This window comes from Leptosomus discolor, chromosome 1 (assembly GCF_034619465.1).
Source record: "Leptosomus discolor isolate bLepDis1 chromosome 1, bLepDis1.hap2, whole genome shotgun sequence".
Taxonomy (NCBI): domain Eukaryota; kingdom Metazoa; phylum Chordata; class Aves; order Leptosomiformes; family Leptosomidae; genus Leptosomus; species Leptosomus discolor.
In genome coordinates, this window is record NC_141391.1 from 215,397,199 (window position 1) to 215,539,652 (window position 142,454).

The 142,454-nt window shown below is 45.3% G+C and overlaps 2 protein-coding genes across 2 annotated transcripts; one reads left to right on the forward strand and one right to left on the reverse strand.

Annotated features, from left to right (window-relative positions):
- The first annotated feature begins 9,901 nt into the window (after positions 1-9,901).
- Positions 9,902-87,423, forward strand: MKLN1 (muskelin 1). The gene is made up of 16 exons (XM_086481026.1): positions 9,902-9,977; positions 11,392-11,480; positions 17,587-17,696; positions 21,633-21,825; positions 28,894-28,971; positions 30,210-30,275; positions 38,381-38,493; positions 53,835-54,047; positions 55,914-56,135; positions 58,086-58,215; positions 66,901-67,048; positions 68,136-68,250; positions 70,826-70,965; positions 73,587-73,689; positions 85,281-85,335; positions 87,108-87,423. Exons 1-16 carry the CDS (start codon positions 9,943-9,945, stop codon positions 87,227-87,229), a joined length of 1,932 nt encoding a protein of 643 aa, XP_086337152.1. The 5' UTR covers positions 9,902-9,942; the 3' UTR covers positions 87,230-87,423.
- Positions 87,424-101,168: 13,745 nt separating this feature from the next.
- On the reverse strand, positions 101,169-119,995 carry PODXL (podocalyxin like). The gene is made up of 9 exons (XM_086462484.1): positions 119,923-119,995; positions 114,499-115,368; positions 112,144-112,298; positions 111,227-111,292; positions 105,556-105,712; positions 104,659-104,717; positions 104,388-104,555; positions 102,658-102,714; positions 101,169-101,363 (listed from the first exon to the last, which is right to left on the reverse strand). Exons 1-9 carry the CDS (start codon positions 119,993-119,995, stop codon positions 101,169-101,171), a joined length of 1,800 nt encoding a protein of 599 aa, XP_086318610.1.
- Between the last annotated feature and the right edge of the window lie 22,459 nt (positions 119,996-142,454).

The following is a 142,454-nucleotide window of genomic DNA, read 5'->3' on the forward strand; positions in this document are numbered from 1 at the left end:
AAGAGCCATGCAGTGTTATCTGGTTTTATCTGCCTTCGTGTCCCTGAAGTATTTAATATAACATACATATCTCCTTCAAGTTGATCATTTTTTCTCTCTCTCCAGATATTAAAAGGTATTAAGAAATTAATAAGTATCCTTTTACCTTGCCTGTGGCATGTATAGGAAACTGCAGATATGATTCTTCTCAAAACAAGTCTGTGTCGGTTTCTGGCAGTGACTTAGCTTTGAGACTGGCAGCTTTTATCAGAAAACTGTGTCTCGTCAGTTCCCAAATTCCCCCCTTTGGTTTGGTTGGCTCGTTTTGTCCCCGTTTGTAATTGAAGATGGGGGCTGAGGTTTTCTCTTGGAGTTGAGCCTCTTCACACTGTGAACTAGATGTACTAGGTGGACGTTTAATTATACAGACCAGTGGCTTGATGTTTCCTACATCGACGGGGTTAGAGCAAGAGGGTAGTGCGTGTCCGTACGCTGTTCAGACGCGTTTTCCCCATTGGGGATGCGTGAATAAACCAGCTGCAGGGCCCGGGCTAGCATGGCTGTGTTAATGAATGCCAGGCCCTGATGGAAACTAGCTAAAGGGAGAGGGGAAGCCGAGTTTTGTTCCTACGCTGCGTAAAAATCATGACATGTCCCTTGGAAAGCCTGCAGATGGGCAGCCGGCAGGCCAGGGCTCTCAAAAGTGCGTATTTTAAGGGGCCACCCCGGTCTAGCTCCTTGCTGCCTGCCTTGTCGCGGTGCGGGTCTGCTTGGATACCGTTGCTAGTGTGGTGATTTTGGTCTGCCCGACGTGGGAAGAGCGAGCTCATTTCTCTGTCTGTTAATGCTCAACCTCTGACTTTAACCTCTTTCCCTTCGGAGCTTTTCTGTGAGCGCTTTTTCCTCCAGCCCTTTGTAGTGATCCAGATGCTCGTGTTCTTTTCCTCCTACACAGCAGATGGAGATGGCATAAGCCTTTTGATGACTGCGTCCTTCTTTTTACATAAGTTTTACGAGCTGGCGAGTTTGTCGGTTGGACGAGGTAGAGCTCGTAAGCCCTGTCCAGCAGGTGGTGCATTGTTACCTCGCCAATAATTATATATATATATTCTAGGGGGTTTCCTTTTTTTTTTTTTTAATTTTTAATTTCATTGGGGAGGTGAGCCTTTGCTGCATGGTTACAGGAGAAGGGAAGGCAGATCCCTCATGGTTATCACGATGAATCTGTTTCATTTTAGCTGAAAACATTACTCTGAATTTATGTTAGTGACCTAAATGCTGTGCTATTCCAAACTCTAAGAAAGCAACTGAGAGGTAATTTTGCTGGTTGAAGAGTTGAACTTCTGCTTTCTTGTGTGTTGTTCTAGGCTTGTAGCTCATATGAAAAATACTTGTTGAAATTTGGCATGAGTTAGATGGTCATCTTCCACTCTCCAGGAAAGTGGTTTTTTTTTTTTTACTGCCTTTTTTTTTACCATTTTATTGCTCAGCATTTTAACCCTATTGAAAACTTCTTACCCCATTGAGGTGGATGAGACTGTTTTTTTTCCACTTCATGGTGGACTTTGGCCTATGTAAATTAATCTGTTTTACATTTATTTCACAATTTGGATTTTTTACTTTTTATTTCACAACTTGGAGCTTCATTTCACAACCACAAAGCTTGCAGGCGTATTTTGATGGGTCCTGTAAAATAGCCATGTAGAAAATTTTTAGTAAAAAAGGGGGAGAACCTTAGTCTCTGCCTAGTGATTTCAGTAGTTGCATGAGAACGTTACTGATGTGCACGTGTGACAGATCTTACTGGAGGTGTAAAACACAACGTGGCTGTTACTTAAATTACTTCTGGCTTCTCGTTTTTTAGGAACATCTTGGTGGATAAACCCAACGATCAGTCCTCAAGATGGTCTTCAGAAAGCAATTATCCTCCCCAGGTAAGCATTTGAATCTCTGCAACTGTGTGAGCCCTGTTGTACAACCTAATATATATTGGAGTTCTTATTTTAAACGTAGGCTGCTGCTTTTTGTCTTGACAGCCTTTACAGGCCACCTTCTCTCAGTAAAATGCAGGTTGTTGGTGCATTTCCAGCAATTTATTTGTGATCTTTCAAGAAGTGCTTTTTTGCGGGGGAAGTTTTATGTTTCATCCTTGACAATCACGGTCGTACTGGAAATAATCTAACCTTATGGTTAGATGAAGCTGCTAATGAGGCATGCAGGTCCCCCTTTGTCAGCACTACTGGAAGCTTGTAGATTGCTGGCCTTGAATCCTAGATCTAAGGAGCTCGCATTTGTTTCCCCTAATAGCGCGTTTAGAAATGTAGACTCTGTTTAAAGAGACATGAATGTCACCTCCTCTGCTGGTTAAGCAGCTTATTAAAATAAGATCTGTATTGATTTTAGCGTCTAATTTGCTTTCTCACTATTTATTAGACTGTTAGATTATCCAGAAAAAATATGCTTATCCTTTTACTTATTTTTTTTTTTCTCCAGTAAATGTGTTGTCCTTTGCTTCATGCTAGATCTGTACCTTATTTCTCTGTTTGATCAGGTTCTCTATCTCTTATGCTGGTTGTTTTAAATTCTTCTGTTTAAAACACTGATGCACAACAGTGTGTGTTGCGCAGTATCTCTCTCATGCAAAGTTCTTCTGCTTATCTACTTAATCCAAGTTTTCCTCATGAGTTAAGTCTCACCGAATTTTTGTCTAGGAAAATCTCGCTACTTTGAAGGCATGTTAAAAATCTATAGTCTAGACTGACAGCTCCCTATAGAGGCAGATCATCTCATCCAGCTGCAAAGTTTTCATCTTGATTTTCATGATAAAGTGTTTTATACTGTTGTGTCTGTGAAAGTGGGGTTTTTTCTTAGGAGAAGAGGGAAAACTATCCTGTTTATTTTGTTAACATTTCATAAACCTGCTAGTGAAGACTTAATAATTTTGATCCTCTTGGTGCCTCTGTGCATGTACTGCTCTTCTAAATGGGATTTTTTTTACACCTGTATATTTTGATAAACAGCATAGGAATTTGATCCATAGCCTGAGGCAGTTTTAGTCTCTCTAGGAACTATTGATTGCGGGGTAGTGGGTATTGAGCATGTATTGTATCCCAGTCTGTGCCGTCCTTTACTTCTTTCTTGCAGGAAGCACGTGTTTTTGTTAGGGCTCCCTTGTTCACAAGGCAAGGTTGGCATGTGGTGTAGCTTTGAATGGGTTGTGTTTTTTTGTTGCGAAAAGTTGCTCTTTCATTTTCTGAGCCATCCTGAATATTTTGTGCTTTTAAAAACCTGATTCTGGAATGGGAATACATCTCTTGGAACTGGATGCTGTAGAATATTCCCAACTTATGCTTAAAGCTGACTAGCAGCAGTACAAGTTATATTCAGGCATGTAGATTAAGCAGAGAGTAATTAGAGTGGTAGACTTCTGTACAAACCCCATGAGCTGGTTCAGGTGATGTCTTTCAGCAATGTTACATGTGTTGGTCGTGGCTGAATGAAGATGCTGTTGCAGAACTACTGAATCCAGTCCTGGAGAACCAGGCACTGCCCTGTATGCTAAGCAAGTCATTTAAACTTGAAAGGAAAGAGAGTAATTAACATTAATCACATCTATCTATCTATCTATCTATATCTATATATCAACACACACACATACCTATCTCTCTGTCTCCTAAATCTATCTATATATGAGGTATCCAGATTTGTGAGCTTTGATCTGACTTGCAAAAAGTTAGTGAGATTGGCAAGACAGTATTTGAGTTCTATTCTGTGTCATTTCAAGTCAAAACCGACAGAAAACCTGCCTGCCTAAGTGGAAAAGGCTATCCTGCTGGATTCCGCTTACTTAAATCTCTGTATCCAATAGTGAGAATATAAAATGCTCTGTAGTGGCTCATGTATTAAGGAAGCCCAATCCTGAGCGCTAAATGAGGGAGATGATGTATTTGCAGTGTCCCTAATATGTACTTTAGCTAATTCTCATGCTTCTAACTTGAGTGTTTAATTATTCATGTAAAGCATTTTTTACAGTGTAACTTCTCTGTTGAAAAATTAACTGGAAAGAGAGAATGGGGAATTAAAATTTGTAGTAGAGGCCTGTGTGCAAAGAATGCATTTTTTTTTTTTAATTTCTGTTTAGATAGAAACAGTCCAAATTATGTTGTCTCATACTTGACAAAAGAACTTCAGATATGGTTGTGTTTTGCACAAAATTGCTAGTTCTTGCACCTTGCCCGTTGACAGATTGCCACATTTTAATGCAGATAAAACTTCTATACAGGTTTTCTATTTCCTGCTTCTTGCAGTTTTTCAGGTGGATTCTTAGCTTGAAAACTTCAGTTGAACTGGTGGGTGACCGAATTTTAAGTGTGGTGAGGAGGGAAGTAGGGGGGAAATTAGTTGCTTTATGTTAGAAGTTGGGTATTTCATAATCAAAAAAATGATGATATACACACCTGACTTTTAATCCCCAGAATAAATACCATGTGTCCTATGGAAAAATGAAGCTCCAAAGCATTTTATGGCTTGAGTGTTGGCATCGTTTCCTTTTAAAATCGGTTGCTTTGGCAGTGACGCACTTGTTAAAATGTGTGGGCAGCCATAATAGTCCGGGACAGGAAGTGAGCTAAAACTCAGTAAAATAAAGCTTTCCTTGTTTCCAACTTTGTTAGCTAGGGCTAAGACACAACACAAGGACTACTGTCGGTCACGCTCACGGGAACGTGCCGTGAGGTATTTTAATAAGCATCAGCCCTAATCGCTAGTGTTTGTCTCATCAGAGTGTCTCACCTTAATGTGAGGGCTTAGTAATTCCCTGCCGAGGTGGTGGTGCTGTGCTGGCTTTGAGGTAAAAATGCGAGTGAATCTGTAAACACTGATTTATTCCCTTCCCTTGTTGAGTGAAACCAAACCTTTCCAGGTACCTTTTCTTTCAGAGCACTCCTCTTGCTAGGATGAGCACAATCAGAAGAACATGGGTAGAAATCCGAGAATGGGTTCAGTAGCTCAATGAAGATCTGTGCTTTGCAGTAAATGTGCTGGAGTCGGTATTAAACCTTTCTGAAAAGGGAAAGAAAGTGAAAGTGGCAGTCTAGACACTTGCAGTGCTGCCACGTGACTACAGTTAGTAAAGGGTTTTCCTAGCTTTATGGGTATGGTAGAGTTAAATCATTCTTGTGGCCATGAAAGCCACCAGTTGGTTATGAATGAGTGCCAGTGAAAGGAAATACATATGACAGCTGTTTTTCTGTTTATTAAACTAGATATCTTTCTTGAGTCTTGAAATAGAATGACCCAGAAATTATATATTCAATAACAAACCTGTTATGTAGTAACCTATTCAGGCAGAAGAGGGCTGATTGTTCTATTTTTAAACTAGTTCTAGGTTTACATAGGAAGTGTGAAGATATAAGGCTGGTAATGCTGAAGACCGCGGCCCTGTCATAAATGCTCATCCTGATGGCTCCAGTGATGGTCTGATTTGGAAGACTGCGTGCAGAAGAACATTTAATTCCCCTGAGTGGCTTGATTAATAATATGTAGAACAAAAGGATAGATTTTAGAGAGGAATAGCCCCATACACCAGTACAGGTTGGGGGTTGACCGGCTTGAGAGTACCTCTGCAGAGAGGGTCTTGGGGGTTTTGGTGGATAACAGGATGACCATGAGCCAGCAGTGTGCCCTTGTGGCCAAGAAGGCCAGCGGCATCCTGGGGTGCATTAAGAAGAGTGTGGCCAGCAGGTCGAGGGTGGTCATCCTCCCCTCTACTCTGCCCTGGTGAGGCCCCACCTGGAGTCCTGTGTCCAGTTCTGGGCCCCCAGTTCAAGAAGGACAGGGAGCTACTGGAGAGAGTCCAGAGGAGAGCTGTGAAGATGATGAGGGGGCTGGAGCATCTCTGTTATGAGGAAAGGCTGAGAGACCTGGGGCTCTTTAGCTGGAGAAGGGAGGACTGAGAGGGGACCTTATCAACACTTATAAATATCTAAAGGGCGGGTGTCAAGAGGATGGAGCCAGGCTCTTCTCAGTGGTGCCCAGCGACAGGACAAGGGGCAACGGGCACAAACTGGAGCACATGAAGTTCTACTTGAATGTGAGGAGGAACTTCTTCACTCTGAAGGTGACAGAGCACTGGAAGAGGCTTCCCAGGGAGGTTCTGGAGTCTCCTTCTCTGGAGATACTCAAAACCTGTCTGGACGTGTTCCTGTGTGACCTGCTCAAGGCTAACCTGCTTTGTCAGGGGGGTTGGACCAGATGATCTCCAGAGGTCCCTTCCAACTCCTACCCTTCTGTGATTGTGATTTTTATTTAGCCACGAGCTTGATTGCAAAAGCAATGGGTAGGTTCGTGTAGTGGACAAGGGCAGCCCCTGTTACGTTGTGTATCTATTTTCACATGCAATAGAAGTTTCACTACTCACTAGTAAAAAATGCTTGAGCAGAAATAGTTGAAGAGAAGGAAATGAATAAAATACAATGTGACTGTAATTGCACAGGCAGCTTGTGTAGTGCAGTTCAGAACCTGGTCCAGTGTATTTCATGTGGAGAGGTAAGTTTTGAACAGTTAAAGAGCGTATGTATAAAGTTAGTGGCACTGTCCAAACTCCAAACAATTGGTTTCAGTTTTGCATCTGAGAAGACCAGTTTTCCTCTCTCGATATCCATCCTGCTGTGTAGATTGTATCAGGAACTAATTTAAAGCACATTAATAAAATTTACACTCAGCTGCGTGATGCAGAAGCATGCGTATGGTTGTCATCAAATGGTAGCACAGACCAGAGCTTCAAAAAAGTTTGGAATTAGCTGCAGCTCCCGGAGTGACAAGGCTGGATGTGGTTTTTTTTTTTGGATGTACCGTAACAAGCTGTTGAGGTGCTGAAGCGCCATACGTGACTTACTCTACACTGCTCGTTGTGTATCTTCACTTACAAGTGTGTTAATCATAAACCAGAAGTTTTGCTCTTCTAATGTTTTGTAGCGTCTTTTTTGTAAGTGTTATAATTTGAGGCTTAACAATTAGGCTGAGGTTTTTTGCGCAGTTACGCCAATTAGTGTCTGTGTGCCGTGCTTCTAATGAACAAACGCTTCAGTTTATAATTTGGATTTTTGGAATACTTTATGAATACATTTATGAATCATATGGACGTTAAACGTTCTGATGTTTATAGCAATAGGATGGAAAAGTGTCAAATATCTTGATATATGTATTCGTCTGAAATCTCAGACTTGTTCTCTCCAGGTTCAATAAGTCACTTGCTGTTATGTACCCTTCTGACACATCTTTCAGAGCTGTGGAGAATAGTCTGTCACATCTCAAATCCTGGTAGCAGTCCAGAAATACCCATGCAGCCAGCTGTTTGCAGCTCTTGAGGCAATACATTTTTTTCGACATCAGTGGGATTTGTAGCCGGCCCTCGCAGTGGCAGCAGTGTGTATGTTTGTATACAAACCCAAAGAGTACATCTGTGCCTGTCTTTTTAGAGATATGTGTGTGTATATGTATTAAAAAATGTGTAAATGCCTATGTAGGTACAGATATTGGACCACGGGCTTTGAAGCAAACCTATGTTTTCCATATCAGTCAGTGGATAAATTCACACAAAGGTTGTGTTTAGCTTTTGTGCTGGTATTTTCTGTAATGTCTGCCTGACTCAGCAGGTGATGGGATGTGTGGAAGCAGGAAGGAGGGCTCCAGAGTTCCTTAAGAAATCACTACTAGCCTTGCTCCCTCCTAGGCAGGTATGCCAAGATAAAGGATTTACTTCAGTCCTGGTTTCCTCCCCTTTAACTTCGGGTAAAAATTGAATAATGCAGGATCGCGTTTGTGCCGAGCTTTTGCAAATTTTGTGTGGTACTTGAGAAAGTATGTCTTCGTGGCCCAGGCATTAGGTCTGTGATTCCAGCAGGATTCAGAATTGCAGTTGCTGATGCCGGTAGTGCTAGCTTCGCTTTTTCAGCGTCGGGAGAAATCTGCAGGGAAGATGGTGTAGGAGGAGTTCTTAGATGTTATTGTGTACTCTCTGTTCTGCATGGGAATTTTGGCAGCGGGCTGTGCCATGTATCAAGTAATGCCTTGCTGATTACAGGACCATCCTTTTGTTCATCCTTCCTTTTCTCTGCTTCAGAAAATGTGTTTTCTGTATAGAACCTTTTTTTTTTTTCCCCTCAAGTTTGGTAAGTACTTTGAGACAAAAACCTGGCTTGCTGCTTCTTAAACTACCAGTGGCTTCTGACATTGAGGTGGATGGTGTTCGTCACAAAACTAGATGAAAATTCATTTAAAAAAAATAATTTGGAAAAGCACCAAAGCATTCTTCTGTTGAACCCTAGCAGTGCTGATACTGGTTTATTTCCTTCATTCTGAAAAATTCTGAGTGGCTGGAAACATCTTTGGCAGTAAATCTTCCTTATTCTATTAGGTACCTATGCAGTCTGCGTTGTCGTCTGTAACCGCTATATGTATATTTCTTTTAAGCTAAGCTTTTTGTAAATGGAGAGAGAACCAGCCATTGAGATGACGTGTTTATCCTGATGCCCTCTAGAACGATGTCAGTACTGCCCCTAGACTGAGAATTAGTTCCTTTGTAGGGCCGTGACAGAAAGACTGGAACTAAATGCATGGGAAAATTCGTTCTGCTTCTCACCCAGAAGATACGCTTGTAGATTGTCCTACTGATGGAGCTGTTTAGCACAAGCAGAGTGTTGCCCGTGGCACTTTACGGGGAGATAGTAGTCTCTACTGCATGCAAATACTCTACCTGATGTCGATGAAAGACTCAAAAGACTGCGTCATGTCTGGTTTGGCAGTGCTGCTGCTCGGAGGACAGGGCCACCAGCAGTGCCTGCAGTGGGAGGTGTCCTACAACGCCTTACTGATCTGCTTGTACTGTAGCCTGGATCCCAGGGTTTTGTAACAAAATCCAGCATGATGAGTAATGGTGATTCTGCACTCTGTCTCGTTTCTCTGTTGTGTACTGCCTGTTTCTGAGAAGTTAGGGAAGAGAATTAAAGCTGTTTTCAGGTATAAAACTTGATGTATTCTGCAAAACGGGATGTCTCCAGCTCCCTCCAAGACCTATTTTGTAGGGGAAGGTTGAATAAACTTGGTGCTCCCTGGTCCCTGATGAATGGTGCGAGCGCTTCTCTGCATATGCTTTTTCCTCCAGCAGTGCTGGCGAAGCTGGTAGCTGGAGCCTGAATGTAAATAATCTGACTACTCGTACACTGAGGGGGGGGGAATGTCTGTGTCAGGGGGGATCAAATGCTCACAGCGGAGAACATTTTCATCGTTTCATGTGTAAAGCCCGTTTATTGTCAGTTAAGTGGCTTGGTTTTATTTGGAACAGTTAATAAGCAGTTGGTTCCTATGTTAGCCACACATCAAACCTAGTCTGTGTTCCGTGGTTAAACAGTGTCAGCCCAGAGAGGAAAAGTAATTTGATGTTCTCTTAGCATGTGGAACATACTGTATTTATCTAATTGTGTATTCAGTTTAGGTTTCATTTCGGGCTGCGGTGGGCGTTTGAATCATCACTGTCCGTAGTTTGATCCTATTTGCCAGATTTTGGGAAGTCTTGCATCCAACTTGAAGGAATGTATGTAAGCCCTGAATAGAAATGCTAGGAATAGGTAGTTCAACCAAATCCTTTTCCTGGATAAACTGCTTTTAAAGTAATATTCCTAAAAACCTTTGCTTCATTCCAGGAACAAAGGGGAAAATACAACAATGGGGAGGGATCATCTTAACTTTCATTCTCTGGCTTTGTAGATTGAATTTGTGAAGGCTGTAATGCTTCTCCCTTAGTGTGTTTTGCAGCCTTGGCTTTAATATTAAAATTCACTGTTCTCTCTTCTGCAGTATTTGATTCTGAAACTTGAAAGACCTGCCATAGTCCAGAGTATCACATTTGGCAAATATGAGAAAACCCATGTCTGCAATTTAAAGAAGTTTAAAGTCTTTGGTGGGATGAATGAGGAAAACATGACAGATCTCTTATCCAGGTAAGATGTGATTTCATCAGCTATGGTAATCATAAAGGCTGGACCAAAATGCTCTTCCCCTTCGCTCCCAAGCAGACACGTGGCTAACAGTGTAATAGAGCTGTGGTTGTGATCCTGCAATTATCTGCCCTTGTGTTTATGGTCAGGTCAGAGGGCAGCAACCCCAACACTCGCTCCAGGAAGCCTTCCTTATTCTGCTCTGACCACAGAGGACTTGTGGTGAGCAAACTCTTGGAGATTTGGAAGAGCTGAGAGCAGGGTGCAACGTTGCTGGATTGCAGTTCCTTTCTTCTGCGTGCTTGAGGCACAAGAGAAATGATTCCCCAGGTCTGGGTAACTTAAAGTAGCTTTTAAAAGCCCGAGTAACCTCCCTATGTCAAGAACCACGTTGCAGCTGTAAGGATCTGAACTAGTCAGCTGCTCTCCCTTTCTTCAAATGGGTAAATAAATCAAATAAGCAAATGGAAAAGCTGTGATTCCCTTTGTTTGGTTTGATTTGGTAGTTGTACTGATCGGGACTAAAGAGCGAGCCTTTTAGCTATTGGAGCTATCCAGAGCTTCCGAGTAGTTGCTAATGGAAATTTGCAAGGGCCTTTTAAGGAGTCTTCTGTTTCAGAAAGGGAAATTATGTTTAAATATCTAGGAGTATAAGAGAAATGAAGAGCAAGAACTAGTCTATTTTTGGAGGCCTACAGAAGGAAAGTCCACCTCCGGGGAATGTATGGGTGTACCTCATCTGCAGTCAGGCAGAATAGCCATGGAGAACCACAGGCAGTTCTTTGTTGCAGGTGTCCTTGAAGACCGTATAGAAACTCCCACAACCCTTCCCACTCTTCTGCCCTCTTTAGATAGGCCAGTCTTGCAATTTGACTTTATTGCTGCTAGAATTACAGGGGAAGAGGTCTTAGTAGCAGAGTAATTATTAATATCTAATGTCATTTCACTTGTACTGAAGTTTAATAAAAATCCTTGGTTTTGGGACCTGTACTTGCATCTTCAGTTGAAATGGACGTAAATTTTTTTTCATAAATTATACTAAGTTTTGTAAAGTAATGCCCATAAACGGATCACAAAGCACTGTGGCAGTGTGGTAATTCTGAGAGCTGGTCCATCTCCCTCTTGAAAACGGAGGAGTGCGGTTCAGGCAGATCGCTTGCTGAAGTCACAGGGTCACAGGCACAGCCGAGCAGCTTTGATCCGATGTCAGTTCCCTCCGGAAACCACCAGCCAGTGCTGCCTCCCAGGGAGATACAAGATGGTGGATAGCAGTCCAGGCGTGGGTCCAGCATGCGTACTTATGGTTCCTAGTAATATGAAACAAGCTTCGCATTTCAGGCATGACCTAGATTGCGTTTATTAGCTAGTCCTAAAATACAAGGTAAGATTTAGTAACCTTATTTATTTTTTCCCACAGTGGCTTAAAGAATGATTATAACAAAGAAACATTCACCTTGAAGCATAAAATTGATGAACAGATGTTCCCCTGTCGATTCATTAAGATAGGTAAATGCATTTTTTCAGCATTCTGAGTAGAAAATAATCTCTTCTTATACTTGTGCCAGTCTTGGCACTTGTGACTTCATTGTACTCAGGCAAAGTATCCGCAATAGCTGTTCCATTTCATGATCTTTTAGGCTGGTTAGATTGGAACACAGTGAAGTCCTGTTACTAAGAAATAATAGCTTCATAATTTAAATCCTGGGGAATGAAAACGAAATACAGTAATTTTCAGAAATACAGTTGCTGAGTCAACTAATTGCTGGAGAAGCTGCTTACTGTCCTACTATAAATTGCTATATAGAGCTTTAAAAAAATAATTAAGCTAAATACTGTTAAAAGTTTCAGCATTGACAACCCTAGAGTCTGAAAAAGTTTGAAGTCTTTTGTTCTCAAACACACTCGCAACACATAGAGCAACAGCAGAAGCCTTCCCTGTTCTCTTCCTGCTATTCTAATCGTTATGTCTCATCTCTGGCTAAAGATGACATCCAGGGGCGAAGAAGAGTTGTGCCCTGTGGTGTCTAGTCTTGTTTTTCTGGTGAAGCTTGCTGAAAGGGGTGCTAACAAAGGCCGGTTACTGTGACTTGTGGTGGGAGCAGGTGAGGATCTCTCTTTCCTACTTCGTGCAGGCCAGAGAGAACAAGTGCCTTGCAGTGCCCATCAGTGATACTGGTTGGATTTAATCCTGGAATTTAGAGCCTCTCAGCTTTTCGTAGCCCAGTAAATTTACCTTCCCTGCCCTCTCTCCTGAGATAGTAAAAGATTTACTGGTTTTCAACTAACTGTTTTAAGGTTAAAAATGAGGAGGTAGTTGCTGAAAAATAAGATAAGATCTTGTTGACTAATTTAGATGAATTTAAGGAGTGTTTTGAAGTGTTGGGTAATTCCTTTGCCAAGACTGGGGTGATAGTGGCTGTGTAGGGATTCCCCTCAGAGCCCTTTTCTCTCCTGTCTTAGGCACAGCTTTCTGAATCTCCTGTCACGTTTGCCCGAGGAATCGAAAGCTTCAGGCTGGGATTCAAGCAATCGTTTGTGTGCCGTGAACGGTGGTATTTCCCCTTCTTCGAGAAGGGGAGAAATGGGTTGTTCACTGGGTTTGTTTTTGGCTACTTCTTTTGGAAGCGTCTGTGACACTTGCCTCTAGGAAACCTCAAGAGGAGCAGAGGAATAGTTAAAAGAGTTAAAGGTTGACTACATCAGGAAAGCTGAATTGATTTTTTTATTATTATTTTTTTATTTTTTTTATATGTACTTTGAAGCTTCTGCATTAGGTTTTTGGGAAATGCTATCCTTCAGTGGCTAGAAACCAGCAAGTAGTGGCTGGAGGGCTAAAGGAGTGAATGGAAAGATTGCTAGCTACTTCTGGATGTGTAAATTGTATTCCAGCAAAACGTGTTCAGATGTTATGAAGAGTAGCAGTTAAGTTGAAACTTGTTAGGAGAGTGAAAGACTGATTAATTTCTACTACCAGGATTTTTTTCCCTGACGTAACGTGAGTAGTATTAATAATTATGTGGCTCATTTTGTTGGGATGGGTTCCTCATGTAGCAGTAAGCATTTGGTGTTATATACATAAATATTAGATTTGTATTTTGACTGTCACTTGCTCACTAGTTACAGTTTGAGATGAGTTTTCCTTTTGAGCTGTATCTATAGCCTTTTGTTTCTTCAAGCTATCTATGAAGAAATTGCTTTGCTAGGACAGAAATTAAAATGATCTTTTCACCAAAACCTCTAGTTGATGGCTAGGATCGTTTTGTTTATGAAGTTGTGAGAGTGGTTTTTTTCCTGTGAAACAACTGCAAAATGATGTTACGAAATTCTGTTATTTTTCAGATTCACAGCTTGAATATGTTTTCGGTTTGTTAAAATTTCCAAGCTGCTAGCCAAAGTAACTCAAAATTCGAAATACCGTGCTGTGTTCCTTGTAAGGCTGCCAGTAAACATGAGGCCAAAATCTGCCCTTTTGGACTCTTAGAGACTGACACCGCAGAAGTTCCTGCTGTCAGTGAGGCTTGCGTGTTTGGGGAAGGCATTGGTTAGTTCGGCAGCGACTTGCATCAGGCATTTGCTTTATAATTCTGCAAGTAAGCGTCCTGCCCCATCCACTACTGTTAATAACACAGCAGTGAGATTTCTATGGGGGGACAGGGCAGGAGGAACATGACATAGGTAGATCTGTGAGAGGGGAAAATACTTCCTACAACTTCCATTGCTCACGTGTTAGAGGAAGTTTCAGGCTCATAGGAAGCAGAAAAAATAACTTCTCTCTCCTTTTTGTCAAGGAAAGACTTGCACTTTTCTTAGTTTAATTAGTTCAGCTTTGGTTCCTTAGCGCTGAAGTGCCCGGTTGTGCAGACTTTTGACCTACTTGACAAGTAATTTTTACATTTCACATAGCACCTCGTTAAAGAACTTGGGAGGGGGAAGAAGATATTTATCCGGACAAAATACCGAAGAATAATCTTTTTAATGTCTGCACGCTTGGTTTCTGGCTGTTTTTGTGGTTACTCCAAGCAGAGATTTTTCTTTGCACTGTGTCCTTGAAAGCAGAAGGTGTTGTAAAGATTGATTGCTGTGAAAGAGCTTGAAGAAATGCTGGGTGTAATTCTCATGCCAGTTTTCTACGAGCATGGGAGTTACTAACTGGGCTTCAAGATTTTTTTAAGCCTTGGTGTAACAGAAACAAGCAATACTTTCTTCATGGACGTTTCCTGCATTTTTACAGATGTATGCTGCTTGTGTGTCTACTGCCTGTAGATGAGGGACACAGAAATTAGCTTGAGAGAAGTATTTGGAATTATTGTGCTGTGCTTAATGCCTCTGCTACTGTCCTCTCCAGTGTACAGAGTTGCAGTCCTTGCCTAAACATAGCTTCCGATCATTGAGAAATATCCCCCCAAATCATTCTTGTGTAGGTGAAGAACTGTTTAAGTGACCTAAATACCTTCTGCTTCTGTTAAAGGGATATTGATTTTTTCATTATTATTATTTTTTTTTTCCTCTGCTGGGCACCTTTCACTGTGGAGTGACAGTTCAACCGCTCTGAGCAGTTGTATGTGTTTCAGGATGGATTGCTGTGGTACATGCAGCGAAAAAACACACTGAGGTGGCTTTATGGTAAGAAGGGGAGGAATACTGTAGCTTTAGGCTTCAGGTTCAGCACCTTTAATCATAGTGTATTTCCACCTCAAAGGTGAGTGTGGAGGGGGAAATAAGCAACATAGCAAAGAGTGGATAGCATGAGGCCTCTGCGGGTGAACTGCAGGACAGGGTATTCACTGGTGCTTAGAGGGGGACAGCTCTCAGCTGTTGCAGAGGCTTTGGTAGGTTTGTGTCTCCCTAGTGCGAGGTGTGAAATCTGAAGGGGAGGAAAAAGGCAACCCGGCCGTTGGGAGACAGGAGAGAAGAAATGGAGTTGCCCCCAGGATCCTAGACTGCTGTTCCCTCCAAACGTTGCGCGAAAGTAAAAATGCGGTTTGTGCGTCACACGGACAAGTAATGCTTGTCGCTGTTTGTGCGACTGTTGGGGCTTCCTGGCTGCACTCAGTGTCTCCTTCCTCCAGGTGTAAGTTTAGATTGTGGCTGCTCTAAAAGGAGATCTGGCTGAAGAGCTCAGCCCACCTATGGAGGCCTCAAAAAGGAGGGCAGGGGAAAGGATGAGAGGTGTCTTTCATGTAGCCTGGGAGCCAGGGAAGAGGTTAAAAAATGGGGAGATGATCTTGTGGGACGCTTGATCTTTCCTAACAGGAATAGAAATAGCATCAATGTTTTCTCTGCCTGTGCAGCACTGGGGGAAGCATTTACTTTGCATTCCCTGTGCAACTTAACATCTGTGCTTTCCTTAAAGAGATGATAGCACCATGAAAATCTTGATGTTAAAATCACCATTTCTGGTGTTTTGTTTCTTCTTGTAAACAAGACTATTCAAAGCTCTGAGTTAACTGGGGGGGGAGGGAGAGGAAGCGTTAGCAAGTTGATGGCTTTGCATATTTTGTGTGATAGCTACCCAGGGTTCTTGTGCACATCCCGATAGTCTTTTCTGCTGTAGTTGGCCAGCAAGATAAGAAAGTGAATTGTTAAATTTTTCTTGGAGAAGTTCGTGTAAGTTCTGAGAAGAACTGCTGAAAACAAATAGATGTGGATACCTCAGCATTTTTTTCTGGAATGAGGTGAGAAGGTGGTAATGCTTGGGTTTGGTTTTTCACCCAGTGAACTCAGCGTTATGAAACTGGGCTCACGTTCACCATCAGGAAATTTATGATCTCGGTCCATTTGAGGTGGTCTGTGGTTTGGTTCAGTGTTTCCGTGCAATAAGCTGATGGATAAACTTTGATTCTTTAGAGCTGACCAGATACCAAATTTAACTTCAGTTTGGTCTTGGTTGGTGTGTTCAGGGCTGAAGACAGATCAAAGGCGTTACCCTTAACATGCTGTGTTTTCTCAGCCCACCGCATTAATAGGTGGGATATCTGAGATGAAACTTCTCTGTCTGCTTGGATTTAAAAGTAGTAATGTTTTGTGGTATTAAGGTACAATATTGGCAAGACTCGTCTTGTGCAGAGGACAAAACTAAGCAAGAAAGAAGTTTCTCGGGCAGAGTGTATGCAATGTGGACGGAAGGCAGGTGACTCTTGGTTTTTCTGACCAGTTCACTTCTCTCCTGTCTCCACAAACATGCACCTACTAGGAACGGCTCTGAAAGCATCTCGCTTTATATGCTCAACAATCAAGTAGAAATAAACTGTTTGAACAGGATGATTTGGGAGTTCCAACATGTAAAGTACCTACTTACGGATATTAAAATCAGTTAAGAATCACGTATTCGAAGTCTCTTTGGATCTTTTCTAAACATCTCTTCTCTTGATGACTGTTCCCAGCAGTTGTCATGAGTGTTTAGCAGTAGGTTTGTAGAAACACCCTTTAAAATTTAGAAAATCATGTGTTTGAACATATGCTTTGTGCCTGAATACATTGCAGAAAATGATAGATCTAGCTTGTTTGAAGTGTAAATACTTAAGAACCTTTAACAACTCAGGAACAACTTTAAGACGAATTTTGTTTTTTATTTCCTCAAGGAGCAAGTCAGAAAACCCTTAGTTCAACAAGTTAATCTCAGTGGTATTTCATAGTGGTTTAAAAGACAACAAGCAATTTCTTTGTGGCAAAAGTAGTTTCTGTGGAAGGGAGGAAGTAGTGGACTCCGTGCTGTTGCTGGTAACTACTCATTCATCTCTGATACTATCTTTTCCTGTTTATCAGTTATGGTCATATAAAAAGGAAACAAAAGTCTTTGAAATGAAACCACTTGATTTCACGGCAGTTTTAAGGAGTCAGAGTTCACACAAGTTTTCTGCGAGCTGGAGTTGCTTCAAAAAACAGAACCAAGTCTTAACCTGTAGATTAATCAATAGATCAGTGCAAGACCATAGATGTTAACACAGAGTGGTAGAGAAGCCTTAGGTGAGAGGCTGCAGTGTGTTTCACGGGTCATTTAATACTTTAAGTATGTTTGTTCCAATACGCAGATAAAACAGTATTAGCCACAGAGCTGCACAGATTTAAGCTTTTAAAAAAAAATAAAAATCCAGTTTTAAATTGGAAACTGACAGTTTTCCCTCCCTCCCTCCTCCATAACTTGCAGACGTTACTAATTTTGTAAAATTTAAAATACCCAAAGCTTCTTGTCTTCACCATTAGGGAAAATAATTATTGCTGACAAATGTGGAAATAAATGTACGATGAGGAGCAAATACTGTCGCTAGTATGCTCGTGGTTCCCATCCATGTCAAAGCTTGTTGCCTCTTTGAGCTGTTTGAAATGATAGTATTTTTGCTCTTTTGCTTAAAGCAAGCTTCTGCTTTGTAATGATCTGCTGCGTTCATGTTGCTTGGCACAGGTTGCTTTAAATGACAACTTTAACATGACGTATTTGGTAGTTTTCCTAAGCTTACTTAAACAAACTAGAACTTACGACAAATCAGAAATTCTGAATTTTGTGTAACCTTTAAAAGCGTTCTGTTGAAATAGCACTATGTATAGCCTGATGAGCTTAATGCAGTGGTGGTTTGATGTTTATGCATCCTTTTTCTCCTTTTTTCTTCTCCAGTTCCACTCTTATCCTGGGGACCTAGCTTCAATTTTAGTATCTGGTATGTTGAACTTAATGGCATTGATGATCCAGATGTGGTCCAACCGTGCCTCAACTGGTACAGCAAGGTAGGCCTGCATTTTAGATGCCTGTTTGTTTGAAGATTCGTAGTCTCAGAATCTTGTGAAACTTCTCTTACTGGAATTACGTGACCTTTTCGTTCCTTGAACATCAGCTATTAAAACAACAAACACGCATAGTTAAAACTCAAACCACATGGCTGACTTTGACTCTCAGTGAATCTATTTGAATTGTATCTGCTTTTTCTCTTTGAAATAAAAAAAACCAACAGAACACCCCAAACCCACCAAACCCCTCCCCCCCGCAACCTACCAAAAAAGCCCTGCTAGGTAGACGTCACAAGGAAAATATAAAAGAAAGGAATGCTGAGTCAAAGGGGACAAGATGAGTAAAGTAGTATTTGTATTGGAAGGGAAATGAATCTTAACAAAACCAGATTCCATTTCTCCCTCTTCTTGCCTTTTGATTAGTCATTCTTTTGCCATACCAGTCCTTCCGTAGAGCGATATGTGAGCCCAGAGCCTTTTGGGTTACATGTGCAGCTTTTGTTACAGGGTATAAAAATGGGTTTGTTTTAAAGAGAATCCATGTTGGTGTCTTCCCTGTTGCAGCTCCTTGCACTTCTGGTGTTTCCCTCTTGCTGTCTTTTTGCTGAATACTCTGGAGCAGAAGGGAGCTGATACCGCTGGACTGTGAGAGGAGATGATTGATGCCATTGGTCACTTTGATAGACAGAAAGTTCAAAGGGCTCTAAACATTATTTGTATAAACTGTATTTAATTGAGTACAACAGATGCTTCTCCTGTGGGAAGGAAGTGCACACTGACGACCAGATTTCATTTTGTTGCTGCTTTTTACGTGTAGATCTTCTGGAACAATTAATGAAATTCATATTGTGTCGTAGGGAAGACATCCTTCCCAGCTGAATAAGACTGAGCAGTGGAGCAGCATGTCTCTGCTTCCAAACTTAAAAGGGGGTAAAAACTGTGTGTGGCAGTACCGAGACTGCCTTACCAGTTTACGGTGCTACCAGTATGGTGAAGAAACCGTGTGGCCGTGTTGGCTGGCTCATACGTGTTTATACCAACATCACGAGCCGTGGAAGTTGTCTGTAGCCACTCTATGATTAAAATGGTGTTATAGTCTTTAGTCTGCTGATTACTGATGTCCTGTTCTGAAAAGCCCCCTTGACAGAGGCTGCTGATGGTTTTCTGTGCTTCTTTCTGCTGCCTCGGCACATGCTGGTGTCTCTTGGCATTTTTGACCAGTTGCTGCAACCAGGAAGCTCTGATTTGTATTATTTTTGGTCAGGAGCCATCTGACAATGTCGTCAGCATCTGTTTTGTTCCATCTTATCCCATGAAATCAACACTTTTCATGGTCAGCATGTATGTAGTGACAGCTTCTTCAAGGGGTGCCAGCATTGTTCTTCTAAAGCTTAGAGCCCTAAAGCAGCAAGGCAGAGACTTAGTCATGATTATTTGGGCTCTACTAGGGTCGGTTGTCAAGTTTTTAGTGATGAGTGCATGTCTCACTGATGTGCTTCTCTCTCACAGTCCTGAGAGGCCACTGTTGGCAGATCCACGTAGGAGGATATGTGTTGACCCATATTTAGGGAAAGGCAGAAAGGTTGACCTGTTTCTTCCAGTTGTTCGAGACGGTGTGAATATTTCAGCACATGTTCTTGGAAGTCTCAAAGGCTTTGAAATCTAATAATTCTTTACTGCCTGAGACCTCAGATGAGAAGAAGGTTCTACACGAGGTTACCCATCCTTTTTGTTGCATGTGCTTTGACCAACGAAACCTCCCTTTTCTGAAGGGAGTGGAGTTGGGGGTGACAGACAAGGACTCAAAGCAGCAAGCAAGCTTCTCAGTTCCCTCCCTACTGCTTTCTCCTTGCTGTCCAGCTCAGCCTGCTGCCTCCTGAAAGCCTTACCACTTGGCTTTTTCTGAAGAGTGGGTGTACTTTAGCAGCTAAGAAGTGGCAGTTTATCAATGGCTATCGGTTTTGGTAGTGAACACTGAAGTATTTTTAATTCTGCTAGTGTATTTGATGGTGTTAATATCTTAGTCTCATGCTCTTGTTATGCTTTTAGCCATAGGAATTATTTACAGCTGCAGATCAAAGCGATTATTTGGGTTGTCATCTCTTTAAACCTGTATGACAGCATTTAAAAAGGAGCCTTTTATAGACTACTTACACACCTTTTTGCATAAAAAAGTTTTTACATTTAACTTTTGAAGTACTACTATGGTGTCGCTTAAATACAACTTTAATATTGCATCGAGTGGCCAACCTGCATCCAACAGTCATTTTGTGTTTTATAAGCCAAGCCTTATCAGTCATGAGAGGCTCCATGGAAATACTCCAAGTCTGAATTTTGTCTAATGACTGAACTAGAGGAGCTGAAATTGCAGAAGCTGGTTATTACTGGTGTGCAGCTATCCTTTTGCTTGCTGTTCCTTTGAGCAACAAAGAATCTGATGTGGTTTTGGCCTTGACTGATGTAAGTGAACATTTGCTTAAAGACAGTGTCTTCAGTATCTCTTAGAAAGAAAAAAAAAAAAAAAGTGTGGGTGTTTTTTTTCTCTTTTCCTTCCCAGTTGTGCTGTAAAACTCTGTTTTAGCTTTACTATTCCTTTGCCACAGTCTTGCATTTTTACCGGTACATGTCCTTGGCCTTTTTCATGTGGGCTGGGAACTGATTTTCTAAAAATGCATAGTTCTGGTTATTTGCAGCTGTGAAATACTGATGGATTAAGAACTAAAAATATAGCACATGGCCGTGTTTCTTTTTAACTGCTTCAGTTTATGAGATTCTTGCTACAGAGCCATTACTTCGAGAGCACTAATTTTTGTTGAATGTTGGTGTTAGTTCCAGGTTTTCGGAAAGATTCTATTCATTTAAATACCATAAACTTCACTCTTAGGGCTGCTGTCCATTTAGGAGTAAAATCTTTTGTCTGTAATTTGATCAGTCTTATAGATGCTTAAAGTTACATTTGCTTTTTACCGCGGTAGATGTGTGTTAAAGATGGAGATTGAGGTGGGTTTTTTTTTTCTTTAATGCCTTAGAATTTAGGTTTAAAGGGTCTATTTAAGATAAGTGGTTTTGCTACTTATCAACTTAAAAATCTGTGTTACTTCTGCGTATTGTTAGCAGCTTTGAAAACTCAGGGGATGATTTGGTTGGTTAACAGCACAAGCTGTAGCTCTTACGCAGAGTTTACTATTCCCTCACACTTCTGTGCCTGGATGCTTGACCCAGCGCGGGTTTCTCTAGCCTTTCTTACCCCTTCCCACGGCTGAGTGGGAAACGGGCAGCTTTGGCTCATCTGAGGTATGAAAGCAGGGGTTCTGCTTCAGGATACCTGGGAATATTTTGAAGGTGGACCTTTGGCGTGCCCGTAAATCCTTGCTGCCATTGACCCGAAACCCTCGCGAGCCCGCAGGCTTTGGGGTCAGCCCTGCCTTTCCGTTGCAGGAGCAGTGGTCATTGCAAGTATTCCTGTTCTCGTGGGTGGGTTTTTTTTTTTTTCTCTTCTGCTTCTAGAAAAGCTGTGACCTACTTACTCTTCTAAATTATTTTGTTATATAAGAGTCATACAATCAAATTATGTAACGCTGATAGCGAAGGCTTTTTCCTGCTCTGTACTTCGTGTAGGCCTCGAACAGCAGGGCCAAGCAGATGGGGGGGAAATAATGGTCACTCCGGAGATCTGGGACACTGTGCGCTCTCTTCTTGTAGGCTTATTAAATTGGATGATACCAAGTTGTGTAATTTCTATACTGTTGGGAAGTAAATGCCTGCACAGTTTGTAATGTCTTTCATACGGCATTCCTCTGTAAGCTTGTGAGCAGTTCATGTGCAGTGTGTGTAAGAGGTCTTGCTTCTGTCTCCAGGCAGGTTCACAGGTAGCTCCCAGCAGTGCTGGTAAAAGAAAAATCTACATGTCTCATAGGTTTTCTTGTGTTCCAGTAGTACCGTGAACAGGAAGCCATTCGCCTTTGCCTAAAGCATTTTCGTCAGCACAACTACACGGAAGCTTTTGAGTCGCTGCAGAAGAAAACCAAGATTGCTCTGGAGCACCCTATGTTGACAGATCTGCATGACAAACTGGTGTTGAAGGGAGACTTCGATGCTTGTGAAGAACTGATAGAAAAAGCTGTGAATGGTAAGAGAATCAGAGGGGTCTGGTATATTAATTTAAAAAAAAAAAAGCACTGAAATGTTACTGGTTTGAATGTCAGTGTACTTATTAGTAGCTTCATCATAACTGCTATTAATTTTTTGCTTGGAAACTTTCAGCTTAGAAACACGCTATTCTAAGTTCCAGAATGGGGGAGATGTACTTTCTCTTGATAGAATGGGATACAAAAAGAGTTGGGCTCTTGCACTGAAGTGTCTCCCAAGGCCTACGCGGTGGGTTTGGATCACAGTCTGATAAAACAGAGGTACTCATGGCTGTGGGCGTAGTGCTTTTTGACTATGTGCAGTCACTCTTTATGGGACACTTGTATTGGCCTAAGAAGAGAACCTTGTGTCTGATATCGGTAGAGTTAGGGCCTTAGTGGACCAATTTCGTGGATGTCTGGCATCAGGGATGTTTTTTCTAATTCTAGGCTAATCGGTCATTTTGTAATAGCTTTGGGATTGAGTCCGTCAGTGTGGTTTTACCACTAAGATGGGGAGTGGTTCTTGGGATATGATAGAAATGACAGCTTTAAAATCAAGGTTTGTCTTCCATGAAAATCCACCGTTTTTTTGTGAAAAAGCTGTTCAGCTAAGCACAATGTTAGGTAGCTTATTGCAACAGGTCGTCGAAAACTGCGGTAAATGGCTTTCTACAGGTTTTGGCTCAAGTTTTGTCGACTGTACGGCTGGAACAGCTGAGCACTGCCTGCGCAGAGCTCCCTGAGCAGCTACAAGCGTTGAGACTGAGAACTGCCAGCGTTCATCCTCGCCCTCCTGAGTGTTGCCTGCCCTCCTGAGACAGTGTGGTGTTGTTGGCTGGGAGGAGAGCGTGAACAGCTTCCTGCAATGCAGGGGCATTTTGCAACTGGCAGCTTCCTCCGGAATCTTAAGGGCAAAGGAGGGTTGCAGGATGAAAAAGCAGCAGGGAGCTGTGGCTGGCTGTTACTGTTTTTGCAGCATTTCTTGAAGACACGAGTGCCTGGGGGGGAGCTGATGAGCCCAGCAATATGAGGCAGGATCTGGTGAGAGCCAGAGGAGCGCTATATGCTGCTGCTGCTGATTCTATCAGTGCATCGGTCTGCTGCCTTGCCTGTGGCTTAATCTCATCAGTGCCTAGAGGCCGTCCTCTTTCCAATTCCTTGCAGGCTGTAGTAGAAACTGTTTCTTGCATGGAATTTCCCTAGGAGTCTAGAACGTGCTGAAAAAGTTCCCTCGAAAATGGACGACTTCTTGTCTTGGGCAGTAATGAAGTGAATGTTTGTGGCCTCATTTTTTGAGCTGTTACGTGTTAATTTATTTTACTACTTAGTATTTAACATGCTGCATTTATTCTGTCCAGCAGGTTTTGCCTATGACTTGAGCTGAGGTAGTGTTTGTGTTTCCCGTTGTATGTTGAGAATGGGATTGCTGTCTGCAGTGCTCAGCTCTTCCAGGTGTGGAAGTACTGGCAAAGGACTTGCCTGGTAGAAAACTGTAGGTCTTGTCTTGTACTGTCTGACAAACCGACACTTTCTTCTTGTCAGATTTGATGTGAATAATCCCGTTTCCCTGGTTCTTGTAATGATGTCCCTTTTTGGAGGCTGAAGAACTCAGCGTCACTTCAGCAAACTAGAGAAATACGCTGTAGCTTTTTATCAATCCTTCTATTTTTTTGTTCCAGCAAGTACAGAAGCAAGTATTTCTAGTAACAGACTGTGGATGACTTTGCAGGAGATCCTTTAAGTAGTATCATTAAGTTTTGTCACTGCTTCTGAGGGACAGAATAACGTGTGTTGAGATGTTTATATTGCTTCCTTCTAATTTGACACCTGGCTAGCTGAAGTTGAGTGTCGGTGTACGCATCTCCCATTGCTCCGTGGCTCATCCTTAATGATTTTGCTTGTCTTTGAATACATTAACCTTCCTTCCCCCATCCTTCTGCAATTCTTTATGCTGTCTTCAGCTTTTGTACCCATTTAAAGCTCTGTCGCGTCCTGGCACCCTTCGGAGAGAAGTGCTATCTATCCCGAGACACTGAGGCTGTATCCCATATTTGCTTTAAGCTGACACAACTGCAGGTTTTCACTAACTGGGTCATCTCTGCCCTTACTCAGGACAGTGTGTCCCCTGGCCCCTCGCTTGCTGGCACTAATGCTTGTGCTGCCACATGGCAAACCAGGTCAGGGAGCTGATCAGGCTACGGTGGGGGAGAGGGTAGGACAAACCTCTTCTGATAGCCACAAAAGGCCCTGAAACTGCAGCTGGAATAGTTTGTCCGGAGTTGTACCAGATGACAATCAAGATGTTGAATGTAGCTGGTATTTTACAGCAGGATCCTTCCTTTTATGGTAGGATGGGAATAGAGGTTTTCAGCCTTCAACACGTTCTCCTATGGTATTGCTACCATCTGCTCCCTGTGGTCCTCCACAGTTACCTGTCCTTACTCGGTTCTGCATCTCCCTCAAGCTCCCCTGTTTGGAAGAGGCTCATTAGCACCCAGGATTTTACTTTCTTAGCAGCTTTGTTCTGAAGTTTCCATAGCTTGCTGCTTGGTCTCGAAGGTGTGGGTGTTCTTACGACTGAGCTCCTCTTTGATGTGTTGTTTTCCCAAACAAAAGCAGATTAACTTTAGTCCTTTGTATGATCCATGTAGTGTAGTTGAAGTGTAGAGTTAATTGAGATATACAGGTCCTTAAATTATCCCTGAAATCGTTCAAAGAGCGAACTGTTCTGTAACAGCCTGGACATGAATATGTGAACTTCTGACCTCTTGCTGATGCGAGAGATCGTCGCCTTAAAGGAGCGAACAGAAGCGCAGTGAGGTTGACAGAGACGCTGCGCACTCAGTTCAGACGAAAATGTCTCCTGTAGAGGCTGATATTTGCAGTGGTAGGTATTTAAGAAGTGAAACGCGGTGCATCTCTCGCAGGCTATTTCCATAGGCTTAGTCATGTAGAAAAAGAGTAGGTGGTCAAGAATTAGTGCTAGCAGAGCTAACTCTTGTTCTTTTGCATTGCTAATGATGAACGCTGTCTTCCACCTCACATCACCAGATGATTTCTTTTGAGAGCTCGGTGGCAGGCAGCCATACTTTTCCCGCAGATTCTTTTAACTTGTGCATTACACTTAGAAAACGGGCAAATGGAAACTCTGGCAGCTGCCTGACTTCCTCTCAAAAATAAAAGGTTCCCTAAATCTCAGCTGCTTCACAGGCTTGGTTCAAATGCTTCACATTTGGATTCATTCCTATAGCTTTCAGACGGCCTATATTATTGAAGAAAAAAATCTGCTTAATATTCCTACAGAGAGTATGCGGAGTGCAAATTACTTGGTTGAACTGTTTGCAGCTACTGTAGACATAGAAAGCTGCCTGAAATGGGTTGAAGATCTGCTAGATTCGTATTAGTATTCCGGGGACCAAGATGTTCCTTCTGGCAGTTCTTGTGTCGGTATGTGATACGTGTTTATCTGTTGACAAGTCGGCCCCATATGACAAACAAGAAGTTGAGATGCACAGCCTGCAGGCTCGAATGTCTCCCCGAACTGGGGATGCACGGGAACAGCTGTGTTCTCCTGGACGCTCTAGGCAGACACGTGTACCTGAATTTTACCATCAAATATGGTTGGATTCAGTTTTGGGAAAGTATGGACGCTGGCTTGCTGCTCTGTGGTGCTGGGATGCACGGAGGGGAGAGGCTTGCTAGGGAACCAAAGCCTATGGTAAGTAGATGGTAGGGTTTGTGTGGAAGAAATATCTTGTAGGGATTTGAAAGCAAACCTTGTTTCATTTTGGATACGAAGAACGTGCCAGAGAATATTACAGCTTTGAGGCTGGAAGAAAATTTGTGCGTTTCCTTGTTGCTCCCACATCTCGAGGAAATTGTCGAGTAATGGCTGGAATCTTACCTGGTCGCACCTTTCTCTGCTTCAGCTTTTTTTTTTTTTTTAGAAGGATTTTTGTGACTACAAAAACCTCAGTCTGTTTAGGTGTTTGGAGTATTTTTCTTTGTTTCAAGAAAAATCTTAAAAAACCCAGACCCCAGCACCCAGAAATTATGGGCTAAATGCCACTCTGAAGTCTTTTCAGCCATTGGCAGTGAAGTGAATAGATTTTAGTAATCGTGTCTGGAGATGTGTGTTGTCTAAAAAAGAAACTTAAGTCAACTTGTACTTGTTCCTGATTGGCTTCAGCAAGTTAAATATTTTTGTCCACAATGTTTGTCCTGATCCTTTCTAGGTAACCTGTAATTGGCTCCCGAAATAAAGGCTTCGGTTATCAGCGAGGCAGAATTTACTAAGCTTTAACCACTGTGAACTTCATGCTGTTACATCCGAAATGCGTCACAACTTGCTGCAAAGTGCTTGAAAATAGTACAAAATAAAAGTGCTAGTTTTGGCCGTAACTTTAGAGAGTAAACATGGACATTGAAATGAGAGGCCCCCGGAACGAAGGAAAACACTTCCTTTAAAAACTTGCACTTAACGCTTCTTTTTTTCTACAGGATTCTTGATATTTGTTTTAAACTACTGATTCATTGGAAACAGCTGACAAACCTGAGCAGGCCTAGATCTGATCTTGAGCATCTCACAGAAGCTTTGGAGACCTCTTGGTCAGCAGTGCTATCCTGGCAAGAAACATAAGGAGTGCACTAGAATAGGTCTGGCATCGGGTACAGAATCTGCCTAGAAATCCTCCTTTTTTCTCTCTGGTGGTGTCAGACAGGTGGTGATTCAGCTTCCAAAACAAGCTGCTGCTGGTTTGCAGTGCAAGTAGAATGAGTGTGGAACTGCTCCCAGCAGAAAGAAACATTTCTGGGAAGCAAGCTGGAGTATTTCCAAACCAATGTCCCATGGAAGACAAGAAGCGTTATTAAAAGAGGCTGAAGGCACAGTAGGGGAGAAGTGTCATATCTTGACAAGTGCAGCCTGTGGGTGTTGAGCATGGGAGAGAGGTTAAATCACCCTTTCAGATCGTATGTGGTGTAATTCATCCTCTTGAGCTATTTATGTCCAATTATCTATTGGCTGCCATAGGGATAAATATCTAATGATAACCAAAAGGCTGGATTTCTGTCTAGATTTGTGGCTAGAAAAATCTGCCTGAGTCAGTATGGGATTTCTTACAGCGCATGCATTTGTTCTGTTGAAGGTTGGCTTTTCTGAATCAGAATTCATGAAATCTCAAGCTTAAAGCCTCTCGCGTCTTGTCCCAACTTTATAAATGCTGAAGAAGTGGGAGCTGGGAACTCTGCTCTTAAACCCAAAATAAACCACTTTTCTACATAGGTTGAACAAACTTTTGGTTTTCCTCAATTACCTAACGGTAGGAGAGCGCTGATGTTTTTGGCTCCAAGACAGGAGAAAGTAAAATCTGCCTGCTTTCACAGAGTATTTAATTTGAAAAACTTGCAGAGCTGAGTTTAAGAAAGTTGAAAGCAGTTTTGTATTTTAAGACCCAATTCAGCACCTTTCAGGAGCTCGAGCGCCCTTATTTTCCTATTAGGTGATCTCTAAATAGAGTATTCATCTTCTCCCAGGAAGTATTGCTGGCTTGGATTTTAATTAAAATCTGGATTTCAGTCACGACAAACTACAGGATGCCAGGAGACGCTTTAAAATATTCTCCAAACGTTGTGTCGTGCTTAACAAAGATTTTTACCTTTTTGTAAACAAATAGGGATGTGTGCAGTAAGGATTATTCTCTTCTGTCTGCGTGCCTACCGAGGGATTTTTCTATAAATAAACGGAGGCATTCATAATCTGTTAAATTCTTACCTCAAAGTCACAATTACCGGCGTTGGAAGACCTAATAAGTATTAGATCCAACGGAGTAATTCTATTTTTTTTTTTCTGCTAGGGTATGTAGAAATGTTTCCTGAGCAATTTGGGCAGGTAACATTCTACCAGAGAGCATGGCTGTTGGGTATTACGTGATTAAGGACCCCTGAATGCATCCGACGTCTGAGCGGTGCGTGTGCAACGTACTGTTCCAACGCGAAACCGTGTAAATCTGCCATTCAAGTCCTCAGTCTTGCCGGTGGTAGTTATCCCTGTGCTTGTGGTGTAAACTGGGTGTCCGACCTCCCTTTTTTTTTTGGGGGGTAATGCATAAATACGGAACAAATGTTTGTCACGAGGAGCTTGTGTCTTGAGATGGTGGCATGAGGGGTGGGTTATGGCCAGGCGAGCAGTGGCCAAGAGGCTGGCCGTTAGCAGTTGTGCCTGCAGAAGGAAACGTGGGTTTTTTTAGAGGAGACAGGTTCTCCAAACGCTTGCTAAGCCCTTCCCGGACTGAAGAGCAGTCCCAGAGAACGTGGGTGTTATGAATCTCCTTGTCAAAAAAATGAACGTTTGTGTGATAGACTGGTGGCATGGAACCAGAATTATGAACTGACCTCTCGGCTTGAAGAGGTGGCGCGCGGTAGGTGTACAGAGGGAGAGAGGAAGGCACAAGGGGAGCTTGGATAGAGTGCTGGAGTTAGTGCTTCTTACAGAAATGCTGCAGTTGGCATATCTGGCCAGTGAACTAATGTGTCTTCTGTTTCTCTTCTTGCTTAACTCTCTGAAGAGAATGTAAGCTATTATTTCGTTTTTCATCCAGTACTTGGTTGTCCCATATCGTAGCATTTAAACAATCTGTTTTTCTTCCCTTTTCTTCTTAGATGAAGCTCCAGAGATGCTGCTTGACCTAGTTTTAACTTCACATGTACTAAAATGGTTGAATTTTAGATGCACTAGCAACTTTTTCTTTTGCTTAAATAAGGGGGAGGGATTCTGTTCTTAATTAAATTCACCACACTGGAGGTTTGTACATTTGGCATGACCTGGCAGGCAAACTGGGTAATTCTTGATTGATCTAGTAACAAGTATTCTTTGTATTTTAGTGCTTACACATTTAGTTCATTAACAAGTTTGCCAAACTAACTGGCGTATATGTATAGAATTTACTTAAAATGAAGGCTTTGGAGTAGCATACTGGATTGAGTTAGGCTGAGGTTACCTGCATTAAAAGTGATTTTGCTATAATGGAAGCATGAATGCTTCATACAGCAACATTTTTGTTTTGCAGATGGCTTATTCAATCAGTATATCAGTCAGCAAGAATACAAACCTCGCTGGGGGCAGATCATCCCCAAAAGCACCAAAGGTAAGGACATTTCTTAAGAAATAACTCACGTACTGCCAGTTCTATCTTGTTCCTTTGAGGATATTGAGCAAGAAAATGATGCAAGAAAGCCTCCTCTAGGACAGTTGTTTTAGGGAATGGTTTTGTCTATGAAAAATTTGGATTTTTCAGCAAAGTCAATAAAATGCAGCCTGGTTTCTGATTGAGTAAGGAACACTAGCTGTAATGTCAAGGACAGCTAATCAGTTCAGGAACGAATCTTAGAGTATAGGTTAAGCACGAGAGCACTTACCTGTATGACTGGATTTAACATCTGGAGTCAACTTAAATGCACAGCAAAGAGTGGCAAATGAGTACGTTATCTTAACAGGGAGTACTTTAATTTTGAGATGCATCTTTTGAAGCCTTGGTCTGTTATACAGTAAATCTAAACTGCAGAATTGTTTCCATTGCTTTCTGCCTCAAGAGGAGTCTTGTAGCAGCAGCCTTGACTACAAAGTACAAAAATCACTGTCATACAGCAAACGTAGGAGTCGAGGTGGCAATTGCCGAACGTGGAGCACCGCACCCAAACCTCTTGGGAAGGGTTATCCATGAATACAGGCAGATTTCTCTTCCAGCAGAGTGCGGGTTATCTTTCTAACACTGCTTCCCATAGATGACACCTGTCCTGAAAGCTTAAGATAGGTGATGTGGTTGGAAAGCTGCTTTAATTGGACAGTTGGAATTCCCTTCTATGTGAGAGTAAGTAGTTGGTGCAAAGCTAGCTATGCTCTACCTATACCATTACCTCTTTGCTTCCATCCCATGGGTACCTTGCCCTGTCATGGGAGTATCTGTTCTCACTGCTCAGCCTTCAGGCAGCTCTCGGGTGGGGAGAGACGGAAGGGGAGCAAAAGGTTGTCTGCGTCCTCGCCGCTGGAGAGCTGCAAAGATAGCTCAGCCCTTGTTTGTGCGGACCTGTGTGCTTCAGGAACTCTCAAGCTCCTTTCCAAGGCTCTCAGAATTACATTAGAGTGTTGTATTCACTTCAGCTACCTGTGCTATCAGTCACCAGATAATTCAATATACAACTCCGTACGGTTTTATAATGCACGGGAGGCTACTACCTGGAAAAACTGTTGTGCTAATATTTACGGAATGGTGAGTTACTAAGTCACTCTGCTTCTGTGTAGTATTTAGGCCGTATGTGAGATTGTATCTTTCTTTGGTTTAAAAATCTCGTAACAGAAGACTCTCCCCTCCCTCTTTTTTTAAAGGTGATGGGGAAGACAGCCGACCAGGGATGAGAGGTGGCCATCAGATGGTTATAGACGTTCAGACAGGTGAGTAGTTGTTAAATTTCTTCAGTAACTTAACTATTTAATGAGGTATTTTTCATATAAATGTGTAAATGTGTTTTTCTTCGGAGTCTGTCTTAACTTCAAGTTTTGAGAAAAAAAATGCACTTTCTAATAGTTGGATTAAATACCTTGCTTCCTCTCTGGAACTATACTCCCAACTGCCTTCCCCATCCTCCTCCTTCCCTGTTAGTTCTCTGTTATGCTGAGTCCTTGTGTTGTCTTAACTAAGAAACCAAGAACGATTGTTTTTAATTTTTTGGCCCTCCTACCCTCTTTGAGGAGCTTAAACAAGAAAAGAAAAATTAGGGGTGATAGTTTCCCTTATCTGCTACATACCAAGTAGTTTTTGGATTAGTGCTCAAGCAATAGATCTGATGTGTTGAAACATTCCTTGTGTTTTGGTTGGAGCAGCTTCTAATTTCCACAGAGTGCCAGAAACCCCTGTTAAATATAATTTGTTAGGCATTTTTTTACAAAAACGTTTTCTATAGAAGTTTAAAGGATGGTTTGGCCTCTGTTTCAAAGAGCCTGCAGAGAGAAAAAAGGGGGGGAAGGGTGATTGTCGGTCTCCATAATTTTCTCTATCTTTGTTTTGCTTTTATTTAATCCGATTTCTGTGGTGTGCCATTCCCTACTCAAATAAGGAATGCATCTGCTGGCGTCTTTGCTAAGTAAATGATTTGTATGAGTAAAAGGGTTATTCTTAGGAAAGGAGAAACAAGATCGGGGTGTAAATAGCGGAGAGGAATTTAGGGTGGTATTGAGGGAGTTGGCAAAAAATGGCCATGGCCGTATCTCTTGTGGTCATAGGGACGGGGACCGAAGCATGTGACAGGATCCTACCTTCAGGAGTAATTTGCTAAGTCATCGTGAACAAGCAAAAATGCAGCAGTAGCTGCAGTCTTTGGCTTTTACTCATAGTTACTGCTCTAGAGGAAGCACTCGAGTTATTTTGTGTATGAAAGCAAACTTTTTTTTTGGGGTGGAAGAGGTTTGAGCTTCATTAGAATAAAGTGCTGCTGGAGGACTGCTGGTGTTTGCCTCCAAAAGAAGCTGTGAACGCTCCCTAGTGGCCTCGGCGAGTGAGTAGACAGCGACTGTCTCACAAGCACACTGAAGAAACACGAGGCTTGTCAACTTGGAAAGGACAGTCCTTGAGACCTCCTGCAAATAATACATTCGTGGTAGTGTGAGCCTGCCTTGCCATTCCTCTTGGTTTTCTTAAGTCCTAGTAAGCAAAGATAATTCTCTGCCTTTGACTTAAGTTTTCCCTCTGCTTTAACAAGGCAGTAAAAAGCATCAATGTCTTTTTTTTCTACTTGTACAAAACTGCTGGAGAGCACCTGCAGAGGCAGAGTCCCGGTGTGGAGAACTGGATCTCCCTCCGTCGTGCTAGTCCCTTCCTGCTGCAGCTTTATCCGGTGGTGGCGAGATACCTTCAGAAAGTTTCTCTGGGCGGGTATTTGGGAACTTGCTCTTAGTTTTGCTTCCCTGAGGCTTGTGAAAGCCGAAATGTTTTTGAGATTGTCAGTTTTGCCATTTAATTCGGTTCATGAACAGGCCAGGGAAGTTCTTGGCGCTGTTACTCTTAAAACCAGCTGCTGCTGATGGCTTGAGTTTTCCTTCTGAATATAGGTAGTGTTTAATGAGACTGTGGGAATTTGGCCGGTTATGTCAGGATGTGTTTTACACACCGGAGCTATAAAGCTCCCTGGGTAACCTTGGGCAAACCTAGTGTTAATGGAAAAAGGAGCAGCGGCGTACTCTTCTCTTCAAAGGCATCCTCCCTTCCTTACCCACACACTTGTTGTTTTTCAGAAGTCCTTGGCTACTGAAATAAGCTCACTTTGCACTTCTCGTCGGAGGGGTGAGGTCCTTTTCAAAAATGAATTTTTTCATCAACTTTAATTTTTTGGAAAAGAAGCAAAACGCCGAAATCAGACATATAAGGAGGTTCTGAAGTTTCATCTCACATAAAATAAATGTTGGAAGCAAATTTTAATCTCTAATGTCCAGACCTGCAGTAGCTATAACTGAACTATAAATGGTTCTACTTTTTGATGAAGCTCAAGGAAATACTAACAAGTTATTACTGTCTACAAAAAGATAAGTTTATTTTTAATAAGTTTTGTAATAGTACCGAGCCTGCTGGATGCACATGTGTTAGTGTCAGGATAGAGGATATGCGTTGGTAAGCAGTTGAGCTAGCTCTCACGTTACTGATAGGGCATTGAGTCACTGAGACTGTTTATGTTTCAGGTAGAATATAGTTTAACTTGTTCTAAACTGCCTTTTAGCATGTTTTATCTTACAGTTAGGGTAGGCTGAAAGTAACTGAATCTGAATTGTTTTATCTTACAATTAGGGTAGGCTGAAGAGCAATTCTGGCATCTCTGCTGGCAACCAGTAACTTGTGCTGTAGCTCATTTCCATCTGATGTTCACGCTCTTAATACCTGCTGCAGCTGTCTTAGAGTAAGTGTAGTGTTCTTTGTGCTTCGCAAAACTTCTAAAGCAGTTTGAAATGAAAGTGTAGGAATACTGAAACTGAGAATGCAGCCTGATAACCTTCCTGTATGAAAAAATAAATAAATGTGGCAGTTACGGATTCTCACCATGTCTTCCATGCTTTTAATCATACTAACACTCAGACTGGAATGACTCTGGCAGAATTAGGAAGTTGTTTCTGGTATGCATATGCAGAAACATTTACTAAGAGGCATTCCCAGTTATGGCTGGAAACCACTGTGCCTTAAAGCTTTAGACTGTAAATGAAAACAGAAGCCTTATGTTAGTTCTGCTTTTTCCTGCAAGGTGCATGTCTTACGTAGTTCTCCATATGGGAGGTTGGAGAGTGTTCTGCCTTTTTCTACAAGGAAGGGGAAGTATTTGGGTAGTCACAGCCCAGGTGCATAGATCAATACAGAAATACCCCCAAAGCACCAAAGCTGAAAGCAACCCCAAAACTATACAGAAACATACTGTGTTAAGTGTGCTGAATGTCAGTCACGAAAAGCTGTGCTGCTGTTTATGTAGGCCCTGGTGAAATGTTGAAGCAGTAAAACACAGGCTTCTGTACAGTACTGTATTCCCAGATGCATGAAGCCCTAATGCAGTTTTGGACAAGGATGTAGTCATCTAGCACTGGTACCTTGATTAACATAACTCTGATTGCCCCCTCTCGAGCCTTTTTATAATTCAGATATGGCATGCATTTTGAAATACCAACGTGTATTCAAGTGGGAATGGGCGAGTGGATTGCCAAATTCAAGTGGTAAGGAATAATGTCAGTATTCACAGTGTGTACTCTGTTTTGGAGGTTTGGTTTGTAATTCCATCGTTAAGGTGGAATTGATCTCCTCTGCTCTTAGAGTGCAGACACAATTTTATGTGAATGACAGCTTAGTCCATAAAGCCATATAATTTATTTTGGTAATGGTATTATAGAGATGTAGAAATCTTTCTATTAAAAAAAAAAAAGAAGAATATTTTGTGATACCCTGTTTGTTCAAAACATTGGTATTTTATTTCATTTAGACAAAGCCTTCTGAAGTTTTCTGATGAGCCTGTTTTAGAAACAATAGCCAAGCAACCAGGATGACTTTTTTTTGTCTGCATTTCCCTTCTCTTTGGCAAGTGAAGTATTTTTTGAAGGAAAATACTAATGAAATGGCCTTGATTGATGTGTTACCTCTGTTCACTCACTGAAATGAGACTACTCTGTAGTTTTGGTTGTACGTTGTTTTGCTTTTCCTTTCGTAGGTAGGAATTCTTCTTACTTCATTCTATCAGATAAGTGAGAAAAATCTGTAGATTGGGAACAGCGGGAGATCAGAGCAGTGGGCACAGTGTGCCCATAGTATACATGGGCCACACAGTGGAAAATGATGAGGCTGGTTCAAAAGCAGCATGGGAAGATGAAAAAGATGAAATGAGAGCAGCAGACATGAAGGAGGATGCTGTTTTGCCTGAGGAAAACACCGCTATCCGTAAGATATTTAAAGACAGGACTTGTGTACAAGATGAAGAGATCTCTGAAACAAAACACAGATGGCTTCTAAGCTCCAAAACACAAACAGCTGCTGAGTCCTGGAGGTTACTCAACTTCATGGTGCTGTCATATTGGAGAGGAAGACTGTATGCCTACCCACACCAGCCCTAGCCTGAAAAAACTCACATCCACCCAGCATCTACACTGAACTGTCATTCAGAAACTGAGCGGTGTGATACTTCAAGATAATTTAGGGTCCTTCTTTGTACTCTAAGCGCTCCTTACGAAGTAGACCATGCTGTTTGCATCTATGGCTACTACATAGGGAAGTGAGGTCCTTTTGTAGAAGGCGTTTGAGATACCTTACACCTAGATTTTTTACTTCTGAAACAAGTCTTTCTTAGTTCTAGGAACGCTGATGCTCAAATACACCCTTGGCGAGTTTGGGCTGGTAGGAAATTGGGAGGGCAGTAGCTGATGAACTGGAGAACAGGGCTGGGAGTCAAAGGGAGCCTGATGTGGGGTTCTGCCCAGACAAATGCGGAGTCCTGAACCTGGGATGTCATAGCTGTGTGCGGTAGTGTAAGCTGGGGACTGACTGCGTGGAAAGATGATGTGGAAGACAGCTGGTTATGGGGAGGGATGATGTTCCTCTGCTTGGTACTGAGGCCACAGCTGGAAGAGCGCGCCCAGTTTGGGCTCTGTGGTACGGTAAGGATGGTGGCACTCTGAAAGCGAGCCCAGCGAAGGGCCACTGAGGTGGTGGGGGGCTGGAGCACTTGATGTACGAGGAGATGCTCAGGGAGCTGGTTTTGTTCAGCTTGCAGAAGAAAAGTCTCGTGGGAGGATCTTAGAGCTGTCTTGAACGAGGTGGTGGCAGAGCATGGAGAAGATAGCCAGAGTCATTGTGGAGGGTGCAGAGGGTTGGAATAAAGGGCAGCAGGCACGTTGCATGAAGGGAAGTTCCAGTTAGATATTAGGGGGAGAAAAAAAAAAAAACTCTTAATGAAGATGATCAGGCATTGGAGCAGGGGTCCAGACAGTCTGAAATACCGATCTTTGGAGATATTCAAAGGGTAACTGGATACTTCCTTGTGCAACCTGGTCTGCTGCTGAAGTTAGCGCTGCTGTGAGGGGTTTGGGAGACGACTGATGGACCAGATGGCTTGCAGAACTGTCTTAGGTCCGTAATTCTTTCATATTCTATGGAGAACTCTTCTGGCAGAGATGTGAAAGTACTAATTGACCAAAGCGGTTGAATGTGTCACCAGGATTGGAATGTATGCATTGTGCCTGTTAATGGAAGGTAAAACCTGGGGTGCTCAGGCGTACCAAGCATCTTTTATCAGCCTGGCTTTAGCAGTTTGCCACGTAACATCCTGGTCGGATGAGGAAGACTCGCTGTACCAGAATCCCACTGAGGATTTCACCACACAGAGATGATGAGGTTCACAGAAGTTAGAAAAGTCGACTTGGAGAATGTGTGTGAACCTAGACTGAAATGAAACTACCCTAGGATTTTTTTTGGTATTTGACAGGGATTGGAGAAGGCTGCTTTGCATGCTTTTCTGAAAAATAGAACCTAAGGAGAGGTTGACAGGAAGTATGTTAATTCTCAGGAATGTGCATTCTCTAATAATTTGAGGAGTGCTCTGGCACCTTGAAGTCTTCCGGAGAGTAAGGGCAGAAAAGAATTTGGACAGCGTAGAAACATTTTTGACTGAGCAAGCAGTTTGGAAATATTCACAGAACGTATTTAATTCAAAGAGTTGAATTTGTATTCAAAAATAAATATAGAGGCGATAAGGTTTAAGATGCTGGAGGAGAAATTTGACTTCCTAAATGTCGTTGGTAAAAGCTTTGGGTAAATATAACCGCTTTCATGTTTTTCTTGTTGCCTTGCAGGTAGGTTTGGAAATTCTTCTGCTATGTCCCTAAAGCACAATAGAGGCTTGCTTTAATAAAGCAGCATCAATATTGCTGTGTTACGTATTGCTGGGGTACAAAGGAAGAATCCTTCCCTCTGCCAGAGCAGGATGCCCTGCTTGCCTTTTGAGTTCCCTAGTGCTACTGAAGTAGGAATAGTTATATTTTGTGAGACTGCTGTGTTCCCCTCAAGCTTCCCTATTCCTGCTGCCTGGAAGTCTGTGGTCTCTTCCCTGTGTCTGCCCACTTCTTTGAGTGTTTGCTGATAGGTCCTTTAGGTGGCGATGCCTGGGAGTGCTGGCCGTGCATCCTGGCTCTGTCCTGGTTGGATCTCTGCATGCAGGGTGATACAATAACTTTCCGCACAAAATTTGAATTGGCAAATAGAGCAGAAGGTGTGATACTGGTTGGGGAACAGTGACGTTTGACTTAAAAAAAAAAAAGGACAAAATAGCAAACAACTGATTTTTCCTTTTACCGTGGGAGAGCAATTGCAAACTTCAGAAGAACTATGAAAAATTATTTTCTTGACGTCACCAGCAACAGATGCATTTATGAGTTAAGGAATATTCCTTTAAAAATACATAAACTTCCTATTAAAATATGTATGTAGTTCTGTAACAAGTCATAATATGAAAAAATGATATCGTTCTGAGCCTCGACAGTGATGGAGCCTTTCTTTCATCCGAGCCTGCAGTTTTACATCAAGATGAAAAATAAGTTTGGCACACTGTTCCTGTACACTTGTGTTATCACGGTGGCTCTCGGACGCCGGGGATGCTCACAGCTCGCACTAGCTGTACGATTGTACTCCTCTTTCAGTGCTGACATGCTATTTAATTCTGCCAGCTCGATTTAGGTGACTTTCAAAATGTGAGTTTTGATCAGATTCATTCAGGTTTGCTATTAAATTTCATCTGAGACAACAAAGCCTTTACAGGCAGGCATGACGTTTTGGCAAGGCCCCAATAGGATCCTTAGCTGGTGCCAAATCTTTTATTTTTCTCGGCTATCAATGAAGCTGTTGTGGTAATGTGGGTTTTGTGAGCTGTGAGAATTTATGCGCACAAAGGGACCTGCTCTTTGCAGGGAACACTGGGAGCCCTGAGTCCAGGAGGAAGGGTAATTAAAGTTAATGAACCAGGGTAACCTTTCCATGGTGATGACCACTATCCTGATGGTAGGTAAGGGTCAGGGACTATTCCCATTTTATAATCGCACTTCTAACTCTGCTCTTTAATTGGCGTTGGATTAAAAATTGGTCATTACCTCCATAATAGAACTGGTTTGTGGGTTTTAGAGGAGTTTTTCAAAGCCCTGCGAGTCTTCAGTGGCTTTTTCTTCTTGGACTTGGCTTTGTGTTGTGTTTTAATGCCGTCTAAAAATAAAATATTTTTAGCATTTGAGACCAGATAGTAATGTTTCTATAATGGGAGCAGATTAATTATCTCTTCGTGTCAGAACAGAGAATTCTTCCTTAAATGCTTCCCATGTTCAGAGGCTTCATCTAGTTCTATCAGTGAGTCTGAGAAGCCTTCAGACTTGCTGTGCGCAGAGTGGTTGTGGGTTTAAGGTGACAGGCTCTGAAGAGAGGCCTGAGAGACCGACTTAAATCTGTAACTCTTCTACTGACTTGCTTCTGTGGCATCAGGTGAGTTATTTTATGCAAGGCATTTCCCTTGGAGAGGATTTCGCAGTTGAAGTAATTTTTCTTTCTAAGGGATGGACTAAAGAGAAAAGCTTTGCTGCTGCTGCTGCCTCAGAAGTCTTTCTTATCTATTGAACTTGCACCAAACAGGGTACAAGCTGAGATGTCATAAAATGCACAGTATCCAAAATGTTAAATATGGTTCATTACCTTTCTTGAATTTTAATCAGAGGGCTGTGGGTAGGATTGTCTCTTATGTAAATGTAGAACTAGAAAAGGACTCCTTGAGAATTGGCTGTCTGTCCATCCTAAAAACTTCCATTACTAAACAAAACCACTTTCTTTATCTTAGTGACTGGTTCTATTCGAAGAGGAGTGGTGCTTTAAGAATTAGTTTCAGTTTCTCTGCTGATACCCTGTCTGTTTGTCTCAGGTGTTTCGTAGGTGTTAGCCTGTTTAAAGGCATTCTCTTTTAAAAATAAAATTAACATGTTCTTCCTTTTTTTTTTTTTTTTTTTAATAGAAACTGTGTATTTGTTTGGTGGCTGGGATGGAACTCAGGATCTGGCTGACTTCTGGGCATACAGCGTGAAGGAAAACCAGTGGACCTGTATATCCAGGGATACCGAGAAAGAGGCAAGTTCTGCAAACCTCCATGTTGTTAATAATAAATGAACTGTTGCACAGAAAAATGCCAGGCTTCTGAAGTGCTTGTGTTGAGGTAGAGTGTGCAGTGAGAGCCACAAAATTCAGACCTTCAAGTTCTGAAGACTTTTGAAATGCTTACATTGGGAAATTGCGAGATGGATGTGAACTCGAAGTGTTAAGGTTACTGGAGGGGAACGGGTTATTTCTCAAGAGCAGACCGGTTGGCCAAAAATCAGTTCAGTGAATAGAACATGAGTGAAATAATTTGATAGGTCTCAACAACCAGACTTACTAATAAACATTCCGGACCTGATGCTGGTGTTGAGCTTCAGAAATAAATTACTTATTTTTGACAGAAGCTAAAAAAAAAAAAATGAGTAGAAATGGGCGACTAACAGACGGAAATCTAGAGGACAGGGGTAACTGCCAGAGGCCATGCAATCCCAAGAGCTTTCGTGGTATTCATTTGAGCCATTTGCTTTGGCCTGTTTTGCTCAGTATTTGACGTATGAAACCTCTGAAATTAATGTAGCTTGGGTTATGGGAGGTAACAAAAAAAGTGCAAGACCTTTGTCTTGTGTAATTCACTTCACTGCAAACTGTGCAGTAAAACTTCCATGAGATTATTGTGTCTTGAGTTCGTTGCTTGTTTGTCAGAGCATAACTTCAGGAAATTCATGCATCCTCTTCTTGGAGGTATGAAAAGTTTGAGGATCCACAACTTTTTGACAAATTCAGGAGTTGATTTCCTCAACTGCTTGAAAAAACTAAAAATGTCTTATTTCCCACTTGTGTTTTTCCAGTTTCTTGTCATAGCTTATTTTGTGAGCTTCCGTGCAGATTATATAACACTTTAATATTGCCATTTTTTCTTGGCAAAGGTGTTTAGAGGTTGTAATCAAGTAGGACAAATAACCTGAGCTGAAAGAAATCTCACAGTAAGGCACTTCCCGTAGCCTTCAAATCTCTGTGCGTGTCATGCACGCACTGTTTCTAACATCCTTTCCAAAATAGGCAATAACAGAACCGAACGTGATCTTCCAGTTTCTACCATAATAGAGCTCTATAAAGGTAAAACTGTCCTTGCATTTTATATCCCTGTAACTCGGTGTTTTTACTCTTACTGTAAGTTGTTTTTTGTTTTTTTTTTTTTTTTTTACTCTTAATCCTTTCATTGCTGCTCGTGGCTACGTGTATGATATGGTGCTGAACCTGGGTTTAAGTCTCCCAGGGTCCAGTCCTGTGGACTGGGTTTGTGTTGCTTCTGTTTGTCTTGAATCATGGGTTCTACTGTTTTCTCCCTGTTTACCCAGCAGGTAGCATCCTTAAGATAAGGAGGGGTGTGTGTGACATAATACCAGGGGGAAATTGGGACCTACCTCTTTTATCGACTGTGGGGTAAACAGCTAGACCTTCCTTTCTTTTGTCTCCCTTTATAAGGAGGATGAGAAAGTGAAGAATAGTGAAAGAAAAGAAGGCACAACAATTTCAGTTGTTTCTTCTTTTACTTTGCTTCTTGCTGTGTAGCCACTTAGCATGTACATTTGTCTGGCTCGGGATGCTGTGGAATAGGGCCTTCCTGTCTGAAAGGGGATACTGTGCTTTCTTCCTGCACAAACCAGTGTGGAGAGTTCTGGTGTTTTAAGGGATTAATTTCCTTTCCTGCTGGGATCCTGCTGCATCCAGTTGAGCTTCTGTAAAGCTTGGGAGGCCTGGCTGGGATGCAAGGCATCGGCAGTGCCAGGAGCAGCGTATGTTTTCTCTTCGAGTTCCTTGCGCCTGACTCTAGCAGGGTAACGCTGGGATGGGGAAGGGTCTTGGGCTGAAAGGAAGCAAGATAGGGGAATTTAAAAAAATAAAATAAAATAAAAAGGAGAATAGGGTAAGTGTATGGGTAATTTTGAAGAAGAGATGTACTTAATAGGTAAAAGTGTGAAGAAATGTGTGTGGCTTTAGAAATGGAGTTCTAGAAGGACTCTCTGCATGCCTATAGACTGCAGTGGAGTTCAGTAGAAGGCCTGCTGAGGCACAGGCCAGGGTTTGGGTGACTTACTGGGGTACAGTGAACTGGTGGCTGCTGTACTGGCAAACCAGCCGTGGCTTTGTTTTTGGTTTTGTGGTTTTGTTGTTGTTTTTTTTTTTTTCCCAGAGATCTGGATAAAACCTGTTTTAGAAATGAAAAGGTCAATCTTAAATGTTGAGAAGTAAATTAAAAAACAAAGACTCCAGATGTTTCTTTAATAGGGACATCAACTGTTCACAAACAGTTTGCTAAAAGGAAGTGTCTCTTGACATGGGCTTTTAAAAAAAATATTCGGAGTGGATTCCAGTAGAACTTAGTCTTGCGTTTGTGTTGTGTTGTGCTGGTTCTACTTCTGACTCTTTTGTTCTAATTAATCAGTGACAGTCGTTAAATTAGTCACTCCATAATTAATCTTGGACAAGAGCAGAATATTGTAAAAGCTGCATTTTATCCAGTGCTGTCGTAGGGGCAACACACAGTACCGCTTTTGGGATAAAGGTACTGGTAGCTTCTGTTGCAATGCGTTATGAAAAGGTCGTGTGACCTTTTTAGTAAACTCTGTTGCTGCTGTTTTTCGAAATTTGCCAGCGAGCTGGAGAAAAGTCCCTTCGACACCTGAAGTTGCATTTGTGATTTTTAACAGTTAAGACTCTCAAAGCTCATTTCCCACAGCCCTTTCTACGTCAGGAAAAAATGCTCACAGCACTGCTGGAGTAGCTGATCATTTACAGTCTTGAAAAGTGCGTCTAGAGGACCTGCTTGCGGTGTTGGACTGGACCTCCAGTGTACGTACCACAGCTGCTGGTGGATAAACAGACATGAATCAGAACTTCCCCGCTGTCCCTACAGTGTGTGGATCTGGCAAGGCTCCTGCAGTCCTTATCAAATCGTCCTCCTCCAAGCCCGCCTCCTTCTAAGGAGATGCACCGTGGAGCAGCTCGTGACCTCTCAGCTGTACCCACAACTTTTGTCTCCTCTGTGGAGCGCTGGAGCACGCAACAGCTCTACAGACCAGTTGGCATGAGGCACGGCCAAAACATATTTAGTCTTTAAGAGTTTTTTACCCTGGACCAAGTGGAATGTTCTGACAAATGCTGTTGTCTCCAGGGTTTGTTAGTGGTTGTAGATCAGTAGACCTTTCCAGGATTTGGGAATAAATAGTTTTGAAAAAACAAACCTTGTCATTCCTTGGGCATTTTGATCCTAGGCCAGTGTCAATTAATAGAGAAACTTAATGTGTATGTTTTGGTGTCTGGTATTTCTAGTTTCCAAGCAGCAGCTTTCTCTTTTGAAGGCTAATTTAGTGAAGTTCAGTACAGGGGGACAGTTTAAGCGAACTGTAGCAAAGACTTCGCTTGGTGTAAATTGATGGTTTTGTGGATTTTTAAATACAATCAGAATGCTGAGGGATGTTGATGCCTCAGGAGATTTGATAAATGAGAATAGAGAAGCATGATAGTTGGCGTATTTTGTGTGTCACTAGTGTTCCTGTACTGTGTTTCAGTATTTCCTAGAGGCATGAGAAGAGATACGGGGTCTCCCTTCCAACAGTGTGTTACTGCACAAATCGGTAGCTGCTGTGGTGTGTATCTGTAAATATTGTATGTTGACTGGTCCTCATTCTGGCTTTTTTGGAGGAAAACCTTGCTCACAAATCAGCTGCGTGAAGGATGTGGAAATTGTGGAAATGGGTTGGGGTTAGGTAACACTGCGTTTCTCAAAAACTTTTAAAGTGTTTCTTGCCAAAGGTAGAAGTGAAGGTCTTGTCATGGGTTAACTGGTTGAGAGGATAAATCGCTCCTCACAGTGAAGGAAAGCGTAGGTCAACAAGTGCCTACTGTTCAGTAGGTTCAAAACGATCTAGAAAGTCGGTGTGTTGTAAGGTGACAGCTTGCTGCTAACGTAAAGTGCTTTTCCAGGGTACTGAAAGTAAAAGCTGACAAGTGTAGAAAGATCTCATAATAGTGAGAGCCAGGATGAATTTCATCAGCTCTTGTATTTCCAGTTAAGTTTGCTGTGGTGTCTGCGTGCATTTCTTTGCGTGTGTTGACATGGATGAATTTACGCAGAGCTTCCAATCTCATATTACCACACAAGCATTTTATGCATTTGTAAGAGTTTGTGACACCTGTAACTGATTTTTTTGGTGTGTGATGTAGAAATACGTGAACTTATCTATGTCAAGCTTTTGCCCTGTGATGTTTTAAGTGTAGGAACTGAACTAGTCTCAAATATTGACTCCTTGCCACAGATGGTGATACAGTTTGGAAGATGCTTTAATTTTTTGTTGTTGTTGTTTCAAATACTGTGATGTTTATGGACTGAGATCTAATATAGTGTATCTGCCATGTCCTGCTTCAGAGTAGTTCCAGTTGTACAGATGCTCAGTTGTACGGGATGTCTGGTGCCACAAAAGCACATAGGGAGAAAGCAGCTGTCCCCGAAAGCCTGCAACAGAAACTTGGATACTGCGGATACACCTCTGAGCCAACTTCCTAAGTAGTGTAAAGGCCTACCAAAGTAGGGACGAAGAAGGCAGATGCTGAAGTGAACCAAATGAAAAGTGTTCTAGGCTGATCCTAAATATCACCTGCTAATGTTTGATTTCCCTCCCTGCTTAGTAGCATAATGGTTTGAAAACATTCTAGCCAGTGGGGTTTTTTTTCTCCAAAATGTTAGATATTTTCAGATATGCCTGACTAACTTCTCCAGTGGTTTCCACATAAGCAGCCTAAACCAAAAAGAACCTGTTGAGGGAAGAGTACCTTGATTGGTTTTTTATTTTTTTGAGATAAACTTTTCCAAAAAGGTTTTCAGCTTTTAAAGGTAACTTCTTACTTGCTTATGCGACCTTCTGTGCCTAAGGAGCTCTGTCCTCTTAACACTTGTTTATTTGTCTTTTTTAACTTAGAAATTTTTTTAGAGATCATTCAGATTTTAAAACAGCACTAGGTCTCGAGTTAGTCAGTTCCATCACTAGGTGCCTGTAGTCTTGCTTCCAGCATGAATAAAGCTCCGAAAACCAGCCAAACTTCAGTTATTCCTAACACCAGATGTTTCAGTGCGCGGAGGTCCCTTTCCTCCACACACTGGTATTGAAGCCAGTCTCGCAGAGAAAGGAGCGCTTAAATAAATGCGTTATGCACGGCGTTCTGAAAAAGGGCTGCAAAAGTTTGGCAGTCCTGGAGCTTGTGTGTGCCAGTCTTCCGATGAGACGTGGATTTCCAAACCGTTGTAAAGCCTTCGGCTGCAAGGAGTGCAGCTTGTAAACTACTTCTACACCTCGAATTAATGCATCGTGCGTAGTTGATTTGTGGCGTTTATGTTCCGATAAAAATCACCGCTTGGGCTCTAGCTCATGATGAGTTTACTGCTCTGATCTCTGATCCGGAATGCAGCTTTATTTTACTTATGTGACTTTATTAGGAAGTTATTGCATCATCCAGTTCTCAATAAACTGCAGATCAGACAGTGTACAGAGATGTGCTAGGGTGGCTGTGGATGCCTCTCAGGGAAGGCGACACATTATTCAACTGCTTAAAGTATTACAGAATTTTAGGTAAGGATTTAGTGAAGCAATGGATATTGGTATAAGGAACCTAATTTATATCCTTTTGGGTTTTAAAGACACAGAAATACACACCTGTTAAGACAAGAGCCAGCTGGAATCCCCGGAACCCTGCGTTTCACACTGAATGGATGGGGAAAAAGGATCTTAAAGAAACAGGAGAATATGTGGGGGTGGAAAGTGGGAGGAAAGGTTATTCTCTTGCCAGCGAGGTGAAAGTAGCTTTACTCACCAGCTCAACTTTGCCTTGGGAGTAGAGCAGTCTCTTATTTCGGCTAGACTGTGAAAGACTTCCGTTACGTTAACACTCCTCAAGCTGTACAAATACAGAAATCCCTAAAGAAATATCAGTTCTCCCAATGTGGTAACATAGGGAAAGCATTCTCGAGTAGTGTCATAGACAAATCCTTAGCTAAATGGTCTGGATAATTACATGCTTGAAAATGTAGTAAGCTTTTGTGGACCTTGCTGCTAATAATGTATTTCAGCCACCGGGTTTTGGAGGTAATTAGGACTTAAGCTTTCTGGACTGTCTCGAGAGCATATACTGGCAGAATGGATAGTGCATGGATCTGTTGAGTTCTGAGGCCTGAAAGAGCTTGGTGCGTTTAATAGGACTTAATCTACGCGTTTTCCAGGGCATGTACGCGATGGAGTTTCTATTGATGCTGGGATTCAGGAACGGTTGGGTTCTAGTCTTGACATTGCCCCACGCATGCTTTGTTTTCGGTGCTCTGTCTTTTAAAAGCTGTGCTTGCTGCCATGTGTTGTGCTTGCTCTCCTGAATATGTGGAAGAGAAGGGTTTAGCAGGTGCTTCAGAAACCTCCAGTGAAAATACATGCACTGTTTCTTGGCTGAATCTGCTGCGTAGATCGTTGCAAAACGGAAGATACCTTGTTTCTGAAACTGTGACGCAGCAGAGATTAGCTCAGTGCTGCACTTGCAGCGGTAACTGGTGCGATTCCTGCAGCTGGATAACGAAATTATGTTCTGAGAATAGCTGAGAGGTGATATAAACAAAAATTTCAGCAGCTACATCTTTCCTCATTTGTCGCTTAGTTCAAGAGAAAGCATGACAGTCTCCACAGTTCTGTTTTTTCAATGCTGAAAATATTATTTTCTCATATTTTTTTTTTTCTCTTGCCGTATTGCTATAACAGAGGAAATCTGCATTAAACTGTGCTTAGGATCTGTATCCCTGAGGTGGCAATCTCACAGCCATGGGTTAGCCTGAGGGGAAAAATTATACAGCCACTTCTACGACTTTCTAACACCTCTGGGTGCAGGCTAGTCCTTTGTCATCTATTTAAGACTGTCTTCGCTTTCTCAGAAACATCTGACAGCCTGTGGCTGTCAAAGTATTTAGACTTGTAATTTCATGTTTATCTATCACCAGCTTTTCAGGGACAATTAATTAAAAAAAAAAACAACAAAAAACCAAAAAAACAAAAAACAAAACAAAAAAATCCCCAACCAACCCTTCGAAAGTTCTAGCCTTGCTGCTTCCTCATCTTTGTGGCTAAACAGTCCATAAATGACTAGTTAAATTTTTTCCAGCCTGCTAGCAAGTGTGACTGTAGCGAAGCCGAGTAGTTTGCATCTATGGAAAAATCTCTCTTGGCTGGACCTTCGCTCGCCATTGTTACTGGTAATGAGAGGACAGCGTGAACTTACGATGCGTGCAAAAATGACCTCATACAACATCCTGCAATTGTTAATGGGGTTAGTTAAACTCGGCACACGAGGGATGTTGTCCTGAGGGCCCATCTCTCAGAGCTGGTGAAAGCTCTGGTTCTGTGGTGGGTCGTCTGTTGTATTTCATCAGTGTTACTGAAAGCAAAGCCGAGCAGTTGATGAGTAACAACTTGCTTGTTAAAATTGAAGAAATTACAATTTTATTCACGTTTCGTCAGGGCGAGTAGCACTCGCTTTGCAGGTAAATTGTGCCTTTTGTTAGAAATAGCACGGTATTGATGTCCTTGTGCTGCAGGGTTGTCTTGTATTAGGGTATTCCTTCAGTGCTTCTCTTGTTTGCATTTGTAAGCTGAATCATGTAGGCTGCACGACTTATTTTTGACTGTAAGCTAAAGCCTAGACAAGACCTTCATACATGTTCCTGCAACCTGCTTCACATAAATGAAAGAATTACGTCACGCTGCTTGCATGCTCGAAGCTCTGGGAGTTTTTCCCCTTTACTCCACTTGCTTGCCTTGAAATTCTCTTGGTCATAGGATGCCCTGGTTTAGTGCAACATGAGATCCACGGTTATGCATTGCTGGAAGGCCTTGATGATACCTTGGTGTGAGAGCAAGCCAAGTGAGAGCACGTCGCTCGGAAGTGACCCAGGAGCGTGCCTCTCTTCGCTGGCAGTAACGCGGGCATTGGTTGCCAAAGTTGTTTCTGCGCTGTAGGTAAACTCATGCAAAACAGCCGTCAAAAGCAGAATATTGGTGCTTTGGAAAGTTTGCGAGTCCACTCAGAGGGCACACTGGATTTCTTCAGAGGTGTGTTAATCGGGGTTCAGCAGAAACCAGTAAATCATGTCCTGGTTCGTTCTGCTCTGCCAGCGGGCCTGCTGGGAGACTGGTTTTTAACAGGTCCCCTCATGGGAATCGAACATTAAGCATCTATTGGTTTTCACAGCACTGTTCACGTGCTGCGCTGAGTCTGTGCTCTGATGAACCTGCGCTGGTGCCTGAGGGATGGAGCAAACAGTCTGAGTAAAGTCTTTTGTAGGACTGGAGGGGATGGGCCCCTCATGGGTCATCAAATCTCGTCCGCTGCTATCATAAGGATCATGTCGTATGATCTCTGAGCTTAATCATTTGACTCACAAGCTCATTGAACCGTCTTTCAAAAATAGAACACGGGGCCATTTGTTTTTTACTTCTAGTCTAAGCAAGAGAAGTCTCTTTATGGAAGTCTCAGCTTGAGGCCGTGAAGTATCAACAGTGAGAAATGAAGACTATCCCGAACGTGTGTGTGCTTTTAGGAAGGAAAAAAAGCTTCATCCTCTTTAATATATATTTTTTTTTGTTTTGCCACCTTAGAGATGAATCAAAACTGCGTGCTAAAAGCTGCCTCTGACTTTAAGCTGCTCCATCATGTCTGAGTCAGATGCCAGGAAGGACTTTGCCACTAAGTCTATTTAGTTGCGTTGCTGTAGGAGGGTGCTTGTAAGCAGATTAGCCATAGCTCAGATACAGTGTCAACTGCCTGACCGAAGGATGTCTTCCATGTCTTAGCTGTGGTTAGACATATTAATAGTTCATTATTTGCAAATACTTGTCAGAAACTTTTTGATACCTGAACCTAATCCTTGTCAGGAGACATTTAAATGTTTTGTGTGAAAAATGGCGTAGACCCATGGCTTTCTAGTACCGGTCCTGGGGAGTTTTAAGCATCGTGATTTTTAGCCAGGTTCTGATCTATTTAATAGGCTTCCCAAAATATTTATTGGCAGAATGTATATAACTTTCAAACTACCAAAGAATTTTCATTGTATCTGGTATAGCAGCTGTAAAAGTAAGTTGGAATATCTGTTATCTTCCATAAGTAGCGCCAAGAATATCTTAGACTGGAAGTCTGAGGCTGCTGACCTGGTCTAACTGTTAGCTTCTTGTGCTGCTTTAAACTTTTACTTAAGGCAAACTTGCAGAGTAATTGAATGAATGGGGTGTACATTCAGCATCCAGAATATGTTTCTTGGAGCTAGACTCCCATCTTCTGCTCCTAGAAACATTTGAGATCCCAGTTGAATCCTTTGCAGCATCTACTCTGTGTGACGTTCAAAGGTTTTCAAGTCTCGTGCTAGAGCTGTCAAGGCTTGGACGTCATTTGACACACGTAGCACTGATTTCTGCCATCCCAGAGCAGGAAGAAGCAGGTGGGGTATGCTGTTTATGGAAGGGTCCTTCATGCTTAAGAAACCCTGATGTTGGGTGTGCCCCCGTAGCCGTGTGCCTGTGCTGGGCTGCTCTGGCCACGAGCGCTGTCGTGACGCTCCTGTCGCGTGACTGAACGTCTGAGGCCCAGCTCCCTCTCGTGTGAAAGACCTGGCACGGGGTCGGGGATCGTGTGGGCGTTGGAAGCCTCCGTTCATTCTGCTTCGTGTTTTGGGCTGATGGGCAATACAAATGCCCTACACTACCATAAAAAACCAATAGATTAAATTCTTTTGCTAGCTTTCTGGCATGAGAACCTGCCCTGGGTTGTGAGAAACTTAACATGCTTTCTGTGAGCAACTTGTATGGGATGGAAGTGTTTTGTGTATGGCTGTAGTTGTTTCTCGTGCTGAATTTAGTCCTCCTCTAGAGTGAAGCAAATCGTTTTGAGCTGCAGCTTAGATGAAACGTTTTGGGAGTACGCGTTAGCTGAAGACTGGCATTGATCAAGCTCTAACAAGCTCTAATCTTAAAAAAGCGTATAGACTTGAATGAATGCCAAGAGTAATATGCATTTCCTTTCGTTTTCAAGATTGTGGAGAACTTTCCCCTTTTTTGGGGGGGGAGGGAGGGGGTGGAGGAGGAAATGAATTATGCTCTGAAACTGGGAAATGAGAGCAATTAATCTCTGCACTTGTGTGTAGGCAGGAGGGACTATTTGTTGCATGACAGCCTGCTCTCAGAACTGGAAACAAAGTAGGTTGTTTGTGCCTTTTTATGTCCTCGTCCTAGTTTGCTTTAGGACAAGAGCATTTACCTCATGACGCTTATTTTTGAACTTTATACTGGAGGCAGTGTTCACATTCCATTCAGTCTTTTACAGCACCAAGAAGGGAGAATTAGTCAGCTGTTCTTTGTTTTTATTTCCCTGACTCTTGAACAGGGTCCAGGCTTGCTCCTGAGGTTTTTCATCTGGATCAGTCTGAATAAAACAGATTTTCTTGCAACTGAAAACCCTTTATTTGCAAAAGGTTATGATAACCAAACGAAGCCAAGGCCCCCCAGTTTTTGTTTTGGGGGTGGGATGGGAAGTGGAACCGGCTTCCTGCAATCCTGTTCGCATCAAAGTGGGTCCGTAGGACATTTATTTAAAAACAAGACAAAAAAAATCGAAAGCTATCATGTTTGTGCCTTAGCGGAGCATGCCAGGATGCTGTTGCTAAGATGATGCATGCTGATTCTGGCATAAATAGTTATTTGAGCAGGCCCTGCCCTAAGGAGTTGAGTCCCATTCCTTTCTCTCCTGTATAGGAACAAATCAATTATTCTAAGGAGGCAGTGTTGTCTCTCAGTGCTGTTGTGTTGCTTTTTGAAAACGTTTTGTAAGTTAGTCCTTAAGTGGGATAATTGCTTTCAGCATTTGCAAGTTAAATGAAGAAAGCTCTAATTAGATTTTATAAAGTGGCTTAGCATGTTGAGAAGGCTTTTCATAAAGTATACTGTGTATGCGCTTGGCATTGCACAATTGAATTTCGTGTAGCACTGACGAAACCAAAAAATCCCGTTTGGCCTTGGTCGCTCCTGGGCGCTTAAAGGATTGAAAGCCTGTCTTAGGTACCCCTAACTATACATACTCTCTTCCTTTCCCTACCATCCCACCCTCGTCAGGGCCTTTGTCTGTATTTTAGACACCAGACGAGTTGCAACAAAACCGAAGATATTAGACTGTGGCGTAGAAGCTTGGTATTTTGTAGCACTTTAAAACCGGGCCACGGCACGTACTGTTTAATCTGTTTTAGCCGTTATTGTGCTGGGCTAATTGTGCGGTGGTGCTGGGTGGCAGAGAGCCGTTTTGTTCAGGTTAGTCTTAGCTCCGTGTGGGCACTCATTGAATTCCACAGAAAGCGAACAGTGCCCATGCTTAGTAATCTGTGGTGGTGTTCGGTGCCCTGTAGGTTGGAAATGTGATATGCTAATGGTCTGCTATTGCCATCGCAGCCTTGGCATCGGCGGAGGGACTGGTCAAAGCGGCGTAACGCATTGCTTGCCATCTGAATAAGAACATAGCGTAGTCACAAGCTGCTTTCACGTGTGGTTTCTGCTGTGTGTGTGTGCCAGGAGCTTCCCGATGAGAACTGGAAAGAGTCCCCAAAGCCAGCGTTTGTTCAGATCGTTTGGACACGGTTGCTGGATGGGACTGGCTGGAGTCTGGTTTAACTAAGATCTGCTCTGTTTGGGACGTAGTACCTCTGCTAAGTCAGTCGATCAGTTCTTGAAGCTTCATCTGCAAAAATGTAGAACCAACATGCAAACAACTTTGAAGACAGTTCAATGAAACTAGAGCTAAAGAAAGGTGCTTAATGAGAAGTCTTCCATTGATTGATTATGAATTCAAATAACCACAGAAGCAGATAAATGGAAACTGGTCAAAACGGTTCGTTTGCCTTCTGCTCTGCTCAAGAAGACTTGGGCTTGTTTAATCTTTGCTTCATGGTTATTGGTGTGTAGGTGAAACTGTCTTTATTAGTTGTGAGTATGTTTGGGAATGTCAGATGTTTAGAGGAGTAGCAAGTACAATAGATACTTTTTATGTGTCTTTTTGTGTACCTTTGGTGATAAGGCCCAAAGTCGAATAAGGATGTAGACACCTCTAGTAAGATCCACTCACTCGGGGCTGTTAACTCATGGGTTGTCAGCCAGCCTCCCTCCTGGCAGGAGGGCACAGAAGGTTGTTCTCCTGCTCTCTAACCATACTTTGTCTCTTCAAGCGTAGGATAAAGAGACTCATGTCTATCATAGTCAGTTTTTCTCGCTGGTTGCTTATAAGGGGCCAATTCCCTTGAACACTTCTGGAATCAACAAACTCTTTCCCATTCGAATTTGGGTCGCTTTCTCCATGACAAGTTGTGGCAGTGTGTTCTTTGTCCGAACAACAGGCCTGCTTTTGTAACCGCATGAAGTACGCGGCTCTGGATGAGCATTCGTAGCCGCCCACGGGCTCTTGATTCACTTCACCACATGTGCCTTGCAATGTTTTATTCACTTTCAGTGTCTGCCCCTATCTGTCTTTGTAAATGGACTTTGTGCCCCCTCCTTTGAAGTATATACGTGCTACAAGGACTTTCGTGGTCAAATTGAGTAGCTCCCATGTGAACAGAGATTTAGGCCTTTCCCTTCTTCTGCCTCAAGTGTCAAACCAATGTCTACCACCGTTTAATGGAGTATTGGTAAACATGTAGACTAAATTGGAGACTTTTATCAGTTCCGTGTAAGTGATCTTGTAAACGTGATACACAGGAATAACTCCATTTTTCTTTGAGAAAAGATTCCGAACTGGGTGAAGTTTTCTTTATTAGAAGAGATGGTTCATGCTATGGCAGGCTCTGCAAGTTCTTAATGATGAAGTTTCTGTGCCTATAGATGAAATGGTCAAGATTAAAACCTTTAATAGCCCTTTAAAAAGGCAGATATTGCTGTGTAAGACGTGACCAGTACATAATTCCAGAAAGAAGTTATTTTTCCTCCGTTCTGTTCTCATTTTAGCATAGTCTTAGGAGCTGAAATTTGTATGTTGTGTACTTAGCCAGTGTAGCAACTGTGCTGTTGGTGCCAGCGGCTTGAAACTGGTATTGTAGGTGCTAAGTGTCTCAGCCTCATGTCTGTACCCAGACAAACTTCAGTTGCCAATGCAGCTTTTCATGGCAAGGCAGGTCTGGAAATTGCTAAATTGGAGATTTATTCTTGAATGTGCCGAAGACATAATTCGAGCAAATTTGGTAGGATTTTCTTTAGTCCATAGAGCATATAGAGGTGAGGAAGTCGGGGAAGATACTTAAATGAGCAGGTTCAATTAAAAAACCCTGCAATGACCTGACAAAGAGGGGGAGAGTCAGGAAGCACAGGTAGGTCTCAACGTTTCATCTACAAGGCAGCTCCAAGGCAAATAAATATGTGCCCTTTGGCAGGGGAACAATGGCATATCCTAAAGTGTCCCAGCTGCATAACTAGAGGCGGACTTTGTCTGCTGGGGTTACTTTCTTGTGAAGCAGAGGCAGCCTCTGTGAATACACAAATTGGTTCTTTTCATGCAAAGAAACCACCCTGTGAGTTTGGAACAGGGTCCTCGGGAAGATACTGCTTTGTATTTTCTGGGAGCAAGGTAAAGTATATTGCTGCCTTCTGTCAGCTGCTTCTGTGTGACCAAAGGCAATGAATGAACTTCATTCTGCTGCGTTTCAGGATTTTATGCTAATATTTCATTTCTACCAGTACTTTTTTCATAAAAGAAAATTATCTTAATTACCATGAAGTAACTAATCCTCAAAGCTGTAATTATTGCTGACATAATGCTTCGTATTTACAAAACACGAACAATTCAGTTCACCTCTTCAGACTGTCATTTGAGTTGCTGTAAACAGTTTTGTGTAACTGTTGTTTAATCAAGAAATTGATTTCTTTAACATCAGTAGTAAAGTCTTTTGACTACAAAGATGTCATGCTTTCTTTCATATTCTATCAAATTCAGTGAAGTGTATTCCATCAGGGTATTTTGCATTTCAGTAATAACTTCAGTAGATTTTTTTTTTTACATGAAATGGTACAATTATGAAGACTTTTTTTTTCCATCAGGCAGTATTTGGTAGCACATGGAGCAAATATTCTGATGATTATTTGGTGTGGCATGGCTGCTTTTCTTTAAGTCTTCTAATAAATGGTGATTTGCTACCTCTTTGCCTGCTTGTGTAATCTTTATTTTTCATTTAGTTTTTTTGTCTTTCATACTTTCATTACCTTTCTTTGTCACCTGAAATCTTATCAGTGTTGATGTTGGTTTCCAGACTCTCCAAGTTAGCTAGCCACCAGCCTTGTTCTGGCATCCTCACTTCTAAAGTGCCAAAATTATACAGACTAAGGCCAGGTAAACTATAGAATGTATCTATAAGCATGATGCCAATGTTTTCTTTTTCTTTTGATATTTTGCAAATAAGGCTTTGCACATCTTTATTTCTAGTATTTTGGAGTACAGGAATATCACTCTTATGCTTCAGGATGAGCTCCCAAAATTACATTTGGGAAGCAGAAAGGATACTGCCCAGTACTGCCGTAGCATCATCGTAATATCATTGAATAAATTACTGAGTGATTTAGCTCGAGTAGTCCTGGATGGGTAAGCACATAATAATGTGACAGGGGCCCTCTGATTTTTCTCTTGAAGATCATAACTCATGGCAGTTTTGCTTACCGTGGGAAACTTTCTTGTAGTTGGAGGCTGGAATGGCCATAGCTGTTTGTGAAGGACAGGGAGTGCTTTTGTTACCTTCAGAGACCCATTACGGGATATGATTGCTTGTGGGAGTGTCTGGTTATGATCTGTTAGAAAACAGCCTATTAATAAAACAGAGGCTCTTGTAATAGAGCACTTCTTAATCTTCTTCCTATGTAGTTATTTATAGGCTGTGACATCTTAATTTGCCTCTCATGTGCATCAACTCCTGTTATTTTAAAAGATCAAGTAGCTTTCACACGCCTCTGAGAATCACTTCTGGAGGAAACAGTCTGTTTTCTAAGGAATCTTACAAAAAAGCTTCAAGTCATAAGCTTGTTGTAAAAAAATACGTGAAGGATTTTGCTGGTGCCTTTCTCAAGGGCAAAGGAGTTATGGAATGTCCTGTTATATAGATACTCATATATTAATCCTATATTTGTCCGATTCCAAGCAGATTTTTCTTGAATTCTCAAAGGATTTCCAGTTGCTGATAGTACTAATTTACCCTTAGTGAGTGTGCAGTGACCTACCTGGAGCAATATTAAATATTTTATTCTCCTTGTTTTTGTGGTCCTTTTCTTTATTAGAGTGGTCCCAGTGCCAGATCTTGTCACAAGATGTGCATTGACATTCAGCGGCGGCAGATCTACACGCTGGGACGCTATCTGGATTCCTCCGTGAGGAACAGCAAGTCTCTGAAAAGCGACTTCTATCGCTACGACATTGACACAAACACGTGGATGTTACTGAGCGAAGACACGGCGGCGGATGGAGGTCCAAAGCTGGTGTTTGATCATCAGGTCAGCTACACTGATACTCTTAGTGCAAGTTCTTAACGTTTGCGAGTCAGTTTTGATCGTCCCCTCCTGCGATTTGGAAGTGCTGTACCAGGTAACGTAGCAGTGAGGAGGAAGGCTGTGATCTGCACTCAGTTAAATTCTAACCACGTCGTTGTCTGATGCCGCTGACTACCGATACTCTAATCAAACCGAGCCGCAAGAATCATAAAAACCTTTGCGAACGAACTCATTTTATTATTGAAGTTCAAACCACAGTTTCATCTGGTTTTAATCAGTCTGGTTGAGCTGGGTTTGCAGATCTGCCCGCTCAGAGGGTGTTGGGGAACAACTTGCGGAGCTGTGTGTGGTACCTTCGGAAGAATACTATCAGCAAGAGGCCAACAGGATCAGGGTTCTTTCAAAATGGGTTATCTTTTAACATTTGTAGAATGTGCTTGCTTTGTAGATTGAAACACCTTAGAGGAGTGGCCGCTAATCTTTCAAAAAGCCGCACCTGTCCCTGTGTTCAAACTGAATACTTTTTTTTTTTACTTTTGTTCTGTGTTTAATGGCTTTTGTGTACTCGAAAAAGGTATTTAGTTCTTAATTGATTTTTATAAAGCACGGCCAAGAAACAGCACATCAGTACTCGTTTTTAAAGCAGCCCAAGAACTGCTTTTATTGGTACTAGCTGTTTTGTAACCAAAGCTGTCGTTTGCCAGCACAATATGCGTTTCTGCTGACACCGAAAATTAAAGATACGTGTTGTCTGCAGAACAAAAGCCAATCAGTCTTTCTGTACTATTAATAACAAATACCAGTCTCCCAGGTGTTGGGGAAAAGGCACAAGGAAATTGTTCAGCTGGCAAGGCTACGCTGGGTACCTTCTTTGCCTGCTTCTGAAATTGTTTCTTTTTCCCCTGCTGTCTTTTCGGAAAGTATGTCCTCCCTGAATTCTTTATCAGTCTGCAGCTGCTTCTCTTCTCTCCCTCAGTACCTACTGCGATAGCGGTTTTTGTTTAACCTTCACAAAAATGTGCTGCACTAGAAGTGTTTTGTGTAGGCTTTGCTGAGTAGCATTTCTATCTTACTGTAATCTTGTCTGTTTTGTTATTTGGTTGGTTGGTCGGGGGTTTTTTTCCCCCCCTTCCCTCCTGGTGTTTTGTAACTCTCTGCATTTACTGTGTCTGAAAACATCACCTGGAGCCAGGGAGTTTTGTTTGATTTGTACTGCAGTGCATCTCTTGTGTGCCATAACCTGAATTCAGGTTTTGGGGATAAACATATTTCTGCTGCAGTCTCATCAAAAAATCCTTGGCCAGGTTATGGCCCATCTTTATGTTGAAGTAATGGGGGTAACAGCAAATGTGTGCTTGGGATGGAATCTCAGTAACAAACCGCAGGCTGACTTTTTTTTTTTTTTTTTTTTTGGGATCAGTCCAGTGGTGGTCAGTAAATTAGCAGTGATTTTTATTTTTTTTATTATTTTTTTTTCCCCTTGCATAGCCATTGTCAAAAGTGGTATTCTATTAACTCTCTGGCAGAATTGGCTACGGATCGTGGTGAAAGACTGTAAAACGCTTTTCCCTGAAATCAGTAGCTAGAGGCGAGGTTCTTAGGTGATGGAGGGCACGTTTAGTCTTTTTTGCTTATTAAATGCTAAGTTGAGATTAGACTTGCCTTTTCAATTAATTAATTTTCTGAGATTAGTACCCATCAGCCATGAAGATATGTGTGTTCTTTTCTGTTTGTTAGGGATTCAGGAGATGTGCAGAGTACTGCCTAACTTACTAGATGCCACTTGCAGGGGAGGGCTGTTTAATCTTAAATCTTAGAGCGTTCAAGTGTTAATGTGCTGGCTGAAAACGGCTTCTCTCGTTTTTACAGATGTGTATGGATTCTGAAAAACACATGATCTACACCTTTGGAGGCAGAATTCTGACCTGCAATGGCAGCGTTGATGACAGCAGAGCCAGCGAGCCGCAGTTCAGTGGATTGTTTGCTTTCGACTGCCAGTGTCAGACATGGAAACTTTTGAGAGAGGATTCCTGTAATGCTGGACCTGAGGATATCCAGTCCCGAATAGGGCACTGTATGTTGTTCCATTCTGTAAGTATCCACACCATACTTGGATATACGATGCCTGACTTTAAGGGGAACATCTGATTTTGATTCTTCTTGTGAGTTTGAAGCTCTTTAATCTCCTAGGCACTGTGTTGTCTCTCTTGATTTTTATGTTCGCTGACGTTCTGATGCTGCTTTGGTAAGTGCAGGGAGGTATTAATTCAAGTCTTGGAGTTTTCATGACTTCAACTGAATAAGAGTTCAAGTAAAAAGCAAGGTGAATTTTAAGTAGTTTTTAATTGAATGATGGTAAATAGACTCAAAGGGTGTGGTTCAATTCGATCTAAAGAGTTTTTCTTTTGAAGTTGGTAGAGCAACTTAGAAGCTTCTGGACTAGTAGATACCCTGTGTAGTTACTGGAATGGTAAACTTGACTAGTGGAGGGGCTTACTGGGTGTGTACCGAGATGCACAGGCCTCATATTCCTTTGGGCAGAGCACCCGGCTGCTGCTTGTTGTCCTGAGCAGCTGTTAACAGCCGGGCACGGATGGTGTTACGGGCACTTCACCCAGAGCCTGATGGCAGAGCAGAGAGATGGAGGGGGCAGGGTGTGCATTAAAAAATAATATTTGGCATTAAAAACCACCTTCCATTACCTTTCCAGTTGTGCCTGTCGACTGCGTCTTTGCTGAAGTGCGGAACACGGGAGCGGCAGGGTGAGGGTGGTCGGTGTCCCAGATGTTCTGGACTAGCTTTGTGTGTAGGTTTCTCAGTGGAATAGCACAGTGCAGAGGGGATTAGTGTCAAGTAGAAATGCTGTGATGCAGCGACAGTTCTGCACTGGATTTAAATGGCAGCTTCTTAATGGTAGTACGTGGAGTTTGTAGAGTTTTGCTGACATTAAACTCTGAGTTGGGGGCAGGGAAAAAGAGAGTTAAAATTAATATTGTGGCATTCAAGCGTGTGCAGATACCACCAATGCAAAACTGACCGGTTTGAACAATTTACTGAGTTTGTTTCTCTTTCCCTTTCAAGTGAAAGGTCAGAATTTTTATAGTGAATACTGTGCACTCAGAGTTCTCAATTTTGTTTTTGTTTTGCATGGCGCTCTCAAATCTGTTGAAAAACATATTGCCACACAAAATTCTTCACAGGTACCTGAGGATTTTTCAAGTATTTGTTCGTGGTAAATGTAAGAATACAGGTTTCTGTAAGCACGGGTCATGGAAGTTTAGGTCTGTTGCTGTTTTCTCAACCATTTGAAAGAAAAATAATCTGCCTCTTAAGGACTTTCCACTTGGCAAACTTGAAAGAAGTAATAAACCCTGCTATTCTTGGCTTGCTGCTTGCCGTTTGCCTGTCCTGAGTTTACTAATGTGCTGGTACCTGGAAGATTTCTCTTACAGTCCGTCTATTGTTGCTTTTCTTTTTTTAAACAGTGAAGTTATGAGCTAAGGGGTTCTAGACAAGGAGACTGTTAATTCTTTAATATTAAACTTGAAAAATGAGTTGCTCTTTTAATGTTCCAAAGTTATAGCTTGCTTGGGTGGGGCTGCAGTAGTTAACTATCTAAAAATCTGCCTAGTCACTCTGGAGCTGAAACTGTTGGTTTGTGGTCTTGTATAGATCATGGAGTCTTCAAAATTACATTTGTAAGAGGATTTTTGGGGGGAATCTGTGAGCCCTTAATGGTTTAGCTCTTGAAACTGAGAAATCATAAATTCCAGAATCAAGAAGATCGAGAGTTCTTAAGTTTTTATTGAGTTTGAGAATAATACACTGTTTGCATAATTGTTCCCTGTGAATCTTTGTGGAGATGACATTATGAGATACTTACACAAATTAAGACTGGCGAACCTGATAGTTGAGGCATGATTTTAAACTTAAAAGGAACATACCTGTTACTCTTGGATTCATCAGTGTTTCTGTTAATGGTCACAGTTGGCCAACATACTTCCTTAAGCTTTGTAAAGACATACTTCTCTTCCATTCCAGAAAAATCGCTGCTTATATGTATTTGGTGGCCAGAGATCGAAGACTTACTTGAATGACTTCTTCAGTTATGATGTAGACAGCGATCACGTGGATATCATATCAGACGGCACTAAGAAAGATTCAGGGATGGGTAAGAGTACAACTACATATTAACTTCTTCCCATTGGTACAAATGAGAAAGATATTGTTAAGTAGGTGAGAGGCCAGATTCAGTGTCCTGTGGTATCAGGTTAGCATCCTTAACGAGCCCTACCTACCCAAGTAAACCCCACTGTATATAGGTTAAACTTATGCCAGCTCTTTTGTCTTTCCTGTCATTGGACACTCACCATCTTCAGTACGATACAAATAATTGATGTGTGAAACTACATAGCACCTCAAAAGAAAAAAAATTCAGCGGAATAAGAATTAAAAATACTTCCTCTGAAGTATCTAGCAAAGACAAAAAGGCTGAAAAAAAAAAAAACCAACCCTCTTTAAACCAGGAAAGGAGAAAGCAATTTTTTTTTTATAGTTTTCATCAAGTGAAAGGTACCATAAAATAGAAATAATCTGCTTGGTTTGAGTTGCAGAAAGGCAGGTAGGATGCTCAGAAACAGAGGATTGGAATAGAAGGATAGAGGTTATTTTGCCTGACAGGAGCTGACTAGAAAGATGAGGGCTCTTGTGCTGTTACTCTTGTACTAAATTATCAGGGAGAGGCAAAAAAATGGTAGGAGGAGGGAGCAAGGCTTTGGTCCTGTTTGGTTCATGCCCCTGGAGCTGTATGCACCAGGCATAGTTCTGTGTACCAGAAACCTTTAAAAACACCCAGAAGGCATTGTAACGTAACCATAAAGGGCTGATCTTATACCTTTTCTCCTCAAATGACATAGAGAAGAATGTTGTTTTTTTTTTTTTTTCCTGAAAAGGATTTCTGCATGTATAAGCACATAATTTTCGGGTTGCAAATACCCTGATTTTCAGCATACAGCTCAGAAGTTTAAATTTGTCTTGCACTGTGTACTACTATAGGACAGAAGTTATCAATGTTTTTCGTATTATGTATATTTAGTCCCAATCTTGTTTTCTTTTCTTCCAGTTACCAAAATCCTGGGAAGCTGAGTTATCTTGAATTTAAGCTGCCCTCCTTATTTTGATCAGGCTTAATTTTTAGCAAGTCATTTTACTGAACTTTTGAAGTGACTTATTGATGGTTATGAATTACGGTTTGGTCATTAATTTAGTTATGCCAGTGAGGGAGAAGAGTACCCAAGCTCTTATTCTCTGGAGTCATTTATTTACTTGAGTGCTTCCAAGAAAGAACCAGCTTGTATTGTTGACAGTCTCCTTTATTAAGGTGCCTGCATGTTGCCTGATGCTGCTGTACGCACACCCACGCACCGTTTGTTGCCCTTAGAGCTTTTAAAGAATCGATTTTTTTTTTTTTTTCCATGAACTTGCTGTCATTCTGCCGTTCTGCTTTTTTAAAACTACATTTCTTTATAACCAGAAGCTTTAAAACATGCGGCTTTAGGCTGACACCTGTATCTGTTTCAGATTTAAAGCCTGAGCTTGCCTTATGGCTGGAGAAGACACTGAGCTCTGCTCCTCAGCAAGTACATTAGCTGCAAAGTTCAGTTAAGCAAATGAGAGTATAATATTTAGCGCCCCCCCCCCCCCCATTCCCACAGTCCCTGAAGTGATGAACAGTAGACTTTGTAAGAAAGTGACTCATTGGAAATAATTCGTGAGCAGATTTTTCAGTTTACTGTTCTCCTGCGTGTAGAAAGTAAACAAACAGATTTGAACGTTTCCCTCGCTTTTGAAAGAAAATGCTAGGATTATTTGCATTTTAACAGGAAGAGAACAAAATGCTTGTTACATTCAGACAGCAGATGTTGACAGCACTATTTTCACCCAAAAAAGCAAGTCGTTATTGTGCTCTTGTTAGGTAGTGATATACCATTTTCATCTGCATGAACAAAGTGATTCCCTGACTGGTCGCTGTGAAGTTTTAAGCTGCTCGGTGTGATGAGTCGAATTGAGGATGCCTGACCTAAATGTTCCTATAAAGTCCCATGATTACATTTTGTTCCTGGCTCGCATGTGGCATTCAGTTCTATTCTTAGTTGAGCTATTTTGATTTTTACCCTTTCTAAAAGAACTTAATTGTGCATTTGTTTAAAATTTGTTAGAGTAGTGAGAAGACTTTAAAAAAAAAAAAAAAGTAGTAGAATCAGTAGTTGAGGATTATCAGTGATACGGAGTTCTTGCAATGCTAGAAAACAATGGTGATGATAGATTTTGCTGTCCTTAACTTCTGCATGAGATATTTGTACTGTTTGAGTTTCTTTGCTCTTAATTGTACCTTTGATGTTGATCCTGGAACCAGTTCCTTGTATAGGTGATGGGTTTGAGAATATTATTTAAGTGATTAAGTGTCACTTACACTGTCTTAATTTGGAGTAAAGGACGATAATTTGAGCAAGTTTAGATGTGCTTTTTTTTCATTCCAGAAAAGTTCGAACTTGATCAAGGTACAATTTCTAAAAGATAAGTTTGCACACAGCTTTGCCTACTAAAAATGTCTCCTGACTCAATCTGCTTCGAAACGTAGGTAAACCTTGTAGCTCTCTGCGTCTGGCAAACGCCATTTGAGCATGGGGGCTTTCTCCAGCTCGTTGCATCAAAAAAACCTGGTGCTTTCTCTTTCTTGTCAAAGGAGGGCACTACAGCGAAGGCAGGCCGTTAGGGATGGTTATCTTTCTGCTGCATGGTAACTGTGAGGAGCAAGACATTTGTTAGTTCAGCTAGAGAATGGACAAAACGGGACTGAGGAAAAAAGAATGTGACTGCGGTAAAGAGTCAGATGTGAAGAAGGGCAGTAGTGGTACAAATTGGAGGAAGTGGAGTGCAGTTGAGTAGAGCTTGTGGTTGGAGGAGAGGCAGAACACGTTGAGGACGTACCCTTTTAGAGCAGTTGTATACTTTTAATTACTTAACCCCCCCCCCAACAACAACAAAAACAACCCCAAACCAACATGCCTGTGCCAGAGGGTGTCTCTGAAGCGTACACGTGGTCCAGAGATGCCACCAGTATCGGATGTCTTCAAAAGGCTACGCTGACAGCTTGCCTGGCTTGCTTAAGCACGCAATCCATGACTAATCACGGGCAGTCATTTCAGGTCTAAGGGAGCTAATAGGAACACTTGTGGTCAAGGTTCCTGTGATAATCCTTTTTGGCCCTGACTCGGGTGATGTGTCAGAGCCTGTTGGTCAGAGGGAGAATTTCCTTCTGCAAGAGAATCAAAATCATCTTAGATCCCTTGGCACTGAGTAACTTCTAAAGTCAAATGAGAACAAACCTTCAACTTTCTTGTAGCTCCCTTTAATGGTGAAGTAGTTCTTATGGGCAAACTGTAAATAAATATATATATATAAAAAAAAATTTTTTTTTAAGCTACCAGTGAGGATCCTGTGTCTCTGGCTGGGGCAGGTGCTGGTTCCAGATACGGATCTGTGCACCTGACAGACTGGAGGTTTCTTGGATAAGGACCACGGACAGAGGCGACACAGCCCAGTCCGGGAAACCCTGGTTTAAAACAAGACACAGTCAGGAGAACGTTCATCAAAATAGGCAGCACTGCTAGCTCAACGTGGCCAAGGTCCAACTCGGACAAGCAGTCTGAATATCCCATTTTGGTCTGAATATCCCATTTTGGTCTGAATATCCCATTTTGGTCTGAATATGCCATTTTGGTCGTCTCTTTGTGACGCCTGATGCCTATTGCCCTTGTTCAGTTTAAGGTCTACCTTGCCATGCGTGTCTCTTGCCATGGTAGCACTTTGTGTTGTGAGGGACCTTATGTGCTCTTCATCTTGTGAGATGCTTCTCTGAACCAATCTCAAAATACTGTCCTCTGACTGTGAAGGTGAGGAGGAGAGTGGGCAGTCACCAAATCGTAAGGATGCTTCAGAGAGATGGCAGAACAGCAGAATTCTATTCAGATTTACTAACTGACCCTTTTTTTCCTAAGTCTCATGTCGCTTGGGAGAGAACTGAGCGTTGGACGTTGGGTTGTGGCTTTTTCAACATGACAACCAAACTGTTCGTATGGTCTCCTTAGCTTAGTTCCCTGGCTGACTGCCAAATGCAGTCTCATCATGAAAAATCCAAGAGGATAATCATTATCTTGCTGTGTCAACAGCTGGCCTGTATACTATCTCTGTCACTCATCAAGGTTTGCCCTATTAAAGTTCAGGGGAGGTGCTGCTTCGGTTTTGCATGGATTACAAGTAGTGGTATGGAGTAATTTGCTGACCTGCTGCTTTTTTTTTCTAAATCAAGCTATCAGGGAGGTGCCAGGTTTTGGTGAACAGCAATATCCGTGTGATGTAGCTTTCTGCAATTTTTTTAATCAGGAGGCATCGCAAGGAGGGAGGATCCTTGCAAGTCACTTATAGTGGGATTAGCTGTAACGTGTTCTCAGGGTTTCGTAACGTAGGTGCCACTGAAAGGCTGTCAATGAACTCGCTTCCCCTAATGATCCTTCACGAATCCTTCAGAAGTGGTCTGTAGACTACAGGTTTTATATCGTTGTTTTGCCAATGCTGTGTTTCAAAGCGTGTTTAAGAACATGCTATATATAGTATCCTGTCAAATGTGAGAGGTTTAATTTCCAAACTTCTGTCCCTTAATGGGAGAACCACATCTGTGAACTCCCGATTTACTGCTTTGCAAACTCTGCCACTGTGTCAAAGCTGTTTTCTTGCTTGGATAGCGGCAGCAGCCAACATTGCACTTGAAACAACTGTAGCTGTTTGCACACATAAGCCGAGAAATAGTCAGCTTGCTGAAATGATCGCTGTGATCAAAAATAAAAATGCCCCTAAGTAGGGACTGTGGTAGCGGGAACGTATCTGTTTCATGATTAGTCATCGCTTTTGTAGAAAAGCTTTTCCCGTGTGTTACGTTGAAATGGAAATTACATTGCACAGGGTTACACAGCATTTTATGGAAGCTTTCTCAGGAATTACTACTTGTTTATGTAACTAGCTGCTGACTCAAGGCCTGTGTGGCTGAACGTTGTTTTCAAATATTGAGGCCATAGGCTTTCCATTTTTGCTGTATAAAAATAAATTAAAATGTTCAGCTCCGGAGAGAGGATTCAGACTTCTTATTTTCGATTAGTTACTGCCATTCTACGCTGGGCTGGTTAATGAGATTACAGGGGAAAAAAATGCAGTGCCACAAGAAAAGCATTCACCATCTACTAGACTTTTTGGAATTGTATTGTGTTTAGTAATTTCTCTGTACAGCTTTTCCTCTTCAATCAGTAATGTATTGTCCTAGGAGCCAAGTTAATATCGCATAGCGACAGGCCCGGGCTGTGTTCAAAACAACCAGGGCTAAGTCCTCAGTTGCTGCTTTATGTCCTTCGAGCTGTCTGCCCACAGCTGACCCGAGCGATTGCCGGGCCTGGGAGGCGCTCTGAAAGGTGTGAAATCGGTGGAGATTTGCTCCAAAGCTGATTTACGTCTATGTTTCTGTGAAGCAGCAGGAGCGAGGCCACTTCCACGGAGCCATTCTTACCACTTTATGCACCCCTTGGATCTGGTACATTGCATATAGTTCTTACAGTGCCCTGGTATTACTGTGTTTGATTCTTATCCCTTGTTGTTTGTGACTTTTTACTCTTGAGTCTTAAAATTATTATATTTTTTTCTTTTAAATATCCTAAGCAATCAGTTACTGTCACAGGGTGGGTTGTGTCTCCCATGCAGAATTAAATTTCCTTCCCAACATACATTTCGTTAGCTAAACATCCCAAGTACTTCTCACAAGTTTACAGCCCGTGTCCCTCTCTAATATGCTGACCGTAATCATTTGAATTATATCCAGCATTGACTGCGAGCCGCTGCCCTTGCAGATTATGGAGCTCTCTTACCCCCTAGTGGAAGTGTTTGTCAGTCATGAGGATTCTGCGTAGGCCTTTTGCTCTGTTAAGGATCAGACTTCCTTGGTAAACATCTTTCGATGTTTCTGTTGTGTTTAAACTATCACAGCGCCTCCCTCTTACTGTGTGTTAGCTTGCCTTATTTTCTATTTATTTTTCAGGGACTTGTTTACCAAATTTGTGTTGTCTTGTAGGTTTTTTTTTAATCATATTTCATCTAACTTTTAGTTCGATTTTTCCTCTGCAAAAGACTAGATGTCAACTTTGTCTAGCCGAAGGCACTACTTAAATATGGTTTCTACGCAGTTGCTTAGATAGGTCAAAGAGTTTATGTAAGTTGCTCCTCATCTTAGGCCCTTACAAACTGTAGGGATATATATATATTCTGACATTTCTTCTAGACATTCTGCATTTCAAACAGTCCCAAGAAGAGATTGGTTTACAACTGAGAGAAGCTTGAAATTACTTGACTTGAATTTGGTTTTGATTGCAATTGCTGCGGTTAAATCCTATTCTTACTATCAAGAGTGAAAAAAAACAGAGGCACGGAACTTTGGTGTCTTTTCCCTCCTTCATTATTTAAATAATAATTTCAGCTTCAGGAAATGGAGCATAGACTAGATACAAAATTGATTTATTTAACAACATTTCAGGAGGAGGGATGGGCCTTCCATAGACAAGTTTTGTACGCTTTCTGTATCGATGGTAATGTAGCACCGTATTCCTCATGATTATAATAATTTTCGTTTCAGTGAGCCAGAGGTATTAATGCTCTGAAGATTTGCATGCTTTTTTTCTCCTAAGAACCCAGCGTGGTCTTGAATGTTCAAAGCAGGAGACAGGGTTGCAAAGACATCTTCCATGTACATTAGAATTGCTGATCAAATTTAGATGGCTCTCCTGCCAGAAATATCTCAAATACGCCTTGAATTTAGTCCTTTTGGGTCAATGATTTAGTCCCTGACTATGCAAGCAAACATATTACATGATACTTCTCAAAATTAATGATATTTAGTCTATAATTGAGTTTTTGTTCTCAATTTTCCTTATTGAGAGACTTTCACAGTACTCATCAGTCTTATTTAAAAACTTCCTTGTGGTTTGCAGCTAAAACAAGATACATAGTTGTTGTGCCAGCATTGTTCCCTGCTTTTTTTCTCTGCTCTGCCACCCATTTGCTTATAATAAAACTGGATTAATTTTCCTTTGAAACTTCACAGCAAAATTGGAGGTCAAAATAGGCAGGCTTCGGCTGAAGAGGGCTCCAAAGGCTCTGCCTCCAGCTCTTCTGTAAAACCATAAGCAAGGATTTTGTCGCTAGGACTCTGAATTATCTGAATGTATTTTAGTTTCTACTGAAGTTTACATAAGTACTAAGGATTTTTATTTATTTTTTACAAAATGTTTGGGGGTTTTGGCAACTTTGCTGAACATTTTGGTAAGGGCTTAAACTGTAGAAAACCAAATGCTGCTCAGGATGTTTTAATTGATGTTTATTACTCTCCTGGCCTGCCAAATGAGAAGGGTGAACTACAGGACCGAAACCTATTACAAAATGAGCTTGCAAAATTCCGTTTTGTGTGTTCTTCAACACCAATATTAAGTGATTTATTAGCATAGGGCATGTTTTCTAGGCTGTGTGTGCAGTTCACAGTTAATTGCAGGGAAGAATTTGCAAAATACAAGAGTTCTGAGAATTTTTCGTGCCAAAATCTTGATCGAAGGCCAGGAACCTTTACCAGCCTTTGTAAAGTGACCCAGAAAGAGAAATGAGACAAACAGGATCTGTAAACAAGGGTCACGTGCCCTTCACAAATACATTTTGGAAGGATGGTTGCCTAGGGAAACAGGAAGTGGGGAATTATACAACAAACAAGAAGGACTGCCAAACAAATTTGCTGACCTTTTTTTCGGGGAATTATGATGAAAACTGCTGGAATCCTCAGTATTTCACCATACTTCTAAATCTGAAGGTGGAACAGAAGAACAGCGTGGTAATTACACCACAACTATTTAGAAAGTACAAAAAAACCTTCCTTGACATCTTTGTCCTAAAGGAAGCGACGCAAGGTTGTGAGCTATGTAATCTTGAGTTCATCCTGAAATTTTTTGTTTCCCAGCTTTGGCAACTTAGCTTTCTGGAATCAGTGCTTCCTTTTATGGGTAAGATAATAACAAAATCGCTCTGCTCATATCTCTTCATCTAGCTCTATCTTGAGACAATTTAATCCTTGTTTCTGAGCTGGTTGTCTCCCAGATAGCTCTGTCCATACCTCTCCCAAGGAAACAGCAGCTCTCAGAATGGTTTTTGTGCTTTCACAAGTCATAAATAGGAAGGGAAGAACAGAATTTGCGTTGTACTTGTCCTTAGCAGGAAGGAATTCAGCCTCTCGATGAATTCCTCTGGATGATGTTTTGTCCTCTCCTCCCTCTCACCCTGCTTTGGAGGGCACGTACAAGAAGCAAATTGTTTGCTTGGTGACTTCTGCACGCCTCCTATTTTGAGATGTGCCATTTAGGTTTTCAGTTGTGGTAAATAACAACGTCGCTGTGGAGGAGAAGTCGTAGAAAATACCAGCTTGGGTTCGCTCAGTCCATTTGGCTTGGTTTTAGATCAAAGATGAAGAGGTGAAGGTAATTAAAAAGAAGAAAACAGGGAAACTAGGTGGGAAGGTATTAAACATAGGTAGATGCACTTTATGCTAGAATACTGAAGGGGTAGTTACGTGAAATCTCATGCTTGTACCGTGGATATTAGAAAATCTGCTGAATTACAGGGAGAGGGAAATGCATTTGTCTGAAGCGTTGATCCCTTCCTGTATCCTCTGTTGTTTTCAACGTGTAACTTCTTTTTTTATCTTCTTTTTTTTTGTCAGTTCCAATGACAGGTTTCACTCAAAGGGCTACCATTGATCCAGAACTGAATGAAATCCATGTCTTGTCAGGGCTCAGTAAAGACAAGGAGAAGCGGGAAGAGAATGTAAGGAATTCCTTCTGGATTTATGACATTGTGAGGAACAGCTGGTAAGTTGATGCTATTTCTGTCATCTACACTGACTTTCATTAGGAAGCAATCCTACATGAGCTTGTCTCCCAGGTAACTCTCTAACCTCGTATAACCGTGGAGTGGTAATGTTGAAGACAACCGAGTTCCCCTGAGGCACCGCGTTTTTCCCGTAGTCTTTAGACACACCGTGGCAATAAGCCAAACGAGGGAGAGGAATCCTGTGAGGTTCTTCCCTGGAGGCTGGTGGAGGGGATGAGAGGAAGTAAGCGATTATAAGAAGTTTTTCCTGTAGGAAATGTTCAAGGCCAGAATTCATCATCAGTGCAGCAAATTTAGTCAAATGTAAGCTGTTAATAGCAGCGTACATGATACTGGTTATTAGAAACCAAGGCAACTGGTCTGATGTATGAATGGTGATGGAGAAGTCTTCATGCTAGATCTATCAGCTCTTTCCAGATTGCATGCAGTGGTACTTCGGTTAACCGCTAGATCCAGTATTCTGAGAAAATAACTCCTCATCTCTTTGCTGTACTGTATTTGGTAGCTGGTTGCTGCTGTCCCTTTCCAAAGCTGGCAGCAGCTTTGTATTCAAGGTCTCTTCTAATGTGGGGCCAATCACTTTGAAAGGTGTAAATGTTGCTTTTTGAAAACGGATTTTCAGTTACAACTGAAGTCTGCTTGGAACTCAGTGAATGAAATACTAGCTTTGCTATAGTCTGTGGCCGATAGCTCTGCTTTGTCCGAGGTGGTATTCTCTGTAATGAAAAATGCTTCATGCTGACAATTCTGCTAGCAAATAATGCAACATCCAAAGATATCTCCAAAGCTCGTGACATCAAATTTTCTAGAAGTTTTTCGTGTTTGGCTTGTGATCAAGGACTGTGTTCAGCCAAGATGACCTTCTCTGATTGTTGGATGGGTTTCTTTGTAGAGCTAACAATAGGGATGGGATAATTAGAGGACAATAGATAGAGAAGCAAGAAAATCTTTGGTGTTATATGTCAAGCGGTTCAAATTGACATCATGTGAACCGTAGAGCCTTTCAGTAACTTTTTCTGCTTCCTGTAGGTACCACTAATCATTACTTTCTGCCTTGTATTTCAGGTCTTGTGTCTATAAGAACGACCAAGCAGCAAAAGAGAATCCAGGTAAAAGCCTTCAAGAAGAGGAGCCCTGCCCAAGATTTGCCCATCAACTGGTGTACGATGAGTTGCACAAGGTATGAGGGTCCAGATAGATAAATATGCGGTGATTTATTTTTTTTTTTTTTAGTCTTACTGCTCTTAAGGTGTAGCTGCTTCTTCAAAGGTGGTCCAATGAATATAGCTTTCTGTATAGTGTTAATGTGGTGGGAAACTTTCATTTAACTTACTGTCATCTTTTGAAGTAAGCTATTAAGCTACCCTTTATGTCAACATGAAGTAGGCACGATAGCTGCTGGATTAAATCAGGATGCAGACAATGGGATGCCCTAAGCCTCTACAAAGTTGTCAAGCAGCTAGCTCCTAGCTCTCCTCACGCCTGAGGACACCTGAAGCTTCGTTCACTATCCTCAGGGACTTAATCTCACAGCCTGTTAGTGACTAAATGGTCACAGAGAGTTACCAACATTTCTAGGAGAAGGTGTGTTTGAATGAACTAATCACTGTTAAGAATCTGCTCTAACGGAAGTGCCTTTATTTGCCCTGCATGTCAGAAGCAGCTCTTGTTCTTTAGCACCATTCAACTTTAATGGACGTGTTCATGCTTAAATGGACTTAAAATTGTTTATAGTGTATGTGACTTCTCAGTAAACTTAGGGCTTTGTGCATATTAACTGATAAGGCACAAAACCATGGATTAGGTTACCGTAACTTCCTTAACCTGTGAACTTAAATTACTGTGACACACTTATTTAACCTTTCATGGATATTTTGCGATTAAAATAGACTTTTTCTAAAATTTCTTTTTAGTCTGAGACAGTCTGAACTGAAAAAGGCAAATATACTTCAGTCTTATCGTTCCATGGGATGTTAATCAAGTTTGGGAAACTCAACTAGCCCAAAAGTTTGGGGATAAGAGGGATTTTAAGGAGAAATAGAAGCAGCTTCTGGATGGAGAACTTGTATTGTTTGTTGTCTTCACAGACTTCAAGGATAGACTGTAAATACGGTTCTGCCTTTAATGGCTTATTTCTAAATGTAAGGTACCATGAGATTGAGAGTAGTATTTTATAAGTGACTGTGAAGGTTGCTAAATCACGGCGGTTGCCCAGCTTTATCTGAAGAGCTATTTGATGTGCTTGTTTTGAAGAGTCTTATTTTTAGAAACCTCTGTTCAAATGACCTTTCTAAACTCCTCTGATATAAATAAGGAGAGCCTACATCAGTGGGATGCAGAATACATTGTTTTGAGTGATTATTTTTAAAGCTGTGGAGAAAGGTGGCCTGTTGGACTTCTTGAACCTCAGTATTTGAAAACCCTTTGTGGCATGTTTAATATCAACAGTTTGGAGTCTGAAATACCAAATGATGTGAGGGGAAAAAAAAAAGTGAAGAAATAAACAGTCCTTTTTTTAACTTTCACTTTTCTTGAGATTTGCGCCTTTCCCTAAGTCTAGCCTTGCATTTCAAAGGTGTTGTATCCTCAAACTATCAGAATGGCTGTTAGATGACTTCATTTGAGCAAACATGAACAAAAAGTTAATTTTGCCTACAAATATATATATATTTCTGTGATTGGTGCCTCAGGATTGCTAGAACCTTTTTTGAAGACAATCCCAGTAATAGTTGTGACTTTTCCAGATAAGATTGGTGTTTTCTTCCCGAGTTGTTCTTAACATTACAATTGTGGCTTTTTGTTTTACTCTCTATTGAGTTAGCTCTTCCTTTGTGCCCAGGCAGCGTATCTTTCTCTGCAAGTCAAGTTTAGGCTCTATAGAGTTTATGGGACACGTGGGGACACAGACCTGTTGGTCATCTCCCAAGATTATGCTGGACTGGGCTTGTTGTCACTTTACTTTGAGCATCTTTAGGACTTCCCACTCACTTTGCCAGTGGCGCTTGTCTTTGGGGAAGATCATAGGTCTTTGCTGACTCAGGAGAAGGCTGCTTGGCTGAACTGTGGTGCTTTGGTACTGCAGCTTCACCAACAGTGCTCTGACTGGAGGCAGAGCGTTAGTCTACAAAGTCTCTTTTTTCTGAGTCTTCCTAACAAGCAGAAATGTTTCTTCTTCAAAGAAAATGGGTGATTGCTGCAGTCCTCTCCAAATTGTATGGGTGTAATCTGCTCATCCCCAAATTAGAGAAAGGCTTAATACAGGTTTCTTAATTTAGCCTCTGTCATGACAACCATTATTTAGAGTCTTTGAGGACAGGATTAGAGGAGAGGTTGGTAATCCGTCAGTTTGAGTATTGTTTGCATCAAGTATTTTGAACAGGGCAAAACCAGTTGGCTCAGATCCTTCTGTTCTGCTCATGTCTTACGTGCCTAAGGATTTCTCACGCTCATAGGTTTTTCCTAAAGAAAGAGATCGCATAGTTTGTGGATGTTTGTAAATATATCAGGAATCTGCTAGAGGGAGGTTCTTACAGTGCAGCTTTTTAAATTATCTTAACATGTAAGCTGTTCAAGAGAACTTTCTTTATCTCGTAGGGGCCAAAGTAAGGCTAATAATAAGTTGGAGCAGCTTGTCTAAAGGCAGCGTTTTCTCCCTCCAGAATAAACTTCTCTAAAGATGCTGACATAGTAAATAGTCCTTGTTTAACAGACGTACGCGAACAATCAACTTTTTGATCTGCCTCTCGTTCGTTTAGGTTCATTACTTATTTGGAGGGAATCCTGGTAAGTCCTGCTCTCCGAAGATGAGATTAGATGATTTCTGGTCTCTGAAGCTTTGTCGACCTTCAAAGGAATATCTGCTAAGACACTGCAAATACCTCATAAGAAAGCACAGGTACAGAAATGAAAGGTGTTTTTGCAACTTCCTTTTTCCAAAGTGTCTTTTTTTGAGTTGCTAAAACTTGAATATCTTGTAAAACGTTTTGGGAAATGTCGCTTCGTCGGTTGTATGAGGGTCTGCAGGTTTCTTGATTATTTTTTTTATTATTTTTAAAAAATGATTTTAATAAAAAGCCGCAGGGCAGGGCCAAACTACAAAATTAACTTCATTCTGGTTTTACTACGCTGTTCTAAAACCAGAAAAATCTGGCTATTGTGTGGGGAGTCATGGGGAATTTTTAGATTCCCTTTTCACTCTGCTGCTCATCAACATGTGTTTTGGTACTGTCACCTCCCAAGGAAATGGAGTATGTTTCTGAAACACTGTGTTGGGAGATAGTGACAGCTCGCAAGGATGCTAATGAATCCTGAAGTCTGGGGGCTGGATGCCTTTGCACATCTGAGACTCAACCGTGGTGAGGTCATCAGAGTTTCTCGTTCAGAATCACTTGAAAGATCTCACTTATGCAGAATGCAGCTACACTGGAGTGCTTCTTGCACTCTGGATGTTTCAGAGCTGCCTTATATTTGCTATTTAGGGCAACAGCTTTTCAAAATCAAGCTTATGGTGTTGCCTTAGGCAAGAAATTGCAGCAGTAAGACAACCTTTCAAAACCCAGCAAATTACTTGAAGCCAATAAATAGCTCTTTCTGCATTCTTGGTGAGAATACTTTGTTATCAGGTTCTGCCAAGAGCTGGAGGTCGATTTTTACGGGCGGTATTTCACTTCTGAGGCAGCAGGCAAATTGCTGCCCTCGACTCGCAATCGCTGGCTGGATGAGGCGTTTGGCAGATTAGCCACGCAGTAGATGTGAATACCTACGAGAAGGACTCAAGGTCTTGCCCAGTAAACTGGGAGGCTTATTAAACCCATGTGTGGTTGTATGCAAATGCAGCTGTACAGCCTCCAGAGACAGCTCTGGGTTACTTGTTTTTACTTGCTTAAATTGCACTCAGAGGAAATGTTGCTGCGTATCATCTGGCAGAAGCTTGGGGTTGATGCACTATGCTCCCATTTTATTGGTGTCCATATGAGGGAGCCCAACAGGACCAGCCAGGGACTGGTATGATGGGTACTTTGCTGGAGTTCATGCGCCTCTTGGGGTTGGAGCTGAACTGCTGTGGAGTCGCTTGGCTGCTCGTTGTCTGCACTCCCTCAAGCTCTGGGTGGCAGGACGGGTGCTTGGCTTGCATACACAACAAATCCGCTGCGTCAGCCGGAGTTCTGTGTGGCCTCTTAACTGGTTTAGTACCAGTCAGCCGTAGCGAAGCCAAGCTGGCCGGGTGTAGAAGAGTAAGGTGTCAATGGTTCTACTTATTTGAGGTGTTTCAGCGCTCTGGACCATAGCGACATCATCTTAGAAAACCTCTGTGAACGTTTGGAAGAAATCATGCTTAATTACCGAAGTGTCAGGCACCTCGGGTAACGGACAGTCCTTGTGCTCCCTGCACTGCCTAGATGACTTGCATCTTTAGCCAGTTTCAAAATTTGGGCTACAGGTGTTCACTGCAGTGTAGATAGATAGCCAAGTAGATGACCCAACTAAAAAAAAATAAGATGAAGTCTATTCCATGTGACTTCTTTCAGTTTGACAAGTTGTACCCTGTTAAAGGTAACTGAAATATATTATGAAAAACTTTGCCATCCTGTAAGGCAGTTGATACAAGGCAGTGAAGTAACTGAGAATGTGGTTTTTAGGGTCCTCATCTCTGGAATCCGGAGTTGTCCAAGCTGTTTTCCTGGGAAGGCTTAATGCTGTGTATCAGTGATTTGGGAGGTGACAGAGTGCGATACTGCACTTTGCGGATAGGAGAAGACGACAGATCTTTTAAACCTCATCCTTTCTAGGCACCCAACTCAGTGCTACAGGGAAGTAGCTCTGCTCACTAAGGATGCTAAGCCCAGAATAATTTTCTGAGGGCTGTATTAACTTCTTCACAGAAGTTACAGTTTCTGTTTGTTAAAAGAAAATGAAAAAAATCATGGTGGTGCTGCACAAGATTTTTACATACATGTGATCTTATCCAAAGGCAGGTTATTAAGGCACAGTATTCTTTGGGTCCAGGGTTTTTCCCCCCCATCGTCCCTTTTTCTGTTGCCTGGCAGAAGCAGGGAGTGTTCTCCATCCCTGTACTTTCAGTTACGCTTCTGCAGAGTCAGGAATGTAAATATCCCTGGGCCTGGAGTGCTCAAGGCTTGCCTGCATCTGAACTGTGTTCCTCACCTGAGGTGCTACTCGTACCTTGCTCTATTTGTGGAAAACAAACTGTATACTAAATGTTTTATAGCTATGTATTAAGAAGTTGTTGTACATATGCTTTTGAATATTTTTAGTAAGAGTGTAATACTTTGCCCTTGTAACTCCCTTACACCCCCAAGAAACCCTCCTCTGTGTTTCAGTCTGGGTTGAAAGCGTGTACTCCAGCAAATATGAGGCTGAGCTGCCATTAACGTTGTTTTCTTTGGAAATACTGCGCTGAACGTTTTGCTAGACAGGTTTTGCTCTTTGTAGAAATAGTAGTACTTAGTCCTGAAGGAAATGGCTGTGCTGAAGTTTTCTGTCGCTGCTTCGCAGGTTTGAAGAAAAAGCTCAGACTGACCCTCTTAGTGCACTGAAGTACCTGCAGAATGACTTGTATGTAACTGTGGATCACTCAGACCCCGAGGAGACAAAAGAGGTAATGATGAATGATCTTCGTCTTAAATATAAACTGTGTTCTCAAGTGAAAGTTTTGAGCCTCTTAAACCTGGGTTTTACTCAGTTTCAAAAGGTTCTACAGGTGCATGACTTTTTGCTGTATCCTTTATTTCTCCATGCTAAAGACCACACTGCTTTAGAAACAGTAATTTTACAACTGCAGTTCCACATAAAATAGCTTTTGTACTCGTGATAGTGAAGACTAGGCCTTTGTTTTAATTCCAACATACTGCTGTGTATTTTGGGAGCTTTGAGACGTAAACTCTCTGAAATGTCGCGAGTCTGTAGTTGGTTGTGCGGTGGAAAGTGAATAGAAACTCTTATTCGTGCTGCCTTTTGGCTTGTTGATATGAAATAATTCTTGGGGAAGGAAAGAGGTTTTTCTCTAGATGTAAAATATTTCTGGAAGTAGATTATGTGTGTGTATATATATATACACACATTGCTTGCTAACGTTAAAATCTTATTTCCTCTGCTGTTTGAATATCATCCAGTAGGCATGTTCTTTTATTTATTCCAGGAATTTGTTCCAATTTCCTGTTTTGATTCCATTACCGCCATACTTGTTGCTTTACAAAAAAGGATTAAAGAAATAGTGAGAAGTGTCAGATAAGATGGTTGATTTGACTCTGCCATTAATTTCCACGTCGAACTTGGGGCAGCCAGCTAGATGTACAAGCATTCAGCTCCTGACGGGTAGATGAGGAAGAGGAGACCATGGTTCTTGCTCTCTTGTTGCATTAATGACTTTGGAAGTGATTTGACAGATCCTTTTACAAAATTGTGATAGGAGAATGGGTGCTGTTACTCAGTGCTGAGTCTTTGGATTAAATAATTTGAGCTGGTGGTTTTAACGTGTTCCTTTAGGTAAAGAAAAGATCGTGATACAGACACTAAAAGCTTTTGGAGGAGAACACGCTTCTTGCATATGCACAGTATAGACTTGTAGGGTCTATACAAGAATTAAGAAAAGAATATTTGCTCATATCAGGATCTTGGAACTGATTGCATTTGTCATAAATTGTGGTTGGCCTTTATAAACATCTGATCCAACAGAAAACATTGAAATACTGTGCCTGTAAGTTCCCTTTTACATGCTTTCTTATTTAAATTGTCCCATACCAAGTAGTTTCACATCCTTTCTAGCCATTTCTAGCATAGGAAAGATGAATAACAGATAATCCTGCTTTTCTTCTGGTGGAAAAGGAGATAATTTTTTTTTCCCCATGCAACACGCTTCAGGGGGTCTCAGCCCAATTATGCCCCGTCTTCCCAGTGTGGTAGCACTTTCCTCTTCCTATTTGAACCTGTAATAACCTGTAACATACAACAACTATTCTGATACTGTCTTCTTCCCTTGTCCTTCCCACCCACTATAAGACCATGTCCTGTGTTCTCTGATCTCCCTTTTCTCCCCGTGTCGTACTTGTGTGCTGGTAGCCCCATCATGCCTGTGAAGGCCATGTCTCTTTGGCCAGTTACTGCTAAAGAGCTGTTACAGCTCGTGGCCAGCTGTGCCTTTTTGCTGCCTGTGGTGTGATCCGCAAGCTCCTCTCCTCATTGTTCATGTTGTCTGCTGTCACCAGCAGACCAAAGGAACTGCCTTCAGGTTGTGGGAGGTGATTCTTCTGCTCTACTCTGCTCTGGTGAGACCCCACCTGCAGTGCTGCGTCCAGCTCTGGGGTCCCCAGCACAGGAATGACATGGACCTGCTCAAGCAGGTCCAGAGGAGGCCACGAAGATGCTCAGGGGGCTGGAGCAGCTCCCCTGTGAGGACAGGCTGAGAGAGTTGGGGGTGTTCAGCCTGGAGAAGAGAAGGCTTCAGGGAGACCTTAGAGCGGCCTTCCAGTGCTGAAAGGGGCTGCAGGAAAGGTGGGGAGGGACTCTTGATCAGGGAGGGTAGTGACAGGATGAGGGGTAACGGTTTCAAACTGAAAGAGGGGAGATTTAGGTTAGATATTAGGAAGAAATTCTTCCCTGTGAGGATGGTGAGGCCCTGGCACAGGCTGCCCAGAGAAGCTGTGGCTGCCCCCTCCCTGGCAGTGCTCAAGGCCAGGCTGGATGGGGCTGGAAGCAACCTGGTCTGGTGGGAGGTGTCCCTGCCCATGGCAGGGGGGTTGGAACTGGATGGTCTTTAAGGTCCCTTCCAACCCAAACCATCCTGTGGTTCTGTGATCAAGGCTGCACATTGTGCACATCTGGCAAAATATTCTACATTTGATTTTCCCAGTTCAGTGTGTAGTATTTAAATTGTCCACCTCGTACGAATGAAGAAATTACCTGACCGCGTGGGCTCGTCTGAGATTTTGGGGAAAAGTAGTAGCTTTATCATACAAAGTATAGAAATAGAATAAAATGTTTTTTAAAAAAAAAATGATAATTATTCGTTTTCACAGTGCATGCCAGTGTTCTGCACGTTAATGATCTAGTGTATGAGCTTAGGTAGCTCAATCCAGCTGAGTGAATATATTGTGAATCTTTTCTCTGCAGGCCTAACGCCTGATCCAAAAAAAATTCAATAGCTTCTGTCTGTCGTGCTGGTCCATCGGATCAGCGCATGCCATTCAGCAGAATTAAAGCTTGCGTTACAGTGGTTTCCTAAAATCATCTAACAATTTCTGGGAGGATTTTTTGTTTGAATTTTGGGGTTTAGTTGGGGTTTGGTTGGTTGGTTTTGTTGTTTGTTGTTGTTTCGTTTGTTTGGTTTTTTTTTTAAATTGTGCTGGTCAAAAAGCTTTAACTTCCAAAGCTTTTTACACTGGAACAGATCTGCTGGGTATATGGCATAAAGCCAGCTGCTGCACTGGTACTGACTGGTTGTATTACCAGTTGACGTCAATTTACCTTCCGGTTATCACGTTGAGTTGGCTTTTTGCTCTGGCATTACATCTTCAAATAGCTCTTGTGCTTTCCAGAGGACTGACGCAGGCTTTTTGAATTCCATATCTGATTTCAAGCACCAGTTTGATTGTGTATGTCAGCCCAGACACCTCCATACTCCATCTTTATTTGTAGTTGAGCTCGTCTTAATTAATATCAAAGGCTGTATATCTGATGGGCTTGCTCTGCGCTGGCTACGGCCATTGAATGTTGTAAGCCGCCTTAGTGTGGCAAATCTTAAGGGAATCTGTTTCTGCCTGTTCTTTTCCCTCTGTCAGGGAACTGTTAAATTTGGGAAGGACCAAACTGAATAGTTTTATCCCCAACTTTGTACTACAGTTCTTTTAGAGACTGGTCTGTAAGTTCATGTTTTATGGATTGAGATATGGGTGGTGTTATATGATATTACAAGCAGAATTTCACTTTGAGGTAAGGCTTACTTGCTTTATAATAGAAATAAGTTCTTCTAACTTAGTTAGGCAAGTCTCTTCAGCTGTTTTGAGTTGGATGCCAAAGAAAATAAACAGACTGTTCTTGAAACTTACTTTGGCGTTAGTAACCAATTTTGTTTAAAGTAGCATGAATGATTGATAGTAGGAACATAGCCCCAGATTTTCAGTCCTTCGTTGTGAATTTTAGGGATGGTAATAGGATTATAGTTTTATTTCCTTTTTTTATTATTCTAAAGTGAAGTAGATGCCTGCAAGTAACAGGTATTGCATGGGTGCTTTGTTTTAGTAGCCACAGGCTATATGCCAGCTCCATCTTTGCTGTTGCCCACAAATGCAGATACAATTCTCTTCAACTGTGATGCTGCTTGAAATTGCTTAAACCTCTTCAGTTAGTTCAGGGTTTTTCGATCAGTGAATTTTTTAATTATTTTTTTTTACTGGCTGTGGATTAATAGCTCTGGCACTGTATGTAAAGGAGGGTAGGTCCCCAGAACACACCAAAGTATGTGTATTCTAGTTTATGGAGAGATTAAAATTGTATAATAGATTGACATTTGTTGGTGTAAAAAAAAAAATTGTGGTGGCATGGATGTTCTTGTATTTCATATACACACAGATGTGCATTTGGTGGTAGTTTACAGCTAGAGGCTTTTAAAGGTAAAAGGATGGTCAAAATAGAAAATAAAAATTAATTCCAAGTGTTGTACTTGTGTCAAGGTAAAAACAGGTGCTATTCGAGCACAAAACCATCAGTAGACACATACAAGGCTAAAGGTGTTGTTCCTTGACCACTGGAGTAATCATACCCAGAACTTTGCTGCTGCTCAGTGGGCTACAGAAGAAACCAAGACAATACAAATAATGGCTCTGCTGTCCAAGTAGAGTAAGATGATTTTCATAGAATGTTTTGGATGGGAAGGGACCTTAATGATCATCTAGTTCCAACCCCCCTGCCGTGGGCAGGGACACCTTCCACCAGACCAGGTTGCTCCCAGCCCCATCCAACCTGGCCTTGAGCACTGCCAGGGAGGGGGCAGCCACAGCTTCTCTGGGCAACCTGTGCCAGGGTCTCACCACTCTCACAGAGAAGAATTTCTTTCTTAAATGTAATCTAAGTCTACCTTCTTTGAGTTTAAAGCAGTTATCCCTTGTCCTATGACTACATGCCCTTGTAAATGTCCCTCTCCAGCTTTCCTGTGGGCCCCCTTTAAGTACTGGAAGGCTGCTCTAAGGTGTCCCCAGAGCCTTCTCCAGGCTGAACAACCCCAACTCTCTCAGCCTGTCTTCATAGGAGAGATGCTCCAGCCCCTCTGACCATCTTCATGGCCTCCTCTGGACTTGCTCTAACAGGTTCATGTCCATGGGGGCCCCAGAGCTGGATTAAGTACTCCAGGTGGGGTCTCACCAGAGCAGAGGGGTAGTAGAATTGCCTTCCTCGACCTTCTCTTGATGCAGCGCAGGATATGGTTGGCTTTCTGGGCTGCCAGCACACATTGCTGGGTCATGTGGAACTTCTCATCAGTGAACACCCTCAAGTCCTTCTCAGGGCTGCTCTCAATCTGTTCTTCGCCCAGCCTGTGTTTGTGCTTGGGATTGCCCTGATCCATGTGCAGGACCTTGCACTTGGCCTTGTTGAACTTCATGAGGTTTGCACGGGCCCACCTCTCCAGCCTGTCCAGGTCCCTCTGGATGGCCTTCCTTCCCTCAGGCGTGTTGACCGCACCACACAGCTTGGTGTCATCTGCAGACTTGCTGAGAGTGCACTCGATCCCACTGTCCCTGTTGCTGTCAAAGATGTTAAACAGCATTGGTCCCAATACCAACCTTTGAGGAACACCACTCGTCACTGGTCTCCACTCGGATGTTGAGCTGTTGACCGTGACTCTTGGAGTGCGACCATCCAGCCAGTTCCTTATCTGCTGTGTGGTCCGTCTGTCAAATCCACGAGGTTTGACAGATGTCATGTGAGGCAAGGATGTCATGTGGGACCGTGTCGAACGCTTTGCACAAGTCCAGGTAGATGACGTCAGTTGCTTCCCCTTATCCACCAATGGTGTAACCCCATTGTAGAAGGCCACCAAACTTGTCAGTCATGATTTGCCCGTCGTGAAGCCATGCTGGCTGTCACCAATCGCCTCTTTATTTTCCATGTGCCCTAGAATATTTTCCAGGAGGTTTCGCTCCATGATCTTGCTGGGCACAGAGGTGAGACTGACCGGCCTGTACTTCCCTGGGTTTTCCTTTTTTTCCCTTTTTAAAAATGGGGAGTTTTTTTCCTCTTCTCCGATCCCTGGGAACTTCACTAGACTGCCACAGTTTCTCAAATATGGTGGATAGCGTCTTAGCAGCTTCATCTGCCAGTTCCCTCAGGACCCACAGAAGCATCTCATCAGGTCCCATGGACTTGTGCACCGTCACGTTCCTTAGATGGTCTCAAACCTGATCTTCTCCTGTGGTGGACGGTTCTTCATTCTGCCAGTCCCTGCCTCTGCCTTCCGCGACTTGGGTGGTGCAGCTGCAGCGCTTGCTTGTGAAGACTGAGGCAAAAAAGTCATTGGGTACCTCAGTCTTCTCCATATCCCAGGTAACCAGATCTCCTGTCCTTTTGGAGAAGGACCACATTTTCCCTGATCTTCTTTTTATCATGTACCTATGGAAGCTTTTCTTGTTGGCCTTGATTTTGGCTTCCTTAATCTGATCTCTGGCTGCTCAGACAATTTATTTGTATTCCTCTCAGACTACCTGTCCTTGCTTCCACTGCCTGTAGGCTTCCTCTTTTGTTTTAGTTTGTCCAGGAGCTTCTTGTTCATCTGTGCAGGCCTCCTGGCATGTTTTCCCTGACTTCCTCTTTGTCGGGATGCCTCGCTCCTGAGCTTGGGGGAGGTGATCTTTGACTATGAACCAGCTTTCTTGGCCTCCTGTCCCTTCCAGGGCTGTATCCCATGGTACTCTACCAAGCAGTTCCCTGAAGAGGCCAAAGTCTGCTCTCCTGAAGTCCAGCCTAACGAGCTTGCTGTGCACCTTCCTCGCTGCCCTAAGGGTCTTGAACTCCACCATTTCATGGTCTTTGCAGCCAAATCTGCCCTTGAGCTTCACATTCTCCACCAGCCCCTCCTTGTTGGTGAGAAGAAAGTCCAGCACAGCACCTCCCCTCGCTGATTCCTCTGTCGCTTGGAGAAGGAAATTATTATCCATGCATAGCAGGAACCTCTTGGATTGCTTATGCCCTGCTGTGTTGTGAAGGTGAGGCTACTCCTATCCGTCTGTAGAGGCCCTCATCCTCTGTCTTCTTGGTCGGGTGGCCTGTAGCAGACCCCCCACTATTATGTCCACTGTTCCTGCCCTCCCTTTAATCCTGACCCATAAGTTCTTGGTCGGCTCCTCATCCATCCCCAGGCAATGCTCCCTGCACTCCAGCTGGTCGTTGACACAGACCCCCTCCTCGTCTCCCCTGCCTGTCCTTCCCAAAGAGCCTGTATCCTTCCATTCCAACACTCCAGTCCTAGGAGCATCCCACCATGTCTCTGTGATGCCAGTAGGATCACAGCCCTGCAGGTGCGTGCATGTCTCTAACTTCTCTTGTTTGTTCCCCGTGCTACCTGTGTTTGCACAGAGACATTTAACTTGGGCCCCTGATGAAGCTGGCTTACTGGCTGGAATTCCTTTGTGCTGCCCTTCGGGTGCTTTCCTGCCGACCTGTGATCCCTCTCCAGGCTCTGGGCATGAATTGCTGGCACTGGCATCAGATGGCTGGGGGTGGGGTGGACTGAGGTTCTCCTTCATTTTGTACATTGAGATTTAACTACTAGTGAAGCTCAATCCCATGGTTGATGTAAAACAAAGTGCAAGTAAAACGTGCAGTATGTTTTTCTTGGAGCATGGCAGGAGAAAAAGCCAGGACCTGGAGGCCAATTTGAAGCCTGACTAGCTTGTAGGCTGAGGCTGGAGGCCCCTGTTCAAGGCTGCTTCATACTTTCCATTCTTAAGACCTTGTCTTTAATAAATTTGCCAGATAAAGCCAGCGGGACCCAGAAGTATTGTTTGAGTCTGTGTTAGACTGATATTTCTGGGAAAATTGAAACCCAAATGGGAAAAATAGTTCTAGGAAGGAGCTAAGAAAAGCAGACTTTTCTTCTTCGTGTCCTGCTGTGATTCTTTGTAAAGCCTCAGAGTCCGAGTGCTGCAGGAGCAGAGCCTTTGGAGCCAAGGAGCCTTTACAAAAACAGCTTTCAGCCTTCCCAACTTCAGCTAGTGACAGCTCCGTCCTCAAAGAATTGGCGCCTCTCTCTGCTGCTTTGAGCCTACGCTACGAGGCACCATCCCAACAGAACCGCTCAAAGCTAAGAAAACGTTTTACGGCGTGATCTGAGCCCTCGCTGTACAGACGTAACAGTACAACCTGCCAGGTATCCCAAGCAGGAGTTACTCCTTCCCCCTTAGTGTTAACCGTTTCATCTGCACAAACCAGCCCCTAACACTCTGTGGTTCTGTGAAAAGGCAGAGGGCATGCAGCACACATGCTACAGGTTGCATAGGTTGCCACATGGCAGAATTGCGTTCTTGTGGTAGGTGGAAACCTAGACTGCGTACACACAACTGATAAAAGAATAATAATGTTGGAAACACGAAGGTCGTAAGTTGGAAAATTCCAGAATTAATATTTGTAGTCTTCGTTTGGCCTCTCTGAATGTGGTTGATTCTTCGTTAACCTTATATTAGTGCACCAGGTGTACATAACTAGTATAGCCTTATTTTAGTTAACCAGATATATCTATCTCTAAGGAAACCCCTGCCTCAGTTTAGAAGGCGATTTGGATCTCCAAGAGAGAAGTTAATTGTATAATGAAGGGAACTTTTGTCTTTTGAATGGAGGCTTAATTTGGAATGGATGAAGCCAGTGAACCAGAGGGGTTGTCAGAAGAAAATGGGTGGTGGTGTGATTAAAGCAGTTGGATGCTTCTGCTAGATAATTGAATTCTGATCCTGCCTCTGTAACAGAGTTGCTATGTGACGTTGAGCAAATTGTTTTTCCTAGATGGTCATTAATTGGGTCTTTCATTCTGGTGCCTGATGGGAGAGATCTGAGGTGTGATTTGCTTGAGGGCTTTGCTCTTCTGGCTGCAAGTGAATTCAGAAGCTGCTGCCTAATATTTGAAAAATCAGATTCTGGTAGTTTCAAATAAGGGACCCAAAATTAATCAGAATTTGAAGTGCTGCGTGTTAGATAACAATTAATATGATAGAAAAACTGCTGAAGAAATCAATTCCTTCTTTAGAGCAGAGTTTGAACTTCATGAAGGAAGTACTGCATTGGATACATGCTGTGAATGGTGTGTAGGAGACCTGGTCTTGAGTAAGCAGTGACTGTCCTGTGTACTGGGGAAAAAATAGTAGGGGTCCTTTGGGAGAACATCATACTGTTAGCTGGCATTGTAATGCAAATGCAGAGTGAAGCAGCTTAGGCTCAATCTGCCTGTAACTGATGTTTTTAACTGACAGTGCTTGACTTTTCTAGCAGAAAGTGCTTTTTAGAGGTGAGATGATACATAAAATATAGTTTCAACATAAACAACGAACCCCAAGGTTAACTGAAGTGCAGCGTTACCAGTGAAGGAGACAAGATACTCCTTCCCTGCAAAGCTGCAAAGAACCTCGTAGCCGTGAAAATCCATCGTGCCTAGTGCAGATGAGGCTGGAATTCTTGGCAGAGGACCTTTCCAATGGATTTTTGGTCTCAGTTCACTGAGTTACTAGCTGGATCCTGCTTATATGGTTTCTTAGTTGGACACCCTGAGACCCAGCCTCAAGCATGGCTGGCTTTACATCAGCGGCTTGACAGCTCCCCGGCGTTGCTGGGGGAGGCAAGGGAACCCCTCGAAGCATGTGGCGTCCGTTTTGTCCCAGTATAGCCAGCTTCATGCGCTACCAGGCAGTTGGCAGCAGGCCTGTAAGGCAATTGTGTGGGAGGGAAAGATGGCCAGGACGTGGCATTTGCTATCAGAAACAGCCCAGATTTAGCCACTGGTTTTATTGGATCTTTTGGCGCTGTTTATGCTGGGCATCTGTTTAATTACGTTGCTGATTTGGAGCCAAGCAACTCTTACAAGTCACTCTAGCGCTGAAATACACGTGTAGCGTTGCAATCGCTTTTGATTTCTTATAACCAGACCTCGCACTCAGGAGGCTGCTTTCATCAGCCTCTTCCCGCTGTTCTGCAGTTTGTCAATCCCGTGTCTCTTTCTAACCTGTTCTTAAATACCTCCAGCGCTAGCTTCACGGGATAGCCTCCCCCAAAGATGCAAACTTATTCCAGTGCACTACAGTCCTTATTTTAGACTGTTTTTTTTTTTCTTGATGTCATGTTGAAACTGATCTTGCTGGAGTGTTTTTGTGGCCTCTTGCGTTTAGTTGTAGATTTACCTTTTTGTAGCGATCTTCTACGTTTGTGACTTTGCAATTTCTTCCTCGGGAAAACCTTCTTCTGTGGAGGTTTTGCAACCCTGACTCCTTTGAACTTTCTTTTTAAAGCTTGATTTTCAGCCCACTCGTTTTTTTTTTTTTTTCTAGTGCTTTCCTCATACGTTGGTAATTGATACAGATCATCCAAAAGTGATTGCCTTGTTGTAGATGGGACTTACAAGCATTGATAACAGTAGGAGTACTTGATTTATTTGAAGATCCTAATTCTTTTCATGCATTTTCTACACATTTGTCGATTTTTTTTTTTTAATTTTTTCAGTAAGATGCTACTGATCTGTTGTGACTCCTAAATGTGTTTTCATAGAGCCTGTGTACCCCAACCTGTTTTCTATAGCTGATTTTTCCTGTTTATGTTGATCTGCACTTGCCCCTTTGCACTTTGGTCCATCATTATAAGCTGGATGAAATGGAAAAACAGTCTGAAGCCTGTGTGCTACCATGCTGGCAGCCTGAGTGTGGCGTCAGGTCTGTGGACTCGGTGACCATGTCCTGTTGTGTCGAGCAGGTTATCACCGCAAACCCAGAATGATGCTGACCCTGGGGCACAGATGAATCACTTCTGATTCACGGCTCCATTTTGATGTCAAACCATTGACGGCAACCCATGGTAAAGTTACTCGACCTATTTGCCGTCCCTGTTAGCTTAATCTAGGCGATGCCTCAATAATTTGCCTTAAATATCATATAGAAGCATCAGAAGTCCTATGAAGGTCAAAATGGACAATTTCTATTGCCAAGTCCCGTCCATAGGGCCTTGTTGTAGGAGAAATCAGATGGATGTGGTACAATTTGTTGCCAAATCCACGTTGGCTGCTACTCATCACCTTCTCCACTCATAGATGCCTGCAGATTGCCTGTGTTCTCATTTTTTTTGTTCTTGAAATTGAAATTAAACTGATTCCTGGCTGGTTTTCCCACTCCTTCCCTGAACATACCTGCTGCTTTTCTCTTCTTTTACCACTCCTTTCCTTTGGGCTTCGTGCTGTAAGCACTCACAGACGGGAGACAAAAGATTACAAGCCTTTAAGAGATCAGCTAATTCTTTAAGGAAACATGACAAAGCACTAAGCTTTGCTGCAACATGGGTAACTGAAAACAGCAGCCGGGGGCAGAGGAAGATTCTGTGTTCACTGTCTATCAGTAAGACATTAAGGGGAAGAAAACTGTGAATGTGTTAACTTAAAATGCTTTTACTCATGATTCTGATGTTCCCAAGCAAAGAACTTTTTTTTAATTACATTAGAAAGACACTGATACGAACATGAGCTTCTCTGGCAGTTCAGAAGGGTTGTTGCCATTTAAAGCTTTCTCTGTGTTCAAGAAGTTCATGCTGCACTGTAGCATTTACCCTGTTTTCATGCCATCTCATCCTTGCTCGCTGAGACTGTACCACATTCATCCCTGGGAAAGCTGTTGTGTGGCTCTACCTTACTTCTGCGCTGTGGTATCTGCTAGAAAGGCAAAACTTAGGTTTTAGGACTCCCAGTCAAGTACTTTTCATTGCATCAACGCTGCTTTAATTCTAGGAAAACCCATCCAACTTGCTCTGCCAAGGAGACAAATTGTGTTGCTCGTATGAAAGTGTCTGCTGCTGTTATACATATATATATATATATATCACAGTAGTTCTGAGGGTTGTGCAAAGAAAGCCCAGCAACTCTAAAGCCACTTGGACTTCTGTGAATCTTTGGGGTTTTTTCTGTGAAGTTAATAATACTTTTTTTTTTCTTTCTTTGTCCTTCCACCTCCTCTACTGCAGTTTCAGCTTCTCGCCTCAGCATTATTTAAGTCTGGCTCGGATTTCACCACTCTTGGTGAGTATTGTGTGAGTATTGTGTATCAGAAGAGTTATAATAAGTATGTTCCCTCTGATAATTCCTGTTAGTTTCTACTAGTTTTTATATCAAAAGTTACAGCTGATATGAATGTTGTAGGCCCTTTTCGGTTTGAATATGCAAAGTGCCACTACATAGACATTTGAGAAATTATTTATAATGACCAGTGTCCAATGCCTCGAGCCCATATTTAAAACATCTGTCGCCAGTGGTTTTAAACCCGTGCCTCCCAGGGTCATTTCGTGTTTCTGATTACATCTGATGGTTCACTGTTACCCAAATAAACAGAAGCTTTGGTCAGAATAAAGCACCTCCTGTCATGTCACTTTGGAATCTCACAGCATGGCTACGGCTCTGTTTGCTGTGATAACTGCAGTTCCTGGAGTAGTTGGGTTCGCTCTGTTCTTTGCAAAACTAGTTCTTTGGGCAGCATGCCAGGAGCGAAGAAAACAGTGGCGTGGAGGGCTGGAAACAGGAGGTCTGAGCCAAAGCCGTAATTTGTTTCACTGTTCTGTCCAGTTAACTCTTTTAAACAGTTGAGGGATTAATCCTGGTCGAGCTATAGGAAGGCTAGAGGCATAACTTAATTCTTGCAACGATGTGTTGTCCTCGAGTTACCCAGCTCTTGCTAGGAGCGTGGATGACTTCACATTTTGACGAACATGTAACTTGCGATCTAAGGAACTGAGGGAAGAAAAAAAACTCACTGCACTATCTGCCCTGCTGGATGAGGCAGCTCTGCTGAGCTTGTGTGGTTTGGAAGACATGATCTAGATGATGCTATAAGACAAATTTTTTTCGAGGAAGAAAACCCAAGTTTCAGAAACTTCTTTTTTCCCGAGTTCTAAGTGTTCTAAAAGATGAATTAGTCCTTGACACAGTACAATAGTTTGTTCAGAGGCTGGCTTTACAGATAGGAGGACACATAGATAAAGTGGTGCTTCTAAAATAAAACAAAAATCTCGAGCCCTCCTTGATTTGATTAACTTGAAGACTTGACTTTGATTAACTGAAGAGTGAGTTCACTGAATTAAAAAGCATTCCTTTGAGATACCAGTGATTGAAGTAATACAAAGCAGAGGAAATCGTTGTATGCCCGCTCTATTGTTCTTGCTGCTGATGGTTTAAGTATGGGGATTTGGATAAACAATGCTTCTGCCTGCAGAGTAAACCCTCCCCTGTTGGGAGGCAGCACTTCACAAAACTAGTTCTCAAAGCGCCCTTGTGCCAAGATGCAGCCTGGGTCCTCGGTGCAAGTCCAGTGATTAAACAGCGACTCTGGCTTGGGACTCCTACCATCAGCAGAGCTTGTCTCAAGAAAAACTGCAAGCAATACAAGTACCAGTTCTAGTTCAGACGTAGTGAAGATCATGAGGAAAGCCTGAGGACAGAAGACATGATGCACCAAATAAAAATAGCTACGCAGATCTTGTTTCCTGGGACATCAGAGCAGTCCCTTGAGGACTTTGGCTTCCCCCGTTGCTTTTTTGGACTGTCAATGAGCTTGACAGCCATTTGCTTACCACTTTTTATGGCATTTTGATGGCGGTGTTGGCTTGGGGTGACGTGATCTCTGTGCCTATGTGCGCATGGTAGTAGGGCGGAGAGCTGGCAGCCTTGTTAGCTGGTTGAGGCACAAGTAGCAAACAGTTCACATCTGTCCCAAACGCACAGCTGGCATGTTGCACGGCTAAACTGAGCGTTTCAGGTCGCGAGCGCTGACTTACTTTCCCCTTTCCTTCCTCCCCCAGGATTTTCAGATGTTGACCACACGTACGCGCAGAGAACTCAGCTGTTTGATACGCTAGTCAACTTCTTTCCAGACAACATGACCCCTCCTAAAGGCAACCTGGTGGACCTCATCACGCTGTAAACGGAGCAATCACTGGACATGTGGAAGAGGGGAAAAGCATCCATTTTCAGTATTTTAATTTTTTTACTGCGTTGATTGACTGCTGGGATGAAGTAATATAGCAACCCCGAGGTGTTTGAAAGGGGTTTTATACTTGTATGGTGAATCCCTGAAGCTTTTCCCTTGGAGTAGGTTAATAAAATGTAACTGACGTACTTCCGAGTAAATATATATATATTTTTTCTGACTTTGGATTTTGAGTTAGCAAATGTAAGATGAAAAGATAGGGGGGGAAAAAAGAAGAAGAAAAAAAAAAAAAACCAACCCAACCATACAGTGATTGTTTTTGCCTGTAGGGCAAAACTGAGGTTTGTGGGTTGTCTGGAATTAAAGACGATGGGTTTTATTTCGGGTTTTGTGAGAAGGCGGGGGGAGGTTGTTCTTTGCTCATTTGTAGCTAGTCATATGTTGCTTTATCCTACAACTCCATCCTCAGCAGCTGAATAACTTGGCGGCAGGACGCTGGCACGCGTTGAGGTAATAGTAATGTACGTGTCTTGAGTCTTGTAGTCGCAGCTTGTCATGTGGAGGGGAGCACGTGTTACAAATTATCCGTCTCCTCGTCCCAGAATCAGGCTGACAGCAGGGTCTGGTTGCATCTGATACCTGATCTAAACCTGAATACCTGCCTGCCTGTCTTCTCTTCTCTGGAGCCTTCCACTTAAACCTGACAGGCAAGTGGGAACCTCAGAGAAACCACTGGAAAAACGGGAGTGCAGTCGTCATCTGCACAGGCCCCTTTCAGGGATTGTTCTGGTTTTTCGCTGCTACGCTCTTCCGACGAGAAACCGTGCGGGTCCTCGCCGGGCCTGGCAGAACTGGGTCTTCCACCCCACGCCCACCCGGCCTCTGCAACCTGACTCTGGGTTGGGTGTAGGATTCCTGAAGCCGATTGTCTTCGTTTACATGCACCTATGCTTCTGTGTGCGTTTGTCGATGTGTAAATGTAAAGAGGATTGCTCCAAACAGCTTGTCTCCTTCCTACGTAGTGCAGCTTGTTCACTTTTAAATGCATTGTAGGCCTAGAGCTGAATGTGAGGGAGGCCTTTTTAGCATAAATCTCTTTGAAAGCAAGCATATGTATAAAAAAAATATATTCTTCCTCGCTGAAAGCCTTCTTTATAAATAAGGTAAGGGCTTGGTGCTGCACTATGAAGTGGAATGAAGGACACACGTACTCAGCATTAGAAACTTTGCGCGTTCGGTGTCAGTGAGCCTTCAGTACAAACTGGCGGATGTAAATACTTACATGAGACTGCAAAGCTTTGTGTCCAGAGATGTTCGTGCCCGTAGGGTATCATTGCTGCACCCGCTGTGGCGACACGACTCCTGTTGAACTTGATGGAAGTCCTGTGTGTGCAAAGACGATTTGCACTCTTGAAATAAAGAGTTAGTCAAGTGTCGTTTTTCAGAGCTCGAGTGTCTGCTTGCTTTGATTGCATTGTATTGCCTCTTTATCCTGTTCTTTGTATGACTTTTGTAGTCCTGGTACGTTAGAAATAAATTTAAAAACTCATAGTAGTGTTTAATCACTTGGAAAGGAACAATGTGGCAGAGGCTGGGCTTTGCTTTGCGTTCAGGGAGGACAAACACAGTGGTTTTAAGTCACCTGCGACGTGAGACTGTTTAGACATTGTAAACTTCGGTGGATGGCAAATCAGATGTCTGTGGAAGAATCCACTCGGTACATAGTGCGGTAAATGAAATCTGATTAAATTGTTTCTTTGAAACGTTGCGGGATTTTTATTTTTTTTTTTCCCAGTGACATGGAAAGTTTTACGTCACTGCTAGGCTTTACGGTGTGCTACCTTTGCTGCCCCCTTGTTCACCGTTTAAAGTAGAGCCGATGCGGTACGAACGTAGGTACCGGTGGTGCTGTACGGGGGGAATATTCCAGTTGAGGCGTTGGTTCCGTTGAGCTTGAACCTCGGGAGCACTTTCACTGCAACCCGCCAAAACGCTGCAGCCCTCTAGAACTTGAAGCTACAGTGCTGTTTGTGCTCCCTTATCACTTGATCGCGTTGCCTGCCTGCTCTCCAGCTTCAGTCAGATGATTAACCGCTTTTCGTGACCCTTCTCTCCGCAGCCACGCTCTTTGTCAACTTTTACGCGCGCGCCTTGGGTGACTCTGCGCGAGGCTGAGCCCAAAAGGCACAGCTCGCCCGAGGAGCCCCGGCGAGCAGACGGTGGAAGTTCGGGAATGCCAAAAGCTTTGCGAACGGTGTCGGTGCTGAGCAGCGCATCGCGTCGGGCTTGGTTGGCGGTATAGAAAGTCGATCAAAACTCTTTGCCCTCTCCATCGGAGCGTGTGCGAAGCCAGGCGCGGGTTTTTCGTAGCATAGCATAAAAACGCATGGTTTGTCCGAGCGAGGGGAACGTTGCTTCTGCAGGTCTGACAATCCCAGCTCATGAGAGCACTTCGGGATGATCCAATATTGACCTACCTTTATCCTGAGGAGATCGATTTCGAGTACCGTTCATGGATTACAGATGGTGATTAACCAGCAGAAAGTATTTGCTCAGCTTCGGAGTATTTGTGGAGCAGCAGAGGCACCCTGTGGCCAGAGAGGTTAATCCAAAGTGAAGGTTTCTCGTGGCTTTGCTAAGGGTCTTTCCTGGTTCTGTGTCCTTAAAGCCAGGAGTCAAAATTAAATGGTTTCTTTGCACTGGTGTGTTCCACACTACCTGATTTGTAAACAAATTAACAATTCTGAGCAGTGAAGTATAAATTTGCTTTCAAAATAAGCCAATTATTGACAAGCAGTTACAAGGAGCGTTTGAATTTAATTACACGCAGATCTTTAAAGATACTGGTGATATTCCAGGAGAGCGTTAGATGTGATCAGAAATACTGATGTGCAAACAGAAAAGAAACCCTGAAAAAAGCAGCCACCTGAAAACGTTTCCCAGCCCAGTGCATGCAATGTTATAAATATACAAGCTGTATGTGAGGAGTCTTCGAACCTCACCCTTATTGCTTGCCAGGCTGTAGCAGAGACTGCTTTTTAGCTTAGACCAGACAAACATACTATATTTGCCTTTACCTTATATTAAAAGGTAACTTTGTGTATGGATTTAACACCGGGTAATCTTTGCACTACAGTAATTTATCTCTAAATTTTGTGTTAACTTGTAAATAAGGTGTTGCGAAAGAAAGCGTCATTACTTGTCAGACAGGGACTTGTGGTGACTAAGGTCTTTCAAGCCAAAGTTACAAGGTTCTGGTACGTTTTTTAAAGCTGTAAGAAGTCAGCGTGTGATAGACTTGATACAGACATGAAGACTTCAGTCTTGATTTACCTTTTTTAAAAATCCTTTGGAGATCTGCGGGTTTGGTTCTTCACTGGCGCTGGCCTTTGGCATAGTTGCCCTTAATATTATTCAATAGATCATCTCTTTGGACAATTATTCTTTATGCAAAGTTGTTCCTATAAAGTGACACATTTTCCGAGAGAAATAAAGCCCTTCAGATTTGGTTTTTGATCATTGGATTAGGCAGAATTAAGTGAGTTTCTTAATGTTTGTTTTATACAACCCCTCAGAGTAGTCACAAGGCAGAAGTCTTTCAGAGTTCTCCCAAAATGACTTCTCCAAGCACGTACTGCTATCGCAGTGTGACCCACGTGTTTTCGTGTGGCAGGTGGCAGAAGGACCTAGTTAGAAGATGATGTTAAAATTGAGGAGACTATAGCCACCTTTTTGCCACCCTCCCCTTTTTTTTTGATGGTCCCATTAATTAACATAGATCCTGGGGAGACCTGAAGAGTGATGCAAAGTGGTTATTGAAATTAGTTGTGGTTTTTCTCTTCTAAAGGTAAAATTTGTGACATATTTATTCTTAAGCATCTCTTCCTTTTGTTGAGTATAATGAGGAAGCAGAACTTTGTCTTCGAAAAGTTCAGTTTGCCCTTTCTCAGGACAGCACCTTGTACGCGTGGTTTAGGTGGTCATATCCAGTTGTGTAAATAAATGCCTGGGATTTATTTGCCCAGGGTTTGGGTTCTGTTTGCCCAGGATGGCTCTGTGCGCACACAGGTACGCACTAGCTCAGGGGCCGGGCTGGGGGTTCCTACCAGAACATCAGTTAGCAAAATCAGACTCTCATTTTGGAAAATTAGTCTGTGAAGACCCGGTTGGAAAGGCTTTCCAAAGGTATTCGCCTTGTGCGGTGGCAACCAGAGCGAAATTAGGAAACTTCCCTAAAGAGCGTACTGAAGCTCCCGTGTGTGAAGATTGTACTGGAGTAAGGATGCAGTGACAGGCTTAAATGAAATTGCTGAAACACTTTGGTCACTGATTATAAAGATCTAGCCTGAAAATTTAATGGTGGAAAAGTCAATAAGCAAATTAAGCAGACCCGTCTCTTCGCAGGAGGGCAGGCTCTTTGCAGAGGTGTGGAGCTGGTGGCAAGGGATTTGTGAGAGCTTTGTCTGTTTCTTTAATCAGCAGCCACAAGTGTCAGGGTCTCCGTTTGCTGTTTCTCCTTCCAAAGCAGGGTAATGACTCCCCAGAGTGTTTTCCACAGGGCTTTGTGGAACAGCTGTTTTCTGCGTGATTTTCCTGATGTGTGCAAATTTTTCGAAGGGAGTTTTGTCACAAAGTGGCGGCTGATCTTGCCCTGCTGTGCCAACCTGCGCTTGTGAGTGCCACGGACAACGAGTGATAAATTCAGAGCCGTGTTCTGAGAAACACTTGAAACTTGTTTGCTGCTCTTACTGTGAGAAAGATGAGCATTAATGCTGCTTGTTTTAAATGCAGGAGGGTGGCAGGTACCTGTAACGCTAATACTACTAATTCTTTTGCTGCCTCTTCTGTTTTAGAATTGAGGAAATACTTTTGTAGAGCTTAGCGAGTCAAACTTTAGTACGAATTAGCTCTATGCAACCTTGAACTTGAATGCTCCTACATCTTTGTACATGCAGCAATTCTGTTGATGTAATGCCATGCTGCTTCTGGGGAAAATGGCAAAGAATTGTTGGATGCATTTCCACGTGGTACCTTTGTTTTTAGAAGTGGAAAAATGTCTTGTGAAACCAGTCCCGGTGTAGGCTTTGAATTTTAGCTTATTAGTTGTGGTTGGCTCGGAGTTAAGGAATGTTTGGCTATTGTCAAGTGAAGTCCTGACAGTAAAAGCAATTCATCTATGTCTCTTGGAAGTCCTTGTGTTTTATAGCCATAGTTATTACTGAAACAGAGTTGGGCCCAGTTAAAAAAGAAAAAAAAAAATAATACTGCTGTTCTGGTTAGGGGGAGGATTATAGAAAGTCTGAATGAGCTTGGCCAATTTTAATAAGTTAACATGATAATTTGAAGATGGGTCTTATTTTGTGAGAGTTTAAGAACAGCTATATGACTTGATATAGATTGATAGTAGTGTGTAAGCTGTAGATATTGTGGAAACGTAAATGTAGTACCAGAAGCTTGTTAGTATGTCTAAACGCCTATGGGTATGGTAGACTTGATCATATCCCGTCGTGGAAAAGGTCGTGCTGGAAATTATTCAAGTTGTGATAATGACTTAAAGGCAAAATCCCTGTTTTACTGAAAGCTTCTACTGTAATGAAAAGTTGGAGTGGAAAAAGTAGGTTTACTGTACTGGAACCACTGTAACATGGCTCAGCACTTGGATAAATTGACTCCAGATGCTTTTATCTGCAGGCAGTGGATCCAAATGCGGTTTTAGAGTGGAAGCCAGTTAATGACCTGCTTATTGCCGTTGGAGAGTCCCACAAGAAAATGTCACAGCTGATGCCAGCAGGTATGCTTTTGGTGTTCCTGGCAGGGGTCAAGGAACTGGATAGAGTTTTGGATTAGTCACATGTGCTGTGGTTATAGATACGTAAACCTCCGAAGAGGAGAGTGGTTGCACGGGTTGTACGGAGCACCAGCTGTATGGCATGGGTGTAGAGGTCTGCAGGGCAGCATTTTCCCCAAGCACAGATCCTAAAGGCAACATATTGCTGCTGTCTCCTTCGCTTTGGTATAATTACACTCAGTTTGTTAGCGATGAACTCCAGATACTTGCTGTAACCCAAATTCCGTGCTTTGCTTGCGAATGTCTGCAGCTACAGGCTTGCTTAAGCTGCTGTCAGTGTATCCCTGCAGTACCCTGAAATCTTTATTTGTACTTAGTGCGGACAAAGGTCCATGTTGCCTTGGCTTCCAGCTGTGTGCTAGGAGTCAGCACAGCTTTTACTGGCGACCTGGAGACTCTTAAGTATTGGAGTGCTGTCAGAAATCAGCTGGCTCTGTTCAGCTCTAGCGTGGCAACCCATTCCTGGGAAAAGTGGCTTGGGCAAATGGTTCAAAACTGCTTCTACCGGGTTAGATTTGTGCTTTTGCTACTAATTTGAGAGGAAAATCTATCCCTAGCATATATGCTGTCCAGCATGAGGGTTAAAGCATGGTCCCTTGGGTATTCTCTCCCACTTATTCTGACTGTGTTTCCCTGTGTGACTGTTCACTGCTATTAAAATGCTGTGCCTTCAGACCTCCCGAAGTTTAATGGAGTACCTACTGAAGAATTAAAGGTTAGAGCTGTGTGGTAGTTGCTGAGGCATCGGTTTCTCCGTGTTCACGTCCTCACACTCTAGTTGCTTCCTTTGCAAAACTCCTGACTGCTGCCTCAGAAACAGTCAGGCTGGATCCTTGTGATTTACGTCGTTATCCCCAAGCGCTCTTCCTCCTCGGGGTGAGGATGGGGAAGCGTGGGAGCTGATTTCCCGGCGGCAGCATCACGGTGAGCTGTCAGTGTAAAACTGCAGCATACCCCTGTTTCCTTGTGCCCCTCCGTGGCCCAGCGTTCAGCGCTGCGATCAGCCTTCCCTCCTGTCTCAGCGGGGTTTGTTTGGCATGGCCCCAGGAGTGTGGTGGCTGTTTGACAGAAGAAAAAGGTGATGATACCAACCCTCATATTGTCCTAGGTTTCTGCCGCTTGCCTTCATCGTGACAAATCTTTCACCAGTGGAGGCAAACAGCTAGTAGTTGGGCTAGTTGCTTAATTTCTGCAGGGTAGAGGGAATGGGAAGGGAAATAGGCTTTGGGATCATGTAGTGGTGGCTTATGTGAGTGTGCGTTTAAGATGTGGTCTGCCTTTTGAGGAAGGACTTTGAAGACTCTCTTAAGTAGGTCTGCTGTTTAGAGCTTATTTTTCCCGTGAGCTGTATTCTCTGGCTCTTTTTCAACGTGAAGTGGTTGCAATACCAGGATCTTCTAGTCCTGGAGCTTCACCTGGAGCTTTGGCCCTCTGCACCACCGGAGAGATGAATACCATTTTGTGTTTTTTTTTTTTTCTCCCCAGTCCCTCTGTAGCAATTGCAAGGAAGCCAGCTGGGCTTAACACTGCTCGAACGTAGAGGAGGCTGTGCAGCGCAATCAGCGATCAGACCGGGTCTGGCAGTCTTAAGAGATTGTTAAAACCTAAATGTTCTGAGCTTTCTGATGAAAGCTGCCAGGGGGATTAAGGGAGATTAGCTGCATTTTAATTAATATGATGGTGGGGAGGCTAGACCGCAACAGTGGCTCCAGTGGTTGCAGTCTTCTCCACATCCCAAATACCAATGGACATGTTTTTCTCCCCAATGATGAGAAAATACACTTTAAATATCCTGACTTTGTAAGTGGCTGCCCAAGGGATTCAATCAATTACTTTGTGTTTCACTGAATAGAAAAGCGCTGCAGTGTGTGAACAGGCTCTGTTCATTGAAGAAGCCACTTTGAGGCTGAAATGTGATGTTTTTATTTTTTTTTTTTTGAGGTTTCAGACAAAAACCTCAGCTTTTAAAAGGGGGAAATGGCTTTTCTCAACCTGTGCTTTCTTAGTCGCAAGTCAATGACCACTGCAAATAGTCCAGTCCGAACAGCGGCTCATCCTTCTGCTTACCCTGCAGTAACACGTGCTGTTCAAAAGGTGACAGCCTTATTCCCATCCCCAGGCAGCGTGGAGAACTCCTGTACTGGAGAAGACTTTTTATCTAACCACGGAGGAGATAACTATTGTGCCACCGTCTTGTTTTGCCCTCTCGTCTGCCGTGGTAATTGGAAAGGCAAACTAGCAGCGGAGGCTGAATAATTCCTTCATCTCTTCCTCATCATTCCTACCCTTCTTCCCCTCTCTCCCTCCCCATCGATGTTTTGATGTGCAAAACGCTTCTCACTTCAGAAGCTGCTGTGCTGGGTAGTGGAAAAGAAAACAACCCCCTAGTTATTAGTTGCCGTTACTCTTTACTAAAGCTGTATTTTCTGCTACGTCGTCCAGCGCACTCTCCTCCACAGCAGGAAACGAGGGGATGCTGGGGAGACCGTAAGCCAGAGAAAAGAGCTTAATTACACAAACAAACGTGTTTCTGGGAGTCCTGAGTCTTGGAAGCCCCAAACCTTGCAGACCACTTTGCCTAGGTGGAGAAAATGAAAGCCTGTTGGCTCACGCTCAGTTAATAGGAGATGACGTTCCCATCCTCGTGGGCTGGTGGTGATGTGCGTCTTGTATGTTTGGATGGTGAGAGGCGACGTGCCTCATTTTAGAAGTATTGAGCCTCGATAAGCCTTTTCCCTTTGAACGTTGTACTTTGAACCTGCTGAAATAACCTCTCTTTTAGATGAGTTGATAGCATAGACAGGGTCTGGGTAGCGTGGGGTTAAACACCGATAAGCTGGCTGGCTAGACACCATCACCTGCTTAGGGGTGCTTTTTCAAGCTCTTTCTTTGAGCTGTAGCCTCTGCTCTTACCATAGCGCTTATACCATGTGATGGTTTGTTTGTCTCGACCTTCAGTGTTCGTTAGCTCGTCCTCTGCACCCTCGTGTGGTCCCCAAAAGCTGGTTATCCCTGTGTAGTGCTTGGAGTTGTGAGTGTCCGCCCCCTGTCCGCAGTTTGGCCCTTTTTTTTTTTTTTTTTTTCTCTATTTTGGCATCCGACTTGAAGCATTTGCATCCCTACAGCAATCCTGCAGACTGTGGTGTCCGCCTGAATTCCCTTTGGTGTCTGTCATGCTGTCGTTGTCTGGGACACCCGACCACAGGAGAGCTGAACCGAGAGGTGGAGACAGCCCTGGGCTGGAAAGGAGCATCCGTGGGGTGATGAACGCTGTGAACTGCACACGTGTTTTAATAGGGCAGTCAAATACGGGTTAGTCCTGTGTGGAGCCCGTGGTGGTTACAGGCATTGTTCTTGGACTCTGGCGATTCCCCATCCTGCCCTTTACAGATAAATGGATGGTCTTTGTTCAGCCTGGAGTGTTAATTTTCTTCCTTGGCGTAAATCATGTTTGATAGTTTCTGGGTGGATACGTAAGCCCTATGCTGTACATAAATGGATGAGTGACACGAGGAATATCTACAAATGTAGTTACGTTGTATGTAATGTACATAAGGAGAGAATGTATTTTGTTCATTTTTTTTTTTCTTAATAAAAATGTATATGCTAGCAAGGGTGTTTATTTACGATCTGTTTGTTCTAACTGCTTGCTTCTGAGAATGGAAAAACAGCTGTGAAGGTCTTCGGGGTGGTGCAGAAATTGTGAAACTGGCGGCGCGTTGTGTCTGGGCAGCAGGCGCCGTTCCTGCAGGAGGAGCCGGCCGTGTCCCTCTGCCCCGCAGAACAGCTGGGATAATATCCTGTTCCCTGAAATCGGTGATGGGCTGGGTCGGTATCCCATAAATCTAGCGTGTGCTTAGCATTTGCAAGAACTTTTATTGGGGAGGAACACGGAGTTAGAACACAGGCTGATGCAAACCACCGATTTTTAATATTTCATTCAAACCGAAATAACTTATTTCTTTTTTTTTTTTTCCTCCTTCCTTTGCAGAACTGGAAACTTAAACTGGAACAAAATGTTTTATTTTTGTCACTTGAAGGCAAATGGAGACGCTGAACTGCCCACGCTGCTGCTGACCCTGCTGTTGCCCTTGCACGATGGCCCTCCTTCGTTAGGCTGTTCTGGCATAGGGGTGTGAGAGTTGATTCCCCCCTCCACAGCCTGACCCGAAGTGGGAGAAGGGGTTGCAGGCTAGGAATGCGTTAGGATGAAATGCAAAAATCAGGGCAAGCTCCCCCTCCCTTCCCTCCAGGAACCAAAGGCACCAGTAGTTCAAGCAGGTGCTTTGGCCGCAGTGGGCTACCCTCACCCTCCCCTCCACAGCATCGCCCCCCTCTGCATTTTCTTGATTTTTTGAATTAAGGGAAGTTTTCCAACACCACCGTACTTCCTTCTGCGTGGGGAAAAATACAAGTTCTTCCGTGGCTGGCTGTGTCTGAAGGTCTGGGTTGGTTTCGCTGCTGCTCGTCCAATGTTTTCACATTTTTTTGCTTTAGCAAAGCCTGCGCTGAGTTTCCGAACGAGCTCAGTCCATAGCCAGTTGTAACATCTCCGTAACAGCTAGCTGTGGCTCTTGAGCGCGAGCTCTGCTCCCCCCAGCCCTTTTCATTCAGCCCAGAAACGAGTCTTTTACGTAAGAATGTTTATTGACAGAAATACATGATGCTTTCAAAATATATTTGTAGGAAAATGCAAGAATAATCTCTACAATCCAGTTCCTCAGTAAATTCCAGTGTAAATCAGACTCCTGTCCCCGTGAGAGATGCTGCTATACAGTACGTAAGAGCTCTAGTATATGTGCAAGATTCAACGGGTAGCCGCCTGGGGAAATAGGTTCTCTCCTTCTGTAGTCCCTTACGGACTGTGTCTTCTCCTGTATGTCTTCTGTAGGCAACGGTCACAGTCTCAACCTCGTCAGCTGGGGCATGGCACTGTGAGCGGCAGATCAATGGTCCTAAAATATTTACACATTCCTTGTGAATCTGAAAATAGAAAAGTCTCTTGCAAGGACATCTGAGCTGCTCGTAAAGCTCTCGCCAAAAGGTAAGAGCAATAATTTCTTTGTACAACGCGTCGGATGTTAAAGCTGTTTTGGAGGAGAGAAGAGGAGCGCGGGGAAGGGAAGAGGGGCAGGGAGGGAGGAAATGCCTGGGTACATATATTTTTCTATTATTTTTGGTCTAACAGTTATGGCTACAGTCTACGAAGGGAAGGATTAAGGCCAAAGATGCTCATCACTGCATTTCCTACCTGATTTTTTTTTTTTTTGAATGTTCTCAACATAAAAAACATACTTTTTTTTTTTTTTTTTTTTTCCCATGGAAATAGGTCTTTAAATAGGGGAAGGAAAATCTACTATAAAATATTAGTGGTTTAAAAATATGGTGTCTGGAAAAATAAATAAATGTACAATTCCTATTCAAATATAAATCACTATAAGCACTTGCTGAGCAGTTAGTATCTTCACTGGTCTCTGCTCGGAAAGATTTAAGGTTGCTTGATCTCAAGCCTTCGTAGGGTTCTCCTGGAAAGTCTTTGGACCTGATTCATTAAAGCACTTTGGCATCTCTTTGCTGGGAAGGGGGATCTTTAGGCACATGCCAAAACCCGACTGCCCGGAGATGCTCTGCCAGGCATGTCCTTACCACCCCCCGCGGCCAAAGCCTCGCTGCTGCCCCGTGTTTTCGCCGCGTTTATTCTCTGCGAAGGGCGGAAACGCGAGGTCACCGACCGGCCGCTCGTGTCTCGGGGCAGCTGGGGAGCGAACGCGCTCACGAAAGCGACTGCAAACGCCGAGGCCTGTTCTTCCAGCCTTGCTGCGACGTTAAAGAGCCGGACTGGATGCTGCTGGAGCAGGGAGAAAGCCGTGGCGCGGGGTTATCTGGGCGGGAGGTGTTTTCCTGCTTCGTGTTGAATTTCGATCCCCTACCAGACTGGCCTTTATTCTTTCTTTTCGTTGTCTTTGCCTTTTTATTTTCTTAATTCCACCCCCCCCCCAACATTCCTTCCCCATAGTGCAGTGCACGGGTAAGTGAAGTGTGCTGAATACATCGCTAATGGATAGCAGGAATATTTACATACAGAAATACGTAGGTTTGAACACTTCAAACTCTGCCTTTCGGTGCAGGAGAGAAGGGACAAGAGCCAGTCCCTTTGAGGAGACATATCTTCTGCCAGCTTCTGTTCTGGGACCAAGCAAACCACCCCGACCCTCTCCTTCGCGAGTACTCCCGAGGACTGACTCGACCTGGGTTTTCTCCAAGCTTTCCATTGCTCAGCTCCGCTTTTCCCCTCGTTCAGGGGCAGCCACGGGAGTGGATCCCGATCGTGTTGACTTGGTGGCAGAGCCTGAAGGAAATCACCCCGTCGTGTGTTGGTGAACGCACGGTTTATGGCAAGCAGGGGAGGGGAAGGGCCGTGCTCGGGCATCGCTCTTCATCTGCAGCTCCTCTGGCTTGCAGAGGGCTCGGGCCCACCACCATCCTCATGTGCTGGGAGATGCACTCGCCCAAGTGACCTTCTGGTCCTCTCCTCTCTTTTCCACGTGCTAGAGGATGGAGCCCTGCCCTGATCCCACCTCTGCTGGGGCTGAGCTGCTTCACCAAAGCCAGAGCAAAGGTACTAAACTCTCCCCATCCTTTTAGAGCCATTTAGGAGCTACGATGGGGAGTAGAAAACCAGAAACGGCCTCAGTCCAGCCACTTTCTGCTCATGCGTATTTTTCTCTTCCCCTTTGAAGAGTTACGGCAAATGGAGACCTGGACAAGAGACCAGGAGCTGCAAGACAAAGCTCAGTCCCAGTTTCTTTGCAGGACTTTGTTGTTTTACTGGCTTTTGAAGAAGAGCTTGAGAGTATGGACTGAGCTTATTAAACCTTGTGGAGAGGAAACACCAAGGGCTGTACCGATGGAAAACCCTGAATACTACCAAGCTGCCTGGCTCTTGCTTCTGTTCCTCTTTTACCTCTTCTCCTGCTCACGCAGGAAAACAGGACCACAAAAATCACGAACCATCGTGGTACGTGTAACCCAGGTCTCGGGTGGACGTGGGCCGTGAGATGCTGCTGCATAATTACTGGAAGGCAGTCGCCACTGTAGGGAAATGCAGCGGCAGAGCTGGTCTGCACCGGAGCTGGGCTCCTGCTCTGCAAAACCCCCAACCTCATGCCTGGGCTGCCGACCAGGCGTTGCTCTAGGTCTCCTTACGCCCTCCCTCGGAGGGATGAACTCGAGGAATGACTCCTTTCCCTCTCCCTCCCTTTTGCATCAATACAAGAAGCTGCTGTCCCTCTCCTGACCTCCAACAGGGTGCAGGATCCGTCCCGCAGCCCTTCGCGGCGCAGCTGGCGGTGGTGCGGGACTGAGCATCGCTTGGCACTGCTGCATCCCCCCCCCCCCCCCCCCGCCCCCGTCCAGCCGGCTCTGGGTGCGTTCGTTTGCCTGTGGCACGACGCGGGGCTCTTGTGCGTTTTAGCCGGCAGTGGATGGGGAAGAGGATGGAAACTGGATTAAAAAGGAACAGGCTGTTCCAGCTCTTTCCGCTCGATACCTGGGTGTCGGGGAGGGCACAGTGATGACTAAACTGCGTGGGCCAGAGCGTTTTTCTGGCTCTAATTGCCAGGTGCCAGTTCGCTGTCGGGAGTTGTGCTCCCTCTCCCGTCCTATTTCCATTTGGTTTGGAGCCGCTCGGTAGCTGGAGGCTGCGGTTGGCGCGGTTGGGTGTAGGACTGGAGGAGACACCAGCAGCTCTTTGGGAGCAAAGCCGCCCCCGTTTGCCCATAGCTGGTCAGGTCTGGTGTGGTAGGTCCTGCTGAGCGCCCGTGGGTGATGGAGAATGCTTGTCTGGATGCGGCCACCGTGGTGGCTTGTGTTGGCGACGCGTCCCAGAAGCGTCTTCTCGTGTCCCTTCCTCTTCCATCCTGCACCCCATGTGATGGCACGAGGGGCCATAATTAGTTCGTTAAGGGATTTTTCTGGGGTTTGTTGGGAATTTTGCCTTGTTTTGGAGTTGTGTGCGTGTGTTTGTAGGGATCATGGGGGGTTTTTCTGGGGGGTGGTGGTCGTTTTTTGCTTGAGTTCTGTATCCTATAAATGCGTGTCCTCTTCTTCCTCCAGGTCCTCCTTCATGAGGGTGTCAAGAGGAACAATCCAGCTGTCCCCGAGCTCACCGTTGAGGTTCACCTTCTTCTCCTGCATTTCAGAGGAGGTCTCCATCACCTCCAGCGTGGGGTTATCGTGGTAACCATTCTCCATTGTCTGCAGCTCCTCGGTCAGGCGCTGCTGCGAGGAAAGAAAACCCAGAAACCCCAGTGAAAAACAGCTTGGCCATGCTGTGCGTGCCACCCTGGGGCCATCACCTCCCAGCCAGCTCTGGCTGCTGCCCCGTATAGATGTATATAACTGCATATAGAGACTTTTCACAGTGAGGTTGAGGCTGGGGGCTGCAGCCAGCGCAGCGAGGGGATAGCATAGGACTGGCAAGAGAGAGACTCTGCTAATGGGAGGAGGGAGGAAAGAGCAGCCAGAGATGTGCAGAAATCCTCCAGGAGCAGCTGCCAGCTTCGGCCTGGCCGTGACGTGGTCTCCCTGGGACCTTGGGAAGAGGCTGAGCATCACTGCCTCGCCCTGACCCGGCGTCCCAACTCCTGCTTCCCTCACTCTACCCTGTTCTTCCCCTCCCCTTTCTGCCCCCCTGTTTCTTTTTCGTTTTTTTGTTATTCTCCTCCTCCACCCAGAGGCAGCTCCCACCTTGCAGATGCTGCTGGCCCCTTTGCCCCTCCATGAGCATCGTCCCTCCTCGTTGTGGAGCTCTCGGCTGAAACCAGGCAGGGAAGGATGAAGCGGGCGCTGTGTCACCCTGGTCCTTTCGTACACCGTGCTGCTCCAGGCTCCGGCCCAGCCCCTCATCCCCGGGCAGCCTCCCCAGCCCATCCTAGTTTTGCGTTCACCACCGTGGTTACTTCATCCCTATCCTCCCCTGGAGGGATTCCCTGGGGAACTGCAGTCCTCGGTCAGCGCCTTTTGGGGAGCGCAGGGCTCTCGGTGGGGACCCCCGTTAAAATCTGCCTGGATTTACAGCTTCATCTATTACACTGCTCCTAATAAATGTCAGCAGACGGGCGTGGGAGGGAATCCATGGAGAAGGAAAGGGATGGAGGAGCAAAACCGCAGGGCTTGGCGCTAGCAGGGGGGCTGCAAAGGCGCTGCTGGGGGTCCCCTGGGCTGCATGTTGGGGGGGTGGGGGGGGGGGGCGGGGTATGGGCAGAGACAAGGGGATGCTCAAAAGCAGAGGAGGCACCTGAGCTCTCGCAGAGGCTGTTTCACCCCGGGGGGGGGGGGGGGGGGGGTTGCTGGTCCAACCCCCGGATGGATGGATGCTCAGGCAGTGCTTTCTCCGGCCATGGCAAGGCACACCCCCCCCCTACCATGCAGCAAGGGGAAGGGGGTCTTTAAAGCTGGGCTTTAGTAGGCTTTAGTCCTGTTAAAAGCTACGAACCCTACCAAGCACCGGGGTGAGAGCTGGGGGTGTTACGGATGCGGCACCCGCCCCTCCGATCCCTGTGTTGGAACTCACATTAAAGATCAGGGCCACATGTCCATCATCAAACCCGGGGACATCAGGGTGGATGTGCTGGTTATTTCCAAGGTAAAACAACAGCAGGGTTTAAGAGGGGTGGAGAGGGAGGGTTGGAGAAAAATAAAAAATAAAAAAAAAAATGCTTTCAAGTCATTTTTGGAAAAGAAGCAGGAGGAAAACAAAAGAAAGCACCCAAAAACAAATCCAGAAAGAAGAAATGTGTTCGATTTTCTAAAAATCTATTGCCACTGCTTGGAAAAAGATCTTTTCCCGTGCTCTGAGCAAGAGCTGTACTGAGGAACTGGCATCCCTCGCTGGGTATTTACTTCCAGAGCACCCAGCCAGGGCTGGTACCTGTTCCTCTGCACCGTGTTCCTTGAGGGACATACGTTCCCCTTGCTAAAAATACCTGATTTCTACCTGTTTTCTGAACAACGTGAGGCAAGAGTATTACCCTGCTCCCTGTCCCTGCTGAGATGTTTTTCACCCTGACCAGGGAGACTTCAGCTGAGGGACGGCCCGGCTGCGAAACCACGTAACCTCCGAGGGGACCACAGCGGAGGCCAAACATCTCTGGAGGTCTTGAATCCTCCCTCGTTCCCTTCCAAAAAATCAAACCTTGTAAGAACAAGCTTGATGCTGGCGTTGGCTTGCTCTTCCCTGCCTCCTGTGTTCATCTCCGTTAGACTGCAAACGTTTAAAGCAAAGGCTGCCTTATCCCTCGCCTTCACGCAGCTCCTGGCACGTGGGGCAGAGGTTGGGACCCCCCTGGGGACGGATGAGCTGGTTTGAGGGGAAAGGGCTTGGAGTAGGATGCAGGGGTTTGCTTCTCCATCAGGAGGGTGGTTTATCCTAATTATTTGGCCGCATTTCCCTCCCCCTTTTCTGTTGCTGTCTCTCCTCCAGAGCTCAATCCTCAGCGAGAGCAGCAGGGGCCGATGCAAACCTCGGGTACATGGCAGAGCTCTCCCCGCCGGTGCTGCAGGGCCTGGGAACAGCCAGTCCTTGCAAGTGGATGCTACACTAAATCACCCAAATTGCTTCCTGAGATAAAAATGGTATTAATTTTTTTTTCCAGGTCTGTTCTTCCTTAAATCCTTCTGCTGCTGCTCTGAAATTTGGCCCTGGCCCAGCTCTCCTAAAGGCTGAGCTGGTGTGGCGTCAGTGCCCTCCTGTGGCTGTCCTCCTGCTGTCCTCCCACCCTGCAAACAGCCCCGAGCTCCCTACAGCTCCTAGCCCCCCTGGGAAGGCTTCGGGGTGACGCTGGGCACCCAACCCTGCTCCTCTACTCATAAAAGTATTTTGAGATATATATTTTTTTGGGGGGGAAGTGGGGTTATAGATAGGGTTGGAGGGGGGTTTTGGGTGGAGAAAGCCTTTCTTGTCAAAATTACGACCCAAGGATGCTGCTCATCTGCCCTGTGCCCTGGGTGGCAGCGGGGATGGGTGCTGTTCGTTGCTGTACCCACCAACCCCTCATGTCTCAGGTTTTCATCCTGGCTGCCCCCCACCCCCACCCCCCGACACCCCCAAAGGGCAACTCATGCCCCTCCGGAGCAGCCACAGCACTTGGGGACCCCTTGAGCAGCACACGAGGGTGGTGCCCGCTGAGCAAGCCAGGGTGTCTCCACCAGCAGAGCTGGCAACATTGATGATCTTCATCTCCTGAAGATGCCTCTGGGACAAAAAGGTCTCGGGGTACCTGTCCCACCCGCCTCCCACCTTACCTGGTCCTTCTTCTGGGAGAAGCGCTGGTGGCAGCAGCCATAGATGGCTGCAATCAGCAGCAAGGAGCCAGCCAGGGTGACGATAGTGATGATCAGGGGCGTGCTGAACTCATCGTTGATTATCAGCTCCCTCTCCATGTTGTCATAGGTGACGTTGGCGATGCCGAGCTGCCACAGAAGGGACGGGTCAGGCCCCAAGGAGGGCTTCTTGTGCCACCCACCTTGGGGGACATCCGTGGGGAAGCTGTACTGTGCCCAGGGACCCACTTACCTCCTGTAACTTGTCCTTCTTCTGCAGCTCCTCAAGGATTTTGTCAGGGTCCAAAGGGACTGAGGGAAGAAAGAGGCTGCAATGAACACAAGGGTGAGGGGGCAGGTTGTTCCACCACCTCCCCGTCAACGGGGTGACCCCCTTTCTGGAGGAGGTCGATGGAGATGTGTGGGCATGAAGCCAACCCTTGCAGGTACCTCCACAGCCAGAGAAGGAGCTGGGACCTCTTCTCCTTGAGACCCCAGTCCCCACTCTCCCCCAGCCCCAGGCTCTCCACTTCCTGGTGGGGGTCTTGCTTCCCTGGGTGATTTACAAGCAAGACCAGTGAGGGGCTGTAACTGGCTACTCCGGGCTATGCTGGAGCGGTGCAGGATGAGTCCCCAGGGCCTGGCTGCCCTGCCCGTGATCAGGTGCTGGAGGCTGGACCTCCCACCCAACACCTGTCCTGATGAGGAGGAGGAGGATGGAGCTCAGTCCTTCCTCCCCTTCATGCTAGGGCAGCGCGATGTCTGCATCCTCCCAGCACCCTGGTGCTACAGCAGCATTGGGGTGCACCCAGGCTGAGCAGGATTTCCCCCAAGGGCTCTGACGTGGGCAAGAAACTCCCCTCTGTTGTCCCCTGGGGAAGGATTTGAACTGGCCACTGGATTTTAACCACTTGGGAGGAATTTTTCCTCCTGGAGGCTGGTTCCTGCCTTGACTCATCATGGCTGGGAGAGGGATCTGGTGCGTTCCTGGGGGAGCAAAGTTTGTTTCTGGGGGTCATTGTGCCTCTCCCAAACCTGCTCTAGCAGACCTGAGAGCTTTGCCAAACCTCAGGCTGCATCCCCGTGCTGGGGTCCCTGACGCCGGTCCCATCCTGTTCCCCTCTGGGCAGCACGGTGGGGTCATACTCACGGTACACGACCGCCTGCACGGTCCAGTGCTGGGAGCGGGGCTTGTCGGAGGTCAGCGTCACCATGCACGTTTCCCTGCTGGCGTTGAAAGCGTGCTGGCCCGTCGAGCAGAAGCTCTCAAAGAAGGAAGCGTTGGCGCTGGCCGTCCTCCACTCAGCCTGCGGTGACAGCAAGGGCTCAGCATTGCCCCCCCCCCGCCCCCACTGGGGGACTGCCGAGGAGCATCGCATCCCATCCCTAGGGATGCCATGGCCATCCCCATCCTCCCCCATCCCTTTGCGCTGCCCGGCCGCTGCCGGCCCTCCCAGGGAACAGGAAAAGTTGAAAAGTAGTTTCTTTATGAGAAGCTGAGCTCTTGGCTGCCGTTCCTCACCGGGGCCCTGCGCCGGCCTTATCTGAGAGCCGCAGCTTTTGGCGTTACAGGAATAGCAGGTCCCCAAGGGAAGCGGGGCAGGGAGGGGGCCGGGAGAGGCTGAGGGGCCACGACTGGAGCAGGACAGGGCTGTGCAGCCCCGCTGTGCCCCCATGGTCAACTGCAGCCCACCCACCACCCGCATTTCTACCCTCTGGCCCCGCCAACTCGAGTTCTTGTCCTCCCCGGAGCTTCCCCACAGCTCTGTGGCTCTGCAGAGGCGAGAGGAAAGTGTTTTGGGTTTGGATAAACTGGAGCATCCCTGGGGGGGGGGAAGGGGGTTAACGCTGGAGGGAGGGTAGAGGGCTGGATGGAGCCCACATCCCCTCTGAGATGTTTCTGAGGGTTTTTCCCTGCTCGATGCTGCGTGCACCGATCTTGCGCGCGCGGAGATGCTGCCTGCGCGGGTGCTGCCTGCGGAGCCCCTGCCTGCGCGGGTCCTGTAGGCAAAGGTGCCGTGCGTACAGCTCCTGCGAGCGTAGGCGGTGGGTGCACGAGCACCGGGCGCACCAATCCTTCGTGCACAGGTGCCGCTTGCCCAAGGTCTTCCCTGCGCCAAATCCCGCGCGCAGGAGTCCTCCGTGCGCGCTGAAGCGAGGCGCCAGGCGGCCCGTGCCCTGCCTGGGAAAGGCTCTGCTCCTGCCTCCTCCAGCACCCCAAACTTTCCCCACCATCCCCCCCCGCCCACGCATCCCACTCGCCCCCATGGCCGGCACCATCCCGCTTGCTCCATCCCAAGGGCGGCAGCCGCCCCGCTGAGGAAAGCACCTCGTCTCACCCTATCTTATCTAAATATTTGGGAAGCGGCGCTGGAGACAGGATGCGCTTGCCGGGAGGGAGGAAAACGGGTCCTGGACCCAGTGCGAGGGTGAGCTCAGCACCGTGAGGCCCCGGCCGTCCCTGGGAACCAGCGCTGGCCCTCGCCTGTCCTTTCGCTTTTGCAGGGGCAGAAACTTCCACCCCCACCCCAGGCCCCTTCGGTGAGTGGGAAAAGAGCCGGGTGGAAAACCTGCCCTGGGCAGCGAGACGAGACCTTGGCATCCCCCAGAAAGCTGGTCCCGTGCCGTTCAGGGAGGAGAGGGTTATGGCTGGGTTGGGGTGGTGTTTTTATCGTCTTCGGACGCTGGGTTGTGCTCCTACGCTTTCCATGCCTGCGCAGCGTTTTCTGCTGGGCAAAGGCACGAAAAGCCTCCCTGCATCCTCCTTCCCCTGGTTTTGCCACAGTTCTGCCTTCCCCCAGCCCTTTAATAACCCACTTCTCCTCCTACCACACCATCGAGGGGAAAATGCGACGTTATCCAGTAAAGGTGTGTAACCCTTCTGTTTGAGAGAGAAGTGAATATTAATGAAAACTCGCACATTAAAACCCTTCTGGAGTACAGAGAGGAGGAGCGTATCGCTATGGTTTTATATTTTGTGTGTGTCACAAATTAATTCATTACTATGCTTCAGAGACTGTTTGATTAAATGCCTCCAGGGCTGCTCTGGCCATTCATTTTTTGGTGACACCCAAGTGTGGCCACTGTGAAGACGACGCTAATGTATACAACACAATATTCAGCATTGCAAATGGAAAAAATACCTCTTTAAAATGCCTTTTTTTTTTTTTTTTTTTGGGGTGGGAAGGGAAATCGGATGCGAGGCCAAAACACAGCTGAGCAGCGGGTGGTGAGCAATGCCTAAACCCCTTTAGAGGCTGAACTGGAGGGATTTACCCTCTCCAGGGTTGGAGAGGGGCACAGTGAGGCCCGCTGAAGCGGGCAGGGATGCCCCGGCGGTGGTGCCACAGCCCTGGCAGCTCTCCCCTCCCGCCGCCGGAGCTGCTCGCATTCCTTGGCCGGAGTTGACAGGCGCTGCCGAGCAGCTCGAATCCGGTTCCCACACTGGCGGGGACCTAAAACTAACATCCCTGAGTGAGGTAACGGCACTTGAGTCAACAAACCACCCCCGCCAGCTGGACGGGGCGAGGGGGTCCCTCTGCCTGCTCCAGGGACCGTCCTGCTGGGTGGGTGTCACGCAGCGAATTCCCTTGGGCACCTGCGTGGGGGTGGGGGTGGTCCCGCTGTTGCTTTTGCATCCCCTGGCTGGAGCAGGCTCTGGTCCTCCCCAGCATCCTCTGACTCGGCTCGCTGGGCACATCCCTGTCCCGGCTGGGCACACAATGGAGGAGGAATGCTGCCACCCTGGGATGTGGCCACGGGGTTGTGTGGCTCAACCACAGTTCAGGGGACACCAGCCACCTCTGACATCGTCACCTCTCGCTTCACCTAACGCGTTTTGGGGTTGGGATGAGGAACAGAGCGTTCCTCTGCCCGTCTGTCCATCCATCCATCAATCCATCCCAAGGCTGGAGCACACCAGGTAGCCAACAGAAACCCAACTGAACGTACACTGGTGAGCCGGACCTTGGGAAAGTCATCCTATGGCATGCAAGGCATCAAGCTGATAGAAACTCGTTAAGAAACTCATTAAGACCCTGCTGTAATCAAAGGAAGGAGAAGGGGCTAAAGGGAGGGGGGGGGGAACACGAACCAAACTGTTCAGCGCTGGTTAAAAGCATCACCTGAAGAGGAAGGGTGCTGGGAACCAACCAGCTCATAAAATACCTTTGGTCCACAAAGGTGTACCAACCACATTTTTGGCTTTTTTTTTTTTTTAGGATTTACACTTTTGAGTGTTTTGGGTTTTTTTTTCAAATTTTAAATTTACTGCAGCTGAAGGAAACTGAGGCACAGCGGGGTGCAACTCCCACCGTTCCTGGGTTCAGTCCCGACTGTTTTGCTGGGGTATGTGCCGCGCCGGTGCTGCCCCCTGAGCCCAGCTATGCACGGGGCGGGCTGGTCTGCAGTGCCCTCTCCCCTGCCCTGTGTGAGCTGGACACGTCCCCCACCACGGGGTCCCTCGCGTTGCCTTCGATGCTTCCCCAGCTCCTCTCTGGAGCTGAGCTTTTAGCACAACGCCGCCCCGAGCCTGGCTTGTTCTTGTGGACCAGGATTGGAGCCGTTTCTGGAACGCTTCTCCCTACAGCGCGACTTTCCTGTTTTCCCACGGGTTGTGCAATGCAAAGGATTTTTTCACTTTGCTGTCAAGATTTGGCTAGAGACTTGTTTACCGGGCCTACAAAGCAGGGAAACCAGATAGTGCCATTTCTCTGTTATCTGCTCCGCTTGGGAGGCATAAAATTCATGGCGACTTTCAGGAATATGCCGAGTGGAAAGTTAACGGCAAACGGGCGGGAGGTGTTCTGGCAGACGAGGGGAGCGATGCTAGGGGAGGATGCACCCTTGCCGTCTTTCTGCAGCTGTTTTGAGGCGTAAGTGGCGTTTTGTACTAACAATGCCTCGGCTCCTTATTATGCCCAGAGGAATCTTAAGGGAAACGGGGCGGCAGGGACTCGCGGGCTCGCCAGCTCCAGCGCGCCGTTGCCCAGTGGAAGGGGCAGAGAGGAGCGGTGGAGGATGCCAAGCTGCCATGTCCGCCCACCCCTTATCTCGCCGGCGCATCGTTGGGCGCTGGCGCTTCCCAGCCTCACCATCCCCGTTTCCAAAAAGCCTCCCAGCACGGCTCCAGCAAAGCCGCGGGCAGGCCAGCAGCTCCGCGCAGAGCGCGGCTGCACCCAGAAGGAGGAGGGGAGCGTTAAACACCAGCACTGTCGTAAGCTGCCCGAGCGCTTTAGGCTCCAAAATTAGATTTTGTCAGTCTGATGAAATATTTTTATAGATGCAATATAAAATTTGATGAGAAGCGGTCCCAGCGTGGACACGGCTGCGGGTTCGGACAGTGCAGGGCAGGGGATGCTCTCAGGAGAGGCTGTCCTGCTGTGGGGCCTGGGCCATGGCCATCATGGTAATAAGGTCCCTCCTTGGAGTCACCCTCGGCGTGAAGAGGCTAAGAACATAATTCCCGCAAGTGTGCCATCAAGGAGCGTTTACACCCAGCAGCAGCCAAAGTAGGGAGGTGATGACCATGAGATGGCAGCAGACAGGCGCTTCCCCTCCTCCAGGAGCACGGTGGGTGCTATCCGGAGGTCCCAGCCCCCTCCAGGGGCTGCCAGGCAGGGCCACCACCAAGCCCCAGGGAATTGCACGAGCCGCTGTGGTCAGTAGGAACGATCACGCTCGTCTCAGCGTGTATCCCAAGGGGTTTTATGAACACAGCGTGGCTTCACTTTGCATCTCGCCACTGCGCAGTGAAGTCAAGAGTCCGTTTTACAAGTGAGACAGCGGCGGTTCGTGAACCTGAGCGGCTATTTCTGACGCTCTGCAGCATAAGCTGTGAGAAGGTCCCTGAAGTGCCAGTTTCCCAATGCTTATGCTGCCTTGGCAGTGCTGAGATCCAGAAACCAGAGCCTTATAATGCCAAAAACCCAGCCCTAAGTCCTACCCACAGCTCAGATAGATACAATCACTCTGTCAAGATCTCGCCAGCCATGTGGTCCTGTCTCTTCCTCTGTGTTATAAACTTAAAACTTCGACCTATTTAAAAGTTATCAATATATTTCATCTTCCCTATTACAGGAAACTCATAGCTTCCACAAGAATCATTCTGAAGGCGGGTATCCCTCAGAGAGGGCAGCAGACAGTACCCACCCACCAGAAGAAGGGGTCTTGGTGTATATTCTTGGGTTGGGCTTGCCTTTCCCCAGCCTTGGCGCTACATTTTACTATTCCCTGGCCCTGTAGAGTCTGAAACACATGAAACAGAGTTTTTTGCTCTCATGTTAGGATTCTGAGAGCTGATAGAACATCCAGGAGCATAATGAGTCCCAAACTCCAGGCTGCTGTTCTTCCCAGTTGGTCTGCAGTCGGATGCCACCCTACCCCAGCTGTGAGGCTGCAAGATCTCACCAAGTACACAACTGTGGAGAAACTCCACATTTTTCTGCTTGGGTTTTGGGGTGAACTTCTGGACCCTCTGCAAAGGCAAAAAGCTTTCCCATTAGCCTTTGCAGAGGGAACGTTTCAGCCTCTAAAATTTTCCATTGCTGTTTTTTTCTGAGACCTGGATGGGCTCAGCTGGTCCTTCTGCTTGAAGAAGACCACATGGGCCTCTTCTCCTCCTGCCATATCCCCCACTGGGTGATACTGCTGAGTGTGGGTTTGCATTTACCATTTTACCCCAAAAGTAGTTGCATCTTACTTTAATAAATTGCTCTCATCTCTGTAGGTTCACGTGCTCAGAGTACCACAGGCTAAAAGCTGATCTCCCACAGCGACACAGCTGCTAATCCTACACAGAAGTCCAAAAGGGTGGTACTCACACAGGTTTTAGCTTCTTTCAGATATATGGTGGGCCGATTATTTTTCACCTGGTCTTTACAGATGACCTGGAAAGATGAAAGAAAAACAACTCTCAGATCATTGATGTAGGTTGGAAGGACAGTTGGTCACTGATACAACAGATTGCCCCAAGCCAGGAGACATCCTAACTGAACCTCTGATTTATTTTATGGAAATGAGACAGGCTTGGGAGCCCTTCACTCAGCCCTTTATGCATGGAAAAGATTTTCACAGATGATTACATGGTTGCTAATGCACACCCCAAACCAGGCGTAGGATTTGCAGTACGGGGTGAAGCAGGAATTGGCTTGGGCAGTAGGAAGATCCGTGCCAGCGAGCCACAATGCCATCCTGCCCTACAAATAACGAGCACCTAGAAAAAGAATCCTCTTCCCTCCTTCCTAGCACCGGGATCTTTAGTTATCCTGGCTTGTGTTTTGAGACGCCCTACGCTCCCAAATCATTTTCTGCTAATACCATCCACGCAGAGTTTACCCTGAATTGTGGTCTTTGCCCTCTCGTCAAGTCTAAGCCCACCCCAAGGCAGCTTCTGCTCTCCATAATGCTTCCCTCCCTCTTCCCAAATTTCACTTCTTCCCTCTTCAGCGCCCAGACCAGAATCCCCTTCACCTCCATCCTCTGTGTCCCTTCACTGGAAAGCTACAGGAGAAAGGGGTTGGACTAGATGACCTTTAAAGGTCCCTTCCAACCCAAACCCTTCTATGAACCTATGGTTCTATGAGCTACAGTTTTGCTGCCACATGTGTTCCTAAGGCGGATCTCTCTGACACCAACACGCACGGTGAGAAGGGCTGCAGCTCTCACACGTACATGGGATGCCACCTAAATTTTAACAGACACCACTACAAAGTGCCCACCTTCCCGTAGGCGTCATTACCTCGTTGTGGAAAGAAGCGCTAGGGGGCGGGTGGCCAGGACTGCTGCTTGCCCTCTGGTCCCCCGGAGCTGGGGCCGATGTCTGGGCACTGGTAGGGCTCTGGTCAGCACTTGCAGGTTTGGTTGACGCAGATCTGGCGTCGTGGCTTCTCTGGTCTGGGTCCCCAATACACACCGAAAAAACAAGCAGACAGACACTGATAGAGGATACAGCTGACACGGCTCCCTTCATGAGCAGCTGAAAGTAAGTTTTCAGCTCTAGCCCTGCCTTGGTCATTGTGTCAAAGCTTGGAGAGGATTTGGGGTGCTGCTTTTTTTTTTGTTAAAAAAAAAAATTAATTTTGATATGGAAAAAATATCATTGCTGCTTTGATTTTCTGCTGCTGAAACCCATCAGAGTGTGCTGGAGAGACGAACCCAAACGCTACGATGGCTGCACCTTGGTAGCTGGGTGATCGCTTCAAAAAAGGAGTACTGCTGGGTGAAGGGGATGGCCCTCATTTCACTTTATCTGGGGTGTCTTCCGTGGAGGTCTCGACAACAGAGGTGGACTGTATCTGAGCTGGCTACCCAGGATCTCCCAGGGAATGGAGTTCGTTGCACAGTCCCACTGACAACTGCAGCTGCCTCCGTTAAGGAGGAGCTGAAATACCAAAACCTCTGTTGACTGCACCGCCATCAGCTATGGAAGAAGCCCAGGGTGACACGCTTAGAAGTAGTGCCTGGCGCTAGGGGAGACAGCCTGGGGTGTCCTGCCTGCCTCCTACTCCAGAAGGGCACATGCCCCACGTCTACCAGCCCCATGCAGGTGTCTCAGATACCCGAGGTTATCGCAAATGCCTTTGTTAAGGTCTGTAGCATCTTAAGAGTTTCTTGTGCAATCAGAATGGTGCAAGGAGCACAGCAGCCTCCTGCCTCCCCAAATCCTTTTGAAGAAACGGATCTCCACCCCTGGGTTCCTAATTGTTCCTTAAACGGTGCCAAAGAGAATTAAAATGCCACATCCTGTTCACAGTCTGTTTGCTTTTGGGACTCCTGCCTCTTCCACAGAAAAGATGAGGGATATTTATCTCTGAAACACATTCTGAAGGCTCCAGAGGAGAATTAATTTCAAAGCCATATGTTTCTCTTGCATTCTCTCACCTTTTTTTTTTTTTTTTTCAAATGTAAAGGGTTTTTAGACCTCCTCATGCACAATGCTTGAGGTCAAATTTGAATTAATATAATTTCATCTGTCACCCTTTAATGGAGAACAGTCCTGTGGAGCAAGAGGGGAAAGAAACATCCTTCATGAAGATACCCATTTCACCTCCTCATGCCTGCTAACATCCTCAACACATGACTCGGGTGAAGCTGGTCTTGCATTAAGACCTTGGCCCGTTTAGTGATGCTATCAGCTGGAAGGCTGAGGGGGATGGAGATGGTTTTTTGAGTGGCTTCTGTATTGCAGGTAACTGGAAATTGGGTCAAGGACAACGTTCTCTAGAGGAAAATAATGAAGGGCTTCAGTGTCATCACAGCTTTTATTTAGACCCAGACCCTGACTCACAATCCCACCCAAGTCTGGAAGGCTCCATGGAACCCTCACAAGTCCCACAGTGTGATTACTTCCCCGTAAATGCTACCAGACAAAAAAAAAACAAAGGGGAGCTTAAACTGTGCCTCACCAGGACACTTATGAACTAACATGACTCCGTAAAGCTCCAGAGGTCTAGAAAAAACATATTAATGGTGTTCAGCAAGATTCTAAACACCACGTGGACACTCATAATGCTGCTTAGACAGAAGTCAGCAGCCACCCCCCCCCCCCCCCCCCCGCAGCAATGATGAATATCCTCCCTAACTGCTCAGACTCTTTAGAGGTTGTAGACTCAGAGTTTAGCCACAAAATCTCCTTAGTCATCTAAAGCTTATTTTCTGTGCATGCCCAGACAGCCTTCACTAAGCTGTCAGCCATGCTAGGGATCTTCTACAGTCAGCATTCGGCGTGCTGTCAATCTGTTTCACCGACTCTACAATGTCAGCCTCCTCCTCCGAACTCATCGCTGCTGGCTCCCTTTTGCAGCCACTGAAGATGGAGTCATTGCAGTTTGGGCACAGTGTGGTCCATCCGAAAGCCAATGTCTATGCTTGTTGATTCGTGCCTTGGATTTCACTGACTGCATTGACTCGATCTCCACTGATGACAACAGGGAGCTAAACACACAGTTGTCATGGAGACAACTATGCTGGAAAATCCTAAAATGAGACAAGGTGATGACACCCCATAATGACAGGAGGTGTTTACAGTAGCCAAAGGAAAAGACCACGAAAGGGCATCCCAGTATGAGAAATCAAGGTTCTCATCTTTTGGTACCTGCTCCAGGAGTCAGCGTGGTGGCTGCCCCTGAGACCTTGTCGGTGCTGCCAGGTGGTAAAGGTAGGGATGCTTTGGCAGTGGTGTGGGACACAGATCGTGTAACAGACGTGTTGGTGCTGCCAGATGTGGTGGAAGAGGACGGTCCCTGGTCTGGAGAACTGGAAGAAGAGTGAGGCTGCTTGGTGACGTATGTGGGAGAAGAGACACCAAAGTCCTTGAGCCCAGGGGAAGAGGTGTTCCTTGGGACTCCGGTGCTTGCAGTGGAGCTGGTCAACTGGTCCGAAGGCTGGCTTGCCTGAGCTTTTGAGCTGGGAGGGGATGTGACAGCAATTCCTAAACCTCCTGGAGAGGCTGAAGTGCTTCTCCCATGAGTGAGGACAAGACTTCTAGTAGTGGTGGCTGCCGAGCTTCCCAAGCTGGCTGCAGGGCTAGCCTGCTGGGTGGCGCTGGAGATTGCAGCAGTGGTGGCTTTTGAGTCTGCGGAGCTGGTTGAAGAGCTGACCTGCTGAGACGGGCGGGGCGATGTGGTGGGGGTGAGTGGTGGGTCTCCTGGGTGTTTTGTGGGGGTGGCCCCTTGAACTGTGGTAGGTGACCTCTCAGGGGTGGATGGTGGTTGTCCTGGCTGGCTTGTAAGGGTGGTCATTCGAACAGCGGTGGATGGTAGCACAGTGGTGAGTGGTGAGTTTCCGGGCTTGCTTATAGAGGTGGTCACTTGAACTGCGGTAGGTGGCCTCGTAGAGGGGGATGATGGGTGTCCTGGACTGGTTGTAGGGTTGGCCCCTTTCGTCATGCTGCTGTATGTAGTCATGCTTTGCCTGTTTTCTCCTTGGCCTGGAGAGATCTTTGTAACATCCTGAGATCTGACACCTAGAGAAAAATGAAAACACCAAGATAAACTTTGAACTGAGGAAACTACTCTTGGTTTCCACTCAGAACAGGTATTTGTAGAAATAAAATAAACGCAGACCAGAAACCATGAGTCATTCACTCGGGGCTCTCTAAACTCATACCAAATGTCACATTTGGTATCACTGTGTCAAGCAGAAAGCAGAGCAGAGGAGGAGGAGAAGTCAAACTCACAGGACTTCAAAGGGGTTGGAAGGTGAGCAGGAGGGCAAGACGTGCTGGTTCCCAGAAGACAGGTCTCCCTCAGATGGGAGGTGCACCAGCTTCCCCGCAGAGCACTGTAAGTCGTTCCCAAAATAAAGTACGTCCAGCCCTCGTAAGGCAGCAACCAAGGGATGCGCTGAGTGCTGTCTGTTCAACCCTGTTATGAGGGTCTCTCACAGCCCTGAAGTGGTGAGGAGCCTCAGATAAACAAGGTGTCACTTCTGACCATGCTGCAAGTTGTATTCTTTTTGCAAGCTCAAGCTTTGTTTCTTTAATTGCTCATGTTTCAACTTTTTTTTTCCCTCCCAAACTCAGATAATTACTGTAAAAACATCATAAAATAAGGACTCTCACTTGAATCCAGAGAGTCAAGCCATTGAAGGTGGTGAGGCACTGGCACAGGTTGCCCAGAGAAGTTGTGAATGCCTCATCTCTGTTCAAGGCCAGGCTGGATGGGGCTTGGAGCAACCTAGTCTAGTGGAAGGTGTCCCTGCCCGTGATGGGGGGGTTGGAACTAGATGGTCTTTAAGGTCCCTTCCAGCCCAAACCGTTCCATGACCCTGTGGTTCTATGAAAATTTCTACACACTGAAATTCCCAGTTGGGGGAACTGCGGAAACAATATTTATTCTGCTTGCTCTGAAAGAATCGGTCCACACTGTATAGAGTTTGCAAGTAAATACATAAAGCATTTACTTGGAGCTGCGTTATTTTAATTTTAAGGATGTTCTGTTCATCTGTCCCTTGCAAACATTATCACTGATCTACAATCACATATATGTTTAGCTGATTGTTTTGCTATTCTGAAAAGCCTGAGAAAGTCACATTAAAATGTTTAAGGTCAGCATTCGCTTTCAAAGGAAAATCTTACAACAAAAATGAAATCAAAGGATGCATTTAGGAAAAGGAGAATCAAGCCAGGAAAATGAAGGGCTCCATCTACACGTACTACGTAAGACCCTAATGCCACCACCCAAACCATGAAATTCCCATGCGTTTTGACGTGGTCTTTACCCTGCATTTGCACATCACATAGAAACACTACTTTTATCATGGCTTATTTGTCTTTGAGGAAATCCATGAAGTATTTCACTGAGAGCTGACATTACCTAAGTGGGGAAAAAAATGCGAGTCTCAAAGCAAAGAGGGTTGTCCATTGCTCAGTTATCTCACATTATCATACATAAGGGTGTCTGCAGTTGGTTTCAGGAGAATACTTTAAATATTCAAATTATGAAGCTGTTTCTCAGTAAGGGATGCAGCTGAAGGACAGCTTGCCTGACAAGAGAGCTCTCCAACAGCAGAGCACTCTGCAATGTCCTGCAATGCTAAAACATGGCATATTCACTGCTAGACCGGTATAAAAACTTGGGTCTATTTTTCTGTTTGTAATCACTGCAGGAGGTCCATCAATTGCCAGGGAGACAATTTCCCCCCATTGCACATGGTAACCACTAGCTCTGGGCTCTCGCTCAAATTCACCCCAGGAAAGTTTCAACCAATTTTTCACCTTTCAAGAACTGCAGCCACTTCATCCATGGATCTGGCTGGAGTTAAGACAACCACCTGATTATGGAGGAGAGGGGTTTTTCCATTTGATGAATGTGCAGAAAAGGGCTATTTTTTTGCCCCATGAGGCTCTTGTATATTCTTTTCAACCCTCCAAAACAGGAGTCACACTTCCAAGGTTTGATTTTTACCCATATCCTAATGCTGCTCTCCAGAGAACTGCTTTGTTCCTCCACGCTGGCATACCGGCATAGTATTTTCTCTTACAGTCCCTGTTTATTAGCACTGATTCTTCAAAGATCTGATGAAAACTTGAGTTTCTGACATTCATACTGCTGTGAAAAATCTAACTCCACCACATCAGGACCCAGAGTGGTGGAGGTATGTTTGAAACAGGACCCGGGGAGTGGGATTTGGGATGAGGAGGCTGCCACAGATCTGGGGTCCCATGGGAACTGCCTGAGGGCGGGGTCGGTTCGGAGGAGGCAGAGGGGCTACGGCTGGGCTTTGCATAGGTGTCTGAACAGGGAATAGAATAGAATAGAATAGAATAGAATAGAATAGGATAGGATAGGATGGGATGGGATAGGATAGGATAGGATAGGATAGGATAGGATAGGATAGGATAGGATAGGATAGGATAGGATAGGATAGGATAGGATGGGATAGGATGGGATAGGATAGGATAGAATAGAATAGAATAGAACAAAATAGAATAGAATAGAATAGAATAGAATAGAATAGAATAGAATAGAATAGAATATTTGCAGTTGGAAGGGATCTACAACAACCATCTAGTCCAACTGCCTGATCACTTCAGGGGAAATGCAGAGCCAGGAGAAAAGATGTGCAGACTCCCCTCGTGAAACGCGGTTCCTATTCCTGTTTCCCCACCAGCTGCTGGGAGCAGCCATTTCTGAAAACACCGTTAAGATGTGAGCTTAACTGAAGCTAGCAGCATGAACCGTTTTAGGAAACCCTGGGCTTGCGAGGAAACATCTCCACTACATCTGCGAGGAAGGAGCTTGTGTGGAGGTAAGTCGTGTTTCCTGTAGACCGACTACTGTCTGCAGGAGAAGAAGAGGTAAGGAAACAAAACACAGGCATGAGGACCTAGCAGATGAAACCCAGATACAAAAGATAGGAGGGAGTTTTAATCTAGCCACCTCCTTAGCTGTATTAGCATCTTGCCTGGCTTGAATTCCCAGTGACGGTTGCACCAAGCTAAAGACCAGGCATCCAGTTAGCCACAAAATGGTTCTACTCTATAAAGAGGGCTGTAAAAGTTTGTCAGGGATTTTGACAACATGGGAGGTAAAAAAAAAAATCCTCTAAAGGTAGAAACGATACAAAAAAGGCATAAATAAAGACAGGGTCATAAGGAAAGTGGAGGAAATCGCCCACTGCTCTCGCTTCCTTTTCATGCCCCGGCTCTATCCCAGAGAGTCAGGAAGCAAACAGGCACCAAAGGAGAGGTAGAAAGGACAATTCAATTCAACTCGGTCCAAAAGAGAAAGGGGCAGGTCCCTGCTTTGGCTCTGGTCCAGCCTTGGTGGCCAGCTCGGATCTCACAAGCCAAGAAACCAGCATCCCAGCCCCAGCACTTCCGTGTCCCACCCTGGGGAACTGCAGATAGGTTTTTTACCACTTTTATCAAAAATTGGGGGAAAAAGCTCAAAGAAAAGGGTTGCTCTGCTGATGGAGAAAGCTGGCGTGACCTTCCAGGCTTGCCCTGGCTGCGGTGGTAGTAAGGTCTCTTTCAAGGGACACAGGGTGACACAGCCCAGAAAAGCAACTGGGAGAAGAACCAACACTCAAGCTGATGCCCACAAATCACAGAATCACAGAACAGCAGGGGTTGGAAGGGACCTCTGGAGATCATCTAGTCCAACCTCCTGCTAAAGCAGGTTCACCTAGAGCAGGTTACACAAGATCATATCCAGGAGAGGTTTGAACATCTCCAGAGAAGGAGACAAGGAAAGCTTACTAGGATTTTATCTTTCCATATCTCCGCATCCACTCTTAGCACTCCTCTCCTGCTAAGGTCAAGAGATGTCAAAAGATCAATTTATTCTTCCTCGTTAAGTCAGGACCAGTGATTAGCGGGCTCAAAACAACTTGAGGAGCCAGCACACTCCTGCTTGGAAGTGGCGAGCCACCACACCGGGGGATGGAGGGGTGGAGGGATGGATGCATTCCACAGGTGCCGACCACGCAGGCAGGTAAGACCCTACCCATCCTACTCCATGGGCCTGGCTGAGGTCAGGCGATGCTAAGTGCCACAGAGGTAGAAATCACTCTCCTTTGGTGAGTGATGACCTGCATCCCTTTGGCAAGTGACAACACAAATAATACATGAGCCAGAAAACACTTCACCACTCCCTCCCTCCCTACACCATTCCCTCCCTACAAACCCGCTCTGCTGGATGGGACAACTGGGAAGCCCTTTGCAGAAGATCTCTCATCCCAAACTTGATCTGAAGGTGATGTTTCTTCACTCAACTTCACCCCAGCTCAGCTGGGCTGCTACGAAATTTTCACTTCCCCCCTTTCTTTTTCCAGAGCTGGTTTGTCTCAAAGCAGAATGTTTTGAAGAATTACTGTTGCTGGCTGATGCAACGGCTGTGGTGAACCGCAGCCACAGAGATGGCACAAGGAGCCAGATGCTGCTGCAGTCCCAGGGGCTGCACACCTTTCTGCAGTGTTATTGCTCTGGGCTTAATATTAGTTTTTTGTCCAGGGACTGTCTCACTGCAGTATTGGGGAAAAAAAAAAACGTATTTTATTCAGCCTGGGGAAAAAGAAATGTCATTTTTCATGTCTTGCATGTTCACCCCCTGCAGAAGGCCTGGCTTAGGCAAACTCGCTGCTCTCATTTTCAGAACCCTAGCGAATACTTAATTCCAAAGCAGAAACGAATTCACAACAAGCAGTGAGAGCACCGCAAGCCCAGGAGTCACTGTTTTCCTTCCACACACGCTGTAACTCTTTCAAACACCAGAGAACTAGTTTTTTTCTCTTCCTCCATGGCTGGCTACCCATGCCAAATCTTGGTGGCAGACCCAGAGGTAATAACTGGTAATAAGCCCCTGTTTGCCTGGGCTGGTAGCCAGTATTGCCTGACGACTGTCCTCAACAGAAGAAACAAAAAGGATTTGGTCAAAGGAGGAGAAAACCCCTGCAACCGCAGACTGGTGGTAATAAGAGCCAGACAGGACAAGATTACGTTTGGTGCCCCTTTAGCATGAAAATTACTCACAAAAGCTACAGTACGTCCTTTTGCAGGAAACAAATGACCCTTTCACGCTGTGAGCCCCGGAGATAAAGGGATTTAACGCATGCTATGAGAGAGAAGGGGGATGGAGGAGAGGTCCTCTAAGCTATCACTCCCCTTACCAGGAGGAGATCCTTTCCAAAAGAAAGTTCACTTGACTTTCAGCCAGAGTCCCTCACCCTGTTTTCCAGAAGGCAGAAAAAAAAATACCTGCCCCTCACCTTCCTGGTTGGATTTTGGCAGGGCAAGGCCATTACTTGATTCCACTTTGGGGACCATCATCAGTTCCTGATTTTAAGGGAGATAAGCGTAATACAGCAGCTACCGGTGTATTTTGATGGCGGTGAGTCTAATGCTTTGGTCTGCACTTCTCCTCTTGCGCGCGTCGCTCAGAAAAACCCCAAACCCTTGCACTGCTGTGCTGGGTGTGGGGTGGACCCGCAGGAGGAGAGTGCAAGCCCTCTACGCATCCATCCGTGCGGACGGCAGCCAAACAGCCCGGAGGAAACGAGTCTGCTGCAAAAACATGAGTTCATTTCCGGATATGTGTATTCCCATGACCGTGCCTACGATACGGTGTCTGCGCCATGGGGACAACCCCGGAGGGGGGAGAGCTTTCTCTTATGGCTAGCCATCGAGATGGGCTTGTGCAGCCCCCAGCGAGCAATATTTGGGAGGCTGGAAGCGCCACCGTCAGTCCCCGCTGCCGCAGGGCGGGTGTGGAAGCGCTCTGGGCAGGAGCTGCTGGGGTATGAAAAGCCACTCAAAACGTAAAAGGAAAGGCGTGCCGCTTTGTGCCAACGCAGCTCCTTGCAATATCAGTGAGGAGCCACAATATTCAGCCACTGTGCAGCACCACTAACCACGCCATGAAGGGACACGCCAGTCGTAACCCCGTTGCAGCAGATGCGTCCTATTTTGCAGGCTGGGGAAGATGCTCGGGAGGAATAGCTTGTTTGGAAAGGTCATGACTCGGAGCACCAAAAGAGAAGCAAATCAGGGCAAAACGTAAAAGCGAAAGGACATGTCCTGCCCCTCCTCCCATCAGCCCACCCGAAGACGCCATCTCTCCACGCAGCTCCTCTGATTAATTCCCTGCCCAACAGCTTCCTGCTTCCTATTTCGGTAATGCCTCCCCCTCGTCCACCTTGTTGAAACAGCTCAGATATTGGCTGAAAATCTATTAATAGTGAGAAAAGGAAACCCGAAAGAATAACTTAGGAAATGGTGGCTGACACACCCCACGCTGGCGGGCTGAGCCCAGCTCGCAGCCTTACGCCAGCCAGCTCCTGCTCCTCCCAAGGCGGGATGAGAAAGCTAAGGAGCCCGAACAACCCAGGGAAGGGGAAGGGATGTGAGCCAGGCCTGAGGAAGTACCTATTTTCCTCCCCTTTTTTGCAGCCTTTCCTGATTAAATAGGGGCAACTGGTTGAGTTTTTCAAAGGGAGAGCGGGGGCTGAGGCTCCAAGGGTGGCCTTTGCTGGGGGAAAGCGTGTGCCAAAGGGAGCGAGGAGGCTCCTGGTCTTTTCTTTGCATTGCAAGAGGCTCTTGGGCAGAAGGAGGGTTTTTAGCCACCCGCTGCAATGCAGCCGTGTGTGAGCTGGAGCAGACACCGGTCGCTGCAGAGGACAGGAAATTTGTCACCTCCTTTTAAAACTGTGAGAGCATTCAGATTGGCAGAATATCACAGAACAGTGTTATTTATCCTGGAATTAAGCTGGGCTACCAAAGCAAATGGTTACCTCACAGGGCTTTTAGATTTTGCCCGTGTAGAGGCTCTCTCCCTTCCATCTGCTTAGGGATAGATGGGCTCCAAAGAGCACCATCCTCTCTAGCTACCTGCCAAAATTTCGGTGAGGGACGTGCGCAGCACCCATTGCCCTTGCAAAGAAGCACTCGCCACATCAGAAGATACACTTCCAAACTGGCATCACCGAAATCCTTTGCTGCCAGTCTCACCATCAACATTATTAAATGGTTTCATCCAGGCCAAAGACCAGCTTGGCTCCCCAGGTGAGAAGACGGCGAAAGGTCCAACAGCTGCTGCCAGAGCGTTTTCAGACTCTAAGCCATCAGCCCAATTATCCAGCATAGGGTTGTCTATCCTCTCCAAAACCCTGCCAGAATAAAAGCTGCTGCAGAACAGTCTTGATAGAATTGCACTGCAAAATATTAAAGATGTGACCTCATGCCTGGATCTAATTAGTTCTACGGTATCACTTGGGAAGGGAACGAGTGTGTCTGGACTCTGATTTAAAGCCACCAGGCTTGTTTTCGGCAGGGAACCTCCTTTACCATGCTGTGAAAAGGCTCTATTGAAAAAGACCTTTCAAATAGGTGCTGTTTGTGTCTTGCATGCAAGTGACAGTGAAATCAAGGCAATAATACTGACAAGTGTCCCCTCCTCTGCTGTTAAATGAAATGAACCTGCAGCCACAGCCTCTGTCCTGAAGGACTTACCCAATAAGCCCTTACTGGCTGGATATGAGGGGGAAAAATGGATGTGCTTCAAGCCCTGAGGGGTTTTGCTCTGTCTCCAGACGCAGATGAGCATCCAGGGCTTCCTTCTGCACGGCTGCACTGCCAGCCTGGAGATGCCCCGCGGCTGGAGTTTTGGGGCATGTCCCCACAACACCTTAGCATCATCTTGAGGACTCTAATCAGTCTGCAGGATTTTGCAGTCACTCACATCCCTACAATAGCCAAAAGCCACTCTGCTTTAATTCAGACCTGGCAAAATTTTGAGTTGTCCCTGTTTTACCCAGTGTAAGCAACCCTGAAGCTCAGAGAGTAGAACTTGAACCAAACCTCGTGAGAGCTTCGTCTGCTCTGTCCTGCCTGTTAGATCTGCCTCAATGTATTTTATTCCCATGACAGCCTTTAAACCTCCTCGGTTTCAACCAAGAAACCCATCCACAGACTGAGACGCCTTTCTTGCCAGGACTGCAGCACACGTTCCCAAAATCCAGGTTCTGATGAACTGGCGTTTTCTGATGAGAAACCTGCTTCATTAACAAATTCCCCATCAGCTCTTTCTGCAGCTATTTGAGCCAGCTCAGCTCGTCTGCTGTTTCATTTGGAAGTATGACAAATATTAAAAATAATCATCCCAAGGCATGTCTCCCCACTTGGACACACTCCTCTTCCCCTGCAGCTCTGACACGTCTCCTCCTTGCTCCTTGGTCCCGCTAAACACCACATTTGGGGAGGCAGAAATGGGTTCATTTGCTGCACTAATTAATGACCAGACAGTGGATTGGAGGGAGAAGGAGTGTCTCAGCCCTCCTCGCTCCCACCTTCTCAAAAACATGGTTGTTGAATTGACTTCTACATCACGCTTGAATCTCTCCTGAATTTCTCCTTGGAGACTGGTTATCACCAGAAAATTGTGATCAGAGGCATCTTTCGCCCAAATGGAGCCAACCGGTCCACCCCAGGCCGTGCTCCACCCCATGGCCAGCTCCAGCCAGAGGTGAGGGATGCCAGTGGTGGCAGGAAGCACCAGTCCAGCCTCTCTTATGGATAAACATAGGACAGCCTATTTAAGATTGTGTTTCCATGACTGTTCCCATGGAAAGTCTGTAGCTATCTAAGAAGTGCAGGGAAAGATGAAAAAATAATCAAATGGAGACAGGAAGACCAATGTGGAAAATGAAGGCTCCAAAATCTTCACAAGAGGTTGTCAAGGAGGCAAACAAACACAGACACGTGTACACTTTTATCCGTGCCACCCCCAGCCATTTTTCATCACTGAGCCTGGAAACATCCTCCTTCCACCGGGGGCTGACAGGATTTGTACGGGACCTGGCTCCAGCCCCGCTGCAAAATAAACTGGGGGCTCTTTGCAGCCCAACCAGAAGGGACCCATCGTGCAGGAAACGGTAACGGAGCCGCTGGAGCAGAAATGCGGGGAGCACAAGCGAAAAAAGCCGCACGTCCCAGCCCGACCAGACCTTCCACAGCACAGAGCCTGGCCATGCTCCTGCCCTTCTCCTGCCTCCTTTACGCTGCTGGCGTGGAGTTATCCCGTGATGACCTTGCTGCTTCAAAGCAAGATTTGTGGCAGTACAGCCTACTGCCGTACCAAGCGAGCATCAATCTCCCATCAGCTGAAGGACACGATGGCTGGTACGCTTAGCACCGAGACCCCTCTATTTCGGCAAAAGTCACCACCCAGGGACTTTGGAAGAAACTCAAGGTTTCCACTGAGTAATGGGCCACAACAGTTGCTCTGCAGCAAGGTGAACCCCAGCTACCTCTGGCCCTAAACAGTGGCCATGAAGCAAAATGACACTGAAAATCACAAGAATGCCTAAGACTGCACGACTTCGATATACAATGAACATTTGGAGTTTTTCTTGTGTAACTTCCACATTGTAAGTCTTTAAGATAGTCTTTCAGGCTTTTGTCTGTGAACAGGAGTGCTAAAAAAGCCTGGTTTATTAAAAAAAAGTAAAAGTAGATTAAAAGCCTAGATTTGTCTGAATTTGGAGAGGAGTCTCAGGTCCACAGGAAGGACCGAGAGACTAAGACTACCAGATTGGCAATGCCACCTTGACTCCATGAGGAGACCGAACAGCTTCACCACCTCTCTCCAGCGCGGGTTGAAGGCTGGCACATGAGTTGACGCCAGCAGTAGTGAGCTATGAAGGTGGCAGCAAGGTGGTGGGAAGGAGACCTTCAGAGAAGCCAACTAAAAGCTGCTTGGCCGAAGCCACTGGTTTGCTTTTGAGGGCTGAACTGTCACATCACAGCAGCCCCTCTTGGAGATGTGACCTCCTTTCTCCAGCCCTGCTGCAGAGCTGCCACTCACCATGTGAGGATGTCTGGGGGGACAGATTTATTCATTAAGACAGAGCAGAAGTTTCTCCTCATGCTTTTCACCCCAGAAAGACGGATTGTCCCTTGCTGACTTTTCCTGGAGGACTACTCCAGACAACTTGAGAAGGAGTGAGTACATGAGCCCCTGAGACAGGAATGATTTTTATTCAGCCTGATGGCTTGTCTACACAGAGGTACTCAAGAAAATTAATCTAAAATTAAAAGAAGGTATGATTTCAGAGTGGATTAGTCAAAGAGCACACAACGCACCAGGTGGCCACTCTTGTTCGGCTTTAAATCAGCCCTCATTTAATTTAGCCAAAATGAAGTAGGTTAAATCAAATTGAAGTCTCCTTAGCTCTGAAAGCCGACAAGGGGGAGCCGATGCAGTTTAAGAAAGTTAATTCAGGAGAAATCTCTTGATGGTCCCCATGCAAACAAGCCCCCAGATATCACACTGGGTGCTGACACTGACCGAACATCAGGGATGGGGGTACACCTGCCTCCCCAGCTCGGGCTGGCCTTCCCTGATTCCTGGACATGGAAAGCTCTGATTGATGGATGTCAGATTGATGTCACATCAGCAGCTCTTGCTATTTCCTCAGTTTTTGTCCAACAAGAAGACAGCGGACAGACCACAACACACAACTGGGGAGTGGGTGCATGGCGCAGCAGGGTCCATCCACTGTCCACTGGCTTCTAGGACAGGACAGGCAAGTGTGCAGAGAGGCAAGGTGGGCTTGCTTATACACAGCGAGGAGCCGCCTCACTGGGTGGCATGGGGAGATGGTATTCGTCGCCTTGCCCTCCTCTCCAGCTGGCTGGTTTCATATTTGTGTTCGTGTTGAGCAATGTGAGGAAGGAGCTGGCCCTGAGCTACTCATCCTGCCAGCATTGGGGAAGAGTTGTCACATCTAATGTCACTCAAGTTAGGCGCTGTGGCATTGGCGATGTGTCTAGACCCTATCCATGAGAGACGAGGGACACAAGGGTCTCGCAAAGCAACAAAAAAACCCATGCAGATCTCCTGTGGGTGGGTTTTGCAGCCAAAAAGCCACCCACTTTTCATGAATATCACGCTAACTCTTGCAGTGATGAAGGGGAGGGGAGGAATTATGCCCCTTCTTGTGGTGGGGGCTCTTCCTAAAGGGAAAGAGTCAACCCTAAACCCAAATAGGGACTGTTGGCTTCTCTGGGACCTCACAGCCCAACAAAGCCAGACCATGGAGGGACATGAAAGCTGGCATTAGCAGCAGGGATCTAATGCCCAAACTTCTGCTATCAAAATGGAGGATGTCCACCTCAGCTGGAGGCTGACACTGGCTGGAGGCCTGGCACAGAGGAGGTCCAAGCTGCGGTCCTAGGGAGCAGAAAACAAGAGGAAAGACTCCAAACCTAAAGAAACAATGAGACCTCAGCCTGGTCACAGCCAGATCCAGTACAAGAGGAATTAAAAATGGAGACGGGTGACTGGAAGGTCAGTTTGTGCTGGCACAAAGCACCGCTGTGGTGTTGCAAAGCCTCGTGCCCTGCTTCTTGCACCTCCCTTTCCTCCCCACCTCCCCCTAAGATTTACAGCAGAAATCACCCTCCTACAAGAGCCTCTGCCTGCTCCTGCCACGGGGTCTTTTGGTGGGGAGGCTGCCGGCATGGCAGTGGTCAAGGAAGGGCTTGGAGGATGCTCGCCCACCCTGAGGGCAGAAAGGGCCAGCGGAAAAGTGATGGTGAGGAGGCGATAAGACCTGAAGCCTCACCCTCCTTTGTGCGCCCAGAGACTTTGATGAATCACAAGTCAGCCCGAATTTACACCCTCCAGCCAGCGACTTTATTTTTAACCTTTTCAGGGCTGTGAATCACGTTGCTTCCCCCAGCCCACCCGTGCATCACCCACCACCGAGCCAGGATGGACCCAAAGACAATGAGCTGAACACATCTTGCAATGGGCACAAACTGGAGCACAGGAAATTCCATCTGAACACGAGGAGAAACTCCTTTACTTTGAGGGTGACAGAGCCCTGGCACAGGCTGCCCAGAGAGGTGGTGGAGTCTCCTTCTCTGGAGACATTCAAAGCCCGCCTGGATGCGTTCCTGTGTGACCTGCTCTGGGTGGTCCTGCTCTGGCAGGGGGGTTGGACTGGGTGATCTCCAGAGGTCCCTTCCCACCCCTAACACTCTGTGATTCTGTGATTTTGCCCACAGAAGCTGTGGCTGCCCCCTCCCTGGCAGTGTTCAAGGCCAGGCTGGATGGGGCTGGGAGCAACCTGGTCTGGTGGAAGGTGTCCCTGCCCATGCCAGGGGGGTTGGAACTAGATGGTCTTTAAAGTCCTCTCCAACCAGAACCATTCTATGCTCCTATTATCCTGTGATTCTGTGATCCTTATGGGTCCCTTCCAACATGAGGTGTCTATGATTCTATGATCTTCGGTCCATCAAGACTCAAAGGTGCTGTGATGTGAAGTGGCTAAAGACACAAGTGATGTAGGAGCCACCTCCAAGAAGCACTGGTGACCGCCTCAAGCATTCCAGCCTCTCTAAGTAAAATCTCGAGCGATTCCTAGTTAAATACCCACTCCCCAGTGCCATCTGCTTTGCTGATCATTCAGGCTATGCTGAGGACAGGTTCCTCTGCAGGCTCATCTGGGACACCTGCAAACCTTCCTTGACATAGAAGACACCACCGCACGCCCCTCACCCCATGTTTTTGCAGAAGAGCCAAGCTGGATGGCAGGATCCATCCCTCCACCACGATCAGTCCCCCATGACCTTGGCTAGCCGGGGTTACCAAGCCAGCAGCCTGGAGATTTCCTGTGAATGCTGTGAGGAGAGCTCCACATTTCCTTGGGATCCTTTGTGTGTCGGCGCTATTTCGGGTCCCACCTTTTTTTTTTTTTTTTTTTTTCAGCTGCCCACCCACACCTCCCTCAGGGTGGGGTCTTCCCGGATAATTTGGAGCTCTATATATACACATGCATACACGTATGCACCTACATATTTTTATATAGCTTTGCATGTGAGTTGAGCCTTTGGGCATTGACTGGACACGGCGGACTTGGCAGGAGGCTCGGTGCTATTCTTTAGGTGGGGAGAGCCTAGGAAGGGAAGGACACAGCTAACCCTCCCTCCTATTCAAAACTATTTAAAGACTGTCTGGCACAGAGTTTCTTTCCCACCAAATGGCTCCAGTGACGATCTGGCTTTACAGGCTGTGTAATCTGATCAACTCCTATTGTTGGCAAATTCATAATTGCCTCATTATTTTAACTCTCCTGAAACAGTCAGTTTTACAGAAAAAGAATATCCATTTTAGCTTTTTTTTTGTTTGTTTTATTTTGTTTTTCAAGAGCACTGGGACTCAGTTTCCATTTGAAGAACTTCTGTTCTTCAACAGCTCCTGCTCTTCCTCTCCTTAATATAATAGATAGGATCACAGGAATCACTGATGAAAGGCGCAAACAGTGAAATATGACCTTTTCCAGTGCTATCCTAGTGCAGGATCCTCCAGCACAGCATATTTATTACCCAGTGGCCTCTTACGTGTAGCTGTGAGCAGCACAAGCAGAGAAGCCTTAACCATTTCCCCCCAGAGAGGAAGGATGCTCTCGTAAGCACTATGCACTGGCTTACACCCTTGCTCAGCCATGACCCTCTGAAACCATCCTCGTTACGTTTCTTACCTTCTCCCTGCCTCAGTTTCCCCCATCTCTACATGCAAGAGCAGATAGATTTCGGACAGAGGAGTTGTCTTCATTTATGGGCTGGTCCAGCACCTTTCTAACCGGGGCCCCAACCTTGGTTAGGTGCCAGAGCAATACAAATAATTACTAATAGTAATCCCCATGGGAGCCTATTACATTATGGTTCAACTTCCTCCCAAACAATTGCTCCTCTTCCTTGCTTTGTATGTTCTTCAAAAGAAGCGGCTGCTGTGCTTTAGGGCTGGGACACCAGCCGCGGTAAACATACACCCAGCGTTCCTGCTCAGCTGGGCCTGGGCAGCAAAAAGAAGATAAATCTGGTTTAAGAGAGTCACATTGCACGCAGGAAAAAAAAAAATGGAGAGTTTAATGGAAATGGCGACCTAGCAGCACTGACCAGCGTTTATCCTGAGAAGTCCCTTAGGGCACATTTATTCACTATTTACAGGATGATCTTACTCAGAATGGCAATAAGAGCAAGAAATCTCGAGAGCAGAAGTGCCCACTGGTCTCAGGGCTCAAAACGTCTTCATTCAGAGAGCGGTGAAGGTCCCGACGCTGCAGGAGCGCTCAGTTGAGGGAATCAGAGATTTGCTGTGGACACAGTGCTTGGACATTTCCCTGCTTTCTGCCCACATTGCGGGCACCCTGCCTGCACCACTCAAAAGGTGCATATGGGAAAGATGACCCGTAAATGGGAAGAACAGTGGCCCTGGTCCACAGCCAGTCCTGGGCTGAAGCTGGCCCATCCAATGGATGTGTGGGTCAAGAAAATTGTCCTTGTAGGGTATACAGGGTGTAGAAGCACCCCAATATCACAGGTTTAAGGTACAATATCAAACATCTATGGGAGATGGGAACCCAAATACTGATTGTCCAACAAAAAGTGGGCTGGTAATGCAGAGAGGCCATGCCTGGGTGGCTTGAGGTGGGTCATGTTAGAGCAGAGTGGGCTTTGCATGGGCTCTCTTGAGGTCCTTGAGCCCTCATTCAAACAGTTAGCTTGCCCTGAAATGCATGGTGGCACATCTCTGAGGAGCTTTTTCCACTGTCAGGACCAGGAATTCAGGGCTACACAGCAAGTAGCAAGGTGGAGAAGGAAGAAGAGTCTCACTTATTAGTCGGCCAACTGGCCTGACTTAACGCTGACGAAGAACAGTGTGCATTTTGGTCATCCCTTCCAAGATGGAGCCTGCAACGGCTTTAATTAGTCAATTAAATGTGGCTTTGTCATAGGAGATGAGACACAACCGGGATCAGCCAGCTGGGTTCTTGGCTGCTGAATGACATTGTCTTTCCAGCCCAATGACCTCATTGTTATGACTTAATAGGGGAACAATGTTGTCCACCCAGCAGCCCAGCAAGGAGTGAGATTCCTACGTGGTAACAGCTGAGCAGAAGAGCATGGGAAGTTGTGGGATGTCGCCGGGTCGGGGGTGCAGCGCTTTGCGCTCAGTGCAAGCAGCCTGCGGTGGGTTTTAACAGCATGGTTGCATGCTGAGAAATTCCAGTAAAAGATATAACGTATAATACAAATATAGCATGCAACAGTGGTCATATTCAGCTCCCCAAAAAACTCCCTGGACAGGTAGGTCCAGGTTTGAGCATGAATCACAGAATCACAGAATGTCAGGGGTTGGAAGGGACCTTGAAATATCATCTAGTCCAACCCCCCTGCCAGAGCAGGACCACCTAGAGGAGGTCACACAGGATTCACTGGTTAGAGAGGAAATTCCTAAATGGTATCTAGTGGAAAGGAAAGCTTGCAGCACTTACATCCATGGTGGTCTGGATGGAAAAGACCCCTGTCCATGTCACCTTTGGAGCTCAGGGCTTCACTGACAGCTCCCTGCCACCAAAATCCTTCTCTCCAAGGCAGCATCTGGCTGTCAGGCTGCAGGGCAGGCCGTGGCAGGACAAGGGAAGGGAGCAAAGGAAGCAGGAAGGAAGAAGGAGCTGCATCCCCTCCCTGCTGTTAATCATCCTCCTCTTTCTCCTAAGAGAGGCCAGCAGGCCTGCAAACCCCATGCTGGGCTCCCACCTTAGAGGGGATCCAGAGAGGTGACCAGCAGCTCTGGGTGCAGGAGGGAGACCTGGGGCTGGGCTGCACGCTAATATCCAAATTATTCTGCTTCCATGATGGCAGAAACCGGATCCTGCTTTTGGCTCAGCAGTGAAACTCTTGACACGTCAGCTTGGATATTCCCTTTAGAAAACCAAGTTGGAGTCGTGGTGGGGTTGGAGATGGGAGGAGAGGGCAGGGATGGCAGGTTGGGTCTGCGATGGGACCCGCAGAAAGCCATCAGCAGAGGAGAGGAGAGTGAGGGAGAGGGCACTGAACTGGGATTTAGTGGGTGCTGCTGGTTATAATCCTGAAGCGGGGCGGGGTGGGGGGGTGGGGGTAGGTATGGGGAGGGCGAGGGAGAGCAAATGCAGCCCCACATTGGTGAGGTGCTACACTGGTGGAGGCTGCAGCTGTGTGAACAGCTCTGTCGTGTTTGAAAGCCATCACTGCCAAATCAAAGTATGGCTTTGCTGCAAAAACTATCCTATTTTATGAGATATCCAAGAAAACCAGCATCCCTGATTATAGAAAGGCAGAAGAGACAACTGAAGAATCCACACACAGACTTCAAAGTCCACATTTAGAGAAGCACCGTCAAATGTCCAAAAAGACCCTCCTGTTACTCTGAGATTGAGATTGATCTCATCTAGGCATCTCTGGAAATTATCTGGGCAAAATGCTCCTTCACTCCATTCAGGGCAGTTCTCAGAAATCAAGCCCTGACCATGGAGGCAAGAAAGAGCTGAGGCATCAAAACCAAATGGTGACTTTTAGCAGCGCTTATTGGTAACTCTTGTTAATTGATTGTTGTATTATTGCTTAAAATAATTAATAACTAGCAAGCCTATCTACTGCGGACTCTGCCTCTGGTGCAAGCATTGCTCCTGGCCCCTGTTAGCCGGGGTCGCTTAGCACGTGAGCATCTCTGCTTGTCCGTCACCAGTTCCCTCCAGTACCCAGCCCTCTCTATGTGGGCCACAGTGTCATGGATGAGAGGCTGAAATGCTCAAATGGCGCAAAATAACAGAGCCAGGCTGCTCATCCAGCAAACTTCTGCAGAGCACAGCGGCCAAATAAATTGGACTGGCATGCTGGAAGCCAGGCATCGCATTTTGAGACTATGGACGCAGCAGATGGCCAAGTCCTGTGCTGCTGCAGGATTTGAACCAGCTCTCCCAAACGGGAGCAGAACAGCGTTGGAGAAAAGCGAGAAGTGGAACAAATCCCCATCTTGCAAACAGCCCAGGTGCATGGAGGACTGAATGCACCTGCGACGGAGACGAGTTACAGCAGCGGGATGTTTGGCACCGCACGCACAGACTCTCACCCCTGGGAAGCTGGCTCAAATCCTGATCTAACCAGATCCAAAAGCTGATATTTATTACTACAAAAAGAAATGGAGTCTCCTTCCCTGGAGACATTCAAAACCTGCCTGGATGCGTACCTGTGTGACCTGCTCTAGGTGGTCCTGCTCTGGCGGGGGGGGGGGGGGGTTGGACTAGATGATCTTTTGAGGTCCCTTCCAACCCCTAACACTCTGTGATTCTGTGAAGTGCATTATTCCTAATCTATATCATCAAGGAGAGCGCTCCTCCTTTCCCCACTTTTGGTAGTTTCATGGCAACAGCCACGGATTGAACAGGCTGGGACAACTTGCACCTCTTTGACTTTGGGAAGTCCTGCGAGGTCCAGGTGGCAGCGAGCTGCTATAACAAGCCACTCCCTGCCTTTTGTGGGGAGAAAGATGGAAAAATCTGCCCACAGGCACCTCACACACATCTGTCCACCTCAGCAAAGAACAGTCTTGCTGCTTAAAACAGAAGCTGAGAGACCTGACGGTCTTTCTCCGCCTCTATGAAATAAATTCCTGCAGCAGGAATACTTTTATCTACTTGAGAGACAGGTTGTGAGCATCTGCTCTTGTCAGATTTGGACAGAGGTAAAGTGTTATTACTTCTTGCTCTCTCCCGTCCCTTGCTGCGGCGCGTGCCTCTGCTCACGCTGAGCCGAAACCCTTGCAGAAACAGCTCACGGGCTGCACTTTTCTTACCCTTCCCTTCCCCAAGCCTCCCACTGCGACGAGAGTCGGCCTTCAGGATGGGAGTAAACAAATAAATAAAGTGCAATCTTAAAAGCGCTCTCCAAAACCCAGCTTCAAAGCCAGTTCACCTACAGAGGTTTCCTAGCCCTGGTCCCGCTCGCCCGTCTGCATTATCAGCCTCCTTCCAGTGCCTCCGGGGACCGAGTTTCCCAGCCAAGACAGAGATAAACCCCTGCCCCAAAACTGCTTCTGAGCTGGATTATAAGGAAACCCACCCTAAAAGGCCAGCTGGGCTGTGTCCATTGGCTCGGGGCAGCCCCCCGTGCCTGCTCCCAGGGAAAGCAGCTTACAGCCCTGCATCCCTCCTGCCCGCCCCCCCACCCCAGCCCCGAGCGAGCCCCTTCCTAATCAGATTGGAGCCGTCCCGCCAGACACGAAAAACACTCTCACGGAAGACAAAGCGTAGAGCTGCAACCCTCATCTGCCAGCTCAAACACAAATTCAGCCCCAAAATAGCCAGCATTCCTTTGGCATGGCTGTCCCCCAAGTATTTCTCATCAAAGCCGCAAGGCACATGCAGCTTCTTTCTCTGGTTTCCTGACTTTTTTTTTTTTTCCAGGGGGCATTTTACAGGTTTTTATCAGGACTCTTAGTGGGATTTTTTTGCGTGAGAGCAGAGCTGAGATACAGAGACTCGTATGCAGCGGGGAGCTCAGCAACCAACATACCAGAGCTTGGCTTTGGGTCTTGTCCAAAACACACCAGCTCTCTACAGTCCCCCCACCACTTTCCCACTGGTAAGCATCGTGCTGGGGCTCTCTGCCCATCCTGATGCCTATCCAGTTGTTAACGCCATGGTCTGCAATGACGGGAGCTTCTGCACTGGCCGGGGAGTGCATGCAGAGGATCCTGCAGGAGCAGGACCTGCTGGCGGGGCTGAATCACTTTGCTTCCATCAGAGACGCTGATGAGATGCTGTAATCTCCATTTCTAATGTGATCAGGGGAAGGACACCGTTGCTCCCTCGGGAGCTGTCTGCGCCACCAAAAACGCTTTAAAACCCCCAAAATTTTACCCTGCGCAGCTGTCAGATACTCATGGCCAGACTTTATAATAGGAGCACAAAAAAGATGGATTTTTTTTTTTTTTTTTTAAGCAGAAAAAACGTCTCTTTCCTTTATCAACCCATCAGTCTGGACTTCCACATCTCCCTCCCTAAACCCGTGTAAAGGGCATTTGTAAAGGATTGTGCAAAGTACACCTTGACCACGAGGTCCCCTACTTCTCTTGCTGCCAACCCAACCCAACCCAACCTTATGTGCCCACTTTTCACCGCATCCTCCTTCCACCAGTCGGCCCCTCTTCTTGTTGTGCCACCTCCTTTGCCAAAAGAACTGCATTTTTTTTCCCAACTCGGCTGTCCTAAACCATCCCCCAGCAGCTGAAGCCGTGCTTTGGAGGCACACCGACATGGGGAACGTGGACAGTGACGGGTGACAGGCTTTGTGCTTGGTTGTACAGCCCCTAGTGGTGGTTGTATTGGCCATCCTTGCCTTCATTAGGAATTGCTTATCACCACCCCATCCGCTATCAACCTTCTCCTGGTTGGAAAGCTCCACAGAAAATAAGGTTTTGGGTGAGATGGTGAGTTATAGGCCAGACTTCAAGAACCACTCACCATGGCAGGGCTTCTCTGGAGCATGGCCATCATAGGCTATTGTTCATCCCAACAGCCTGAGAGGGACTTGGCCTAATGACACACAGAGTGAGGGCTGAAGGATCTGGCCTGGGGTCTGAATGATGTTAGTGCATCCTCCACCTTGTGCTGGGCCTAACTGCAGCATATCAGACAACTTCATCAGCCTTAACTGAAGTGTCGTAGCAGGAGCAGATGCGTCTGCACCGTGGAGGCGATATCCCAATAGCTGTAATGGCTACGTGCAGAGCAGTGACGGCAGGAGTGGCAACTGCAATTGTCTCAGTGGCAACGATGGCTCTCAGCAGCTTCCTGTCTAATGAAGATGTCCTTTGAAAAAGTCCTCCTATGGTGAGGAGCTCAAGATACTGCACTAGGATGTGTCATTGTCAAGGTTATTTTTTTGTTCCTTTCTTTTTTCCCCCCCGTGATTGTTGCCTTAAACGGCAATGTTTTATTTGTCAAGCTTGTTGGAGAAAATGCTGTCATGCAGGATCAGCAAGGAGATGCATCTAAATAGGCTGGATGAGGGGATCCAGGCTTTGCAGAATCGTCTATTAATAGTGTTTTACTTTGGAAAGAAGAGGGGGAATGGAGTTTATCACTCCCATTCTCCCCAGACTCCCATGACAGGCATGGAAGGATGGAGGTCCACCAAGATCTGCTAGGCTGTGTTGCTCCCCTGCACACAAGAGGGATGGTTCCAAGCTGGCCTTGTCCCATTGGGAAAGGGTGTGTGCGCTGTCATGGGCCACAATCCAGCAAGACCAAACCTCCTCCTAATTTGTGACAGGCCAAATTTTATCATCTTGCACCAAAGAGAAGATTAAATATGTTGCAGCAGGACTAAACTCAACCAGGACACCCATGGCACTTGGGGAACTTGGATTTTCCAACACTAAATGGGACTGGATTTGGATGTGAGACGAAAACTGGGCAGCTAATTAAAGGAAGCCACATTAATCCTTACTTCTCTTTTCTTTAATTGCTGTCTGCCCACACTGTGGGCAGATATCCAGGGTACCCAGACACTAAGCGTGGAGTTCTGCCTTCAGTTAGATGGTCAGAAGTTACACATGTAAACCTCAGCTAGCCGCTGAAATTCCCTCTGCAGATCAAGGAGAGACACATCCAGCCGCCCCATCAACAGTTAATTCTAAGCTGCGAAAACAACTGGAAACTGGCAGCTGAAAAATAAAATTGCTTCCTCTTCCATTTTAAACAGTAAAAGTGAGTTTTAAGAGAATGACTCCTGTTTATTCAAAACCCTCGAGGGACACGAAACAATTCATTTCAGTCACTAACTCCATCAAAGATTGACGCTTGAGATTTGCTCAATGGATTGCTTAGCATTAAACTCAAAAGTATGTTGAAAAGTTTATGCGCCAGGTATCCAGGCCCTCGGTTACTTGATGTATCTTGAAGGAATTTTAAATGGTGTTTTGCTTCTGTCAGTTTAACGGAAATTTCCTCTACAAATAAAGAGTGATTGCCACCAGTAAGCCCCAAATTAGTATTATTCATTATTACCTAGGAAGACTTAGAAGATGCATAAATTAGAAATCAAAATAGAGTGGTGGCAGGCTATATAACTGCTTAAACAAATATGTTCATAGCGTGTCCACCTGGTTAGAAAACACAGTTGAAAGGCAAGAGAGGGCTGTAAATCTCCAAGTTTTACAACGAGCAACCAAGGAGAATCAGCCTTGCTTAAGGGTTATAGCTATGAATTGGAAATGAAAAATATGAATAAAATCAAATCATTCAAATTAAGACTTTCTTCCTCCGTATATTAGAACGTGATTAAAATTCATAATTTAAGCCACATCAATTTAAATCAAAGCACCCTGCCATAAAATGAGGTTTTGAACCCTTTGTGAGGCTTTAATGAGAAAAAAAAAGGGATGTTCTCCTATTGAATGCAGTTAGTAGGGATTTATTGGTACCGTTCATGGGTGGGAACCGTGTTAGAAGCCTACAAAATTGCATGGATTGAGAGTCTTGAGGGCTTTTTTTAGCTGTCTGGGAAAACTTTAAGGAAACAAAATAATTTTCTATACTAGGGTGTTGTACTAAGCTCAAAACTTACTTTTCTGCAATAATCCATATGACTGTTCAGGACAGGAAAATTTATCACTGGTGCCAGAGGTCAGCATCTCTCACCGCTTTTTTGGCATGGGAATTACCCCGAGGCTCGGGTGAGCATGGAGGTGGTGGTGGGCTGAGATTAACTCCTGCACGCTTGAAAAATAGGGTCAAGGGTGTGATTTTCACTTGCAGCTTCACAGCCAATGTGATGCCGTGTCCCATTTTGCTTATGTTTTGCCCTGGTTGTCTCTCAGCTGGATCAGGCTTTCCCGGGAGCCCCACGGTGATTGCTGGTTCATCCCATTTGCAGCACGTGCGCCGCTGCCACCCAGCTTTCCGTTGCCACGTGCGATTTTGGTGTGCCTGTGGCATTGCTTCGGTTTGGTGTAAATTCGTGTGCCCTTTGAAAGAGGCAGTGGAGAGCACAAACACTTCATAGCATTGTGTCAAAACAGATCAGGGGACCGATACATCTGAAAGTAACCCAATATTAGAAGAAAAACACTAAAAAAAAAGGAACATAAACCAAGAAGGGGTCGTTTCATGCACTTACTGCGTGTTGCTACTTCCTCCACTTTGCCAAGAGAAACCCATGGGAATAAATTTTTATTTGTTTATTTGTTATTTTTATTTGTTTAGGCTCCGAAACCAAATCAAGTCACCAGCAGCTAGAGAGTGGGAAGGTGGCTGAAAAAAAACGCATGAACGAGAATGCTGGTTTTGGAGTCGTGCAACCTGGTTTGAGGGAGCTCCTTACGAGCTGGCCTAGTACCTGGTAGAAAACCCGCCTCCCTTACCTGTCCTTTAAACATCTCTTCTGTTGTCCAACAAGGACAACTTCAATTGCTTGTTTAGAGTGTGTATTTACATATATATTGTATATATATATCTCCAGGACCTTGGTTACTTATGTTATTCCAGTATAACCACTGCTAACTGGATCCATGCGGGGGAGCACATCGTTTTAACTACTCTGCTTTTTCTCATAGTCAAGGCATACAGGTTCTTGATAAGCAGCATATAATAGTCACCCTGAGAGCTATCCATTTTCTGCAGGCTGCAGCAGTATCATTTAACTGTTTCATTTTTTTTCCCCGTTTGCCTACGTGGTGGAATGTCTTATCTCACCCTCCTGCCTTTAGACCCTGGGGAGGAGGAAAAAAAAAAGTGAACTTTGATATTAGGTTTCAAAGAAGGACCTTCTCAAACACAGTTTCGCCAAACCCTTCTACAGGGTCTTTCAAGTCCCCTTTGCCAAAGTCAGAAATCTGGCATTTTGTCTCTGCCTGTATCTCGCAGAAGCCACCTGGAATAAATGTCTGACAAAGTTGTCCCCTCATTTCTCTACAATAGATTTAATATATCTTTAAGTACTACAGCTTAATAACTCTAAGCCAATTTCTACCTCCTTCTCCTCCTCCAGTTAAATTTGCTAAAATCAATTAAGGCTGAGAGAGAAAATTTCAGCCTTTGCCATTAATAACTAAGGCCTTATTCTTCCACTGCAAAATGACCTTCCTCCTCCCTTTCACCAGTCTCATAAGCCATGTGGCATAAGACCAAAGCCCCCTGCACACAGAGCTTGTAAGACAGAGAAAAAGCTGCTGGATTAATCCAATTTTTATTAAGGATGCTAAGAATATGAGCCAGACCTCAAAGCAACGTCTAAAATAGGACTAAATCAGAAATAAAAAATTACCTTTCCCATTTTGGAGGAGGTTTTAGTGCAGATCCTGTCTCTCTGTTTCGAAGGCATCTGTCCTGCACCTGGCTTCAAACACGGACTTGGTTTTTAAACCCAAAGGCCATGTTCTTATCTCTAAATGTGACTTATCCGCCTTTCCACTTCGCAGCCTTTAGGATGTACTCCTCACCCACCACCAAGAAGTTCTTCCAGATCCCGAAACCCATATTTTTTGGATGTTTTTAAGCAAATACAGACACCGTTATGGAGCATAAAGGTTTCCAGAGGCAGATCCTGGATATTTGTGGTGTAACATCAGACCCTGTTGGGGAGCACGTATGGAGAGAAGCATCTCTAGGGGCCAAATCACCCCAAGACACATCTGAATTGCTTTCAGAAGATGCCCCCCTCTCTCTCTCTCTCTCTCCACTAACAGGTGCTGAATTCAAGGACAACTCAGCTCCAACCTTAAACTGAACCTCCATGGCGTTACCTTGGGTCCTTCAGTGGGAGGAAAGAACAACTTGCCCACAACGGCAGAAGAGCTGGCAACACCAGGACTCCCAATTTTCCCTTCCTCCACAAAGCAGCTCGTCCCAGCTTGCCCAAACCGGGGTCCCTTCCCTTTCTGCTGCCACCCAGCCCCAGCACTACACCGAGGACCTTGGATATTACGCACAAGTCGAGCCGCGCTGAAAGCCAAATCTCAGCCTGGCACGTTGCCTTCCCGCAACTGGTTTACTGTGGGTGCACATCCAAAAGCAAGTGCTTCGGCAGCGCTGAATCCCTGTCGCCCAAAATAAAGGCTCGTTCCCCTTTGTTACTCCCTCTGCTCTACGCTGGGCGTTGAGGCATGACACTGGGTTATTTTTAATAAGTCATTTGCATTCTCCCCGTCTCCTTGCAATACTTTGTCACCAAACTCTCACCGTTGTCTGCCGAGTGCTCCTGGCCTGCCGCCAAGCAAGCCGTGAGACGTACGTTATTTACGGGACAGAAAAGGTGCCTGCAACGTGCAGAGCAGTGTGAGCTGCAAAGATTTGCAAAGCAGCCACATTTAGTAATGAGAAAAACCTCGGTGAGGAGACCTGGGACCCAGTGTGCAAATGCTCAGTGGGGGATATTGCTGCCTTTGGAGTTTGGAGCAACTTCACTCCATCTCTTGAAGGAGAGAGGTTTGTTTTTTTTTTTTTTTTTCTCTTTAGGGTAGATGGGGCATCCTGGCATTTGCTGGTTCCCAATGGCCCTGAGCAATATTTGGTACCGACGGCTGACTCTGAGACACTCTATGGCTCAAGTCAAGTGAATGTGTGCATCCACCCCAAGAAGGTCACCCCAAATAACCCACCACGGAGCTTTGCACTCCCAGAATGCAGCAATGTTACTATTGGCCTTTTCCAAGACTCCCCCAGGCGCTCACTATTTCTAGCACTATTTGCAATTCAAAGCCAGCAGCTAACTTGAAGCAGGCTAAGTCATCCTTGAAGGAATCTGCCCCTCTCCCTTGGCTGGGGAAGGAGGTGAGGACAACGATACCTGGAATTTCAGCTAGAAGAAAAATAGTGCTGCATCAGCATGGTCCCAGGTGGTCGGTCACATTGTAAAGGGGTAGAAACAAGCCGTGCAAAGTCAGCAACTCCTCCTGCATCACAGCATAAGGTTGAGCTCCAAATTTACTGTCATGATAAAAGCCCTCTAAATGTGACTTGTGACTTTTCCCCTTGCAGTGCTGTGAGGTTTCTTCTGGCCGTGGAAAGCTGTTGTGGCGTTGCAGCGCCCTGCTCACCAGGCCTTCGCTGATGCTATTTGTACTGCAGCAGGCCCAGAGACCCCATCTGAGAGCATCTCCCCATCCCCAAACACTCACCGTATGGGCTGACCACCAAGCAGCACGTAGTCGAACCAGACACATGCAAAATAGAGAGAGAAACTGCAGCAAAGCCAGTCTTTTAAGCAGCATTTCAGCTCTTCAGTTCGTAGCATATCACATATGATTTTTGTACAATGACAAGGAAGATTGTCTTTTTTCTCCCCAGCTCTGCCCACGTTCTCAGACAGGGCTGTTTAGCTCAAAACTAACATGTTTTTGGATACAGGCTAGTCCCTATGCTTAGGCACCTCAAAACTGGAGCTGTGATATGGGCCAAGCACATCTCTCCCACCTCCACACAGTTCTAAGTGGATCCACCTATTCCTCAAGGATCTCCAGAACAAAACACTGCAAGGCTTCAGCCCAGCACTAAGATGGACAAATACACCATTAGAGCCATTAAAACCTGATAAAGCTCAGATGAACCGTCCCCATCCCTCCCAAACAACAAAGAAGCAAGAGGAGAAGGCACCTTACCCTGGGGTGTGGGACACAAACCACACCAGGCAGTTTGAGTGAAAGATGGGTGGTGTTTCGTTTTTTTTTGGTTAAGCCCCAATAGCACAGAAAAAGGGTTTTGGGGGAGGTGGGTGGTGCATCCCTGAACCCCACCATGCAGCTGGACTTGCAAGACTCCCATGCAGAACCAGGCTTGAGCCTGGTTGTCTCCCAAGCTGCAAGAAAAAGACTTGGTGGGTTTGCTTGGCAATCCCAAGACCAAAAGCACTGCTCTCTGCAACACGGACTATTTGACGAAGCCCTGGGGGTTGCGGTGCACTGAGCTCAGGTAGGTGGAGAACAACAAATGCCAGATGACTGTATGCTTTGTCTAGATTAAAAAAAAAAAGCAAGGTTTGGTCAGGAGCTCTCTGTGAAGGAAAGGGCAGGCATTGCAAGAATTCAGAAACAACATCCTTAGGTGGAGATTGGCCAGCTATGGAAGAAGCTGTGCACGTAAACAGGCTTTCCACAAGGAAGTTGGCAGAAGCTTTTGAAAACGCTTCGGAGGGTTTGCGAGATTTCACATGCCTGCACACGGGGAATGGACCAAACCGGGCCACCTGGATTCCTGCAAAGTTCAAACCCTCTCGTGATGTTTGGCTCTCGGCAGAGCAGAGGGTGGCCGTCCGTCGTGCAAGAGCGCTGTCGGGCTGGGAGCAAGACTGCATGTTCCTGCCTTAGGTGTTAATCCCCGTCAGCTCAGCAGCTGGGAGGGAGGAATTTCTGCACACCCATGGGTGGGTTGTTTGCTACACGCTTGGGTCTGCTACTGCTTGGACCACCTGGAGATGCAGCTACTTGAAGGCACCTGAGCTTGGGGCTCGAGCCCCCCCACCCCGTCACACGGAGCAGCTCAGCTGGGTGTTATGGTGGGGTCTCACCTCCCCAGGGCATCGCTCTGTAAGGATGAAGCCTCACTCGCTGCATCCTCCCTGGCCCAGCAGAGCATCAAGAGGCTCTGGGTGCTGTGGTGGGTCCTTTGGGGACAGGGCAAAGGGGCCACCCAGTCCGTCGTGGAGAAGGGGGCAAAACTCAGGGCAGGTGCGAGCAGGTGGGATGGATGCGGTCCTGCACCTGGACCCCAACAGCTCCCCTCTGCTCTCCTACAGCGATCTAACACCCAGAATAACATGGGGGCTATCGCACAGCCCGAGGGATCCTCGCTGGCTATAATTAACCTCCCTCCGTCAATCCCCATGGCTTGAGCCCCGAAACACCCCAGAGCTGGTGTCGGCAGGCTTAAGTCTTTTAGAGGGCGCAGATGGGGAGACAAAATGTTTGATTTATAAGGCAAATTATAACCAAAGCGCAACCCCAGCCTCCCTGCAAATGCTGAGAGCAAGTATTTCCAGCCGGTCTCCCAGCACCACCAACATGAATGATCACCAACCGTCCTCGTCATAAGCCTTTAGAGCAACTCTCTGGAATTAAATCAGCGTATTGCATGGCTCCAGCTCCTTTCATCCAAGGATCTTCAAGTGCTTTACAAACAATTTTTGAATTAAGCCTCCTAACCAGACCCGTGGGGTATCGTTACTGTATCTGCTTTGCCTCTGGGGAGTCAAAGGCATTGCACTGCTAGAACGCCTTGCAAAAAAAT

What these genes read in the sequence shown, in the direction of transcription:
- MKLN1 (XM_086481026.1), top strand. Translation starts at nt 9,943, where the DNA reads ATGAATGAGGAAAACATGACAGATCTCTTATCCAG. An exon ending in TAAGAAAGATTCAGGGATGG is followed by an intron (nt 58,216 to 66,900) that starts GTAAGAGTACAA and finishes TTTTTTTGTCAG; the next exon opens with TTCCAATGACAGGTTTCACT. An exon ending in GACATTGTGAGGAACAGCTG is followed by an intron (nt 67,049 to 68,135) that starts GTAAGTTGATGC and finishes CTTGTATTTCAG; the next exon opens with GTCTTGTGTCTATAAGAACG.
- PODXL (XM_086462484.1), bottom strand. Translation starts at nt 119,995, where the DNA reads ATGAGAGCAGCGAGTTTGCCTAAGCCAGGCCTTCTGCAGGGGGTGAAC. An exon ending in CACGCTGACTCCTGGAGCAG is followed by an intron (nt 112,299 to 114,498) that starts GTACCAAAAGAT and finishes TTGGGGACCCAG; the next exon opens with ACCAGAGAAGCCACGACGCC. An exon ending in GCGCTTCTTTCCACAACGAG is followed by an intron (nt 111,293 to 112,143) that starts GTAATGACGCCT and finishes TCATCTTTCCAG; the next exon opens with GTCATCTGTAAAGACCAGGT.